General features: G+C 49.8%; 1 protein-coding gene across 2 annotated transcripts; it reads left to right on the top strand.

The window, feature by feature from the left end:
- The first annotated feature begins 44,617 nt into the window (after positions 1 to 44,617).
- Positions 44,618 to 127,536, top strand: LMX1B (LIM homeobox transcription factor 1 beta). 2 transcript variants are annotated; one of them, XM_054284394.1, is made up of 8 exons: positions 44,618 to 44,756; positions 45,085 to 45,271; positions 120,930 to 121,162; positions 123,708 to 123,886; positions 124,247 to 124,324; positions 124,720 to 124,786; positions 125,535 to 125,675; positions 127,379 to 127,536. In XM_054284394.1, the coding sequence occupies exons 1-8, from the start codon at positions 44,618 to 44,620 to the stop codon at positions 127,534 to 127,536; spliced, it is 1,182 nt and encodes a 393-aa protein (XP_054140369.1). The 2 variants fall into 2 exon arrangements, with proteins under 2 accessions (XP_054140369.1, XP_054140368.1); XM_054284393.1 differs by having other exon boundaries at positions 125,535 to 125,696.
- Positions 127,537 to 142,402: the final 14,866 nt, after the last annotated feature.

Raw genomic sequence — 142,402 nt, 5'->3', positions numbered from 1 at the left:
GAGTTTCTCAAAATCCTTTCCTTTCTCTGGAATGATGGATAAGCCATGTAACTGATTGTCATGGCCCTAGGGAGGATAAACATCTTCTGCAGTTTAAAATAAAACCTCCTCGCTCCTTGGTTAATAAGTGTTGAAAGAAGCACAAACAGAGCTAACACGGGATTTCCATGACTAACAAGATGACCACATCAGTGAATGTTGTTTGGGGTTAAAAATGACTCAGCTTTTGCTTCCCCTGGGTAAGATGTTTTATCCCCGCACAGGAAGAGCTGCCAGCAGCACTTTGAAGCTCTGGCAAACATGATGGAGTCAGGATTGTGAACTGGGAAGTGTTTGAATGCCGGGTTAAAAAAACCCTCATAAACTCTGCTCCATGTGTGCGGATTTCTGGAAGATAAAGGAGCCCACAGCTTCATCCAGCTTGTGCTGACTCTTTTCTTTTCAAAAGCCTTTTCAGATGTTTTCACTTTTCTGCTTGCTTTGTTGAAAGATGTAAAAATTTAAGACAACCACAAAGTAAACATTTCAAAACTTTCTAGTCTGAAAATTAGTGACATTTTCAAAATCCCTCAAATTCCATTTCGGCGCTATCAGAAATGAAGATGTTTGGGGTTTTTTTGATTGGCAAATTTTCCAGGCCGGTTTTTGTTTAGTGATAAATTTTATTTTTCAAAGAAAATAGATTTATTATTCAGTAGAAAACACTAGATAAGTAGATGTCTTGTCAAAATCAAACAGGTTTTCTTTATTAGAGTGAAATAGTAATGAACTCATCTGCTTCCAATATTTATAAAGAGTAGGGAAGGCCATTAATTCTGCTGCTTGTGAATAAAACCATCTGTGATTTCTTTCCATTTGATGTGTTTTGGTTTTAATATACATTTTTCACAAATAAGTGTAGGGATTTTTTGTGAAAATGTCACATTCAGAATCTCATAAAGAAGGAACGCAAGGAGGGGGAAACGAAATGTTTTGTTAGCTCAGTAATTTCTCACCTTGCACAGAGAGTAAAATTCCTGCCAACTTTAACACATTAGGCGACAGAATTACATGTTCGGCTCTAATGCAATCCATGACATGGAACAAGGCAAACAGAGGATGTTTGGAAGTTTGTTTTCCTTTGGGAATCACACAGCACATTTAACTTAATCTGTCCTGACACTTGAATTATAACATGAGCTTCTTTAGGGAAGCAAAATGGTAGATGCATCTTTTTAAAGCAAAGCAGAAGTTAATAAAATGGGCAACACGTCGAGGAGAAAAAGCCCTGATGAACCATCATGCGATTCTCAGAGCAAATGGGCTCCGCTCTGGGGTTTTTCCACTAGAAATGCTGGAAACCTTGAGACATCCTTCTACTGAGGGTGAAATTTGACCTCTAGAATTTTACTCGATTAAAGAAAAAGCTACAAGAATGCCCCAACAAGTGAGACCACTTTGTAGTCGGACTTGTGAGCGTTCGATCTTAAATTAAACTGAGTATTCATGCAGCTGCTCTGCCAGGATTTATTTCACAATCTTCCCAGCAGCTCCTGCGCTGGGGACTGCCCTGTGCTGCAGCTTGCTGAGCTGTACCTGTGGGGGAGAAGGAGAGCTCCTCTGCTCCAGCCAGCGCAGCCCAGGCACCCCAAGCATCTCTCTGAGGGCCTGTAGTGGCAATGGGGGTCACTGCCATCTGCTCCACTGGGTGTTGCTTGAAAAGGTTGGCTCCAGTTAGTGATTTTGAGGCCCAAATTTAATTTCCATTGTCCAACAGGATCAAAGCAGATCCTTGGAGGCTCCTCTGAGTGAAGAAACCTGAAATCAAGTAGCAGATGTCCTCACCTGAAGGCCAGAGCTCCAGGTGCTGCAGAGCAGGGCAGGTACTCTCCTGGGGAGGGAAAGGCAATGCGTTTTATCACTGAAAAAACGAGTAAGCTGGTTGTTTCTCAACTGGTTATTGGCAGAGATAGGAGAGGGCTGCGCTCTTCTCTTGGGGCAGTTTTCACACCTATGCCAAGCAAGTAAATCTGCTCACTGGTGAGCATGGGGTGAGCGGAGTGGGGAGACAGGGAGAGCAGGAGTGACAGGAGAGCGCTGTGCCAGAGATGGGGCTGGTGACTGTTCTGCAGTGACAAACAGTTCCCCACGGTCAGGGGAAAGCTGTCATGCCCACGGGCTGGGCCAAGGGCTGGCAAAACCCAGGAGTGCCAACCTGGGGATATGTGAGGATCAGTTTCACGAGCTCCGGAGGCCGCAGAGGTGCTTCCTGTGGCTGACTCCTCTGAATGACACAAAGACTTCCTGCTTTTCCCACCAGCACATAACCCTGTTCCCACAGTCCCCAGCAATGACCTGTCATGGGTGGCAGAAGCCAGTCAATGGACTCAAAAGCCCTTAATGCAAGCGTTTTCCCTGTTCTAACTCTAAATTCCTTTTTCTGTCCAAATTCCTACTCATATGAACCTTTTAGGAACTTAATTATCCTTGAGACTTCTACCTCTCCGTGAAATCTGGTTTAAATCAGCAAAGAAAAGAGTTCAAAGTTATTGGGCAGGACAGGCAGACAGACAAGCACACAGGGATCACAGGAACCTTGTTTTCATAGGAAACTAGATTAAAAAAATCCCACAGCAGTTACCAGCCCCTTTGGTGGCACGGCTGTGCACGGCTGCCTCGGTCCTGTGCAGGCGATGGCCGGGGGCTGCCGGGGCACAGGAGCTGGGGCTGTGCTCTTTGGGGAGGGGGCTGTGCCCTGTGGGGAGGGGGCCAGTGGCAGACCCTGCCTCCTGCAGCTGGGGCTATGCTCTTTGGGGAGGGGGCTGTTGCAGGAGCCGGGGTTGTTCTCTTTGGGGAGGGGGCCGGGGGCAGACCCTGCCTGCTCCAGCCGGGGTTGTTCTCTTTGGGCAGCGGCGCTGGCAGCAGCGATTCCGCAGCCTGTCTGCTTCTCCCAGCTGGATGCAGATTCATGACATCCCTGCTCGCTTTGGCATGCAAACCCGTACCTAATTTCTTCTGAAACGGGCCCTGAGGAAGTCAGCAGATGTTATTATTAAAGCATTGAGCATCAGCAGCTCCCGAGATATTGTCAGTCTGTTAATGAGCTGATCAAACTGGGGAATGCAAGGGCTTTCCCTACTTCTTAATAAGGAAAATAAGACCTCCAAGGTTAAAAGACTTCATTTAAACTGCACCGAGTTTATAGGTTGCAAAATGTTCTTTAATCAGTTTATTCTTAGAAGGCCCTAACTGCCCGTGAACAGGAGTGGGCATTATCTTAAATGATCCCACAAGAACACAGCCGCTCTGTCTTGGTGGGGTTTGCTGGCATTTTGCTCCCTTAGTCTCCTTAGCTGGCCTTTTCCAGGCACCTTCTGCAATTCTTCTGTGAACATTCTGTGCATCATGACCCACAGCTCTGCTCCAAGACTCCTGATGATCTGTGAATTATTGGGTTTTACTGTTTGAAAGTTAAACCGATTTTCCTATCAATATATCTGTATTTGTGGCTTTGCAAATCTTAAATCCCAGTTTCTCAAGTTTTTGCAGGAGACACCAGTTAGACAAGTGAGCCAGAAATATCCTGAATTCAACACCTCCCTGCACGTCTCTGTGTCCTCCCTCGCTCTCAGCCTGTCCCTGTACTGCAGACCCTCTGGATTCTGTTCTAGCAGCAGTGGCTCATGGGGAACCCACTTTGTTGGCTCTTCCCTTAATCCCATGCTGTCTGGAAGTCTACTTGGGGTTTTCCACCTGCAGGGATGTTTAGAATTTGGACACCAGTGATATTGATATTAGAGTAAATTGGTAACAGCTAAAAGTTTGAAAGAAAACATCTATTATTTCTACAGGAGCAGAGGAGCATGACTTGCCTTAATGGTGCCTTGCCACCACCATCACTCACCTGAGACAGGTCCAAGAACAAGCTGAAGAACCCTTGTCTTGGGGAGCTTCGTTATATCCAAATTGGCAGCAGGTAAACAGCTGCCAGGGGATGATCAGAGAAGGAGAATACAGAGAAGGCCCCTGTAATTCTCTCCATCTGCTCCTGGTGCAAGCGGGAAGGAGAGCACAAAGGTGGGCCTGTGTCCTGCTGTCCCTCTGGGGATGGCCTTGTGTGGTTGTGGGCAGCCTGCCCCATGCCCAGGGCATTCCCAGGTGCTCAGCAGCACTTCCTCCTCACCATGGATCACTGAGCTCACACCCATGCCGTGATTTATTCCAGCATGGACATATTTATACCATCAGATAAGCAGTGCCTGCTATAAATATGTCCATGCTCTCCTTTTGCTATGCACCAGTGAGGAAGGGGCATGTTGTGATAAATTGACCCTGAAATATGGTGCGTGTGCATAGTTTTACAGACTGGGAGGATTGGGTCAGTTTGGTGTCTCTCTGTTGTGGTTCAATTAGTTATTTTTAAAGGAGTCTGCTGAACTATGGCTTCCAGGGAACATTTCCAACATTACCGATATTTGTAACCCTAACGTGTGTCACTTGGCAAAACTTTCCGAGCACTAATAAACAAAAAGGCCCTGAAGAACATCTCAGCACCAGAGCGGGACTGTTCTGGTCCTGCCGTGGCCAGTGAGGGCAGGGCTGAGCCCTGGAAGGGGAGACATCAGGTCAGCACCCACTGATGCTCTGGCACCCACAGGGAGAGCAGCATCCCAGGGCAGCCAAGCCCAGGGCCACCAGCACTTCTGCACACCCTGCTCAGGGATCCAGGGCACCCACGGCCTTTCTGACCAGCACCAGCTTGGTTTGCAAGGGCCCTTTCACAATCCTGGGTCATTTCTGCTGACTTCAAATGGTAACGTGGAGCAGAGAAATAATAAACTTGAGAAGAGTCACTGGGAAACAACTCCCACTGGCTCAGACAGCAGTGTAGAACTGGTCTGCTGTGGAGGAGGATGAAGGGCACTGACACCCAGCGTGTCTGGGAGTTGCACTGGAGCCAGTGTGACCAGGTGCAGCTCGTTAGGCTGCTTGATCAGGTCCCAGCTGATGAGAAAGGAGACACCTGTGCAGTAGCGGTTTTTCATCATTTCCCTCAGATTTGGGGTCCATCAGCACGACTGACTTTGAGCTGCTGCCTGCCTCTTCTCCCAAACTGTGAGTATCAGCTATATTTTTTTATTTTTCAGAGGAAGTTTATAATTAGGCTGGAATTCTTCGGGCAGAGGCAAAGGCCATGCTGGTTTGGGTTAGATTGTTTTGTTAAATTTTGAGAAAAACTGTTTTTTGTTAAGGAATGTGTTTCTAAAGGATGGATGAGACCTTCCCCTCTCTAGTATTCAGAGTCTTGTGCAGTTCTAAACTTGAGTTTCTTTTCTATTTAAACATTCAAAGCTTGTCTTTGCTGTTGTTTTCACAAAACCTGGCCTGAGGTGGAGGGGTGCCCCAGGCTGTGGGAGCAGAAGGGGGCCGGTGCAGTTTGAACTGGCTGTGGCTGTACCAGCACTGGCCGTGGCTGTGGCAGGGCCGAGCAGCCCGGGAGGGGCTGTTCAAACTGTTGGGAAGAGAAAGTTCATGTTCTGAGGAGTTTTGGGCGGCTGGCTGTCTCTGCACAGGGCAGAGCAAGACACTCAGTGGGCGCATCGAGTGCACTGGGCTCTGCTGCCTCGTGGGCGAGGGGCTGGCTGCCCTTTCTCTGCTGTGCCATCGTCTGTGGGCCTGGGCCCGAGTTGTGTTTGACACTCTGGTGTCTGTGGCCAAATGTTATCCCTTCGGCTGTGTATTTTACCTTTATTTTGTAAAATGTTCCCCCTGCATTTCGTCGGCTCACCCATGGGAGAAATCGCTCGCCCCTGGCCTGAGCTCGGGTCTGGGAAAGCAAGCAGCCCTGCTTTCACTTCTGGTGCTTCTTCTCATGGGTTCTATGAGCAGGTCATAGATTTTAGGTGGAAAGCTTTCCTGCAAACTGCATCATTGAAGAGGCAAGAGCAGGAGAGCCTAAGGTGATGCTGGTGGGGTGCAGGTTTGTTTGTTGAGTCACCAAAACTTTAGAAAACATGAAAGCACTTCATGTAACCAAGAGGATACTAGACACAGGCTTATTTCTGTGTTTACAGAACTGTTTTTGGGGGGAAAAAAAGTTATTATTTAAAGAAAAAATCAAGACAGAGTATTTTTCATAGCATAGCACCAAAAGGAAAGTAGTGCAGCTCTGGACAAATTAGAAACAGGCTTGAGTATTACACTTTACATGGATGGTACTCGGGTATTAATCCATTAAAGTAATCAAAAGAGCTTAAATAAGAATCTGAAGGCTGCAATATATATGTCAATGAACAAGCTGTAAAACTTCCTGAAAAGGTGATTTCAAAGCCATATTGTCCAAGCTTGGCAAATTGCATATTTAATTATTTTGTCAGTCCCTCTTTCTACTCTAATCTTTTGGTGAAATACCTTTAGACATATGAAATCAGTTAAGATAATTAGGGTATGATGGAATTAGGTGTTACTTGATTTTTAAGAAAGATACCATCCTCTGCCTTGGTATAAAATGTGTGCAGACCCCAAAAGCTGGACTGTATTGTAATGTTTTCTTTTCTATAAAGATCAAAGGTCTCCAGCCCCTTTCAAGATGTTTGCAGAATTTGTTTCCTAATTATCCCACATTTACTTATTTGTGTGCTGGGACATCTGAGTTAACTCTTTGATTGTAAAGATGAGATGGGACCTTCCTCCAGATGACTGGGGCCAGCAAAGCCTTGCATCTCAAAATTGTTTTTCAGATTACATGACTGCTTCAGTTCTGAGGTTCTGGTGTGGTTTAGGATAGATGAGGTGTTGTGTTTGCTTGATTTTAATACCCCAGTCCTCTACAGCAAAGATTTGGTTTTCCGCAGTAAGGGTTTACACCTTCATTAATATCCTTTACAAGTTTACAAACTCTTGGTAGGCAACAGTAAACTATTTAGGCTTTGATTTGTCTGGGAGTTGGAACTGTTTTCACCAAACCTTTATGGTCTTTCCGTGATGTGGTGCCTGAGTTTCTTCAGCAGAATTTTCTATAAAAGTTTTGAAATTAGAATTTCTTGGCACACTTCATTGGCTTTATTTTTCCCCCATCTAGAGAGATATAAAAGACTGACAGGACACCCCAGAAATGTGAAAACAGGCTGTAAGTTTTGCAGTTTCAGTTGCGAAGTTACAAAAATAAAGTTGATTAGAATAGCATGAAATCTATAAAATAAAAAGTAAAATGTTTATAGGGGAAGTCTAATATGAAACATTTTTAAACAATGTGTTTTATTTACTTTTTATGCATTTCATTTCTCATATTCTTTTGAACTTTTTTGAATCTTCTCATATGTTTCCTAATTACATTTGCCTCTCTGACTCCTGTCTACATTTCCCTCAGCGCAGAGAGGCCGAGTGTTTGTCTTGGTTCGTGTTTGTTTCTTTCCTTTGAGAAATCAGCACACAGAGCATCATGCTGTTCCGAGGGGGTGTTTGCAATGGCGAGGCTGTGGCTCGGTGCTCGCAGGGGCACAGGGAGTGCTGTGGTACCGGGTGAAGGCTCTGTGTGTGCCCGCGCTGAGCTCTCGGTGCTCGCAGGGGCACAGGGAGTGCTGTGGTACCGGGTGAAGGCAGTGTGTGCCCGCACTGAGCCCTCGGTGCTCGCAGGGGCACAGTGAGTGCTGTGGTACCGGGTGAAGGCTCTGTGTGTGCCCGCACTGAGCCCTCGGTGCTCGCAGGGGCACAGGGAGTGCTGTGGTACCGGGTGAAGGCTCTGTGTGTGCCCGCACTGAGCCCTCGGTGCTCGCAGGGGCACAGGGAGTGCTGTGGTACCGGGTGAAGGCTCTGCCTGCCCGCACTGAGCCCTCGGTGCTCGCAGGGGCACAGGGAGTGCTGTGGTACCGGGTGAAGGCTGTGTGTGCCCGCACTGAGCCCTCGGTGCTCGCAGGGGCACAGTGAGTGCTGTGGTACCGGGTGAAGGCTGTGTGTGCCCGCACTGAGCCCTCGGTGCTCGCAGGGGCACAGGGAGTGCTGTGGTACCGGGTGAAGGCTCTGTGTGTGCCCGCACTGAGCCCTCGGTGCTCGCAGGGGCACAGGGAGTGCTGTGGTACCGGGTGAAGGCTCTGCCTGCCCGCACTGAGCCCTCGGTGCTCGCAGGGGCACAGGGAGTGCTGTGGTACCGGGTGAAGGCTCTGCCTGCCCGCACTGAGCCCTCGGTGCTCGCAGGGGCACAGGGAGTGCTGTGGTACCGGGTGAAGGCTGTGTGTGCCCGCACTGAGCCCTCGGTGCTCGCAGGGGCACAGGGAGTGCTGTGGTACCGGGTGAAGGCAGTGTGTGCCCGCACTGAGCCCTCGGTGCTCGCAGGGGCACAGTGAGTGCTGTGGTACCGGGTGAAGGCTGTGTGTGCCCGCACTGAGCCCTCGGTGCTCGCAGGGGCACAGTGAGTGCTGTGGTACCGGGTGAAGGCAGTGTGTGCCCGCACTGAGCCCTCGGTGCTCGCAGGGGCACAGGCAGTGCTGTGGTACCGGGTGAAGGCCGTGTGTGCCCGCACTGAGCTCTGCCTGGCACCCAGCGGCACCCACAAACGCCCCGCGGCTCTTTGGGGGAAGCTGCTCACAAGCTGACAAGATAAGCTGTTTTCCCTTATGGGATCCCCCTGCCCGGTTGTGGTTGCGCGCCCTGGGCTGAGCAGGGCCCCGCAGCCCGTGAGGAAGAGGAGGGCAGCGGGCCCTGTGTGCCGTGCGTTCCCCCCGTGTCCGAGCGGGACAGGGCCCCGTGGCTGCGGCCCTGGGCCTTTGCGCGCTCTGCCCGCACGGGCTGGGCCGGCGGCGTCCGCAGCGGGGTCCGCACAGCCCCGGCCCCGCTCCTGACCCCGGCAAGGGGATGAGGCCCCCCCCAGCCCAGGCTGCAGCCCCCGAGCCGCCCCTGCCGAGCTCCCCGTCCCCGTCTCGGCCCGGGGGCAGCTGCACCGAGGGGACAGGACAGGGTGGGAATGGAGCTGCGCCCCGGCGCTTCCCGGGGCTCTGCAGAGCTCCCTGTGGAGCCCGGTACCCCCCGGGCTCTGCACAGCTCCCCATGGAGCCCCGGCACCCCCAGCCCGGGGAGATCCCCGCGATCCGCGGATGCTGCGCCGTCCCTCAGCCCGGAGCCTCATGGGCTGCGCTCGGTGACTGATGTCCTTAAATGCTTTCCTGACTTTGCGCGGCTATTTATTTCTTTGCCATCTTAACTCAGGTGTGAGGTTACTTATTGTGGTTTTTTTCTATCTGCTTTTAAAATTCAGAGAGTTTTTCTTTAGAATTCACCATTTCAATCTTTACTCTTAAATTGGTGTTTTGTTAATTTTTCCCCCTGGTATTTATTATTTATCCACATAGGATTCTAAATTTCTGTCTTTCACACACTTTGATAGGAATAGTTTTTTTCCTCAGTAATAAATAAGTACATTACTCACCTCCCTAGCACTCCAGAAGTCAGTGTTCATTTCAGTATTTAGATTGTTATAATTCTTGACTTCAATAACATCACAGCTGAGTTTTTTACATTATGTACCCAGCACAGAAAAGTGTTGGGGAAAAGGTGAGGGTTTTTTAACTAAACATGCACTAAAATACATCTCAGATTCCAACAGCCATTAATAAATATTTCAGGTGATGCTCTGGACTGGGTGCATATCCTTCAGTCTGGGCTGGGCACGACATTTAAGTTCTTAGTTTTGCATAAAATTACAGGGTTTTTTTACAATGCCCAAATTTGAAATGAAAAGGCATCTTCGGTGTTTTAGTGATAGGCTTGTTAAAGATCAAGAGGTCTCCTATGCGCTTGGGTAAAAATTTTAACTTAACTTGAACTTTAAAATGTCACAGGAGCTTTTGGAACAGTTTACCCAGTGTTTCAACCAGGGGCTCGTTGAGGTGCTGCCCTTGGCAGCTGCTCCTGATGCCTGCAGAAGAGACGCTGAGGGGTTTCAGACAAATTTGATCCAATCTCATCCTGGAGATTTCTATTCTGAGCTGCTTGAGGTATCCAGAGCTGTTTATTTGGCTTCTGGCTGCAGTTTTGCCCTGATACGCCTTTACTGAAAAACCACATTTAGAAAGAGGGGGAAAAAAAAAAAAAGAGGATGTGGGAGAGGAAGGAAATACAAAGAGATTTTACTGAAGAACTTGTGTAAGTTCTGGATTTTGAAACTAAACTCAGAAATTCCTCAAAGAAAAGCTCTGTTGTACCACCATGAATAGCGACACAGACCATGAACTCCCAGCTCCTGAGTGGACACAGGGAACTGGCAAAAGCAGCTGCTTGAACAACAAACAGCACACACCATGCTGCTGCCGGACGTGGAGGTTTCACTCGTGGTAATTACTGTGATGAGCAGAATAGTCCTCTGCAATCAGCATCCTTGGGAAACCACAGATGCAGCTCTGTTCAGATGGCTTTAAAAAATAACTTTCAAAGCTATCCTCATTGAAAAACCTAAGGCATGTTATTACTGGCAAGAATTAAATTAAACTTTGTTTTTACTTAATTCTAAACAGATTAATAACATCCATTAACAGCATACATTAATTCCATGAAAGGTCTTACCCAGATATCTCCCTACTGAGGAAAAGGAGGTGCCATGCTCTGTTCCCTGTCCTTTCTCCTGCTGTTCATTCATTGCAATTTGCGCGGCAGCTTTAGCCAGAGCAGCCATGAGTCTGTTTGAACACACACCTGAAATTCGCCTCCCGTTCCTGGGCTGAGCCGGCCGGACCCACGGGACACGAGGGCAGATTCTCGTTTACCTCGCTGCGCTCCGGTGCCGCGCAGCGCTGGGTGTGCTCGGCCTCTCCTCAGACAGGTGCACAAACACTTCCCCCTTTGAGGTGCTACCTGCTCTTTACTGGACGTTTATTACAAGTCGATGCAATTTCACAAAGCACCTGCATGCAATAAAACCCTATTACATGTGTGAGGCCTTAAGGAAATTAACGGTTCCTCCCTAGGGATGCATATTTTGTTAAGATGTTTATTACAGATGAAGTGGTCCTGGGGTAAAACATTAACAAGTTGTAGAGTGATAAAAGGAATTTTATCATTTCTCAGTGACATAAATAGGAAGAAACCTTTAACTAAATCTATAAAACTCCTGTTTCCTAATGAATTTGTTTTAACTATTTATTAACTGGATGAACTTATACAGGCTGCAATTTGGGTTTTTTCTTCCTCATCCCCTCCCAAAACCCAAGCGGAAGGCATTGTCTATGAACTGATGTGAGTTCTGGTGCTCTAAAAAGAAATTTTAGATGAATAACTTTTTTTTTTTTAAGCAATTATTTTCCTCTTTAGGTTTAAAGGCAGGGTCCTAAAACTCAGATCATTCTTGTAATACTGATTTTAGAATTAAATGCAATATTAAAATTCTGTGTTATAACAATGCTAACTCATATTACTGAAATATTTTAGGGTTTAGTCCCAGGAATTTATTTTTGGTTGCCATTCTTTTTTTTAGCACCATATTAATGAAGTTTGCTCTTTACCATTATTAGAGATGAAAGCAGGAGCACTGCTTTGGACTGAGAATGCTCCATCTAATTGAATTATATGAATGTAGTTAAATGTCTACTTCAGAAAGGCCATATTCACTTTCAAGATTAGTTACTCCAAGAGTTAATGGCCTATTTAAGCAACATAGTCCAAGAGCCAAACACAGGTGGGCTGTGTTAATAACTTTATTTAAACCGTTTTTTCCCCTTTTGAGAGGCACAAGCCATCCATTAATGCATTCATTAGAGTTTATGGCATAGTTCTGCTTTTCTCCTAATGACACTATCCAGACTCAAACTTGCTTGGCTAATTTAGCCCAGCTGCCCTTTGCCTCTCAGCAACAGGTCCCTTGTTCTTCAGTCATGCAGGCTGAAGTGTCACGATGATTAGTTTTTAGTCATTGCCGCCCTTTGCAATATTGTTTTGTGTTTTCTCTGACCAGAATTTACATTTTCTGCAGAGTTTTTGCCGCAGGTTTGTGTGCAGCAGCTGCTGGAAGGGCACGGCAGCACAGAGGCATTGCTGCAGCCCTCGCATTCCAATGTGATTGAACACTGTGCTTTATGACTTGACTCTGACCAAACAAGCTCACAGCTTTTAATATCCAGCTCTGCCAAAGGTATTTGTGGAAGTTCCTCACAACTGCAGCATCTGAGCTTGCCTGGACTTTTCGGTTTTAAGCCTGACCCAAATATGCCTCTTAGTGATGTCATTACAGCTGTAAAATGTGTGACCGTGTACAGAAGTGCCTGTTTCCTCCAGTAGCTGCAGTGGAGGTGACCTGTGTGTGTTTAGTAATGAATTCCCCAGGTACTAATGAACATCACAACAAATCAGAATGGCCAATGCATCACTGGGAGAGGAAAATCCAGGGTGGGTCAGACTCTGCACCAGCAGCTCCTGACACTTGCAGAGTTTATTTTGGAATACTGAATCAGTTTGGGTATGCGTGTCTGATGTTTCTGGGAGTCCTGTGTTAGCTGTTGGCTTCCAGTGTGAAATATCACCTCTGATAAACTTGTACTAACTGTGGGGGTGGCCTTGGCCATCATGAGATGCTGGACCAGCCAGTCCTGGGCAGCCCATGGTGATCCTGGCCGGACCTCAGGATCACAGTGCCACTAACTCCAGCGAGCACAGGAATGAGTGTCCGTTGGTGCTTCCTCACAGACGGATTTGTAGGAAATAACAGCTCAGAACACTTCTGTACCTTCACCTAGAGATAAGTAGCACAACTTCAGTAGGATGGCAGTGATGCTGCGGGTATAACATTGTCACTTCTGCACAAGCTGTAGGAATTCTGGCTGCAGGCTCTACACTCGCAGACTGCTGCGTCAAGGTGTTTCCTCTTACTGATCTTTAAAGTGGTACCCGTGCATCTAACCGTCATCATCATCGTCACCATCTCCGTTGCCCATTGATCTCCCTTCCGTGCCGAGCCGTGCCGTGCCGTGCCACTCCCTGCTCTGTCCCTTCCCTGCCGTGTCCCGGCGAGGCCGCTAGGGGGCGGGCAGGGGCTCTGTGCGGAGCCCGGGGCGCGGCCGCGCTGCGATGGCAGAGTCACCGGTACCGGTACCGGCCCAGCCCGTACTGCAATGGCAGAGTCACCGGTACCGGTACCGGCCCAGCCCGCGCTGCGATGGGAGAGTCACCGGTACCGGTACCGGCCCAGCCCGTACTGCAATGGCAGAGTCACCGGTACCGGTACCGGCCAGACTGTGCTGCGATGGGAGAGTCACCGGTACCGGTACCGGCCCAGCCCGTACTGCAATGGCAGAGTCACCGGTACCGGCCAGACTGTGCTGCGATGGCAGAGTCACCGGTACCGGTACCGGCCCAGCCCGTACTGCGATGGGAGAGTCACCGGTACCGGTACCGGCCAGACTGTGCTGCGATGGCAGAGTCACCGGTACCGGTACCGGCCCAGCCCGTACTGCAATGGCAGAGTCACCGGTACCGGCCAGACTGTGCTGCGATGGCAGAGTCACCGGTACCGGTACCGGCCCAGCCCGTACTGCAATGGCAGAGTCACCGGTACCGGCCCAGCCCGTACTGCAATGGGAGAGTCCCCAGTACCGGTACCGGCCCAGCCCGCGCTGCGATGGCAGAGTCACCGGTACCGGTACCGGCCCAGCCCGCGCTGCGATGGCAGAGTCACCGGTACCGGTACCGGCCCAGCCCGCGCTGCGATGGCAGAGTCACCGGTACCGGTACCGGCCCAGCCCGTGCTGCGATGGCAGAGTCACCGGTACCGGTACCGGCCAGACTGTGCTGCGATGGGAGAGTCACCGGTACCGGTACCGGCCCAGCCCGTACTGCAATGGCAGAGTCACCGGTACCGGCCAGACTGTGCTGCGATGGCAGAGTCACCGGTACCGGTACCGGCCCAGCCCGTACTGCAATGGGAGAGTCCCCAGTACCGGTACCGGCCCAGCCCGCGCTGCGATGGCAGAGTCACCGGTACCGGTACCGGCCAGACTGTGCTGCGATGGGAGAGTCACCGGTACCGGTACTGGCCCAGCCCGTACTGCAATGGGAGAGTCACCGGTACCGGCCCAGCCCGTACTGCAATGGGAGAATCCCCAGTACCGGTACCGGCCAGACTGTGCTGCGATGGGAGAGTCACCCCCACCGGGTCCGGTACCGGCCCAGCCCGCGCTGCCATGGCAGTCCCCGGTACCGGCCCAGCCCGTGCTGGGGTGCTGTCTGCAGTGGCAGGGACGGGGTGAATCTGTTCCCTTTCAGATCCCCTGTGCGCTGTGCCAGGGCTCTGGTGCTCGAGGCTGCAGGTGGGAGGTAGGTGTGAAGTTGCCCTGCCTGTGATCCGCCCCATCAGCTGTGGTGCTCGAGGGTGCGGGTGCGAGGTCTGCCTGCCGCCCTGCTCTGGCCCTTGGTGGCAGCCTGGGCAGCTGCCCCTCTGCGCCTGTATGGACAAGGGCAGCACCAGTGCTCTTCAGAACTACAAATTATGAAATAATTAGCGCTAGGGACAGACGCACAACTCAAACCCCCATCAGAGCCCCACGATGTGAATCTGGGTGAGCAGCGGGGCAGAGGAGCGCTCTTGGGGCGTTCAGAAGGGCTCTCTGTCTGCGCACAGAGCTCTCGGGGTGAGCTCTGCTCTGGCTGCGGCCCAGCCCCGTTTGGGGCTTGGTCCAGCAGGCTGTGGGGCGGTGGGCAGGACTTGGGCACTGGAATTCTCTCCCTTGTGGGTGTTTATCTCAGTAGAACATGAAAAGACAACAATTAATGTTCTCAGCAACTCTGAATGTAAAATCTCGCTCTGCAGAAGGGGTCCTACAAGCACCTACAATATTTCTGGATGAATTGGAACAGGATGTTGAAATTGTAACATCTTGTGACCCCAATGCTTTTATCTGCGGGAGCAGTGAAAGAGTTAATGCATTAGTTAAAAAGATTTTTAGCACTGGTCTGAACTGAGGTTGACAATCCATTAGTCATGACTCCTCAGAAACCTAGCCTAGTTCTTTTCTCTTTCTTTTGTGATTTACAGATTTTTACACCAATTGCAAGCACTTTGCAGTTGGATTTTTATTAGAAACTCCGAAGTGAAGAATTATGGTTTGGGATTCCCAATGAGAAAGCGTTCTGGTGTTTGTGGACCCTTTTCATGTGGTGTGTCCCCAGGCTAGCCCTGCTCGGAGCAGGAGGCTCCTGAGTGCACAGCAGCTGTGCTGGGCTGAGTGTGGGGCCAGTGGTGGGTACAGCCATCCCCAGGCACCTGGGCACGGTGAGAGCCCTGCACATCACACCAGGCTGGCAGCTGGGCTTGCTGACCCTAAACTTGAATTAGATAATAGGAAAAATGTCCTCACAGAAAGGGTGGATCTTCAGGCACAAGGTGCCCAGGGCAGTGGTGGAATCCCCATCCCTGGATGGATTTAAGAGTCACCTAAATGTGGCACTTGGGGACAGGATCGGTGGTGGCCTTGGTGGTGCAGGGGGAACAGTTGGTCCCCATGGTTTTAGAGGGCTTTTCCAACCTGAACAATTCTGTGATCTCTTGGCAGTGATGGCATGAGGACCCTGAGTGCCCAGGCAGCCCTGAGCAGGGCTGGGTGTGAGCCCCAGTGTGAGCTGAGGTAAGAGGCTCATGAGGAATGCATTTTGGGATTGGTGGAGACTAAAATCTCCCTCCTCTGCAGCAGCTGGGCAGGGCATGCTGCCAGCATCCTGCCTCATGCTGGTGTCACATAGAGCAGCTGCTCGCTGCTGCTCCCCTCAGCTCCTGAAAGAAAGTAATTGGAAAGAAAGCTCTTGCAGCTCCAGGAACGCCTCTGTGCACAGGGTTTGTTGGTGTGTCTGAGGGCTGCTAGGCAAATGCAGTTAAAGAGAGGTCCTTCAGCCAAAGAGCATTTGGGTGCAGTTCCAGCTCTCCTTGGCTCTGGAAGGACAACTGCAACCAGAGACAATTTTTCATCATGGACAAGAGAATTATGAGGTACAAACGAGCGTGCACAAGAAAGTTCATAAATTACTGGGGATTAGCATCAGTGATGGGTAGATCTGCTGTGTGCAGCCTTCGCCTGGCAGAACAGGCAGGATCCTGCACAGTGTTTGTCACAGATCAGAAACAACAGCCCTTTGACAGATGCCACGTAGATCTTCATCTCCAAATTCACCCATCTGAGAAACATCTGTGCGCCTAGGCTGGCAAATCTCAAGGAATGCTCTGCCAGCAGCCTCCTTCCGCTTTTATAGCTCAGTAATCCCCATTCCTCCTCTGAAAGGAGCGGGAGTGTGTGCGGCTCTTCAGGAAAGCTGGGTGGGTCCAGGAGGGGTCTGCGAGGAAAAGATTCATTGCATGATCAAAAAGCACCCAGGCTTTTACAGGCAGGGCTCAGTAGGTGCTTTAAGCAGCTGTAAATAACGGAGGGGAGTGAGGGAGCAGATTAAAGAGCGGGCCGGAGCTCTGTGATGGGTCGGAGCAGGACAGGCTGCTCACACGCAGCCCTGGGCACAAGCGTCCCCAGCACTGGCACACCACGGGCTCCGTGCTCATGGCTGTTGCCAGGCCAGAGCACAGGGCTCTGGGGCTTGGCTCAAGCATCTCGTGCTCCAGCAGTGTGGCCTTTTCCCTGGAAATTCACCACAAAATGAGGAGCATCCTTCAGAGGGGCCTCTGTCCCCGGGCTGGCACAGCCTCTGTCCCCAGGCTGGCACAGCCTCTGTCCCTGGGCTGGCACAGCCTCTGTCCCCAGGCTGGCACAGCCTCTGTCCCCTGTCCCTGGGCTGGCACAGCCTCTGTCCCCTGTCCCCAGGCTGGCACAGCCTCTGTCCCCGGGCTGGCACAGCCTCTGTCCCCTGTCCCCAGGCTGGCACAGCCTCTGTCCCCGGGCTGGCACAGCCTCTGTCCCCAGGCTGGCACAGCCCTGCCAGCTGCAGGGATGGTGTCTGTGTCAAGGAGAGCAGTGTGGACGTGGGCACAGGCTCTAGAGCAGGTCTGTTACATCTCTCCCGCCCCATCCCAGCCTGGGGTGAGTTGCCCCAGCCCCAGCTCCCTTCTGTGCCTCCTCCCCTTTGGAGTCACTGGCTCCTGTGCTTGTTATAAAACAAGGCCCATTTCCCCAGGGAATTCTGAATCTGAAGTGATTCTGGGAAGTCTATGGATTTTGCATAGTCTGCAGCAGCCACTAGGGACTTTTTTTATAGTTTTGGTTTTTGTTTTATTTTGAGAGAAACCTTTGGAGAAGTATTACTTGCCTAGGGGCTGCCCCAATTTTTTCCATTTGTGCAGGCAAAAGAATATTGATGGGGAGGGGCATAGACACACACAGCACCCTCAGGGCTAAAGATGTTTCATAGGAAATTGTTGCTTTCAGACAGATGAAAACAGATCCCTTTAATTTTTCATTAGTGCACGCAAGGAGCAGAGTGCTGCTCAGGTGTGCTGGTGTTGTCCCTTGGGTCCAGGCTGGGTCCCCGTGGAGCTGGCTCAGAGCTAGCCTGGAAATGAAATGTTAAAGAGGAGCAGCAGCGTTTTGTTTGTAAAGTATCCCCTGCAAATGGGTGCCAGCAGGTTGAGGTCACACGTGGGGACACACCATGGCACTGTCCCCTCTGATGGGCAGCGAGTGCCTCACGTGCTGAGCTCCCAGCCCCTCACTGTCCCTCCAGAGCAGCAGCTCTGCCCTGGGCCTCTTGCCCCAGCGCCAGGGACACCTCACCTGGGACACCTCGCCTGCGCTGTGCCCACGGCCACACGCCCCTGCTGGCCCTTCCCTCCCCTCCTGCCAACAGGGAAGGCAGCGTGTTTGCTTAACATTTGAGGGCACGATTTATAAACAACCCTTAATGAACCTTTTAACCTCTTTTTTTCTTTGTTTAAATTTCAGGTTTTTTGGATGCAAACTGATTAAATCAGTTCAATATGCTCTGAAGGGCTTTGCTAGAATTTGTGCCGAATTGTTTCCAAATGGAAACACAGCTCCAAAAAAAAAAAGCATGTCAGTGATTTTAATTGACTCTCCACTTTGTGTGTACCCTGAAATAATTGAAGTGTTTCCAATACTCATAGATGCCTCGATTTGGCAGTTGTTTGGGTACAGGCAGAACGTAGAAGTATTATACCTTGGGCTTCACAAGGGATTCCCCCTGGATTTAATTGGGATTGCTGCAAAGCTATGCAGAACATGGGCAATGCAACTGGAAACCAGGTGAGCTCTTGGTGAACCTGTGTGAGGTTTGGTATGACTCAAGTGGCTGGGAGGTTTTGGATGAGAACCAGGTAAAATTAATTGATTTCACCTGATCCTTCCTTGTAATTTTGGAGTTTTCTTTATTGAAACACAAACCCAAAGCTGAGTGCCCTCAGGTTCTCTGTCTGGGGCTCTCTTGAGCAAGGTGGGATGAGAAGCAGATATGGTGATTGGGCCGTTTGTCCCCGAGGATGTGTGGTGCTCTCTGCTGGCTCTCACCCTGTCACACCAGGCAGGTGACACCTCCTGGGTCAGCCCAGCACAGCCTCAGCTCTGGGTGCAAACAAGAGAGGCACCAAGAGAACAGGAAATTCACACCTAAACACCTAACTCTGCAAGATTTGCTCTCATCGAGTTTTACTGAACTGAATTCCTCCTAAACCATTTAATATAACATTTCACAGGCATGATTTTAACTTGTGGAATAAGAGAGACAAGGTGGTGTCTTGTACAAAAGCTGCTTTATGGGTAACAAAGTCCTGTCAGCTCAGCAGGTGCGTGTTCCCCTTGTGTGGCTGCTGACCTTCCTTCTCATTTTTCACCTGCCCTGCACCTTGTGCAGAAAAACCTTTCCCAGGTCAAGGGGCTCTGAGAGAAAGAGAAGAGAAAATGGAAGGACTCTCTCACGTCTTTCCTGTTTTCATGAGGAAAACCGTATGGTGAAAAAATAATTTTCTGTTGATTGTTTGCTTTTACCAATCAGGGAAATAGCAGCTACCATTTCATGTCTTTCCTCCTATTTAAGGCTACTTTACTAGAGTGGAGAGGGGGAACTTTTTCATGCTTGTGTTCAGTCAGAGAAATATCTGATCCTCTTATTTTCCTCGGAGAAGGAAGCTGTGGTTTGGTAGTACAAGCACTGTGAGCATGCTAAAGAAATGCCAGGACCATCCAGAGCACATGTGTGATCCCAGGCTGGCCCAGGCTCGCTGGGAGCACCTCAGGGTGTGCTCAGGCCGTGCCCTCGTGGAGCCTGCCCTGGTTTCACTCAGCCTCGAGGGAGCTTTGAGCTGCTGTGCCCACGCTCCGTGCCCGGGTGGGTGTCACCCCCTCTCGTTGTCACACAGCCCAGGGCTGGGTGGTGCCAGGCTGGGGCACGCTGCCCTGCCCACGGCACCCAGGGCTTGCTAACAGTGCTGGGGTACGTCTGGAACTGCATCTGTGCCTCCAGTCTTAAAAACCTCTGACCCAAAATCCAGATTCCAGCCCAAACTCTGCCAGTCTCATCTATTTAATATCACAGCTTTTTCAATAGGTTTCTATTGTCTATAAAATGGGCACAATTTGGTTTCTAAAGTGTGTTTTACCACACAAATCATCCAACCCTCAATGGCAATTATCTCCCACTCATCCTATCACAGCACTTCTCAAACTTGGCTATATGTTCAGGTTTCAAACAGATTCACAATGCCCCCAGGACTCCAATTACCAGGCAATAGAGGGATGTGGCCCACGGTAATTGACTAAAATTCTTCCCTGGGATCCAAAAGGTGTACTTTAGACACTATTTTGATAGTGTGTAAAATCAGTTTCCAACTTAGGTGCTGCTGCATCACGGCATGTTACTGCAGTGCAGGGAGCAGAGGTATCCCACAGACTCTTCCCTCCTTCCTTGCTGGAAAGGAAAGCACACCAGATGTGCAAACAGATATACGTGCGTGTTTTGCAGACCAAAGTCCAGAGCATCACCTGCTCCTGCAGCAGCCCATTCCTGGGATTTCACTGTGCATTGGTACACGCTGTTCAATCTTTTCCTGTCTGGGAGCCAAACCATCAGGAAATCATCTGGGTAGAGCAGCTCATCCCCTGGCATGCAAACTATGCACATGGGGAAAGATGCTGAGGAAAAAGAAACATCTTGGAATTTCCACTGGCTGCAAGTCATGTTGCCCAAAGCAGTCTCAGAAGGTGAGTAGGCTAATGAAGCGCAGAGCAGGCAACCTTTTCTGGGGCTCCCACACTCACCCCATCCCCTTGCCCAAATGTTGGCTGCACGGCATCATCTGAGGCTGCATCAGCAGGATGTCCGAGGCAGAAAAACTTGGAGGGTTTGCTCCTTCTGTTTCCTGTCATTCCCTTCTGGGTGACCCTGTGCATTTTGTCTTTCCCTAGTGTCAGGTTTGGATCCTGTCAGTCTCAAGTGGCCAGGTTCAGTTGTGCTGGAGCAGCACAATCAAAGCAGTTCCAAATGCTCCCCTCTCTGTGCTGTGGTAAAGCAGACTTTAGGCAAACAGAACAAGCTTCTTTTCAAGCTCAGGAGGGAGGCCTGGGACCATCCTGGTGTGTGCGAGGCAGGCTCCTGCCCCAGCAGAGCACTGCTCTCTGGGCAGGGTGGGAAGGAGCAGAGCAGCCGGAGCCTTTGCTGTTCTGGCTCCAGCCATGCCCCCGTGCTTTGCCTGTTCCCTGTTGCTGCCCACTGCACCGAGCAGCTTTTTCCTGCAGCTTAATTGCCTTCCTGCTTTCTCCCTGAGCTTCAGGAACAGAGGAAGAGTCTGATCTTGGCCAGGGACTAATAGATAGCAAAGCTGCTCTGCTCTGGCTGCTGACATGGTTCCAACCTGGAATAATTAAGAAGTATCAAGCATCTTGGAAAGCAGTTGACTCCCATTAGATTTCCTGCCTGATCTCCAAGTCAAAGAAATCAGATAAGCTGTGGTGATGTTGGGGAATGTTTATACAAACCAGACTCACTCTTCTCACATGCTGCATACATGAATCCATTACAGCACTCATCTTTCAGCAGACATCTCAATAAATAGCCTCTAATGTATAAAATAATTAAATCCTCCTCATCTCCCTGTTAAATCTTCCTTGTGTTTTTTCTCCATTGTGCTGTTCCTTTCCTTCTGAGCTGTCTTGCTGGCACCAGCAGGACCTGTGGGTGATCCCAGCCCTTGGTGTGAGTGGTGGGACTGGGTGTGACCATCTCCTCCTGTCCTGTGCCCGCCCTGCTCAGCCTGTGCACGGGTGGAGGACAGCTCTGGGCGAGGGCAGCAATACAGGCTGTGGCCCCAGGGCTCCCAGGGTGCTGAAAGACCCCAGGACTGCTCTGAGTGTTGTGTCTGCACTCTGGGTGCTGCACCCCCTTGCTGTGCTCTGGGCGAGGGCCCAGGGACCCCAGGGCTGTGCTCTGAGTGTTGTGTCTGCACTCTGGGTGCTGGATCCCCTTGCTGTGCCTGCCCACGGAGCTGGGGGGTGGCAGCAGCTTGTTCAGCCACTGCTGGGGCTCTTTGCCAGGTCTGGGTGGTGCTGATGGCCAGCACATGGTACTCATGGCCAGCACAGGGCTCTGATGGCCAGCACATGGTACTCATGGCCAGCACACAGCTCTCATGGCCAGCACACAGCTCTGATGGCCAGCACATGGTACTCATGGCCAGCACAGGGCTCTGATGGCCAGCACAGGGCTCTGATGGCCAGCACATGGTACTCATGGCCAGCACACAGCTCTCATGCCCAGCACAGGGCTCTGATGGCCAGCACATGGTACTCATGGCCAGCACATGGTACTCATGGCCAGCACACAGCTCTGATGGCCAGCACAGGGCTCTGATGGCCAGCACACAGCTCTCATGGCCAGCACAGGGCTCTGATGGCCAGCACATGGTACTCATGGCCAGCACACAGCTCTCATGCCCAGCACAGGGCTCTGATGGCCAGCACATGGTACTCATGGCCAGCACATGGTACTCATGGCCAGCACAGGGCTCTGATGGCCAGCACATGGTACTCATGGCCAGCACACAGCTCTGATGGCCAGCACAGGGCTCTGATGGCCAGCACATGGTACTCATGGCCAGCACATGGTACTCATGGCCAGCACACAGCTCTCATGGCCAGCACAGGGCTCTGATGGCCAGCACATGGTACTCATGGCCAGCACACAGCTCTCATGCCCAGCACAGGGCTCTGATGCTCAGCTGCCAGGAGCCTTTGCTGGCTCTGCACAGGGCGGGCTGTAATGCAGCCTGGTACCGGGTGGGCACTCCAAGCAGCGCACAGCTGGGCTGCAGGCTCTGGCCAAGCGCCCCGAGCTCCAGACAGTCTCCTGCTCCCTCCTCCTGTCCCTGCAGCCCGAGCACAGAGCGGCTCAGCCGCTCCCAGGTCGGCTGCGGCGTACCTGGGGCAGCCCTTGTGGCTCTCACACCTTTGAGGCTGTGACAAGAAATACAAGTGTCCTGAGGTTTCTCTCTGTCACACATACAGGACATTTGCACGATGTAATTAATTGCACCCACAGTGCAAATATCCAAGAGGAAATAAATAGTTTTAAAGGTGCATAATGTCTGGGAAGCGTGCACTGATCTCTGGGGAGCAGCTTGATTTCCTGAATGCATTTTGAAACTACCACTTCTGACAGGTCTCAGTGTTTCTACAAGCCATTTTCCCATCACTTACAGAACCCACTTCAAGCCCGAAATAAGGTTACCAATGTTTTCTAGTATTTTTTTATTAACCACCTCCACCATCTTGTAATTTAAAGCACCTGTCCATTTAAATTTTCCTCCTGACCTACTAAATAACCCTGCATGATACATACAATGAAACTAATGGCTTTTGGATGATGTTGTTGAAAACTAGCTTATGAAAAGTGAGTTGAATGAACCACACTGCAGGAAATCCTTTTCATACCCCCTGGAAAACTGAGCTGGAACACCTTTCTGGTTCAGCCTACGGGCCTGAATTCTTAAACACTTATCACTCACTTTGCACTCGAAAAATGAGGACTGTCTTGTGATTTCTGGTGTTGTTGGTGTCACTGTGCAGCCCTTCCCGTGGTATTTTGTGAGGAATGCCAGAGGCATGGCACACTCAGGGGCACTTGCCCACTAAAAACAGCCATGCAAAGAGCCTGTCTGCTGCCTTCTGCTTCACTTACTCTTGTTCTTACAAAAATAGAAAGCTTTGGCTTTTGTCGAGGAGTAAGGACTAGATTTTCTCCCAGCCAGAAAAAGAGCAGCTCTGTGCCTTCGCTGCAGTTCCCGCTTTAGTGTTTGTGGCTCCTGAAGCCTGAGCCTGGCGAGCCCTGGGGAAGGTGGGCAGCAGGGAGCAGAGATGGCACCTGTGGTGTTCCAGGTGCTTGCAGAGGAGGTTTCCTGGGTCCCTTGAATAGGGGGACCATTTGCAGTTCCCTTGGGAATGGCAGTGAGAGCACAGGTGTGGGGGAGGCACAACTGCAGCCCTGTCCAGGAGGCCACAAAAACAAGAACTTTGTTTTTCCATGGAAAGCCACCTCTCCTGACGGGCAGCCAGGCATCGTTATCCACATCCTGCAAGGGCCTGCCACAGGCCCCCGAGGTTTGTCATAGCAAGCAAGGAAAAGATAGTTCAAGAGTTAGGTAATGATGTGCGCTGAGAATTGGAGACTGCAGAGATAAAAGGCAACTAGTAGCAAAGCATAAAGACTGACACCACTTAAAAGGGCAGGAGAAGTAAAATGGCTAGACACATCATAGCCCTAATGGGAAACACATGAGAGATGTTGATCAGAGAATGCTGGCAAACAGATGAGGTCTCTGAAAAAAAGGGAGAAAAAAAAAAGGAGGAAACAGAAAACAAGATGGAAAGATAAAATTTCAAAGCAAGCCCTAAATGGATAGCAGTTCCAACTAATAGGAAGACCTGTAGTGATTTTGCCAAGTAGTACACAGAGAAGCTGATGATCATTAATATCTTGATAAATTTATTATCAGACAATTCGGTCCTGTCAATGTCAATTCTCTCCAAGAGATTAGAGGTGGTTAATGTGGGTAAAAGCAAGTGAATTCCTAAAGCCACTGATCCTCCTTGTCTGCATCTCCATACGCTAAACACTCAGGAGTTAAGACCGGCACAAGAGCAGCCAGCAGCAGCTTCAGGCCTGCAGTTCTGTCACCTCCTCTGTCCTGCCCCAGCATCTCCTGTGTCCTCTGAGGGGATGCCCACCCCAGGATTGCCCAGTGGCACAGATGGAGAGTCAAAGTCGGTCCCTGCTCCGTGGCACAGCTCCCTGCAGATGCAGAGTCAAAGTCGGTCCCTGCTCCGTGGCACAGCTCCCTGCAGATGCAGAGTCAGAGTCGGTCCCTGCTCCGTGGCACAGCTCCCTGCAGATGCAGAGTCAGAGTCGGTCCCTGCTCCATGGCACAGCTCCCTGCAGATGCAGAGTCAGAGTCGGTCCCTGCTCCGTGGCACAGCTCCCTGCAGATGGAGAGTCAAAGTTGGTCCCTGCTCCGTGGCACAGCTCCCTGCAGATGCAGAGTCAGAGTCGGTCCCTGCTCCGTGGCACAGCTCCCTGCAGATGCAGAGTCGGTCCCTGCTCCATGGCACAGCTCCCTGCAGATGCAGAGTCAGAGTCGGTCCCTGCTCCATGGCACAGCTCCCTGCAGATGCAGAGTCAGAGTCGGTCCCTGCTCCATGGCACAGCTCCCTGCAGATGCAGAGTCAGAGTCGGTCCCTGCTCCATGGCACAGCTCCCTGCAGATGCAGAGTCAGAGTCGGTCCCTGCTCCATGGCACAGCTCCCTGCCCGCCTCAGCTCCTGGGAAAAGCCCTTTTTAGCACCCCCCGTGCTCGTGGAGCTGAGGACAGGTCCAAGCACCCCAGCCCTGCTTGGGGCGATGTCAGCAGGGCTCAGGGAGGTTCCCTGGGCACGCTGGCTGTGGGTGCCTGTGGAGCTGCAGGTGCTGTGCCATGCAAAAGCTGCACGCCCACAGTCTCAGCACAGCAGCCACTGCACACTGAGCCTCATGGACAGAGAGAAAACTGAATTTCAGCAGTCCTATCTACTCCTGCCACCACCTGGAGAGCTGCTCCTGCACTTTGCCCATTGCTTTCTGAAGGAAATGTGAGTTCTGACCCTGTGCTGGAGTCATTCTCAGGGCAGGGAGTCACTCACTGCCGGTGAGACACAATAAAGCACAGGAGTTCAGAGAGAGCCAAAGGCTTGGCTGTGCCACGGGCAGCACAGCTGAGGCACCGTGCTCTGCACCCTGGATACGTCACAGCCAAGGCAGAGCTCTGGGGAGGAGTCCCACGTTTGCTTTATGGAGTTTGATACACCTTGATTTTTTAAATAAGTTAATTACTCACGCCTTACACCATCTTTTGCAGCAAGGCTCTGACACATTTTAAAACTAAAAATACTCTTCTTACATTTTCAGTCAGGCTTCATTATGAATGGCAGATGCTTGAAACTAGAGTGAAAATCATCATCAGTTGTATTTACTGGCTAAATTCCTGCAACACTCAAAGCTTGAGAAAAATCAAACGTGTTTGACAGCTGGTAGAATGAAAGGAAAGGATAAATCTTAGCCTGACAGCATGCACCATATTTATCATAAGCTGTTTAACTCAGAGAAGCACCAGCCTTCCACCAGAGCACCATCACTGCTCCAGCAGGGCCCCTGAGCTCCTGGGCAGCTGCTGGGGCAGCCGTGGGTGCCAGCTGTGCCCAGGCTGGGCTGTGCCAGGGCAGGCAGGGCTGCAGGGGCACACGGGCAGCGCTCAGGTGCCACCCACCCTCTGTGCCAGCCCCAGCAGGGCTGCAGGGGCACACGGGCAGCGCTCAGGTGCCACCCACCCTCTGTGCCAGCCCCAGCAGGGCTGCAGGGGCACACGGGCAGCGCTCAGGTGCCACCCACCCTCTGTGCCAGCCCCAGCAGGGCTGCAGGGGCACACGGGCAGCGCTCAGGTGCCACCCACCCTCTGTGCCAGCCCCAGCAGGGCTGCAGGGGCACACGGGCAGCGCTCAGGTGCCACCCACCCTCTGTGCCAGCCCCAGCAGGGCTGCAGGGGCACACGGGCAGCGCTCAGGTGCCACCCACCCTCTGTGCCAGCCCCAGCAGGGCTGCAGGGGCACACGGGCAGCGCTCAGGTGCCACCCACCCTCTGTGCCAGCCCCAGCAGGGCTGCAGGGAGCCCCGAGCTGTGCCCGGGACCCTGCCCAAGGCAGCCACGGCTGCAGTTCCTGCTCCTCCTGCACAGCAGTGACCCTCAGCCCTCGGGTAAGCAGGGCAGCACTGGTATCTCTTCCATCAGGGCTGCGAGATGATTTCCCAGTAATTTAAGTACAGAAAGATAAAGTTTCAGCTAACTTGTTAACCTGATTGGTGAGCACTAACTGCAGTGTCACATTTCACCTCCAAATAATTGGGAAATTGTGATTTGCGTTCATTCCCTGTTCACCTGTGGGTCAGAGGTCTGTGGCATGTCCTACAGCATTTGAACAGCTGGTTTGAGGTAATGCTGGTGCTCAGTGCTCTGAGCAGGTTACAGCACTGTGGGTGACCTCCCCATCCCGCCTCAGTGCTCCCTCCTTATCACCAACAGTTTTGTGACTCTAGAACACACTTGCTAACTTTTTGTGGATACGTGCTTTATGGGCTAATATTGCTTGAAGACTGACTGTCTGTAAAATGGATTTCTAAAGAGAACACTGAAAAAAAACCTGCCTAAAATAGAAATGGATGTGTTACAGAAAAATCCCGTTTTACTATCAGAAGTTTGCAGATTATTATTTAGGTCTGTTTTCACTTGATTTTACATGATGTGGATTTATTAGGTTGCAATTAAATATTGGGGTAAAATAATTCTGCAAATGAGTGATTTACTGTGCTTATAACCCCATGATCTGTGTCTACAGAAATTAGCATTATATTTACTTTCTACTGAATGCAACAATCCCAAGTTCTATCATCTTTCATTAAATATGCACAAAAATACTGCAGAGGGCAGTACTCTGAGCCCTGCTGGGGTCAGTCAGTCAGAGCCTGCATTGTGGGGCGGGCTGGTGGTGTCCCCCTGCCCGTGGAGCAGTGCAGGGTGCCAGGCACAGGTGGGCAGGGTGGGCCTGGGGCAGCTGGGTCTCCCTGCCACTCTCCTGTTTGCTTTATGCCGAAGCATAGCATAGACAATGTGTAAACTGTTGGGAAAGAAGAAAATTATTTGGGGTTGAGCGCCTTGTCTGAACTTTGTCCTTTTCTCAAGCAAAAGAAAATATTATTTCACCTTTTAAAGAGCCACACATAATAAGAGGCAAAATGTCAAGACCAGTGTTGATATAAACCCCCAAGGAAAACAAACTCTATGTGACTTCTCCAAAAGGTCTCACTTCCTCACCCCTCTCCCCTAGTTTAAACAGATTTAGTAACTGAGGAGGAAGGGGGAGGGAAGGCTCTCCTTGGTCGCTGCTGAGGGTCCTGTGCATGCACCCAGCTCTGCAGCACCCAGCTCTGCAGCACCCAGCTCTGCAGCGCCCTTGGTGCAGGGTCTGGCCCCACACAGCCCCTGGCAGGATGCACATCCAGCTGGGAGAATCCCTGGCTCTGCCGAGGGAACCCGGTGCACAAGGACAGAGGCACAGACCCGTTGCAGCTCGTGGGGCAATGCAGGCTGCCCCAGCAAGGGCTCTGTGCTGCTGGGGGCCACCGGGGCTGCCTGCTGGCACCGCGCGTGCAGGGCTGTGCCAGCTCCCACCGGCGCGGGTGGGCACGGGTGGGCGCGGGTGGGCACAGGTGGGCGCAGGTGGGTGCAGGTGAGCGCAGGTGGGTGCAGGTGGGCGCAGGTGGGCACAGATGGTCACAGGTGGGCGCAGGTGGGCGCAGGTGGGCACAGGTGGGCGCAGGTGGGCGCAGGTGGGTGCAGGTGAGCGCAGGTGGGTGCAGGTGAGCGCAGGTGGGCACAGATGGTCACAGGTGGGCGCAGGTGGGCACAGGTGAGCGCAGGTGGGCACAGGTGGGCGCGGGTGGGCACGGGTGGGCGCAGGTGGGCGCAGGTGGGCGCGGGTGGGCACGGGTGGGCACAGGTGGGCGCAGGTGGGCGCAGGTGGGCACAGGTGGGCGCAGGTGGGCACAGATGGTCGCAGGTGGGCGCAGGTGGGTGCAGGTGGGCACACGGCCACCCTCGGGCTGTTGCCTGTTTGGATCCGTTGCCTTCTCCAAGGAGTTACATGGGGTTAAAGCTGTTGGCACCTGGCACTGAGGAATGAAAAGCTGCTTCTATGAGGGGTCATTCTCTTCTTGTGTCACCTTTAGTCAGAGGCACAGCGAGGTCTGAGGCCCGGGCAGGGTGGGAGGCGCTGCACGTTTGCTGAGCAAATCTCCCCTCTGCCCCTGCCCTGTGTCCTCACAGCTGCTGCTGGTCTCACCTTCCCCTGGGCTCCGCATTCCCCAGCATCCTGATCCTGCTTTACATGGCATGTGTCCCCTTGCTGGGGACAGGTTAAAGCTCTTCCAAAGCCATTCAGCAGTTAGCCTGAAATATGAAATTCCCAATGATAATGCTGTTACTGGGGAACACAGACCCAGTAATTCCTACCCACAGCCACAATAACTGTCACGTGGTGCAACACAAAGTACAGAAATTAATAATTAATGGCCTTGAAGAGGCTTCAGAAGAGCTGTGTTATTACGTGCATCAGAACCAGGATAAATCACAAGCAATTCAGAAGTATATTCCCAGGTTCCCTCATAACCAGCATGGTATTTGGAGTCGCTTTGGGAGCAATAAATGACAGAGAGCCCATATTATAAAAATAAACATGAACTTAAGTGGCAAGGATTCATTTAAACCAAAAGGGAAAAGACTTCTCTACTTGCACTATCAGCTTAACGTGAGTAGAGCAAGCCTTACCTTGGAGCATCTGCCCCGTGCTGGGAGGAGGGGACCGGAGTGGAGGGAACTGGTTGACACTGGCTGCTTCATCTCAAAGGTTTTAACAAAATTCTCCAAAATATGAGCCTCAAAAGGCTGTTCCAAAGTGAAAATAAAAGGCAAAATGCAGCTGTTTGTCTCTTGGCACTTGTACTCAGTCTTTTCTTAGATGTGGCAGTGACCTGCCTGTGTACAGTGCTGGGGTTTCGTCACAGGCATCGTGGCATTCAAGCTAGCCTTTAGAGCTGCCGTCCCAGGAGCCTCGGTGGCATTCCCTGCACTGAGAGCCCGGTCCTTGCTCTCGCTGCCAGAGCTGGCAGTGCCCCTCGTGCTGCTCCGAAGGCACGAGGAACTCAAGCTTTATTCATTGACATTAATGGTTTTAAGCCGCCTGAGTGGATTTTAAGAGCCTGGTTTGAAGCTTTTTGCTGAGTAAGAATTTTATCATTTTGCCAAAAAATGCTTGTTGAAGTTTATATGACGACAGGTTTTTGCAATCTGGCATCACTTTTTTTTTCCTTTGGTAGAAGCAATCTTACAGTGTCCTCCAGCACAGACCAAAAAATACCAACCAAACAGTGCCAATGATTTGGCAGATGTGAAATGCCACCCTCCCTCTGCCCGGTGGTGCCGGGAGGGGGCACAGCCCGGCTCTGTGGCCAGCCCTTGGCACAGCAGAGGATGCAGGGGGCAGAGTGAGTGCCAGCGCTGGTGGGAGCAGCCCCGCATCGCTGCCCGGGGAAACCACCGGAGGCTCGAGCAAACAATCCTTGCCCTGGCAAACCCGCCCCTGTGGCCCCACCGCGCCCGCGGGCACTGCCCGCCCCGGTGCCCGCCCCGGTGCCCGCCCCGGTGCCCGCGGAGCCGCCCCGCTCCGAGCTGCGCTGCGCTCCCTTCCGATGCCGGCTCCTCCTCCGGCTCCGTTTCAATTAGCTCCCTAAATAAATACAATTCTGATGTGTGGTCTCATAGTGGGTTATTAAACTGGCTCCAAAATGCTTTTCAGCGAGAAGCAGCTCACTTTCCACTGGATTATCCTGCTTCGCACTTCTGATGTAAAAACCCCGCGGGGTAAACACACACAAGCGCTTGTCTTTTCCTTCATAGCAGCCTTTTTCCTAATCTCTTGAAGAATTAGCCTTTAAACGGTTCTCGGTGGCCTCGGCCGTGTGCAATCTGCGGCGGCAGCAGTAGATGGAGCCAAGCGAGAAAGGAAAGGTTTGGGGATTGCGGCATTTCTCCCACGGTGCAGCTTTAGCGCTTGACTTAACTCGATTAAGAAAAAAATTTCGTTTAGTTCCTGATGCTTTGAAGGTAATACAGGGAATAATTATGTGTAGCTCTGCCAGCACAATACTCAGTGGAAAACAGTGACTTTTGGAAAAGTAACAAGTTGGAGGCAGTTTATCTTGAGGGATGAAGTATATAGTGGAAGGGAGAGAGGATAGTTGTGTTATTTTTTTGGGAAGTTGAGAGATGAGGAGAGTAATCTGGGGAGGTGGCAGTCGGGTTTTGGGCACTGAAATATTCCTTCCTCTTCTGTGAGCCCTGCGAAGGGCCTCGGCGGGGCAGAGTTATCCCCAGCGTGCCCGGGGGGCACTGGGGCGTTGCTGTGGGGCAGCAGGCTGAGGAGGCGCAGCCCTGCTGCCATCGCCCGCTGCCCAGGCCGTGCCAGAGACACTGCCTTGCTGCCGGCAGTGGCCGGAGGCGCAGGGAAGGTGGCTCCGTGCTGGGCTGGCACACGCCTGCTCTGAGGCCCTCTGGTCTCAGCAAGTGTGGCTGGTGCACGGGAGGCTGCCCAGGGAACCGTGGGCCACGCACTCCCCCGAGCTGTGGAGGTGCCGTGGGCTCAGCAAACCTTGCTGCAAAGCATGTGGAACAATAACATCTTGCCCAAGGCACACTCTAGAATATGTGCTGGCTTAGTGTAAGATATAGATAATATCTGTGTTTTGGGGGAAAACACGTTGCTAACCAGGAGAAATGGAAAAAACTGCAAGTACTCACAGCAGCCTCTGGTTTTGGTGCAGGAGAGTTACAAACTGACCCGACGGCTGCTCATAATTGTGCTGCTTGGGCTGTGCCTGCCTGGGGGGCAGAGCTGCCCCACCCGGGGCTGACCCCACCCAGAGCTGCCCCGCCCAGGGCTGCCCCGCCCAGAGCTGCCCCACCCAGAGCTGCCCCGCCCAGAGCTGCCCCTCCCAGGGCTGACCCCACCCAGAGCTGCCCCGCCCAGGGCTGCCCCGCCCAGAGCTGCCCCGCCCAGGGCTGCCCCTCCCAGGGCTGCCCCACCCAGAGCTGCCCCGCCCAGGGCTGCCCCGCCCAGAGCTGCCCCGCCCAGGGCTGCCCCACCCCTCCCAGGGCTGCCCCGCCCAGAGCTGCCCCACCCCACCCAGAGCTGCCCCGCCCTGGGCTGCCCCATCTCGCCCTGGCTGCTCTGGGGATGGGTGAATGCCCAGGTGAGAGCCCAGCAGAGCCCAGCAGAGCATTCACCCAGTGTCCCTGTGCCCCTGTGCCAGGTGGAACTCGGCTTGGCCCTGGAGCAGCGGATGGCTGCGCAGAGCAGGGCAGGGGCAGGTGGCACCTGCGTGCCTCGAGCAGTTCAAGCAGGTTGTGTAAGGGGCAGTAACTGGGGCTGAAAAAGGAAAATATGAATGAGGCCATATTGAACCCTCCCTGCAACTTTCATAAACCATTCTCTTGTTTAATGTTTTTAATTGGGCTTAACTCGTGCTGAATGTTGCTGTATGCAGATGCTGTTTGCTTGGAAGTTGCTGCATTCTAGTGGTCAATGAATACATCTCTGTGTGCTCCGAGTTCTATTAAACATCACATGGAGAAAGGTGACAGAGAAAGACAAGATGTAATCCAGTCCAGTTCCTTCTGTTTCTACATTTGTTTTATTTTCAGCATCTGAGGTTTAAATCCTTGCCAGGAGTACTTCGTATGGGAAGAACTGAGAAAGACAAATCACTTAACATGGTTCCCTTCTTCCTCTGCTCTTACCTGTCTGTGTCCCTTCCCTGGGCTGCCCTGGGCATGGCAGAGCCAGCATCGCTCTGCAGGCAGCTCTGGGTTCTCAAACAACACTTCTAGTACAGGTCCAAAGGTGCCAACAGACCCAAAGGAGATGAATCAGATGTTTTGAAGAGGCACAGAGAGCACTCAATCTGTACAGTTTGATAAATGCTTGAAGCAGTATTTGGTTGGGGGTGTTTGTGGGGCCCCTTGGCTGCAAGGGGAGGAGAAGTGGCTGCAGGAGGCCGGGAGTGGGCTCTGCCTTCACAGACCCTGGGCAGGTGCCTGGGCAGGGTGGCCAGGCCTCCTCCTTCCGAGCCACTTCTGCCTGTGCTGTGACCACGCAGAGACAGAAACAAGTGAGTAACATATATGCAAGCAGGGAAAATATATGGAAATACTATATTCCTCTGGAAGTACTCAGAAGGTGAATAAAAATCATAGATTTAGAAAGATTTAAAACTCCAGCCTTTTCTACAGTCCATTTCTGCAAACACATTGTGCCCGTGCTGCTCCAGTGTCAATCAGTCAATGCAACTGGCAAACAAAACAATGCTTTACAGTTGTAATTACCTGAATGTTCTACACTTAGCACATAAATATTAAATCCTCATTAATAATGTTGTCAGATATATTTGATTTCAACTGTTGTACAGTTGTTAAATGAAACAAACCCTATATTTAAACTTATTCCTCTTGCAGTCCCATTGTTCAGATTTATTTTGATTTCTTTTAAAAGACAAAGAGAAAAACACGTCCATCCTATGAAGAAGGCTGCAGCCAAAACAAATGCGCATCAAGTAAGTTTATTTAAGCAGATGTGCTCATAGAATGTTAACAAGACACGAGATAATTACAGGAAAAGGCTAAAGTCCAACTCAGTATGGAGTCCAAAGGTCTGAGTTTTATTTAAGACTGAGATCAAATAAAATATGCACTGACAGTGTAACACCAAGTCTTCTATCAGTAGTGATGCAGCCATTGTTTTCAAGGCCAATAAACTTTAATGTACCAGTGGAGTTGTATCCAAATCACATAAAATGCCTAGCCATAGAACGTGTAGAGCAGACTGAAATGGGGGTTACAGTTCAAAATATTGCCCTAGTGCAGATTTATTTATTCCCACTCCCATTTTGACATGAGGCTGTTTCTTACATCGAGATGGCGCTTCAGTCGTTGGTGTTTCTGCTGCAAACACACCTTTGTTCTTTGCAAACCATGGCAGGGTGCTGTGACTGTCACGGTGCTGGTGACAGGGTGCTGTGGCTGTCACGATATTGGTGACAGGGTGCTGTGGCTGTCACGATTTTGGTGGCAGGGTGCTGTGACTGTCACGGTGCTGGTGACAGGGTGCTGTGGCTGTCACGATATTGGTGGCAGGGTGCTGTGGCTGTCACGGTGCTGGTGACAGGGTGCTGTGGCTGTCACGATATTGGCGACAGGGTGCTGTGGCTGTCACGATATTAGTGGCAGGGTGCTGTGACTGTCACGGTGCTGGTGACAGGGTGCTGTGGCTGTCACGGTGCTGGTGGCAGGGTGCTGTGGCTGTCACGATATTGGTGGCAGGGTGCTGTGACTGTCACGATATTGGTGGCAGGGTGCTGTGGCTGTCACGGTGCTGGTGACAGGGTGCAGCCCCAGCGGGAGAGGCTGAGGCCCCGGGGAGGGTGGCTGCAGGCCGGGGCTGCCCTGCTCTGCCGTCCCGTGCCGGCCCTTCTGGCTGGAACTGCCGCCGCTTCTGCTGCGCTGCCGTGCGGGAGGGTGCCCTAAGGCCTGGGGCAAGCTTCAGGCCAAAGAGCTTCTCTGACTCAGTCTTCAGGCTCTAAATAAAAGGCTTGTCCTCTCTTTGTTGCCACCCTTTTCTTATGGAAAGGGTTGGAATGCCGTTCCCTGAGCTGAGCGCTCAGCTCTGCTCTCCGCGGCCCGTGGTGCCCTCGGAGCCTGGCAGAGCCCGTGAGCCGCTCCCGGCTCCAAAGGGAGAGAGCCCCGGTGTCCCCTGGCCCTGCTGGGATGGGATGGGATGGGAGGGGGTGGGATGGGATGGGATGGGATGGGATGGGATGGGATGGGATGGGATGGGACGGGACGGGACGGGATGGGATGGGATGGGATGGGATGGGACAGGATGGGATGGGATGGGACGGGATGGGATGGGATGGGATGGGATGGGATGGGATGGGATGGGATGGGATGGGATGGGACAGGATGGGATGGGATGGGATGGGACGGGACGGGATTGGGCCCTGTGTCACTGGCAGGTGTCACTGTTGGTTCTGGCTCCGTGGGCAGGGATGTCTCCGCTCAGTCTGGGCAGAATCCGCTTGGGATGCTCGGCAGAGAGAAGTTTGGCTTCTCCTGCATGCAGGCACATCCGAACAGCACTGTAAGGTTAAGAAAATGCTTTCTCTGCATGCAAAGAAAACTTACAAATGTGACCAGAAAGGACCCTGTGTTTTAGCCACTAGGAATGAAAATAAAGGCTGGTTTAAGATCCTGTGCTTTTAAACTGCTCTTGTAAGCTCTCTAAAGCTAAGTGATGAATTTTGAGCACCTTGGCTTAGTGCTACCGGAACTGCCTTCCCCTCGCTGATTATTTTATTTCTATTAATTCACTAACAATAAGCAGCATTCCTACCTCCACCTGCTGGAGAAGTGCAGGTCTCGGTGTGCCCTGTGAGAGAAATTTGGGTAACATCTTTCACTTCATTCCAAATTATGGATCCAACAGATACGATTTGCATGTAGTAGCAACTGTAAATATTCCGGAGTTGTAGGATGGTGACCAAAATGTATGTGCTAGCAGATGCTTCTTTTTATGTATTTCACTGTAGTGAAATTCATCCTTTTGTTTTCTTTTTAAAATTTTCTTTTTTATTTTTCTTTTTTTTTAAGATGCCTACTTGATTTTATATAATTTTAGAATATATAAACAAACTTTAAATTGTTTTCCCTGGACATTGTCTGGATTGGAACAGCAGTCTCAGAGGTGAAAGTCTTGTAATTAATACAACCTGCCAATCAAATCCCATCAGTGGCACATATTTCTTTAATATCTCTTTTTTCATTGTTGAGGTACATTTTAAGCATTTTAGCAGCTCACATCTGTCTCTCATAGAACAATTGTAATTGAAATTAAAATTCTATTTTTTCCTACATAATTATATTTTAGAAGCACACATTCTTGCTTAGAATACGATATTTTCAGCTCTATATTTCACAATGCTGAAAACTCTGTTTGACCACCAATAGCAACTATTCTGTCTGTCTTTCACCTGCCACAGGGAAACAAAATGTTACCCTGAAAATTCCTCTTCATCCGTGCCCTGTTTTGCCCTCTATACCTCTTGGTTTGGCAGAAGAGATGCGTTAGGACTCCCCAACAAAATGAAAACCTGCAACGTTTCTCTATTTTCTTTGTAGAATTGAGAATTGAAAATTCAAAATCTTGCAAACTTCACACCTGTTTTTTTCCCATTTAACAGTAGCGTCTTAATATCTTATTAATAACAGTATATCTCATTAATGTCTTGTTTAAATGTATTATTTTACTAATTTACCACAACTTTTCTTAACATTTTTGACTGCAACTCCTGCTTCCCACACAAAGGCAGGGAAAGGATTCTCCATCGTAAAAGGTGTCAGAAACGGAATTGTGAAGACGCTGCAGTCTGGGCGCTGGGGCTGGGGAGCAGCAGGGAGGAACCCCGCCCTGGGTGTTCTCTGCGGGGAGAGACCCGCGGGAGGGAGCGGAGGGAGCCCGGCCCGGTGACCGCTCGGCTTCCACGGCCCGGTGACCGCTCGGCTTCCACGGCCCGGTCACCGCTCGGCTTCCACGGCCCGGTCACCCCTCGGCTTCCACGGCCCGGTCACCCCTCGGCTTCCACGGCCTGGTGACCGCTCGGCTTCCACGGCCCGGTCACCCCTCGGCTTCCACGGCCTGGTGACCTCTCGGCTTCCACGGCCCGGTCACCCCTCGGCTTCCACGGTCCGGTCACCGCTCGGCTTCCACTGCGAGGACAGCGGGGCTGGGGCGCCGCTCGAGCGGCTCGCATCGGCCCCGGAGCGATCTCACATCCCTCATGCGCTAAAGCATCCACGGACTCGGTGTGCCCGGCGTTTATGGGCGATGCGTTTGTTCCTTGGCACTTATGAGGATCAGGACCCGGGAACTCATGTGCTGCTGATCCCGGAGGCTCTGAGCTCGGTGTGTCCCGGCAGATGCGGGCCCTGTGTGTCCCGGCAGATGCGGGCTCGGTGTGTCCCAGCACATGCAGGCTCGGTGTGTCCCGGTACATGCGGGCTCGGTGTGTCCCAGCAGATGCGGGCTCGGTGTGTCCCAGCAAATGCGGGCTCGGTATGTCCCAGCAGATGCGGGCTCGGTGTGTCCCGGCACATGCGGGCTCGGTGTGTCCCGGTACATGCGGGCTCGGTGTGTCCCGGCAGATGCGGGCTCGGTGTGTCCCGGCAGATGCGGGCTCGGTGTGTCCCGGTACATGCGGGCTCGGTGTGTCCCGGCAGATGCGGGCTCGGTGTGTCCCGGTACATGCGGGCTCGGTGTGTCCCGGCAGATGCGGGCTCGGTGTGTCCCGGTACATGCGGGCTCGGTGTGTCCCGGCAGATGCGGGCTCGGTGTGTCCCAGCACATGCGGGCTCGGTGTGTCCCGGCAGATGCGGGCCCTGTGGCCGGGCAGGAGCGCAGGTCCCGCACGGCTGGCGGGGCTCCGGAGCCTGCCCGGGGCGAGGTGCGGAGCCGCGGCGGCAGCGGCGCAGGCCGGCTCTCCCCTGCCTGTCCCGCTGCCCATTGTCCTGCAGAGCCCCGCGGCCCCGAGCGCTCCGAGCTGCGGAGCGGGGCCGGTTCCGCCGCGGGGCCGTGCGCGGCCGCGGAGCGCAGCCCGTGCTCGGCTGCGGTGCCCCTCTGCCGCCGCCAGAATCGGGAGTGTAAATGCATTTATCCATCAGTTTATATGATGGGCTGCTTGGGATTGAGGGATTGGGGGTTTTTTGTTTTCTAAACCGAGTTTAAGCAAAGATGAGGAGTTGAGCACGCACGGAACTCGTTCTATGTGGGCAAGTGATTGTACAAATCACTTTTTGCAACGGAACTCGCTTCGTCCAGAGCATAAGATCATTCCCTCGAGGGTGGTAGGCTGTCCCCGACAGAGCTTTCAGGTGACCGCGACTGAAAACGCGAATGTGTTCATATCCACAGGGACCGCATCGAAAATCACACTTTGAAGTTCTCAATACGGTCTTTCGGTTCCCTCTGTGCAGTCCCTTTCACCCAGGTTGGAAGGATGCTCCAATCTGCAGTAAATGTGACTGTTCGGGCACGCGTGTGTCCCATAAACTGTCTGTTCCTGGGGAACATCTTTCCCCGTCCATTACTGAACTTCAGGAATACCCAGGGAATCCCTACGGAGAGGGCAAAGCCAAAACTGGTCTAGGAACGGGGACCCTGCTCCATCGCCCTCTGACTCTTTATCCCCGTTTCCACACGTGGACCCCCGAGACACCAAAACGTCTCGATTAAGGAAGAATCGATCACCGCGACTCCAACGAAAAATATGCGGGTCCCTCGTTTTGAGACGAGCGTGTCTGTGTTGCGGGAAGGGTGTCATGTGGACCCGTGTCCTTGGCTACCTGAGGCTGCGGGTGAAAGTGCTTATTGTCCATGATAACTTTTTAGCCGTAGGATCAGAGGTGATCCTAAAGGAAAAGAACCTTGGGAAAGGGATTCCTCAACAATTCGATGCCGCAGCTGAATTTACGTAAATTTACTAGAGATAAATAGAAATAGTAAGCAATAAGCTGGGCTTATTTATAATGGGAGGGAAAATTAGCCGTGTTCCGCCATGCCCGCGGACAGGAGCGCGGGCAGCGGCCGCGGCAGGGGCGATGGCAGCCCTGCGTCCCGGAGCGCTCCAGGAGCCGCTCCAGGCTCAGCCGTGCCAGCACCCAGCACGTCAGGTAACTCGGATATGCAAGAAAAGGGGAGAGAGGACAAGGGCACGCTGCCAGAAGAGCCTGCAGCCTCACGTGCGTCTTCCGAGCGATCAGCTGGCAGCAGGTGAGGAATCCCACGCTGGGAATTGCACCGCGCAACGCTCGGCGCGACGAGCGGCCAGGCGCGAGGTGCTGGAGAGCAGGAGGATCTGAGGGGAGCGGGGCAGGAGCAGCCCCGGGGCTGGGCCCGACCTGGGGGGCAGCAGGGACGGCCTCCCCGACTCCCCCTTTGCCTCTCTCGGGGTTTGCTCAGCGTTATCCCCGCTTTCTGTGCGGCACGCAGGCTGCAGCGGTTTGCTTCTCTCTTGAACCGTGTGTGTTTCGTGTCTCGAAGCAAATCCTTCCACCTCTGCATTCCTTAATGACAGCACAATAATCGCTAATACAAACCAGAGCGGAGCGCTCCGCTCGGAACGGCGCTGTTTACTCGCGCGGCTTCTGATTTTTCCCGTTGTAAGTGATGGCTTTCTATTGACAAAGGCAGCTCCGGAGAGCCTCAGCAGCCGCTGCAGCGCCGTCACCCCTGACTGCAGCTCCTGCTGCTCATTTCTTTACGTAAAAGCGACGTCGTCTGCAGGCAGAGTCCACTCCTCTCTTCTCCTCTTCCTCCCCAACGCGTTTTTTCTTGTCTCTTTTCAAGAAGAGCCGGGGCAGCAGCGCTGCGTGGGCGCGCAGAGGGCGCGGGGTCTGCGCGCTCCTGCCTGGCCCAGGCGCTTCATTGGCCCTACGCGGAGCTCGGGGCGGCCCCGATGGGAGAAGGAGAGCGGCTCGGGGCGGTCGCGGCCCGCGCTCCCCTCGGCAGGGCGCGGGGAAACATTAGTTATAACGGAGAGGCCTCCCAGAACAAAAAGGAAACCATGTCTCCTTGTTGTTATTTTTCTTTCCCCCTGAAAATCGAGCTGTATTTAGGTTCCTGGATTAAACCTACAGAAACGATCCCGCAGCGCCTCGGAAAAGCAGAGGAGCGGCCAGCTCCCTCCTGCTCTGAGGAGCCGAGCCTCTGACGAGAGCCCGAGCGGCCCCGCCGCCCCTGCCCGACGGCTCGCAGCGCCCCCGGCCCGGGCAGCCCTCCTGCCCCCGCAGCCCCAGATGGAGCTCGGGGGGCTGCGGGTCCCGCGGTGCCGCGATCCTGCCGGACGGCCCGCGCAGCTGCCGAACCGGCGGAGCGGGCTCCCGCCCCGTTCCCGACGCCGCCCGGCCGGCGCCGAGCGCTCGCCGTGCCCCGCGGACAGCCCTGGCCCGGTGCCCCCGCCCGGGCTTCTCCACGCACCTGGCAACTCTCGGGAGAAAAAGCAGAAGATTGGGGCGTTCTCGTCCTTTCCCGTCCCACTGCCCCGCTCGCGCCAGCTCGGGAGACGCGGCTCTGCCGAGCGTGTCCCTGAGGGAGCGCGTCCCGCCGACGGGGACGGCCCCGGGACCGGAGCGCCCGGACCGGCTCGCTGGTTGTCTCGGCCCCGGCCCGCTCTCTGGGGCACCTGCCGAGTGCCTGTGCGGGGAGCGCCGCCGGTGCGGGCGCGGCCTCTGCCAGCTCCCCGGCAGCGGCGGGGCCCCCCAGACCCCCGGACGCGCCCCGGAGGCTGCCGAGCCCCGCGGCCGGGCAGGGACCCCCAGGCCCCGGCGGGCAGCGCGGGCGGGGGGCGCTCGGGCCGGCGGGGCCGGTGCAGAGGCTCGGCAGATGAAAGGCTGCGCTCGCAGGCGTTGCCCGCGCCGTCAGGTCCTGTTGTTCCCCCCCAGCCCCCCCGGGTGCACATGTCAGAGTTCACAGACCTGGCTGCTGCCTTTTACAACACTGAGCTGTAAAAGAGCGGATATTAAACCCGTATAATGGATCCAGCTCCAAGGAGAGGTTGAATTTCCCAGTGAAACGAAGGTATTTGCCCTGAACTGGGAAAGGACCCCTCCCACACCCCCTGGGCTGGGAAACCCGCAGAGCCGTCAGAGACCGGCGGTAAACTCTGCCCCCAGCCTCGCACCTGGCATCGGTCGCCGCGGGGGCACATGTGCGCGACACGCTGCTGCCAGCCGGGCTCGTCGCGCCCGCCCCATCGGGTCCCTGCCCCCGGCGAGCGGCTGGAGAGAGCCCTCGCGTTCGGTGCGAGCCGGAGCCGAGCCCGGCGGCCGCCGCTGCTGTCCCGGGGCCGCCCCCGGCCCGGCCCGTTGGGTCGCCGCTGCTCAGGGCGGGTCAGGGACAGGGTTGAGCCAGTAACACGGCCCGCGCTAGAGCTATGCGAGCGGGCAGCGAGAGCCGGGAGCCTGCTGAGGCTGCGGAGCAGCCTCCGCCTCGGGCGCAGCCCTTGCGGGCCGTGCCCGGCGCCGGGTTAGTCGCGGACGCAGCGCGGAGCCGAGTGGCGGAGCCGCTCCGCGCCGGGCCTTGGAGCCGAGCCCGGTCCTGCGGGGCGGGGGGCTCGAGCCCTCCACGCCACGAGGCCATCAGGACGGGCGCTCCACGGGCGGAGGGAATGCGGAGCCCGAGCTTGTCTGCCGCGCTGCCCTCAAAAATCCACTTAGGGAAGATGAAGGCGCATGCAAATGCGTGGCGCCTCCTCGCCTGTGCCTTTAATCATGGTAAATTGGCTCCCGTTCCTCCAGGCCCCCCGAAAAGGCGCTCGGCGGCACCGCACCGCGGCGGGGTTGGGGCTCAGCGCTGCGCAGCGCCCGCCGCTCCCCGGGGCTTTCCGGCTCCTCGGCGCTGCACCGCCGCCCTGCCTGACCCGCCTCGCTCAGCAATTTTCCTACCCAAATGCTGTCGTGACGGGAACAGAGAGCAGAGATAGATAGCATCAAGCGGCCTATATCAAAGAGGTCCTGCTTAATTAAAATACCGGCTCCGTGCTCGCCGCTTTTCACCCGGCGCGGCCTCCGACCGCATTCTGCCTGATACTGCCGGCACCACCTTCCCTATCGGCCACCCTGGCTGGCCCCGTCCCTGATCGCTGGCCCTGTCACCTGCCCCGTGAGGCCTCCGGGTGAACAGGGTCGTCTCTCCGGGCCGTGGAGCAGCCGCTCGTCAGACGGGCCGGTCCCGGTGGGGCTGCTGAGAGGCACGGGGAGACTCCGCGCGGTTCACGGAACATTTGTTTGCATTACTGAGCAACAGTCCGATAATTTATTGTTATTGTTATTAGTAACTACACTTAGTAGCTCGTTCACATCCATCCTTCCGAGGGGGGAGCGCGGACTGGATCAGTCACCGTCGTGCGCCGGCGGCGGCGGCTCGTCCCGGGCCGGGGCCGTTCCGCTAGGGCTACCGAGCCAAATCGGCCCGGTCCTGGGACTGCCCGCTCGTCGGCGCCCGGGGGAGAGCCCGGCGACGTGGAAGCACCGGGCGGCGGGCGCCGCCACCGGGGCACGGTCGGAGCTGCGGGCTTGCAGAGCCAGCCTGGGGAGCGCCCTGTTGTGGGAGGCTTCGCGGACAACCGGCAGTGAAGCCGCCCGAGGGCCGGTCTCCGTGCCGGTGCCGAAGCTAGGCAGCTATCCTCCGTGCCGGCAGCCTGGTGCCCCGGCTCCCCGAACGCCACGGGCGTTTTTCTGTGCGCCGGCGTCGGCGGCTGACGAGCGGGGAAGGCCGGGGGTCCCAAGGGGAGCGAGTTGCGGAGTCCGACTGTGGGTGGAGAAGAACAGGACACGGTGAGCCGTTGGCACGCGGCCGCCCAGGGCCTCCCCTTCGCCCCGCTGTCGCCGTGCCGCAGGGCTGGGGCCGGCGGCCGCGCACCGGTAGGCTGGAGGCCTGTCCGGCCCGTCCAGGTGGGGAAAGCGCCGCCGTCCCGGCGCTGCGCAGCTCCCGCTCCGGTCAGCCCCGCTCCCGCTCCGGTCAGCCCCGCTCGCCCCGGCTGACCCCGAGCCCGCCGAGCCCCTGCCGTGCCGCCGCGCGCCGCCAGGGGGCAGCATCGCCCGAGCCCCGCCGCGGCGGCACCGGGCCCGGCCCAGCCCCGCTCAGCCCGGACCGGCCCCGGCACCGGCACCGCCCGGGGCTGCCCCGGCCGCGCCACCGGACCGCACTGCCCGCACCGAACCGCAGCCTGCGGAGCGCCCGGCACCCCACTGGTCGCGCCCACCTCAGCAGGGGAGCGGGCGGTGCCCGTCGCTACTGGGGAGAACGCGCGTCCCGGCAGCCGGGAATGTGCGCAGACAGACTGCACAGACGCCCACGCGTCCGCCGGCACCGCACGCCTCTGCGGAGAAAGCCCGGCGCCCCCTTCCCTCGTGCGGAGACGCCCGTGGCCCTCCCGCGTTCCCGCTCCCGCCCCGGGTCCCGCGGCGCTCCCCGCAGCGCCGGTACCGGGAGCGCGTGCGCCGGGCGGCACCGACGGGCCGGCGGCCGGGACGGGGCGGCGCGGCCGGCGGCCGGTGGGGCAGTCGGTGCACAGGGCTCGGCCGTCGTTTGTCATCCCGATGGTTCCTTCCTCCTGCCTCGTTTGGGAAGGATTGGGACCGACTGCGTTACTTGTTCGACTCTCAAATTTAACTCAAAACAAAGAGATTTGCCTTACAAATAAAAGGACAATTCGAAGGAAGCCGCGGGGAGGTGGGGCTACTTAGTCTGGTTAGGGTTTATTTCTGTGATGGTTTTGCGCGTGGGTGTTTTAATTGCATTTCGTTTTTCGTTAAAAGCATTATATAAACCTATATAACACCTCATCGAATTGTTCTCGGGGCAGGAGCGGGGATAACAATTACCCGGCGCAGTGCTCGTATACACACACGGAGAGAAGCAACAAACCTTTAATGTGATATTTGCAAGTAAAAGCCCACGAACAAAGCTGGAATTACTGCTGCGGGTGCAGGGCTGGGGGCTTTCGCTCTGCTTCCCGGTCCCGCTGCTCAGCTCTGCCTTTTCGTTGGGTTTTGAGGAGGTTTTTTTTTCCTTGTTCTTATATAGTCAGAATTTATGAAAATTCCTGCGAAACAGGGGCTTTAATTTGCCACGCAGTTGTAGAAGATAATTTGATGGAAGACCTGCGTGATGGAGAACTCCAAATCCTTACGCAAAAATAGGAAGGGGATATAAAAAATTAATGTGAACGATCAGCTTTTGCGCCACTGATTGAACTGTGAAATCTTAGCAGCCTTTATCTTGATCTCAGAATTAAATAATCATATATTATTTTTTCAGCATTAACGACAAAGATTTTCCGATTTCTACCGTCTAGAACAAAACCAAATAGGCTCTATTACTGAAAACCTTTTCTAAAATAATTTACTAAAACACAGTGACGAATTTCTATCAATGATTTTTTCCCTGCGAAAACGGCATAAAAAGAAGTTTTATCTTAAGAACCACAAAATAAAAGCATTAAGTAATTTAAGTAAACACTCGTCCTGCTTATTAAGTATCAATATTTTAGGAGCATTACAAAATATACTCCGTCTCTTGACAGGGTCATGGCATATCAGAGGTCACATTAAGAATCTCCACATAGAATCCTTTCTGGATTTTCATTTCCTCATATTTAGATTTTTAACGGTATCGGGGGGGGGCAAAAGCAAACAAAGATACAAACGAAAACGAACGAACAAAAAAAACCCCCACGAAATGGGAGCCGTCAGCGCGGGGTGCGGCGCTCCATGCAGGGTCCCTTTCCCGTCGGTTTTCTGCTCAGAGGGGATCCCGGCGCGGGGAGCGCGGCTGTCCCTCACACGGGCGCGCCGCGCACCGCACCGAGCCCCGCGGTTCAGAGGCGTTGGCGGCCGAGCCGAGCGGCAGCGCTGCCGCGGGAGCGGGCACGGGCTCCGCCGCCGCCGAAGCGCCCGCAGCCCTCGGGCCGCTGCTCCGCTCCCGCTGGCAGCCCCGGCGGGACGGTTCGGAGCCGCCCTTCGAGGAAGGGCGTGCGCGGCGCGATCCCCGGTGCCGCGTGCCCGCCGGGGCCGCTCGCGCCGCCGCCGTCCGCGGGACAGAGCCGCGTCCCGTCGGTCCCGGGGCCCCGAGGGACGGTCCTGCCGCCACCTGCCCGCGGCCCGGCGCCGGACGCGCGCTGCTACCTACCCCGGACAGGGCAGGAGCCGAGAGCCGCCGTCGGGCCAGGAGCGGCGCGGGGCGCGGAGCGGGGAGCGGAGCGGCCGGGGTCCCCCTCATCCGCCACCCTCGGCGGCCGAGATCGCTCTCCCCCTCCGCGGCCCGCGGGGGCGCGACCCGGGCCCGCGCTGTCCGCGCCGCTCGGCCGCCCCGGGGCGCACGGAGCCGGCCGCCCCGGGCGCCGCCGCGCTTCAGGGGCCGCGGGGGCCCGGCGGGGCCAGGGCACTATTTGACGTCGAGGAGACGGATCACCGCGGCGCAGCGATACGCCGCGCACCAATGGAGTTCAAATGTCAGCAAGTTTGAGGAGGGGTGAGGCGCCGGGGGGTGTGTTCCTCCGCCGCGGCCCCTGCTCTAAACGGCGCGGCTCCTCGGGCCGCCGCACGGCTCAGGGGCTGGGAGCGCCGGGAGCCCCGTGCCCCGCCCGGCCCGCGCTCCGCCCGGCACGGCCCGCCCCGGGAGGGCCCTCCGCGCCAAGCAGGGCGTGGGTCCGGCGCTGCCGGCGAGCAGGTGACACCGCGGCTGCCCGGCGCCGTGTGCGCGGCATGTGCGCGCCCGTGTAGCGGGGCGGCCCCATGGGCGGCGGCGCCGGCTCCTGCCTCTGCCCCCCGTCTCTGGAAGCCCGGGCAGGAAACGCTCCTCATGTCTTCCAGATAAAAATAAAAGCGACTCCTTCCTCCCGGCCGCCGAGTGTCCCCGCGCCCGGCCCGACGCGGGGCTGAGCTGGCCCCGCCGCCCGGCAGCGCCTCTCGCCGCCGCTCATGGACATCGCGACGGGTCCCGAGTCCTTGGAGAGGTGCTTCCCGCGGGGCCCACCGGACTGCGCCAAGATGCTGGACGGCATTAAAATGGAAGACCACCCCCTGCGCTCGGGGCCGGCCACGCTGGGAGTGCTGCTGGGTGAGTTGCCGGTCGCTTCTTGACTACGCCGAGAGCGGTCCCGCGCACCGCTCGGTGCCCGGGGCTGCGCTCCGAGGGGCCCGGCCGGCCTGATGCCGACTGTGGCCGGCCAGCCCCTGAGCGGTGCGGGGCGCGGGACCGTCTCGCCGGCGTGTGCGGGGCGCGGGACCGGCGGCAGCCGTCGAGCTCGGTGTTACCGACCGGCTGGGCCGGGCGGACTGCGCTGTCCGGGACGGGGACTGCGGAGCGGGGCCGGGTTGTGTCGGGGCTGGGAGCGCGGCCAGGTGGGGCCAGGGCCGGCGCCTGACGCCGCCGTCTGCCGTTGCAGGGTCGGAGTGCCAGCACCAGGCCGTCTGCGAGGGCTGCCAGCGGCCCATCTCGGACCGGTTCCTGATGCGGGTGAACGAGTCCTCCTGGCATGAGGAGTGCCTACAGTGCGCCGCGTGTCAGCAGGCGCTCACCACCAGCTGCTACTTCCGGGACCGCAAGCTCTACTGCAAGCAGGACTACCAACAGTAAGGGCGCGGGGGGCGGCGGGGGTCCCGCCGGGGCGGCCCGGCCCAGCCTGGCCCGGCCCGGGGCGCGCGGCGGGCTCGGGGCGTGTTCCCGATCGGGCCGCGCCCCGTGCCCGGCCGAGCGGGCAGCCCGGCACCGGGCTCGCGGCTACGGATGCGGCCACGGCCAGCGGGGACCCCGGCGTGGGCCGCGCGGCGGGCACGAATGGGACCGAAGACACCGAGCCGTGGCGTCCGACCGGGCAGGGCCGCCTCCCGCCCCGGGCCCGCCGCGGTCCGGTACCGTGCGGGGCCGTCGGACGGCACGGCGATGGGGCGGCCCGGCCCGGTCTGGGCTGCGCGGGCAGCGCCGCGCTCGGAGCAGTCCCGCTGCTCTCTCCTGCCCGCCGCGAGTCCCGTCCCGCCCGCCGCCCCGGGGCCGCTCCGAGAGGCCGAGGCCCGCAGCAAGGCCGGTGCTGCTGCCCGGCGGCGGGGCCGGGGGCTCGGCGGGGCCGGGGCTCGGCGGGGCCGAGGCTCGGCGGGGCCGTCGCTGCGCTGCCGCGGGCCGGCCCGGTGGAACGGCCGTCGGGCGCGGCGGGGCCCGGCCCGGGGAACGGCGCGGCGGCGGGAGGAGCCCGGCGCTGAGCCTGGCCCCGGCCCCGGCCCCGGCGCTGCCCGCGCTCTCTCTTATTGCGGCTTTATCCCCAAATGTCAGGCGCTGTCGGGAGCGGCCCCCGCCGCGGCGCGGCCCCGCGCAGGGACGGAGCCCGGCCCCGCGCCGGGCCGCCCTCCCCTGCAGAAGCCCACTTCATGCTTGTCACCGAAATTGAGGATCCTTTTTGTGCCGGGAGGGGGGCGAACATGGGCATTTCAATCACTAGGACATAATATGGCTCTGCTAGAAGTCTGGCAACAAACAAAGAACAACAACTATTGGTTTGCATCAACTTTTGTCAGGCATTCAGCAGGCATCCAGAAAGGCCTGAAGTGGCTTAGTGGCAACAATGTGCATTTCATAGCTACAGCATGAAAATCCATCTCCATGGAAACGGGTAGTAAATGCTAACATGACATGCTGAGTATAAATATTGTGAGGGTTATAACTCTTGTATAAATGGCCCAGATAAATGTCCCCCTGTTTAGGAATTACAACAAAACGTGTTATTTCATGCTGCAGCCCTCGCTAGCTCCCAGAGAGTCCTCCGCAGCCCGGGCACCGTGCATGGGAATAACTCCAGGCTTGCCCGCGGGCTGCCGCCATCCATCCCGCCCTTGTGGGGCTGCGGCTGCGGCACCTTCAGGGTTTTCTCGTGCCCGGTTTAGGGACCCCGTCCACAGGCTTTGCCTTGCATTTCTACGCAAAATAAACCACCCTGTGGTAGCTGTAGTTGGAGATCGGTGAAACTTCTTTTTCTATAGGTAGTAACACCTTAGATACTTTTTTTAATTAGTAAAGAATGTCGAATAGTCTTTAGGCTACCTAAAAAAGCACTATTTGGCAATGTAAATATTTACATTAATTGCAAATAAATGTACTCTCTAAAGTTCCCAACTTTAGTTTCTGTAAAATAAAGAATTGTACTTAGTGACCTAAAAAGCAAGATCAGAGACTATTGCTTTTTAAAACAACAACACTTTTCTGACTGAAAACAGAATTGTTGCTGCTTCAGAACTTCCCGTATTACCAAAAGTGTCCGATTGTAGAGGGGGAAAACGGGGTAACCAGGCTGCAGAGCAATGAAAAGATATCAACATGTTGGCCTTTGTTGAATCCCAGCACCTAGTGTGACATGACATGGTGCCCTGCTGCGTGTGCCCCCAGGACTGACAGCGGCAGCGGCTCGCGGCAAGGGGAGGGGAGACACGGTAAATCAAAATTTGTTTTCTCTGAGATTTTATTAGCCCGAAAGAGCGAACATGTGAAACTGTGCTGACACGGATTGCGCGCCCTTTCAGAGCCGGAGAAATATTCGTTTATGGTAGCAAAGGACAAAGATAGCTGTGTGTCCGTGCGAGTGGCCTGGGCTGCGCAGTGCCGAGGGTCGGTTCCAGCCCTCGGGCCGGGCAGTGCAGCCGTGAGCGAGCGGAGAGAGGACACGGCCGGTGGTGGAACACCGGGCTGGGAATGCCCGTGTGCTCACAGAGAACGCCTTGGGCTAGTGAGATGGAATGGAACCCGTGCGGAGCGAGGCAGGGATCAGTAACATCAGATGCTTTTTGTTATCCTGAGTCCTATTTACAAATATCTGGGGAAAAAAATTTAAAAAGAGAGAATAAAGTTTACTTAAATATCTCAGTTCCTGAAATTTGCCTTAAATAGATTTTTCTGTACGTAGTAATGTAATTTAAAAGGTCAGATTTCTCCAGAACTCCCAGGACTATAATCAAGTGCTGTGTATATATCTTTGGGAAAATGGTGTCTCATCTTTCTAATGAAAGCAAGCTTCTGATGGGTCAGATATCAGACCTTACACCTTTCCCTGGGTCAGGAATGATTGCTGCCCATCCTTGGATGAGGGCATTTCACATTAGGGGGAAGGGTGAAAACAGTTTTTCTTTTTCTTTTTTCTTTTTATTTTTTTAAGAAAAATATTGGCTATGGGAAGCCACCCTTATGCTCGGAATGTTACAGCAAATCCTGGGGGAGCTGGATTAGTAGCCCAAGCCCAGTTTGAAGTAGTCAGAGGTGCCTGATAAATGTAATTTATCACAAAAATATCATCAGTTTGTCAGTGGGATAAGCTGGGCATGTATTTTGGTCTCTTTTTAAAGAAGGAATTCAACTTGCATGAGTACGTACTGATGTTTTGAGTTAATGCAAAGTACTTATTTTGCTAAAACTTAGGATTTTGAGGGTCAGGTGCATTTGATGGCAAGGTTTTTAAGAAAAAAAACCCCCAGAGCAGTGTCACCAGGGAAGGCTGGCTTTCACAAGCCCCAGTCAAGCAGAATGTCTTTGATTTTAATTAGAACTTTGCCAAATTGCTCCACTTTTGGAACCTTACACTGTGGGGTTTTGTTTTGGCGTTTTGTTTTTTTTTTTAAAGAAGTTTGCTTTCTGAGAATTTGAAACCTTCAGAATTAATGGTTTTGGGTGGTGTTTTTTTTTTTTGCTTTTGTTTTTTGTTTTTGTTTTTTTTTCAAAAATAGAAGGCTTGTGGTAGTTGCATTTTGGTTCTTTGCTTAAATGAATTTACTTATTGTATCACTCAGTGCTTTCTACTACAAAATGTTAGCATTTATAAATGATACATTTATTTTCCACTTGTGATTTAATTTTTTGTGTGTGTGTGTGTGTGATTGTGGCTTTCTGGTTTGTTTTTCTCTCACTGCCCAGTGTTATATAGCGATTTGCCCTAGTTCTTGCTGATAGTAAAAAAAATATGTTATGAAAAATAACTGTTCCAGGATATGTATTTCATATATAAGCAGTGCATATAATTTATAGAAAGATCTCTATTCCTGTTTAAGTTTTGGAAATAAAGGCTCTGAAAGAGCTTTTTATTCAGGGGACCAGATAGCAAACACCCACAGTCGCTATGTCAATATTTTTCATTAATGCATTCTAAGTTTTGCTTAGGGTGAGAAAGAGAAATATTCAGGCTTTTGTTCTTTTCCGTGTGTCAGGTATCGTTTTAGCATCACTTTTGGATGCTGTTACAAAGACCCACCATGTATTTCTGCCCTTCATCTCTGGGTCCTTTCCTGTCGGTGCTGGGCTGGTGTTGCCGTGCATTAGCACGGAGCAGCGCGTCCCTCGCAGGAGGAAAGGAGCCCCCGGAGCCCCGGAGCTGGGGGAGCCTTGGCCCCTCCAGGTTTTGGGAATGCTTTCAGGCGAGCGGAACGCTGAGGCCGATGTTTCTCACTTCAGCTGCGTTTTAGATTCAAAATATAACAAAAGCTTCCCGTCAGTGAGTGTCTCTGGGTTGTGTGCCTGTTATTTCTCGCAGAGCGCGGGCTGTGGAATGTGGTGGGAGCCCGGTGCGGGAGGGACCAAAGCTCCCGGATTCTGCTGCGTGCTCAGTGGACAATAGCAATCCGCGAACGGCAGGATTTGATGCGTTTCCAGTGTTGCTGTTTTATTTTTAACGGAGGATCTGTTCGGCTCGTGGGTGCAGCCGCGCAGCGCTGTGAGCTCGGCAGAACCGTGCGGATCGGGGATCCCTCCGGCTGCTTTCGCCCCGCGCTGGCCGGGCGCTGGTCCTTGCGTGCGGGTCACTAGGAAACAGCACGGAAACCAGGTGAAACTTAGAGACAGGAGTAGCCTAAGCACACGCCCAGGACATGGAGTAATGATTAAAGTTATGTCATCCACTAAAAATGCTTTTCCAAGTCACTGGAATACTCTGGCGTTTTCTCTGAAAACCCCGCCGGCCCTGCACCATCGCTCTCATCGGCCCCATAAAGAGTTCCCAGCAGGATCGGAGTTTTGCGGATCTCGGAGCAGCCCCGGGCGGGAGCACGGAGGAAGCGGGGCTGTTATTGCACCGCTGACGTCAGCGCGGTGGCCGTGCCGGGGCCGGGCCCCCGAGGGTCCCCCGGGCTCGGCCCCCGGGTGGCACCGGCCCGGCCCGGCCTGGCCCCGGCAGCAGTGAGCCCCCGCCGGGCCGGGGCTGAGCCCCCGCGGGTGGCACCGGCCCGGCCCGGCCCCGCCGCACCCCGGCAGCGCTAAGCCCCCCGAGAGTGGCACCGACCCGGCCTGGCCTGGCCCCGGCAGCGCTGAGCCCGCACCGGACCGGGACTGAGCCCCCCGAGAGTGGCACTGGCCCCGCCGCACCCCGGCAGCGCTGAGCCCCCCGAGAGTGGCACCGGCCCGGCCTGGCCTGGCCCCGGCAGCGCTGAGCCCGCACCGGACCGGGACTGAGCCCCCCGAGAGTGGCACTGGCCCCGCCGCACCCCGGCAGCGCTGAGCCCCCGCCGGGCCGGGCCGGGCTGCGAGCGCTGCCCGGGATCTGGGAGGGAATGTGTTCAGGATTTGGGGAGACATTTTGGTGTGCGGCTGCAAGCGCTGTAACACTGGGCAAAATAACTGCAATGCAAGGACGCGATTTGCACTGATCCGTGACAGAAAACGATAGGGAAGATCTCTGTGCAGAATAGGCCATATGCAATTAAATTAACAGGAGTATAATTTATAATGCTTTACTTCTAGCATGAGAAAAAAAAATCATAGATGTGAAATACATTGAAAAAAAAATTTCACTTATTATAACAAACAGGAATACTTTGCATTCTGTTTAGAAACTGAGTCTATTATTTTTGGGTCTAAATTTTTGAGGTAGTTTAAAGGCATACATCCCCTTTCCAACTATCAATAATACATCATGATGAAACAGCTGGTTTATAATGTCTCTTTTTAAACTAATTATGCTATTAGTGTGTTTCAGCGGTAAATACACACCCCTGTCACTTCCCTCCGTTCTGGAGCAGGCTGTAAAGCCTGGTATCTCCTAAAGTGCTCACTGCTCCGGTGAACCTGAAAGGGGGGGCGGGGGGGGGGGGGGGCAGATTTAGCCAGCGGCTGCTTCATTTGGTCAGATATCTGGGCAGAAATATTCGAGAGAAAATGGAGTATGCTTTTCCTAATGCAGCTGTGATTTTTTTTTTTTTTTTTTTTTAATTCCAGATAAAATTTGGATTTAGGCTAAATCTGCTTTTTCTTGCTTGCAACAGGAGCTGATTCAATTTTATTCAGTATCTCTTTCTTCTGGAATGGCGAGTGCAGCAGATAAAGGGGTTGGTTAGAGGAGAGCTGAACCCCCTGCGCTCGGTGTGGAGGCCAGGGGGAGCTTTGGGAGCTTTGGGAGCTTTGGAGCTTTGGGAGTTTGAGAGGCTGCGGCGCTCGGGGACGAGCGGGGCCCTCCCGGCTGGAAGGGAGCGGGGCCAGGCACCCAGGGGCGGCTGCTCGGGGCCCGGGGCCGGTTCGGGGCCCGTGGGGCCGGAGGGGCCGGAGGGGCCCGGGGGCGGTTGGGGGCCGGAGGGGCCCGGGGGCGGTTCGGGGCCCGTGGGGCCGGAGGGGCCGGAGGGGCCCGGGGGCGGTTGGGGGCCGGAGGGGCCCGGGGGCGGTTCGGGGCCCGTGGGGCCGGAGGGGCCCGTGGGGCCGTTCCGCGCCGGCCGTCGCTGCCCGGCCGAGAGCAGAGCCGCGTCCTCGGGGTGCGCGGAGCTCCTGCGCTGCGCGGGGTCGGGACGTGCCGAGGGCAAACGCGGCAGCAACGCTCCAGGGCAGAGTTAGAAATGCATTTTACACGGCTTGGGCCAGCCTGGACCAGGCTGCATAAAATGCAGAGTCAGAGAAAGGCTGTGGATTTCAAACCCCAGCAAGCTGGGAAAAGGCCGTTGCCGTGTCCTCTGCAGAAGGTGTACAAGGCGAGGGACAGGCTCACAAAAACAGGAAAATTCTTCTCTTTGCCTACAGTTTTTTTCCCCACATGATCAGTCGTGTTAATGCTCAAGTGAGGTAATGAACAAGCAAATAAATAAATAAAACGGTGAAGTGACTTGATCAGCAATCTGCAGTAAAGGTAAACAAACCAGGTATTGCTCTGGGATGGTTTGGTGTGGTAGGAAGGGGTTTTGGCATGATTTGGGATGATTACATTACTCACAGGGCACAGATTGACTCATAAAGAAATGACAGTTTCTTGTTCATTGCAGAACATAAAATTTCCACATTTGTTTTAAAACAAAGGACAAGATTAGTTATAAGTAACCATGTGTTGTGAACCCCAACAGCTGAGTCTGCAGCAGCCAAACAAGGGAACTAGAAGAGTCTGGAGATAAATAGGTACAGTTAGGAACAGAAATTTCCTTTCTCCAGGTGAATTGAAATAACTAAATGGAGTGGGCAGGAAGTTTTTACTGAATATCCACCTTGCGGACTGTGTAGTTGTGGTTTGGTATAGCCAAAGCTATGAATGAAAACTGATCTTTTTGATAAAATAGTATTAGAATTTATTTAGAAAGCAGAGGTGTTTTCTGAGTTATGGTATTTTATAAAATGTAAAAGGGAGATAACCTCATTTTGCAGCAGTGGAGCATTAACAGCGCTGTTTACATTTGGGAAAGAGACATCACTTTTCTCCATTAGTAGCTAAGTAAAAAAAATACATTAACAGCTTCACATCTAACTTAAAATAAATGGTGAAAGTCAAGCTAGACTTCTGAGTCTGAGGGGAGAATGTATAAAAGAGAAAAAAGATGAAAATACTCATAAGGTAAAATGAGCCTGAATTTTTGTTTGAAATGCAGTGTTAGTGTTTCTAACATGCATGCTAATATAGATCTGAATCTTCAGTGTCTTGCTCAGGGAAATTATTCACTTGTTTTGGAAGCCTCTTTAAATTCAATACAAAATTGAGACAGATACTCAACTTTTTTCCTTTTTTTTAAAAAAAATTATTTTTACATATCAACTTACGTTTACTTTACATTCCTGAACTTGCTTTAGCTAGACTTGTACTTAGAAGCAATGGTGCCCTGCCCGTGCCTTGGTGCTCGGCGTGCCTGCAGAGTCTCTGGCCGCGGCTGCTGAGCCCCAGCAGCAGGCTGGGAGAGAGGAGAGCTCCTGCCCCTGGGCCCAGCAGGCTGCTCCCAAACAGCCACTTCGCAAAATAGGCTCTGCTTGCTCAAAAACAAATCACTGGTGGCTGTTGCCTCCTCTTACGTGACCAGCACTACCCCAGATATGTGTGTGCTGCCACGGCCTTGTTCGTGCGCCGAACGTGCCTCAGAAACACAAACACCATGTGCCGTATGTTGGGCACTTCTGGTGCAGATCACTTTGAAGGAAAACCCTTAAAATGAAATATTTGCAGTGAGCACCAAGTGCCTGCAGTCTCCGGAGGGTGCACACGGGGTCCGAGGGCACCACCAGCCCAGCCTGGCCCACCTGCTCAGCACCTCGCTCCCACTGAATGGGAGGGGGTTTTGCCTTTCAAAAACTATTTGCCTGTGGGCAGACAACAAGTAGACTTTTCTGAGATTGTATTACAGTAAAGGGATTGTTAATATGACTAATTTCAGTTCATTATTTTCCTGGGTTTGAAATTTTACAGCGATCTTCCTCACAGACACAGCAGAACTGCTGCAGCACAAATTGAATAAATACCCTTGATATCGGCATAAATAAGGTATAGCAGATTTCTTTGTGACTTGTTAGGTGTTTGTGCTCTGATTCTTCTGTAACAGGCAAATAAAACACTTGTTATGGAGGTCATTTCTTTGCTTCCAAAACATATTTTCTTTAATATGCACAAAATTTTCCCTGCAAACATTGACATGAACTTGTGAACATGCAATTCCTATTGGCTTCAGTGAGAGCCATCCTCGCTCATCAAAGGAGGGAATTTGGCTCTTGATTTTACTGCAATCAGTGTTTTATTTATAATGTACAAGAGTGCACGTGCACTCTCCCAGTAAGAGCTGATGGGATTTATGTGCACATGCTGAGGACCAAATCCTCCTGGTAGCTGTCAGGAAGTTTACTTTCACATGCTCGTTCCTTGGTGTAACCTGAATCACCATTCACTGATGACAAAAACAAAACAAAACCAAACAAAGAATAATTGTCTACATCAGTATTTTTTTTGCAGTTGTTACTTTCATCATGTTAGTATTATGATAGGGAGCAGGCAAGCTGGAATTTGCAGAAGAAACTACGAATATAGTTTTAAAGCATTTTTAGTTACAGCCTGGGATTACTCAGATAGAGAGAGGCACCCCTGCTCTTAGAGGCTGGCTCTGGTGCATTCCTTGTGTGTCAGGGAGGGAGCACGTGTGGTGCAGCCTGTGCATGGGGACCTTTGATGGGCACAGCTTGGTGCAGCCTGTGCATGGGGACCTTTGATGGGCACAGCTCTGCAGTCCCCAGCAGAGGAGCTCACAGGGCGCTGGCTCTGCTCGTGCAGCTGCAGCCGAGGTCGGGCAGCTCTGTGGGACGGGGCCCTTGGGGGTGGCACCATACCTGCCAAAGATCCTCACTGAGAAAGGCCAAGTTCTCCTCGAACACCGAGCCCCCAGAACAATGGTGTCTGACCTGTGAGGTCCTGGCAGGATGAGGTGTTCAGAAATGGAGCTGTGGTGGTGTGGCTGGCAGCTCACAAGGGTCCAGAGCCACGGGCTGTGGTGGCTGGATGGCAGCTGGCACGGGGGAGCTGGCACTGGTGCTCCCTGCCTGGGTGGGGTGGGCCATGCAGGTTACCTGGGCAGGTGGGTCTGCTGCTCTTCCAGCATTTCTGACCTTCCAGAAGAGGAAGAGCTGATCCTCCTCCCCCCTCCACCCCACTGTTAATAATCATGGTTTGCAGACTAAATATCGTTCTGTGCACGTTTGTGTGTACCTGCAGGCTCGAGTCAGTCCTGCCATCTCCCCGAGTGCTCTGGGGCTGGCAGTGCATTCCCCAGCAGCCGGGGACGTTCCCTGCACGGGGGGCTGGCACTGCCACTGGACAGGCCCCGGGCAGGGGCTTGAGCCAGCAAATCCCTGCTCCCAGCAGCGCCAGTGCAGCCGATTGCCGCGGCGGGCAGCAGCTTGCAGTGTCATGCGAGGTCAGTTTACCTGACAGCAAGTGGCTAGCGAGGGCTCAGTGGAGCTGCTCACCACAGCTTCTGGGGCTTTTCACAGGCCTAAGCTTCTCACCCACCCTAAGCAGAAGTTGCAGTTTAACATCATGAGGTGTCTTCACAGTTGGATCTTGGCATGGGCTTCATCTGGCAATAAGAAAAGTTTCCCCTATGGGTTGGACCCTGTGGAGTCAGGTCCCACTCACGCTGGAGTCGATATGGGAAGTGTGGTGGGATCCTGCATGAACATTAGCATCAGCAGTGAGGCTGGTTATTGTTAAGTGTGCAAACAGTGCAAAAATACAAACAGAGTAAAACAATTTGAGGGTAGAAATGGCAGTGTAATCTTGCAGCAATGCTACCTCTGCGTGGCATTATTCATTTGAACCTGCCAGGGTCACTGCTTGGAGCTGCAAGAAAACAAGTGATTTAGCTGATGGGAGCAGAAAGTGTTAATAGCACTGACAGCTCCTCTGGTAATGGAGGAGCAGGCGGATCCTTCTACCAGGGATTCCCGCTGAGCCCTGGCTGCTCCTGGCCGGAGCTGCTGTGGAAAAAAGTTCCACGGAGGCGGCAGAGTTTGTGTTTCAGCAGCAGCTTTCGTTCGTGTCTCGCGCTGGGGCTGCAGGGGCACGCACGGCCTGTGTGGGGTGGCCCAGCGTCTGTGGGGTGTCCTGGCTCAGGGAGCGGCTCTCTGGGGTGTCCTGCTCCCCCAGCCCCTGGATCTCACAGCCCGTGCTGGGGCTGGCTCCCAGCATGGCTCTCTGGGTGTAGAATAAATTAGTCGTGATGGCGCCTGCATTAATTTTATGTGGGAGAATCCCCAGGGATTGCAGAGCAATTACAGGGAGCGCAGTCTTGCCCCGTGCAGCGTCCTCCCCATCCTGCTGCCGTTCCCCACAGAGGGGACGGGCGGGCTGGGCGATGCAGGGCTGGCAGCATCCTCCGGCAAAGCCAGCGTGGGTGCTCTGTGGTCCCACTGCCCGCCAGGCTGGCCCGGGGTGCCTGCAGGCAGTGCCAGCAGCAGTGGGGCCCACTTGGCCAACGTGTCCTACAGAAAGGCTGGAACACAGGCCCAAGGCAAGTGTACCATCTTGGCTTCATTCATGTCCCTTGAACACTGAGTAATTGAAGGCTGTCCCATTTGTGGCTTTTTTCTTGAAAAAATCAGCTCATGCTTTGGCAGGGTTTTGTCTGAGTGTGTAGCGGAAACATTCAATTTTGTAATGTTCAATTTGTTGGATGCCACAATTAAACCTCAGGTTTTTCACCCAACCATCCAAAAGTTAATTGGACATTGTCACTCAGGCAGGAATACACACAAACAAGGGCAATCCACAGCCCCGGATCTCAACAATGTGATTTTCATCACCTTACCACTCTTTGGGGAGTCTTCAGCTTCCATCTGGAAGTACCTTCAACCCTTTCCACCTACAGATCTTGAAATAGCTATAACAGAGAGAAAACCAAAATTACATGGAGTTTATTGCCATTTCAGAAGGAAAAAAGTGTTTGAAAAAGTTTATTCAGGAAGCCAAGGGAAGTTAAGTGGGAGACATTTGCCATTTCATCAGTCTGTTGGTGATAGCCATTCATGTCATAAATGGCTTGTGTCATTTGATGCCAAAAATAACACTGTTTTCCTCCCCAAAGGCCTATAGGGTTTTTTTGCAATAAATGTTTATTTGTTAATAATATACTTTAAACAGTCCAGCCTTGACCTCAAGTCTCCAAAAGAATCCATCTTCTCTCTGAAAAATCCTACAAAGTTTGTGTAATTTTTTCTGGGAAGGTGTAATTGATGGCGCAGTGAAGGGCAGTGTGTTTGCTTTAACTACTGCAGCTGCGTGGATTAACTGTTTATAAGGGCCTACTGTGCTTTGAATGGCGACTTGCTTAGATTTCAGGCTTTAGTTGACAGCACTTCCTAATTGTTCCTTGGATTTGCTTAAGTTCAATCAGTAAAAATAAATTTCTGCACTGAGCTCACCCATGGTTCTTCCCTCGCTGCCGCTTCAAACCCTTTGAACCGCTCATTTGTAGGAGTTTGATTCCATGGGTCACCCTGCAGCCGTGAAATGGGGGTCACCAGCACTGGGGCTGAGAGGGGCTGCACTCGTTCTGCATCTCCTGTTGATTTCAGAAAAAACGTCAGAGGAGTTTGGTGCCGAGCAAATAACCTGCATGCAGATGTTGTTGATAGGCTTTTGGGTGTACTAATGGCAGTCTCTGGAGTCGAACGTAGCACTGGCAGGTATGAAATGAGATTAAATGTTCAAAAATGTAACAAAGGGCTTTGTAAATATCCATAATATAGAAACTGTTGTTTTGGGAGAAAACAGTAAGCAAGATAATTAATTTATAATATGTTGCACTGTTTTGAAATTGCCCTGCCAAAAGCTGGAGTTGGATTTCTGCTGGCAGAGTGTTTGTGGAATGCCAGTGACATGTGACCAGTAGCACAGCAAGGCAACAATTGTCTCTTCACTAAATCATCAACTACCACTGATTTAACCAATGTTAAGTCACATTTTTAAGCTGTTTCTGTTCTGCCATCAGCCACTCTGATCCTTCTCATACAATTTTTCATGTGAACTTTCACTAAACAAGCAAAGTATTAAGGCATTTGTCAGATATTTTTTTGTTAGTCCTTAAATGAAAATGTGGTTTTCTAGAACTCTGGAGGACTTATTTCCTTATAATCATCTGAGCTGTGGCAGAGAGTTACACATTTAATTTCTCAAAGCAGTTCAGATCCCAGTGCTAGTTTGTGTTCAGTTCAACAGGCACTTGGATAAAATAAAGAACAGTATGTATAAAATGAATGGAATTCATTTTTTTCTTTTAACATTTCACATTTGTGGAGCTAAATCTTTTGGATAACATGGACACTCAGGTGCTTTGTATAAAGCTTATTTTAGTGGAACTCCATAGTACTAAATGGCACTAGTTGTTTGCTGCAAATACGTTTATTGTGTATTAATTGTAACAATTATATGATGCTTTTAAAATCTATATTTTGAGAATCAAAGCTTCTGGCTTGGGCTGTGCTCCCACATTTTGTAGTTGGCTAATTTTGCTCAATCTCCTCGAGTGCAATTTACAAGGAAAAGTTTCACACACAACTGGTTGAAGAACTGGGTGCCTGGTAGGCGATCGCTGACTTCCAGGGCATTTTCTGGGGCAGTCTGGGGCACAGCAACTGTGCTGGCGAGGGTTTGGCTGTTCACAGGATGGGTGAGGCAGGAGGGGACCGTGGGGCTCACCTGGTCCATCCTCCCCGCTCCAGCAGGGCCATCCCAGAGCACAGGGTTCAGGATTGCATCCAGGGAGCTCTGGAATATCTTCAGGGAGGGAGACCCCACGCTCTGCCTGCACAATCTGTTCCAGAGCGTGCTCACCCGTGCAGTAAGGGAGCTCTTCTCACGTTCGGGTGGAATTTCACACCCATTGGCTCCTGCCTGCTGTTCAGGGCGGACGCACCTATGTAGGCTCACACAGCGGCTGCACAGCCAGGCAGGTGACCCAGCTGCTGTGGCCAGGGACAGCAGCAGCGCAGCCTCTCCTCTGTCCTGTCCGCTCCTGTCCCGTCCTGTCCTGTTCTCCTCCTCTCTCCGAGGCGCGAGGCCTGTGCAGACCTTGTGGGTGCCCTGCCAAGCCCCCCTCGGGCTGGGGGGTGCTGTGGTGCCAGGGCTCCTCTGGCCACCCTGGCCTGGGGGGTGCAGGCTGACCCCGAGCTGCCCCTGGCCGAGCCCTCAGCACAGCACGGGGGCCTGGAGGCTGCGAGGGCGCTCAGGGCTGCAGACACCAACGCTCCCCGACCTGGCCCTCCTGGCTCCGAGGAGGTTCTCCTGATTCATTCTCGGGTGGTTCATGCTCTCAGCATCAGCTGCCTGTTTGTGAAACTGAAAAGAAGCAATCTGAAAGCAAAACCGTCACATTACTGAGGCTAATATGGATTTGCTCTTGTAAGGGGATGTTAAAAGTCCCTTTGCTGTACAGAGACTGAGCTTTACCGTGTTTTATTCTTTTTGTCGGCTTTCTTTGGTATTAAACCAAGTGACAAAACATTTAACTTTATCCCTGTGCATGAGCACTTGTGCTAATTAATTCAGTAACTCTTTTGACCCTCTGTTTAAACGATCACAACCTGTGCTGTTCCTGCCCAGACACCACCATCCCTCAGCCCCCTTGGTTGTTCATGTATTCAAAGCGTGGCTCTGGTGGGGATGGCTGGCATCTGCATGTTGTTATATTCTTGAAATAGCAAACATTAAAAAAGTTAAATGGGCAAATGAATAAGAGAAAAAGCAGAAAAGCCAAGGAGCAATTAAATGTAACGTTTCATCATGAAAAGGATTTTGCTGGTTTATCTTCTAATAAGATTATGTCACCGACACAAGTACCTAGGAGCCTGTGATTGACAGCCTCCTGTACTTTTATCAGGCAGTGTGACACTAAACCTCGGGGCCTTTTGTCCGATAGAGTGAGCTCACGGAAACTCTCCGTCCTAATCCCCTTATTCATGTCAGGCACAGAAAAGAAGTTCTGATCAGATGGCATCTTACAACAGTGTCACCTCCACCCCCTTGGTGCTGGGTGGACATGGGACATGGGCCGCTTTGTTGGCGGTGCGCCGCGCTCCTGCCCTGCACCCTGCGCCCTGCCCGCGCCGCTGCCAGGGCAAACCCTGTGTGTCTGCAGGGCACGAGCGTCCCAGGGACATGGCAGCACCATTTGCAGGCTGGCTGATTCTGTTTATATTCTGCTTTTATTTCTCTGAAGAACGTATGACCTTTAAAGGAAGTACTTCCTTTTGTGTTGTAAGACCGTGTAGTGAAATGTCTCCCTGAGCTTCTTCAAACTTTGCACCCAGGCAAAAGAGTAAGTGGAACTAAACCCCCTATCTTTTCAGATGCACAGGATCAATGTTGTGGAAGTCAGCAATCGATCCCCGTGCTGGTATTATAAGTTTCATAGCTCCAGCTCTTTCTTAGTTGCAGGAATTCCTTTGTGCGTATCCCTGCGGTAACCTATTGCAAATAGCGGTCCCCTGTGGTGCTTTATTTACTTGTCCAACTGTTTGGAAGTCTGTTAGTCTAAAGATCAGATGCTCTGAAACAAATCTTATTACCTTAACCAGCTCTGCAAATTCTTCTTTCTCCATTTTTATTGACTTCTTTTCAGCTAGAACTAATACATGTGCAGCAGGTGGGCAAGTACATCTTTCAAAGTTTAGCCCCTCAGATTTAACATGAGAAACTATAAATCTTTTTGTTTTCCTTGGAAAATGTGGGAAACCACAGGTATTTGAAGAGTTGCCTCCTCAGTGGATTCGTGAAGTTTATACTGGTTGCTGTAATCTTGAAAGAGAAGTCTGGGAAATTTTGAAAGAATGCTTCATTCTGGGGCATAGTCCAATTAATTACTTCTTTCCTTGCACGAAGTATTTTTTCAAGTTGTAATCAAAAGCAATGGAATGGGAAAGTTTTAAGATATTTTTCTTTTCATCCAGCCTGGCACCACTGGCAGAGAAACTGCATCAAACTTCCTCCAACTCATCTGCTACAAGCTGGTTCTGTCAGCAATACTCACCAGTCCTCATTTGAGAAGGCGTGCCCAGCTCCTCTGTATTTTTCATCTCTATGCACATTTTAAAAGTAATTTTAGATGTAAAAAGTCAGTGCTAATTAAATGTTTTAAGAAATCATCCTCCAGGAATTCCCCTTTCCCCTCCCTGTCCCCCGCCCCGGCTCCTGGCCACCTCGTGCTCCCCGGTGGGTGCTCACATCCCATCCCGGGCAGATGCTGCCTCTCTTGTGGCACTTTGCTCCAGCAGATATCAAAGTCCTTTGCAGAACGACCTGTCTGGGGCTCCTGCAGGCTGGGGCCCGTCCCAGGCACGCTTATCCCTGCGACACACAATTTCTTCCCATGTCTCCTTAGGGCCAGGCTGCCCCAGGAGCCGGGATGGGAACGTTCCCATGTCTGGGGTGTGCGGAGCCGTTCGCTGCTGCTTTGCCTCTGTTTGTTTTTCCACTGTGAGCACCAGCAGCTGCCAATGTGAAGTGTGAAAGGGAGCATACACAGAATCTCATTTTTAAAAAGCAAAGGAACCTGCAAGGCTGCGGCTTTCCTGCAGCAGAGCATGTTTGCTTTGAACAGCCAGCTCTGCTGGAATCTCGGGAGTGCAATCTGGTGTCAGTTTGCTGTGGCCCCGCAGCACGGACAGGGCTGGAGCTGCTCTGCTGAGCACAGCCTTATGTACCCTGGAAACTGCGAGGCTGGTACAGTCCATCAGTGTCTGTAAACTTCTCAGGTCAATTAACTGATAGGTGAATTGAGCAGACTGTGTGATGGCAGGGTGAGCTTGGGGAGAAGGTTCAGTAAAACCCCAAAGGGAATCAAAACATTGAGAAAAGCCTTACTGAAATCCCTGAGTGTTTAACAGATATGAAGTGTTACATGCAAGCAGAAGTGATGTGGTATGAAGATGTGTGTATGTCAGAAAAGGGGACTTCAGAAAGCATCTGAGATCCTGTTAGTATCCCAGGTTTGACCGTGAGGGCTGTTCACCACTGCCCTCGGGGCTCTGCCAGCTGCGGTGCCAGTTTGGGGCGTCCTGCCCTAACACTGAACACATCTGTTGCAGAAAGGTATAGGAAATAAACATGTTCTGCATCTTCCAGAGGGAACCAAGCCTCACTCTGTGCCCTGACACTACACAGAACAGCTCCTCTTGCTTTCCTTGACGCGTCCTGTCCTTCTCTGAGCAAGAGAATCAGTAAACAGGGAAAAAACATTCAACCACAGTGAATTTGCACTGGTGTTCCTGCATTAGCAGCACCTGATGCTACAGCATTCTCATTTAAAGAAAAATAACGTTTGTTTGGACCAAAAAAAAAAGCCAACAAAAAACCCCCTTTGGGGATTGAATTTCAGAGACTCCCTGCCTTACTCTCAGCCCCCTCTGAAGGCTGAAATGATTTGTGAGCCAGGTCCTGTGACCCAGGGAGGCATCAAGCAGCAGAGAAGGGAAACATTTGGAGTTCAGAGGGACAGTGGGTCTTGATGACCAGTGTAAGACAATGCAGATGTTTCAGATAATGAGGTCTCTGAGGAAGATGAGAAAATGCCCCTAACAGCCTCTGGGCTGGGGTCTTCTCTGCCCTTTTTCCTTGGTGTAATGTTATCACATCTCACAGGATTGCATTTTTAGGGGTCTATAATGGAAGAATCTCGGTGCTTATTGCATTAGGTAATTCTGATGAGCAGGGTGGGATTTTAATTTCCCTCTGGGAAGTGAGTTACTGCTCTGCCCCATGGGTGGTGCAGGGGCAGGGGCACCCAGGGCAGCGGTGGTGGGGCTGGGCTGCGTGTGCTGCCAGCCCTGACAGCCCAGTGCAGGGCTTAGGTACCAGAGCCCCCACAGGGCTTGGGGATGGCTTTGTTCCCAGGCAGGAATCACAGTGAGGTGCCTGAGAGACCGCCCTGAGCACCAAGGTAGGCGCGGGTGCAAGCACCTCATGCTCTCACAGCTGGAAGTGACAGTGGGCACCTTTTGCTGGTGCCACGGAGGACAGCCCCATCCTGTGCTGCTGCCAGGGTACTGAGCAATGGGGCTGGGGTTGGGCTCACCTCACTGGGTGTGCTGCAGCCACTGCTGCAGCAGCAAATCTCGAAATACATCTGCAGTGAGAAAACAGGACACAGAATTTAAAATACTGGGTGTTCGTTTGTTTGTTTGGTTGGTTGTTTCACAAAACATAGACAGCTGCCGGTTGGCTTGGGGGAGTGCAGAGGCTCCTCAAGGTCTCCCTGACATTTTGCTGGCTGGGAGGAGGGTGTGCCCCGCGCCCAGCGCAGGAGGGGATGGAGCAGGGGTGGTGAAGTCAGCAGAGCTGCTGGGGCCCCGAGCGGGCAGGGCTGGGCAGCAGCAGCAGCAGCTTTGCATCCTGGCACTGCTGCCGAGGCCACTCTGGCTGGAACGATTCCCCTGGACACTGCCAAGCTGGACCCTGGCAGCAGAGTGAGAATTTCCTAACTGTGACAAACGCCTGCCTGAAAAAATGTGCGTTTATTTATCAGTGGTGCGTTCAATTAGCCTGAGCTCTGGAAAAGCTGTCTCATTGCTCCAGCAGTCCCCCCTACCATTTGAACCACCTCTGCTGAGGAAAAGAATAGATAATGTTTTGCTTTAAAAATTTTAGGAACTGCTTATTTCTGGTGCTCCCCTTTGCAGCCCAGCTCTGCCTTCTGATGCTAACTGGAATGGGAACATGCCTTCTTGGTTGTGTTTGCTATCGAGAGCCAAGTTTTTTTGGTCTTTTGTGTCTGATGGTAAGTTATTGCTTTCTTGTTGGCTATAGTTAAAAAAAATGAAACCAGAACTTGACCCCCAGAGAACTTCTATCCCAGGGGGTTTGATTAAAAAGCCACATCCATGATCTGTGATTGTGATAAAATTTACTTTGTGATTTTGGAGAGGTGGCTGCCGCCTCAGTGTGGTTCCCCACCAGTGGGACAGACACAGTTTTGCCTTTTGACTTTGGCATTCTGCGTTGGGCTTACGATGGAATCCGAGCATGGCCTTTATTGTCATTATGGTTGAAGGAGCGTTGTCACAGGCAGAACTGGAGTTCTGTAAGCATATGCTGGAACATGCACTTAAGATATTAAAAAGAGGCTTTCAATAACAATCATGTTTAGAAACAAATGACCTTGTTTTTCCATTTCTGGGCTGTTCTGTGTGAAGCCAAATGATCACTGTTCCAGGGATGCAATCTGCTGCATTGACTCTGGGGTTTCAGGCACAAGAGAAGCAAGCTGCCTACTTTAAAATGGTGCTGAGCTAGCAACAATGCTTCTGCCTCCAAAACAGCTCCACAAAGTACCATCTCTGGTAATCAGCTGATTTTTTTAGGTCATATGTAAATGAAGAACACATCTGCTTTCCATATGTCTCACATACACAGCGTACATATGTTTTTGGATGTATTATCTTAATCATATTTATTGGCCAAAGCAAAAAAAAAATTGAATTTTAAAATATTTTTGGGTTCATAATATTATAAAATCAACAACTATAAAGCAAATGAGTCATGTACTGCACTGCAGTTACAGTGTACAATTGCAACAAGTATTTAAGGGCTGTATTTCTTCACTGGATCAAACTCTATCGGCAACTTTACTATCTCTCCTGTATTTTTGTCTAACAGAGATCTAAAGAAAAATTAATTACACTTCTCTGACTGATTGTTATTCTGCTGAAGTATGGTTCTAATCCTTATTAACATTCTCTAAAGTCATGCATGAAATATGACTTTTGCACCACACTCTGTGGCATATGTTTTCTCTTTCCAGTGTATTTTTCAAACTATCTTCAACCCTCACTGCTGTTCATTATTTTAAGATAGGTTTAAAGTTTGCCACAGTCTCAAAACTGATCCAGTACAGAGCATTGCAAGGAAAAAAAATGACACATCATTCTGCTCATGAACACAAATTGCTTCTGATTATTTAGCTTTGAATGTTCCCCTCATACTGTTTTTATTAAAAGCCCCAGTATATTTATTCTTGATAGTGTCTTCAATTAAGTTAAAAAGAGTCCCTTTTCTATAGCAGTATGTAAAGAAAATAGTTGTTACAACCGCAAAATTACCGAAAAAACCTGGTTCCAGTAAAGTACTACTTCAGTTCAAAAACCACAGCACGAAGTTTGCTGTTTTCTTGTAAACTTTCCAGCCATTAGATAAACAGTGTCTGTGTCTTCACACAGAGCTGCACCCTCACATTGTCTGAGGACAGTTGTTTTCCTGCAGGTCTCTGCAAAATATGAGGTCCACTAATCCATTTATCAGTATTGGAAAATCTGTCTGTTTGGTTACAGAGTGACTCTTTGGCCAGTGGTGAGTAGGTCTCTGCTCTAGGAACAGTTTGTGTAAGAAATTGCCGGAGGAGCTGGGCAGAGCGCTCCAGTTCTGCTCATTGCCTCCCAAGTGCCATTAATTTGAGCTGTGACAAGGAAGGAAAGTTGTTACAAGTGGGATCCTGTGACTTCTGCACACATTGCACACAGCTAGGAATGTTTTCCTTTTCCTCTTATAAAATAGTGATTAAGGAAAATGGCCTCAGTTTAGCAGTTTCAGTAGCTTCTGCTCTGCTTGACAATAACTGATTTTTTTGAAAACACCGTCTTTTGGTGCTCTGATGTCACAGCTTAATATTTTGCAAAGGTGTAACCGGACCAAACATGTCAGGAACATGTCAGTAACTTTCCATAAATTATTCAGTCTCTTTGGGAAAACCCCTAATTATGTGTTAACTCATTTTCTACTTCAGAGAAGTTTCGTCCTGAACTTCAGAGTCCAATTGCTGGGAAGCTTTTATTTATTTATCTATTTATTCAACTTTTTTTTTTTTTAATGGGAGTTTACTGTATTTCTGCTCAAAATTCATTGTGTGCGAGCTCTGACAGAGAACTGCAAAGATCTGGCAGAAATGAGATGTCAGAAATCAAAGAGAGGAGTCGCTTTAAACTCGTTTACAAACAGCCACAGGATGCAGAGGTCCCTGCCGAGCGCTCTCGCCCTGGCGCAGCCACCGCCGCACATCCCCGAGCGGATCCTCACCCTGCTCCAGGCAATAAAGCTGTTTGTGCTTTGAAGGCCATGGGGTATGAGCAGAGGGCTGTTTGAAACGTGTCACTTTGAACTGCGCTGGAGGGTCCCGGGGAGCTGGCCACCTCCATCCCTCGGAGGTCTGGTTCCAGTCTGCGAGCCCTGGAGCCAGCCCCATCGTCTGCTCAGGTGGCCCCACTGTGAGATGTCAGGCTGATAAGTGAAAGTAGAGACTTTCGAGAGAAGATCAAGAGTTTACTGCTTGCACTGCGTCCCTCTCTATGTGTAAGAGTTCAATATGGCAACAAAAGGGGTTTCCTGCCTGCAGACAGATGCTGCCTTTTCAAAATGTTGCTTTACATTTGAAGCCTCAGCATATGCTGCAATAAAGGCCATCCTGAAACTTCAATGGGTTGCATCATGAGGAAATTCAGAGAGGAAGGAGCTTTAGGTGGAGCTGTGGAATCTTTTATGAATTAATCCTCCGTGAAAAAAATGGTACTATCAAGTTGGGGTCAGTCACAGCTCAGGATCAGTGTTTTAGCTGTCTTGTGTTTTAGCTCTGCAGGAATTCCTGACAAGATGACTGGGTACAGAACAGGAACTGGAATGCAGCTGAAACACCCAAACTGCAGTGCTGCAGAGGGGGAAAATAAAAAAGGAAATGTTGATGCCATGCTTCCTGCCCAAAGGGTACACTGTCCTGTTAGCTGATCCACAGAACTTAGATAGGTGCAGGATAAAGCCACATTCAGCCAATTGCTGCACCAAGAGCTGGGAACTAATTGAATCTCCCCTTGGAGTGAATCCGTGTGCATCCTCTGTGTCAGTGAGGCTCAGCAGGCAGACGTGAGGATGTGGCTGTTCTGTTGTCACCTTGGGTACAGTTTTCTCTCTTTTTCTTACCATCTCTGCTCCTCCAGACAGGTCACAGACTTGCACCGTAAGGAAGCAAGTGGCCAAAGGCAGGGGCATGATCCTGACTCCCTTACTGAGGAATGTTAGGGCATCCTGTGAATGGGGAACGGGGAAAACATTTCCCTTGGCTTTTTATTTTAAAGCAGTTGTTTTCAATATGCTTCTGCATCCTGCTTCTGAAGTGGGCTGGCCATTAAGCTTTACTGGTACACGTGTTTGTGAAAAGCAAAACAAATAAATTATAGTTTATTCTTCAAAATTAATCTCACAATGTGCATTGTGAGATTAATAGTTGGAATAGTTGGGAATAGAGGTTGTCTAAAGCTACACACGGATGCAGGGCGCGGTGGTTTATGGTGGATAATGACCAGAGTACAAATACTGGGGTTAGAACACGGAAAATGCGCGAAAGAGAGACGGAGTAATTGTGGTGAGGGACACAGTTCATTTTCTGCAATTTGCTCAGTGACAATGTTGAGTGGAAGAAAGGCTGTAAATTCCTGTTGGGTTTGGGACTGACAGTAGGGAGCAGTGCTAAGCTGGCTGCCAGCGAGAGTCACGTGGGCTGGAATGGATTCTTGCTTAAAAATGAAAGGATTTCTGAAAGAAAATATTTTGTGCCAGGAATTTGAATTCAGATTGTGTTATGGTGGGATTTTTAGAGGTTGGATTTGTATTTTCCCGTTTTCACATATAAATTTTTTTCTGGCAATAGTGTAAATCTACAATACTTTGACTGATGCAGAGCAAAACCAGTGCAAAGTTTTTGCAACTCCATCTAGCTCAGATCTCCCAGAGCAGGGCTGTCAGATGAGCATGAACTCTCAAGCCCCCAGTAAAGGTGCTGTTATTAAGTATAAATATAGAGTAGCTTTTAATAGCTATAATTAAGATGTGTTATAGTTTTAAATTAATAGAAACAGGTTTTGGTGGCGGTGAGCAGTTCAGCCCAAATCAGCACCGATCCAAAGATGTCAAGTTGGTTCCAGAGGCAGAGCTCAGGGACAGGGCTCGGGGACAGGGCTTGGGCACAGGGCTCAGGGTCAGGGCTCAGGACAGGCTCCGGGGCAGCGCTCCGGGGCAGGGCTCAGGACAGGGCCTGAGCACAGGGCTCGGGGCAGAGCTCCGGGGCAGCGCTCCGGGGCAGGGCTCAGGACAGGGCTTGGGCACAGGGCTTGGGCACAGGGCTCGGGGCAGAGCTCCGGGGCAGCGCTCCGGGGGCCAGGCCGGCGCTCGGCGGGCGCTCTCGGCCGCGGTGCCGGAGCTGGCCCGCTCCCAGCTGAGCGCTCGCCAAGCGGAGCTGCCGCTGCTGCTGCGCCCGGGCCCGCGGGGCTCGACGCCGCGGTAGGCATGCAGGAGCTCACCGCGCACGCTGACAAGATCAGGTTTCGCACAGAATGCAGCGGCAGCCAAAACCTTCTCTTAAAGCGCTGCCGGAGGAGGAGCCGGGGCTGCACCCCCTCCCCTGCCCCCTGCAGCCCCCGGAGCGCTCGCCGGCGCCCCGCTCCCCTGGCGGCAGCCTGGGCACGGCGGCGGCAGCCTCGAGTGGGCAGATGAGCGTCCTCGCTGCGGGGCACCCCGATCCCCCCGGCCCCCGGGTGCTCGCCCGGTGACTCATCTGTGTGGCGCAGGGTGCAGATGGGAGCTGTCACCCCCTAGCTCACAGGTGAGAATGCTCTCCAGGCTGGTGAAGGTGTGCACCTCTCAAGGGCAGGGGAGAGCTAGTGTCTCCCGCATCCCTAATCCACAAACTTGCAGCCCACAAATGCAATTTTTGCCGGCTGCAGGCAAAGGCCACTCCATAGGACCAGGCGATTGAGCCCTAATTGCTGTTTGCAGTGTTGTAAGATAACATACACTAATGTGTGTCCCACGAAGGAGGAATGAGCAGCCCCTTGGCACTGTTCTCGGGTCTGTGTGGCACTGTTCACGTGTAGTACGGAGGTGCCATCCCCTTGGCAGGGGAAGGGCTGTGTGCTGCCTGTTGTGAGATGTGGCACACGCAGCCCTGCGCTGGCACAGGTGCCCGCAGTGGAGCCAGAGCAGGAGTGCAGTGTAGAGTTCTTCGCTCCCTAGAGGCTGAGGGTGCGTGGGGTGAGGAGGCGATTGAACAGGCTGGCCTGGTGCCAGCTGGGGGTGACTCTCCACTTGGATTAGCGCTGGCACCAGGACTGCTCCCACACACAAGCTGATGGGAGGCTGCTGCTGCTTCGGTCCTGGGGGAAATAACTGGTGTGCACGTGTGAGCCTGCCAGGCTGATGCCTGCATGATACTGAGCCGGATTCCTGAAGCTTCTTCAGGACAGGTTGAGTGTCAAACAGCCTCTGTCAGCATTTCCCAAGCTGTTGTACCCCCTGTCCCACTTCCAGATAAACTTGACTCTTACACCCCCACATTTCTCAGCCTGGGCACAGTGCCGTGCTGACACGGCTGTTCCAGCTCCAGGAGTGAATCCAAAGCCCCCAAGCATTCCCAAATCCTGTCAAGAAGGAGTACCCACAGTTGGAAAGTATTGGCATGTGTGGAAAATACTGGTTCTGTGGTCTGGAGAGCTCCTGGAAGCTGTAACTCCTGCTGATGTGCACCAGCGCTGCTGGCAGCCTGTTGGAGAGGTGCTCATGAGGTGAGCAGGGGGACGGCCAGGAGGCTCCTTGTCTGAACCTGTGTCTGCTGTCCATGAGCAGAGTGGACGGGACGCTGGCTGTGAGCACAGGGCCTGAACTGGTTCAGCCATATCTGTGCACCCACAGGCTCCAGCCCGTGCACCCATTTTCACTGGAGCCCCGTTACACCTGTGGATGCTTTTGTGTCCCCAGCTGCTGCTCCAGCAGTGCCTGCTGCAGTGACTGAGTCTCAGGGCATATGGAGCTCAAAGGCACATAGTCCTCTCACCTCCCTGATGTTAGCAGGTAAATGTCTCAGTGTTTAGAGTCTCCAGACCCAAACATTATCTCACGGTGTGTCAGCACTATGACTACTGTCTGCCATATGCTGTTTACTCTGTCCTTCCCATGAGGACAGGCATGTCCTCTGTTGCTTTGTGTCCTCTTCTGGTGAGGTCCTCAGACTGTCAGCTGCACATTCAAGAGGCAAGGTTGGAAAAATGTAGATAACAAAAAAAAAGAGCACTGTGTTTGCCCTTTTTGCTATAGAAGGTCATGATGTGTTCACTGAGAAAATGCTTTATTCTCTCTTGTTCATTGACATCATCACTACCTTATTCACTTATGACATGACCTGGCTGCTCATTGTTTATCAGTTGGCAACACATGGGCACAGACTTCCTCTGGACACAACCTACACAAAAGCTTAAACTTTGTTCACCTCTTTTTTCTAAGCCATCAGCTGCATTCCATATACCAAAGCAATGAATGCACCATGTACAGAAAGTGTCAGGGATGGAGGTGATCTTTGCAGGGACTTTAAACAAGGGATCCAGCAGAGTATCATGAGTGCATCTTAGAACCATCCTGGGGACAAACACCTGACCATTTTATTACTCTTCCCTGAGCCTCTGTGCCTCTCCTTTCAAGAGACACAGCTGAGGGCAGTACCTCCTCATTGCTGGCTTCACCTGCTGCCAATTTCCCCAGAAGTTTGAAAATGGCAACTCCAGCCTGGCTGTTTCCTGGGGGCTGGGCTGGGCTGCAGGTCTGGACTGGCTGCAGGCACAGGGGTGGTGCTGCTCTTCGGGGCACCCTGAGTTTCTGGGCAGATAAATGTGCTGAAGGCTGAGAGTGCAGAGAAGTGACTGATGTGATCCCGTTGCAAGTGTTTCTTAGGGCCTGTGGGCTTGCAGCTGTTTGACTGCTGTGGTACCAAGGTGGATCATCTGTCCAGACAGCACCAGGCACAGAGAGCCCTCCTTGTTGCTGCGAGGACCAAGGTCAGCTCAGCACCAGGAGCAGGACCACAGGAGGAGAAGAGCTGTGGGAAAAGGCTGAACTTCAGGCTGGTGTGTGGTGAAACCTCCCAGGAGAATGAGTTGTGGCATTTTGCTGCTGCTGCAGACAAGGTACCTGTGAATTTCTTGGTGAATCCTTTAGTCTCTGGTGGTCTGTAAATAAGCATAAAATGCGTGTTAGTTTTGGCTTAGGTTTCTATTCTCAGATGAATGAATTTGAATGAACTTGTCTTATCTGTGGAATCTCACTTGGAACTGATGTTTGCAGAGAAGATAAATGTGCTGCTGCCTGCCTGCTTGTCCTGACTTAATCTGTGATGCACCAAGCAGTGTCCTGGGGGGATTAGGAAGGCTGGAAGCAAGCTTGGGATGTCAGGCTGCCAGAATCTGGTGCTGTGACCTGTATCTGTTTCTCTGTCAATGATAAGGCTGCAGATTGTGTGTCAGCAGTAGAACATCATGGTTGCAATGTTTTCCAAAGTGGTTTTTTGGAGGGCAGCATTAGACACTGGTGTTCCTGTTATAACAGCATCCTGATGAAGATACGTACTGGATGAAATTAATTTCCCATTTGCATAGGGCAGGCTGGCATGCCTGTCCAGTACAGCACATACCAGGCTTGTCTGCCCTTGGACGGAAATGTTTTTCAGCTTGTTTTTAGAAAATGTTAAACCAGCTTCAGGTTAACTGGACTGTATTACCAACTCCTTACTTAAATTTTTGCTACCAAGAGCTTGTGAAAATCCTAAGTGAGAGCATGCTGTATGCTGCAAATGCCATTTGTGTAAGTTACATTTGTAAATTGTAAACCACAAAAAACCCCAAACTATTGAAACTGTTTTATAATAGGAGTCCTTTATGATTAATTCAAACTTGCATTCAATGTCCTTAAAGATGCAAAATAAGCAATCAGGTCTCAAAATTTCATTTTCATATAAATGTTTTACCAGAGAATTGCTTAAGCATCTTTTAGTTCAAGGATTCATTCAAGGTGGAAATAAAGAGAACTGAAAATGACTGAGGAGTGAGCAATGAGCAGTCCCCATAGGCCAAATCTCAGTAGGAGAAAACACTTAAAGTTCCTTTAGTGCTGGCAGGTTCAAAAGTCAGGGCTGGTTTCAATTAGCTTGGGAGAGTCTCAGTGATAAACAATTCCTGTGGTCTTGAAGCAAAGGGCCTAGCTGCATGCAGCCATCCGAACTACTTGAGCTGGCCCTATTCCCTCTGCTCTGGGAGTAACTGTCTGTTTGAATGAAGTATTTGTCATCGTTTGTATATGAATTCTTCTGAGTTTTTGAGAGCAAGGAAAACATGAAGTTTTCTGCTTAAGGCATTTTTGGTCTGAAAATCCCCCAGGGTATCAGTTTAAAATATGCACGACGCTCATGCGATTTATTTTCTTTAGGGGGCTGGAAAATGTGAGTGTGTGCAGATGTATTTGTGTGCACATGTGCTCATGGCTGTGTGAGCTCAAGTCCTGCCTGAAGGGGAAGTCTGTGGGACTGCCCCGTGCCCCTGAGTAGTGCAGCCCCACAGGTGAGGGGTGGCAGCCCTGTGACAGTGACAGTGCTCCTGCAGGCAGGCTGGCCTGTGACAGTGCTCCTGCCCACAGGCTGGCCTCCCCGTGACAGTGACAGTGCTCCTGCGGGCAGGCTGGCCTCCCTGTGACAGTGACAGTGCTCCTGCCCACAGACTGGCCTCCCTGTGACAGTGACAGTGCTCCTGCGGGCAGGCTGGCCTGTGACAGTGACAGTGCTCCTGCGGGCAGGCTGGCCTGTGACTGTGACAGTGACAGTGCTCCTGCCCACAGACTGGCCTCCCTGTGACAATGGTCCTGCAGGCAGGCTGGCCTGTGACAGTGCTCCTTCCCACAGGCTGGCCTCCCTGTGACAGTGACAGTGCTCCTGCCCACAGGCTGGCCTCCCTGTGACAGTGACAGTGCTCCTGCCCACAGACTGGCCTCCCCAGCAGTCCCCACCCTGCGCACCTTGCTCCCGTCCGCCCGTACGATTTCAAGAGAGGGGACAGTGGTTCCAGGGTGCTCCAGCTCTGTGTGTGGGACAGGAGCCCATCCAAAGCTCCTGAAGCAGCTCTGGCTCTGTGGCTGCCCCACGGGCAGAGCCCAGTGCTGCTGGCACACAGCATGGGCATCAAGGGACCAGAGCATCCCCCCCACGGCACTCAGGGCTCAGAAACTGCTGAGCGAGGGCTTTCATGTCTTGTACATGTTACGGAGGAGGGAAGCAAGAGGCTGGGATGGGAAATGCTCTGCCTTTTATTCAAAAAGATCATATCCTCAACGCACAGTGCTGCTTGTAGGTAGTAAGGTGACAGTCCCTCTGTCATTGCCTTGACCCTCATTCACAGCTCATGCCAGTTCCTTTTTTCCTGCCCGTAGTGACTGGATGTGCCTTTTCAGATGACCAGAACAGCCCTCTGAAAAAAACCCTTTGAACAAAAATCAATCACCAATACTTCAAATAATCTTTAAAAAGGGTCCTGGTACCCAAATCTGTGTCTACCCAACTTTCAGAAAACATGAGGGTGAATATATTTTTTTAGAATCACCATCACAGCATTTCAATTTTAAGAACCTTGAATAGCCAAATCCATCAAAGAATGCGAACAATAGCCCCTAGTCTCCTGTTGGAAATTTTTAACATGTTTTGGACATAGCTGTTTTGATTGCAGACTTGAAAAGTCTGAAGCCACAAAACTACTAAACACACACTACTTTGTGATCTTGGATACCTCTATTCAGACTTACTTACTGTTAAAAGATTTATGGTAGCATGCTTAGGGATGGGTTGTATAAAAATTATGAACCACCATATGCTCTTACTCCTTAAAACTTTTATGTCTAGACAAAATGTTAAGAAGCATAAGCTTTTGTTTTACATTTGGGAAAAAGAGGCACTATTTTCCCTCTGTGGCCAATACAGCATCACCTATTCAAATGAAACATGGGGAAATAAAGGAATTTTTGACAAACATGATTTTTGTGCAACAAAACAAGCTGCACGGGGTAGTTCAGTGAGGGCCCTCAAATCACACACAGTGCAGATCCTGTGGAGCAGGAGGCTCTATTTTTATCATGTGAGTTTCCATAGCAAAAGCTGATTTAACTCCTTCGGGTGAAGTTCACGCCAGTGCTTGTCTCAGTGAAAGATCAAACTCCCTTTAGCACGAGTGAGTGACCTGCAGAGATGCTGTGTGTGGAGTGCAGAGCAGATGTCCGGGCACAGCCCCTCCAGCGTGTGCTGGGGACCCTCTGTGCTGCTGTGACGAGGTTCCTGCCCTGGCAGAGACAGGATGGCGGGGAACTGTGCTGAACAAACTCCCTGGCAGTTTAACTGCAGGACAAAAACTCCCCTGTGGGCTGTTTGGAGCAGGAGGCCTTGCATGAGGCAGCTGAGAGCCCCATTCTGCGTGGGGCAGCCCCGGAGTGAGAGCCGAGCAGAGAGCGAGGGTGTGAGAGGGTGCGGGTGTCCCAAGGGAAGCACCTGGGGGCAGGGGGCTCCGGGCAGCTCTGTGGAGCGTGGCTGCTGTGAGAGCAGGGGAGCAGTGCCCACCCCTCTGTGCTGCTCTCTGGGCAGGCTGGGCTCCTGCAGCACTGCAGCACGCTCCAGCCACTCTTACAGGGTGTCTCTACAAGCTGTGTAGATTTTTCCTTTTTTCCATTTTCTATTTTTTCCATTTTCTATTTGTTTTAAAGTAAGTTTCTTGGTGGAGCTTCCACAGAAGGGAAACGTGGGGAGGGGTGGGGGGAGCTGTGACCCTACCACGGCACTTCAGTCACCAAAAGGTGGTTGGTGAAGGAGCCTACACAGCCAGTCTCGTTTGGCTGTTGTGTTCTCTCCGTCATGGTATAACACAGGTTCTGCCAATTAACTCTAAAGATGGATACTCTTAATTAAAATGTTTGCTTGAACTCAAAAGTGGGGAAAGCAACAAACAAACATTTGATTAGCTTTGCAAACAAATTCAAATAAAAGTTCTCTATTAAATAAATGCAGAAATTAAAAGAGAATTTCTCCTGCCTGAATCCTTCCCCTCTCACTACGGTAGAGTTTGGTTCTAAACTTTATTTCATGTTGAACTTCTTCTGAAGATTTCTGCACACCTCTTTAGTATGCAGAAATTATTTGGGGAGTTTTGCTTAAGGTCCCTAGAACACCAACTGGTTTTGAACAGGAGTTGAGTTCCACAATCTCTAACCAAGCAGGATTCCCACAGAGTTCAGGGTAGGCTGTGTTAATTTTAAAATGCACAGGATTAATTCCAGCTTCAAAAATTTGACTTGTCATGTGTAGGTAAGAATTCAGAGCAATGTGCAGGCTCTGCTGTTGAAATGGCTCGGGGTGTCAGTGTTGAGTTGTGGAGAGTGTATAAATCATATGTGTGTGTTTCTCAGGCTGGTACCTGGGGATTTGCTTGATATGATTATACGCACTGCTCTGCTCACTTAGTTCATTTCACGGCTGCCTCAGGAGCGACCTCAGGAGGCGTTTACATTGATTATTTCCTTCACAACAGCCAACACACTTCAAATAAAGCAGACTATGCATAATTAAAGGCATCATTGCTTTCTCACTCAAAATAGTAATGGGGCAGTGGATCTAATTTCCTACTTAACACAGCAAAGCTGTGCTTATTAACTATTCCTCTGATTATTGTTTACTAAACTAATTTTAATAATGGCCTGTTGTGTGTTTTTTCTCCTGGAAGACCCAAGCTGTTCTGCATGTGCTGTAAGAGCATGACAGGGCAAACAGCGTGTCGGGAGAGGGATCATGCAGAGCACCTCAAAAGCTGGGCCAGCCAGGGCACTGTGCAGGTGCTCAGCTGGAGGTTTGCTCTGCAGACTCACATAGATGCTGCGGTGCAAGATACACCAGTAAACACTGCCACGTGTGAAGTGCCAGACAGAAGCCTCTGTGTGTGTGTGCACATGCCGTGTTTGGAGTGGCCAGGGAGCCATCGTGCCCCTTGCCTTCAGGGCGGCAGGCAGGGCAGCTGTGGCGCAGCTCGGTGCCCCCGGGGCTGCCAGGCCCGGCTCAGAGCGCAGGGCTGCCCTGTGCTGCAGGGAGCACCCGCTGCAGGCGCTGACCTGTCAGCACGCCCCGCCAGGCCTGCCTCAGCTCGCTCATGTGGTGGACAGCTGTGGCTTCTGACAATGCAGTGGTTAGTGTAGAAGACGCCCACTCTCAAAGCCAGCCTTGTATCTGTTTTTCCTGTGGGAGAAGTTTTTAGCACTGCCCCTGGCCTCTGGCTTGCATGCTTCAGAGGACTATTGTGCTCTTATTTCATTAGCATAATAAAATCTGCACCTCCCAGATCATTCCAAAATATCGAGCTCAGACACTGACACCGCTCGTGGCGCTGAAAGAGAGAGTTAGCTGGTAAGGAATGGTAGCTGATGGCACGGAGAGGTGTCTGCTCCAGCCTGTGTCAGCTGTGAGCCCTGATCCAGACTCCGTGCCCTCGCGGCAGGAAGCTATTGCACCACGCAGGGCTCCTGCTCGGGCAAGACTTGCACGTGGTGTCAAGCCCCAAATTACCAGCTCTCCAGAAATAGAAAAGCTAAGATGTTTTGTAAACTGCTCTTATCATCTGCTGGAATTACTAAGCCCAGGGATCCTTTGCTAAAAATCCAGGGAAGCTTGGGGCTGAATTCTGGGTGAATTTAGCTAGAGGTGGCAGGCAACACACTCAGTTTGGGGGCACGTAGTGAGAAAATGTTCATTTGATCATTTTCTCATCTTCAGCTTTTGCTGATCCTTCCCAGGGCTACATCATGCTGGTGAGTGTCCTGAGGCCAAGCTGGTTTGCATTTGCAGTGCTCATCCTAGCAGGGATACAAATGACAGTAACTTTATGATGACTTCAACATGCTCTCACATGTTTAAATTGTTCATATTTTCCGGGAAAGATAGACACCCACCCTGACAACATCTTGCTTGGTGAGTAGGGGAGCCTATAACCTGTGATCCTTGAGAAAAATATGTCAAACCTCATTACTTTCAGTGAATGAGCACTGTCAGCTTTCCTGATTTGTACTTCTCTAGCAAAGTTATTAAATTTCTTATAAAATGACGACACCGCTGGATGGTTGCTCTCCTGCTGTCTTTTGACCAGTCCTACCACCCTTGCCCACCTTGCTCTTTGCCAAAGCTGAGCCCTGCATCTCCTGGTGCAGCTGGAGGCCAGGGAAGCACCTCACTCGGGCCAGACTGCTGCCTTCTTGAACAAACTGAGTTAAACCAAAAGCTAATGATTTTAAGAAATAACTGACCAAACTTCTGTGAAACAAGTCCCAAACTCCGTTTGCTCCATGAGCTGTTAAATATCTGACAAACTTCTGGTTAATTTTAGGAAGGACCAACGACAAGAGGGTTATTGCCATTGTAAATTGTATCTAACAGTTTAATAGTTGTAATACCTGGTATGTTCTTTTTAATCATAAGTGTCTGGACTGTTGCAGAGCAGAGAAAGCATCTGGATCTAGAGCTGAAGTAGAAAGTTGTTTTTCTATTTACATTATGACTCTGCTCACAATAACTAAATGAAATGCCTCTGGTGTGCATTGGCTAGGTATTTAGTGTGTGAAAAAGGTGTATTTTTGTGTACCAAAGTTAAGATTATAGTGGGGTTTTTTTGTGGGGGGGAATGAGGAAACAAACACTGTTTCCAGTTGTTAACACTGGAAAATGTCAGTCAGCTGGCTGCAAGGTTGTGTTACACTGAGACTAGGAGATGAGGGATGTCCATCTGGGCTGTGTCACATCCACAAAGGCTGGCCTTGCTATCCTTGAGCTGCAGCAGCCTAAAGCATTTCCACTCCACAAATGCCCTGCAGACAGCTCCAGCAGCTTAAACTTTTCCAGGCTGCAAGTACATGCCTTTTTAGATTCTCTTAATGGAATAGTTTCTCTTTAATTTAATAGCAGTGTGTCCAGCTGAGGGTAAAGGGGTTGTAGATGTGGCTGTATCATTCCTGACTGTACTTTAGAGACTTTCCCCAACAGCTTCTTTTACAGAGGAACTGTTTGTTTTAACTAATAGATAACTGGGAGGTAATAAATGTGATTTTGCAGAGCTCGGTGTCATGGTGTCTGGTCTCTGTGCAAGATCAGTTTTGGAATAGGTGAAAAGGATTCAGTTTACCTTAATCTGATGAAAACCAAAGCTGTACAGAGGGATGGGGCTTTTTCAACACAGCCAAAGTGAGGTGTGGTAGACCTACAAGGCATGTCAGATGAGACACTGAGACAGGTTTTTGTTTATTTCACTGATAGCTCATTTTTAGCTGATTGTTTCTGACCTGTTTAATAACGGAGGACACCGTTCCTCAGAGGCAGATTTGATTGAGCAGCGCCGAGTCCAGCGCTGGGCACGCTGCCCTGCCCAGGTCAGCAGCCCCCGCTGGGGAGGGGTCCCGGCCCAAGCATCCCCGAGTGCCCCCAGGTGGGGCAGCCCTGGGGCGCGGCTCTGCCCGCATCCCCGAGTGCCCCCAGGTGGGGCAGCCCTGGGGCGCGGCTCTGCCCGCATCCCCGAGTGCCCCCAGGTGGGGCAGCCCTGGGGCGCGGCTCTGCCCGCATCCCCGCGTGCCCCCAGGTGGGGCATCCCTGGGGCGCGGCTCTGCCCGCATCCCCGAGTGCCCCCAGGTGGGGCAGCCCTGGGGCGCGGCTCTGCCCGCATCCCCGAGTGCCCCCAGGTGGGGCATCCCTGGGGCGCGGCTCTGCCCGCATCCCTGCGTGCCCCCAGGTGGGGCAGCCCTGGGGCGCGGCTCTGCCCGCATCCCCGAGTGCCCCCAGGTGGGGCATCCCTGGGGCGCGGCTCTGCCCGCATCCCTGCGTGCCCCCAGGTGGGGCATCCCTGGGGCGCGGCTCTGCCCGCATCCCCGAGTGCCCCCAGGTGGGGCAGCCCTGGGGCGCGGCTCTGCCCGCATCCCCGAGTGCCCCCAGGTGGGGCAGCCCTGGGGCGCGGCTCTGCCCGCATCCCCGAGTGCCCCCAGGTGGGGCAGCCCTGGGGCGCGGCTCTGCCCGCATCCCCGCGTGCCCCCAGGTGGGGCATCCCTGGGGCGCGGCTCTGCCCGCATCCCCGAGTGCCCCCAGGTGGGGCAGCCCTGGGGCGCGGCTCTGCCCGCATCCCTGCGTGCCCCCAGGTGGGGCAGCCCTGGGGCGCGGCTCTGCCCGCATCCCCGAGTGCCCCCAGGTGGGGCAGCCCTGGGGCGCGGCTCTGCCCGCATCCCCGAGTGCCCCCAGGTGGGGCAGCCCTGGGGCGCGGCTCTGCCCGCATCCCCGAGTGCCCCCAGGTGGGGCAGCCCTGGGGCGCGGCTCTGCCCGCTCCTCGCTGCGATGGAGAAAGGAGGGCTTGCTGCAGGCCTTCATTCCCCTTGTGAACCCCTCGGCTTGTCATTAATCCCCTTCTACCCACCCCAGACATGCTGGAGAGATGAAAGCAACAACATTCTAACAGGACTGTTGTGAAATGGAAATGGAGTAAAATAATTCCCGGGCTGGGGGTGCTTTGCTTCCCTCCCTCCTTCACCTGCAGTGTTGTAAATGTCCTGTTTCCAAATCTCTGCTGGGGCGTGGAGGACCAGACCCTGGTTTGCAGTGCCCTTGTTTTGGGCACTGCCCCGGGCAGGTCTCGAGGCTGGCAGAGCCCCGGATGCAGGGCTGGCACCCTCAGGGCAGCAGGGCTGGGTGCCCTGGCAGCCCTGCCCTGGGGGCTTTGCCACAGACCTGTCAGAAACAGAGACCAGAGGTCATCTTAATCCCTGGGAAACTCCAGTCCTTGTCCTGTAAATGAGATATTTGGGCAGCAGGCGTGGCAATTGATGCTTCAGTGAAAACTGGAAAAATTGCAGGATTTATCAGAGCAAGTTGCCTCCTGTAGCCTGTTTATCCCAGCCAGCTGCTAGTGTTCAATCTTGCCAGGTTTCTTCCTCTTGCTTCAAAAGGGTATTAGCTAAAGTATTTTTAATAACAAACAAATGGTTTGATCACAAACAAATGTTTGAGAATTTGTAGGGTATAGGAGAAAAGCCTCTGTGTCATTCCCCTCTCTGTGGATAGATAGGAGGGGACAGGGGAGCCCCAGGTTTGGACTGGTGTAACTTTTGTCATTAATATGCTTGCCGTTAATAACACTTGACAATTGGGCTCTGGAAAAGGATCTGGCTTGGTGGTTACACAAATGCTGACACTTGCAGTTATGATTTCATGCAGTGAAGTCAAGCTAAAAATATTGTGATGGGCCATAGAAGAGATCCCTAGCCACCGTGCTTTCGCCCCTCTACGGGGATGAAGCGATGTTGACCGATTTTGACAGGTTTTGCGCAGGAAATTGAGCTTGCACGGGGTTTATGGACCAGCCATACATAAGGTCAATAGGGTTCTCCACAGCCATCCTCGCTGTTGTTCTTGCCTGTCCCTCACCAAGAAAGGTGTATGCACCATTGTGAGGTGGTTTTTGTCAGGACTGCAAGCTGGCTTTATGTGGGCTGCTGGTTTCTAGTTGATCAGCTAATTGTGGCTATTTTCTTTTTTTTGTATGGAGTATTTCTTCCAAGCCTGTAGGAAGTGATGCCTTGTGTTACTGATCATCAGCTGTGGCTTAAGACTGTCTCACAGCGTTCACACAGCTGAGGTGCAGATACCTCACCTGAGTCTTTGAAAGTGTGTTTACTTTAATTTACACATTTAACATATGTCACTTAATCCTTGTGCTACTTCTCAGCCTGTAGAGGTGGAAGGAGTATATGTCATTTGTCCAAAACTTCAGGACAAATGGTATCAGCAGTATCCAACCTCAAAGAACTGCTCATATGGAGGAAGATGTAGTTATTGGGTGTGTGATGTGCTCAGTTCTTGGGATCAAACAAGTGGAATTGACTTCTAGTAAGTGTCCCAGTAGGCCTAAATAGAACTTGGTTTTCTCAGATTCTGGATTTGTGCTGGTGTTAAATAAAATCACTAATGTGTCATTTGAGTCTGTAGATGTTGACACAGAAGTGGTGAGGACCTGGAACGTGGTCAGCCTGCTGCTCTGCTAGCAGTCGTGCTGCTTTGTGCTGGCCTTGTTCTCCAGCTCACAAAAGGAAAAATAACTGAGATTTGTCTTGTCTTGGGCTGACAGTATAGCCAAGTGATTGCCAGTCCAATTTGGCAGTTTTTAATCATTTTATCTCTGTTCTCTTCTCTCTGGGGAGACAGGCAGTGTTTAGCAGTCTGCTCAGAAAGACCTTGGGGCTAGTTTCAGCGGCAGTGGCTCAGAGCTCCGATTATTAGCTCTGCTCTTAGGAGCACACTGCGATCCTTCCCAGGGGAGTGGTGTGAAAAATTAACACAGGCTTAGAGCAGCAGTGCAGCAGCAAGCTATGTAACTGTAATTACTCCATTGATATTCCTCACACAATAACACTGTCATCAGTCATTTACATAAACTTTTTCTCCATGAAGAGGGAATGGCTGCTTATAACCCTATTGGGTGCTTCCAGAGCATGCATTATACATTTTATTTGTTCTAATTTCAGACTCGAGGCCTGTAGGAACAGAGTGAGGAAATGTGCAGCCTTTTTGTTGCTTTCTTTTCTCTTGCAGCAGTAAGTGTGCCACTCTGCATGCATGAGCATGCAAGCAAGCAAGAATGTGTCTTGACAGGGTTGTGGGAGCTAATTCCAGAATTTTAAATGTTCAATGTAATTTCAAGAAATACAACAGTATATTTTATATATTTTAAACAATGTAGTACCAAGCTCTGTTCCCGTATCTCACCATTTTGACCAGACTGGGTCCACAAGCAGCAAGGACTGTTGGGCTCTAGAACTCCTTGGGGCACACTGGGATACTTGGGTTCCTTTTTCTTCCACAAGCACCGTGGCATGGCTCTGTGCCCTCTGCCTGTACCAACTCTCCTGTAGCTCTATTTCTTTCACTGTCACCAGAAAGAATGGGTGTTTAAGCCACAAAAGTGCTCTTCCTGCCAGCGAATGATCAAAGAAAGCAACAGAAAATAAGTGGTTAGTAAAATTTAACATTAGTACCATGTTGTCTTCTGCCAGGGACATTCATTTCTTTTGTGTGTCTCTAATGGTGTAAAAGACAGAGCTGCACAAAGCGGATTACCTTCCTTGAGGCCAGAGCCAGGCAGAGATGAGCATGCCAGAGCCGTGCCCATGGGTGCCTCCTGGCCTCGGGGTCAGGCTGGTGGGGTGGCACACGCTGTGTGCTCCTCAGACACAGGTGCCCACTGGAGTCCTGGCCAGCCTGAGCTGCTGGGCGTGCTCCCGCCTCGGGGTGTCAGGGTCCTGCAGTTGCTGAGGCACCCACCTGCAGAAGGGCTGAGAGGAGGCCATTTAGTGCTCAGCTTCATTAGGGACCAAATGTCCCTGTTCTCCTAGCAGGAGTGCTAAACTTGTGCAGATATTATGCTTCGTCTAATTAAAGTCTTTGGAGGTATTCCCGGGGCCAAGACTAATAACGTATTCAGGAGAATAATCACCCTGTCTGGGCTGCAGTGTGTTTATTGATGGCGCCAGGAGCTGCTGGTGCTGCCCGTGCCCTGCGCGGCCGCGAGCCCTGCGGGGCACAGCCGCCCACGCGCTGCCACGGCGCGCCCCGAGCGCTGCAGCGCGACACATCTACTGGGGAAAAGGCGCACGATAGTCAAATTTCACTTGCTGAATATTTAATGAAGCCTGCAGTGTTTATTTGGTTAGCCTGTCGATTTTTATCGTTCTGTCAATAGCTTCTCATATGTGGCACGGTGATGATCTTTAGCAGCCTGTCCCCTGGGAGCCAAAGCGCTAAATGCAATTATGGATTTTATACCGCAATGTGTTTGATATTTCCAGTGATCTAATTTGCAGTCTGGTAGTTTATTGTTTGGCATTTTAATGGCGTTCAAATGCTACGGAAAATTTGATTTCTCTGTATAATTCATCCTAACATCATTAATGCTGGTAGCCGAATGGCATGGATTTTAGAGGGCTAAATATATAGGAAAGTAAATTTTTTAATATGGACCAAAACGAACAGAGTTTTAACTAAAAGGAAAACCATGTTGTATTTTTTCACACTTCCTCTTTGTCACTTTCTATTAAATATTAAGATTACTTTGAGGAAATGGTGAAACAGATGCCTGACCTTACCAAACAAAACACAAGTGCAGTGTGTTGTATGATGGAAGCTTCACCATACAGCTCACAACTCCTCAGGAACCTTTTGAGAGAGAAACAGAATGAGAGTTATTATATTACAAAGTCTTTCCTGCCTGTTTCTCTCTTCTGTTCCAGACCACTTGTGACTGATAATTAATCCTCCATGTATATTTTTTCCTCTTTTGTAGCTCACAGAAGTCCTGAGCCAACCACTTGAGCAGATGCATCTATTTCACTAGAAAACCAAAACAAAACCCAAGCCCACCACCACCAACAATCCCAACCCCAAGCCACAGTGTGGTTGAGTTTTGGGTTGGGGCCATTGGCAGAATGAAGGGGCACACAAAACTGTGTGGGGCTGAGTGGCTTGGGGGAGTTAATCATGGTGTTATTTTACACATCTACACCACTTTTATTGTGCAGTAATTCATGAGTTATGGGTCCTCTGCAACTGCAAAATAAATCCTTTAATTAACCACCTACTCAGAAACAATTTAACCTCCTCAGTGTATCTCATAAACTACATTAGCCCCAGATTTATTTAGAATAGTGTTGTGCAAGTGTGATCTATTTACATTAAGGAGTACATGCCCTTTGTTATGTCAAGTATTCTGGGACAAGAAAATACAAATCTATTTTATATGGTTTCATCCATGGCTTTTAATAATTTCACCGAGTGTTTCCCAAATAGAAGCAAACCCATTTTTGCACTGTTAGATGAAAGCAGAGAGGGCGATAACAGTTTCACCTGAACAGGTAGCATATGAGTTCATTCCTCATTGAGACTATTTCACAGAGAGCAGTGTTAGAGAGGAACATCTCCTCTGATGTCCAGTGAAGTCAAACTACACAGTGGCATGTTGACAAGAACTTAATCTTTTCTTTGAGTGCTGAAGAATTTGTTTCTGTCTTTCAACAGAGGTGAACACAAGTCCAGTTTGTGTAATGCATCTTACAGACTGACAGAACTAGAACATGCTTTGTGGTTTATGATTTAAGAACATTAAAGAAGTTGAAGAGAGTTCTGCTTTTAATGTAATCAAGTAGAAAAGATGACAGAAAAATAGGAGTCACAAAGGAGAGAGAATGAGGTGCCAAAAGCAGTAAGAAATGAATATAGGACATTCAGCTTTGTGTTTCACAAAATGCTTCAGTGTTGGGCTGAGCCACCTGTCTGCTGTCTGGGCGAGGTTCCACCGATGCAGAGGTTTCCAGTGCCTCTCACAGTGGTGACAGGGCTGCTCCTGCCCCTTGTGCTGCACTCGGCAGTGCTGGCAAGCCTTGATTACACCTTTAACTCATCTCAAATCTTTCCCCTAAATAGATTTTCCTTGAAAAAACCTTGATTTTTCTCGGAACTTACTGAGTGACAAGGGCACAGGTGATCCTCTAGAGGAGAAACAGTCAATTGCCGTATTTCTTTCAATGGGGCAGAAGTCCTTCTCAGGTCCCTGTTTTGTCCTGTACTTGTTTGAGGCAGTGCTGGGTCACAACACTGCTGGCACTTGGTTTGCTGGTGCAGGAGAGGTGGCACGGATGTCACCTGGAGTCAGGGATATCCTTGGCCAGACCCTTCTGGAGAGCTGCTTTGCAGGAAGGCCACTCAAGGATCGGGGGGGATCAGGCCACAGGCAGCGGCCCTTGGCTGGAGCGCGGATGGGAGCAGGGGCATGGCCTGAGCAGGGCGCTGGGCACTGCGGCTGCTGGGAGCACTGTCCTGCCTCCCCTGCTCTGCTGTGCCCTCGGTGACAGCCACGGGCTCCGCTGGGAGCCCATCTTCTTCCCCGGGAGCTGCGGAGTGCGCTGGGAGTGCAGGAGAGGCCAGCCAGGAGTGGTGCGGCTGTAAAAAGGGAACAAAGCGTTTGGAGAACACGCGGTGATACACAGACTGAGCAGTGGCAACGGGCTAAAACATCACACAGCTGTGTAATCTCCGGAAAATATATCAAACCCCCACTGTGTTACTCAAGCTCAGGCCTAGGATGTTCCAGCTGATGTTTTTGTTTGTAGGAATGACAGCTAACAGGCCCTCCCAAAATTGTTGAGAAACCTAGTTAGCAGGAGTTAAAAAAAAAAAAGCCACCAAATTGTGGTGTGCTGCAGGCTAATGACATGAGGCCTGGCCCTCCAAGTGATCTGCTAGCAGATGATGGATGGATGTGCACCTCACTCAGCAGCACCACCAGCTTTGCTCCATTCTTGAATATCTGTCAAGATGTTAAGTGGATGACTGCAATCAGCAGTGAAATAAGACCTGTGTAATCTGATGTTCCACTTAGAAAAGAAAACAGAATTCCTACCACCTAATATGAGACTACACCAGCCAACACTTAAAGGTCTTTTGAGCCGGCCAGGTATCTGATAAAATCTTTACACCTCATTATCACTTGTAATTTAGAGATATGGGTACAGCTGTATCTACAAACAGGGCATGATGACATTTCCAGGGATTTTTTTATCTGTGTCCCTTTCCAGTGAACAGCTCTTCCTTCACACGTATACTTTTCTATGATTTTTAATGTGTTCTTTTACTCAGATTTAATCTGGTGGAAAAGGGAGGGCTGCCTGTTATGTCCTTTGACAATTTTGAAAATTTTTGTAGATTAACAAAAAAAGCAATCTTCTATTGCTCTGTGAGGGAAGTTCGGGTTTGGCAAGTTCTATTTAGTCAAGTTGTTTTCTAGAAGGCAGCAAGAAATATAGCATTTTGATATATGGTAAAACCATAGCAAAGATTATTATGGAAAGTATTGAACACATGGAGTACAAGGCAGTCATCAGTCACAGCTAGCTCAGCTTAAATGGGGAAGGTCCTGCTTGTGAAACTTGGTTTCCTTCTATGACAGGGTAGCCCATGGGATGACCAAGGGAAGCCAGTAGATGTAATCTGTTGGGACTTTAGCAAAGCTTTTGGTACTCTCATGTAATCCTTCTGGACAAACGCTCCATCTCACAGTGGATAAGCACTGATGGGTGGGATAACCAGTGATGGGTGAGCAACTGGCTCACGGATGAAGTGCAAAGAGTCCCAGTGGCTGGGGTGACATCTGGCTGCCATGGTCACTGGAGGGGCTCTGGGGTCCATCCTTGCCTCTTCAACATCTGCATTAATGACCTGGACACAGGACTCAATACTAAGTTTGCCAATGACACCAAACTGGGAGAAACAGCCAACTCCCTGAGGGCAGAGAGGGGCTGCAGACACACCCCAGCAAATCAGGAGGGGAACTCTTATGAGGAACAGACCAGGGCACTTTGGAGTTGAGGAAAGTGACATCAGACCTTGCTGTGGGCTTTAGCATCCTCAGAGGGGAAGCACAGGGGCAGGTACAAATGACTTTGCTCTTGTGACCAGTGACAGGACTCGAGAGACAAGTGGAAATCTAAATTTAACTGGAAATAGTGATTGAAATGTGTCTATTTGTCATATAAAAGGGAAGCTCTTGACCATACAATTGTTTAAGCGATTCTACTTGTTGTTAGTATCTCTGAATAATTTCCCTGAGAAAAAGAAGATAAAGAATGTTTCAAGAGAAAAGGTAGGAAGGAAGAAAGAAGGGAAAGGATGAAGGAAAGGAGCAGGATGAGAGAACAGGTTAGACAGGCCCAGGTAGTGATTGATGAAGATGTGGACTTTCCCAGGCACTAAGGCAGCAGCTTGCCAAAAGGCTGGAGCAGGGCTCTGATGGGACTGCAGGTCTGAGAAGGGAGACCAGGTCTGGTGAACTGGAAAGCTCACGGCAGATGGCTGCTGCTCTGTGCTGCTCTCCAGTCCAGCATGACTGATGTTTGATGTCTAAAATCTGTCACCTCTCTGGGCTGAAAATAGTCTGTGTCCCATCTCAGGCAGCGCAGTACAATGTACCATGAAACTGCTTAATGCTGTAGAAAATTGCTAATGCAACAAAACAGAGCCCCTTGAAAAATCAGCTAACGCCTCATGATGCCGTTCTGGGTCCTGGCTGACCCCATTCACAGGAGCATCACTTCACACAGAAGAGTTGATCTCCATGTGGCTGCTCCCTGGCATCCCGGAATACTGAAATTATCTCTAAAACTCAGTCCAAGTGCTGCACTGGGAGGTGCAGCTCCCCAGCAAAGCTCAGAGCTGTGTCCTGGGCAGGGGGAGCCCAGGGGAAACAGACTGTTTCACTGCAAAGGGAAAGCCAGTTTCTAACACTCCCCTGCTCTGTGTTATGGCCGTTTCTCAGTCCCTGGCTAGGCTATCACTAGGTTCTGCCTTCAGGACAAAGCTCTGGCACAGACCCTGAAACACCTAGTGGCTCTGAGCCTCCCTTATTTTAGTACATGCAGACAAAAACCCCATATATAAATAAGGTCTCCCTGATTTAGCAGGGCCAGCATGGACATCACAGCTTGCCAGGCCATAAAAATTAGATTAACAAAGATTACCAATGTAAATGCAAGGGAAAAAAAACCCCAAACATTGTCAGTATATGTAAAAATATATTCCAGGCAAAAAAAAAAAATCCCCAGGGACTCCTATGGGAAAAGAGAATTATAGAATTTCATACATTCTGGGAGAATGAAAGGACTTTGAGATATGTCAGCCTTTCTTAGGGCAACGGGAAAGAGCAGCAGAAAAACCTGCAGTGGTGATTCCAGATATATTTTATCTGACCAATAAATTACCTGGGCAGGAATACCTTTGCAATCATGGATAACCTAGAGAAGGAGAGATGGGGGCAGGAGACACGAGTCGTGGCTGCTGTTCCCATGGCTCCCTTAGCTGCAGAAGGAGCATAAAAATACTCAAACCCAGAGACATGTAAGGGGCTGCACATCACTGAAAGTCAGGCAGCATAAGAGGTGCTTGAGCCCTTCTGAAAGGAGGGGGAGCCTGTGCTTGTGTTGATAGACTTAAGCCCCTTCCAGCCTCTCTGCAGCTGGGTAAATCTCCCTAGGATTGGGCTGGCTAACAGAAATATTGGCATTCCTCAGTGCTGGGTGAGAGAGTACAACTGATTCATTTCTTTGCTCTGCAGAGTAATTCTCAGCAGCTTCTTTTTAACTGAAAGGATCAAAGTCCCTAAATGAGAATGTGGTGAACTTGATACTTCTTCACAAGCCCAACAGACATGGACAATATACGTTCTGTAACCGAAACCTTTTGGGGTTTGTGTAATACAATACCCTTTCTGTAACCCCCACCCTTCCCTCCATCCTCTTGACCCTGTTGCAGCTAAGGGACTGGACAGTAGAAAAACATGTCAAGCATGAAAAGCAGCAACTTGAGGGCAAACATGACCCCTCCACTGCTAGTTACTGAACTTCTGAAAGTGCATCAAGCAAGCAGAATCAGCTAAAAAGGGAGGCCAGGGACACCTCATGTTGTGCAAGATGGGAGGTGAGGTCTTTGCTCTTTAGAACTAAAGTGTTTTGTTTTAATCATGGGGAGAGCTGCTGGCTTGGCACTGTGTGAAATAGATTTAGAAATCCTGAGGAAGGAGGAATTTCTCAAAACAGCAAGGAAAACAAAAGTCAGCAACAGGGCAGAATTGGCCAGCATTTTTACAACAGGAAATGTGGAGGATACGGAAAAGAGAAAATTAATGGCACTGGGAGTATGATCCTGTTAACCGTTATTGTTGACACCTCATCATTTCCAGACTAAAATGCCAGCTAAGGCCACGTTTCACTTCACACTATCTTGGGTCATCTTTGTCTTGCTCAGAGAAAAAGAAACTCCATAATAAAAATGGAGCACGTCATGAGAAGCTCCTTTGTGTGTGGAGTCAGCTCAGCAGCCGGGCCATGGCTGCAGTAATCCTCTGCTTGATTGCACCAATATTGTGCTGCATTTTATTTTCTGAGGTAGAATAAATGTTCCACTCTGAGGAGTGGAAAATGCTAGCTATACCTATTTTAAACACCAGAGTAATGCTTTATAGCCCATGGAGGGATAATTACAAAGCACAAAATCACAGATTTTATAGCACGTTTTCCCGGGAGTGCAGTTAGGAGAACAGCATGTGTCATGTAGCCAATTTAGATAATGATTCTGATAAAGATAAACTGTATTGTTTATAATAAGTAATTGGGCTGACAAAGGCCCAAAAGACACAGAGGCGTGTGGGAGCTGCAGCCCTGGACGCAGGGCCCAGCTCAGGCCTGCGGGACAGCTCGCGGCCTCAGGAGCAGGAAACTCGCTAAAAATGCTTCACAAGTTGCCCATGGCTGAGACTCCAAGGTGGTGGCTCCTGTGAGGGTCTGTGCTGGTGAGGGGTGAGCTCAAGGGAGACAAGCAGCTGCACTGGGAGACCCAAGAAATGGGTACCCAGAAGCCTGAAAACAGGAAAGGAAAGCCTTGGCTTCCCTGCTCCTAAGGAAGTCCTAGGGCTTGTTCAGGGCTGAACCATGAAGAATACTGGCCTGGTAAATATACAGTGGCACTTTACCACAGGCAGGAGATTACTTGTTGAGTAGATTATCTCTCTTGAGATAAGGCAAAATCCTTCAGATGCAGTGGAGTATCTTGCCAGGCCTATTAGCACATGACAAGATGCAGTTTGGGTCCAGTGAACCTCTATCAATCACAAGATGAAGTAAAGCCCTAATTATCATTTAATTGCTGCCTTCAGCTTGAGCTGCCCTTCTTCACAGCTTCCCGCATCCATTGGAGATTAGGTTGCACTAAAATGAGAACCGTAAAGGGCCTGGCAAAGGTGTGAAATTCTCTGGGTAACTGAATTAATGGCAGCGGGTTCTGCTGCTGGGGGGGCTCTGGTCTCTCTGCAGACAGAATGAGTGAGGGCGAGGGCTTTAATGGGGAATTGGAGGCGATAGCTCTCAGCCATTTGTTCACAAGGAAGAATGACATATAATATGCTAGTTTGGCCAGGCTCAAGGGAACAAAGAAAATACCACTCACAAACATTTGTTTTTATGCTAATTTTGTGGAATTATGTTGTGAACCATTTTGTTAAATAAGAAAAAGTAGTAATATGTTCATGTAGGCTTGTGCAGGGAAGTACAAGTAGCAGAATATGGGCATGGGTAAATAGTTTTTTCTGGCCATTTTGGAAGTGGATTGAGATACAGATTTTGGATATTTGGGCTCTGGTTTAGTTTTTAAGTCAGACTCATTGTTGATCTGTTTTCATGTGCTCTGCACCGCAGATGTGTTTTCTAAGTAAATTGCAGCATCAGAACAGTTTCTCATGATGAAACTCTGACATCAGTAGGACACTTGTCTGTACCATGTAACTTTGCAACATGAAATTCAATTTCAAAGATAATTACAGGCCATTAGTGCCTGACACAGAGTTTAATAACAGAGTAAATATTGTGGTGATCTTCGGAAATGCATAAATAAATAAGTAAATACACAAAGTAGAGTCGTCTGGCTTTAAAAATGAGCTTTTAAAACTGGTATTGCCTGAGAAACAGGCATAGTTGGAATTGGTCACTTAACCTCATTACATGAAAGACGGAGCTCTATAAATCCGTAATTTTACTAGTCTGCTTGGCAAGCAAGTGCTTCTCTTCCCAAATAATACCTGTTTTCAGTGCCCTGAACAAGGTGAGCTGGGCAGGCAATACCTGGGAGCATGTGAGCTACAGTATAAAGCAATAAAATCATAAAATCTGCTCCTCTTGGTGACGTGCTAATCAAGATGTAGCATTGTTTTAGCAGTGTTAAATGCAAACCCTGGATAGCTCTTGTTCAGCTCTTCCTTTGTAATCATTAGGGGTTTTTAAGTGTCTCATTGTGTTGTTTGACTGCTCAAAGCTGGTCTGTGGCTTGGCACAGCACCCTTGAAAGGGCAGTGATCTGAACACCATGAGCACCGAAGAGATTCTCAAATTATGATCAGAACAAGAAATCAGAGTTATATAGCAACTCTGGTAGAAGACTTCTGATTATTTCACTTGCAATAGGTCACATCGAGTTCTGCGTGTTCCTGGGAAGGACCCAAAGCTCGCCCTGCTCCACGGGAGGAGCTGTCCCTGCCCAGGCCGAGGCTGGGCTGCCCTGCCCAGTGCCCGGGCTGGCTCCGGGGCTCACCTGGGCCCCACACCAGGCAGGCTGTGGCCCCACGGCAGAGCCGGGCTCAGCTGGGCACCGGGGGCATTTCCTGCTGCTGCTGCCCTTTCCAGACACCGCTTTCCAGCCGGGGCTCACCTGGGCCCCACACCAGGCAGGCTGTGGCCCCACGGCAGAGCCGGGCTCAGCTGGGCACCGGGGCATTTCCTGCTGCTGCTCTCCTTTCCAGACACCGCTTTCCAGCCGGGGCTCACCTGGGCCCCACACCAGGCAGGCTGTGGCCCCACGGCAGAGCCGGGCTCAGCTGGGCGCCGGGGGCATTTCCTGCTGCTGCTGCCCTTTCCAGACACCGCTTCCCACCCTGGCCTTGCCAGCTTTCCCCAGCGCTTCATGGCCAAAGATGGCCTTGCCTTGCCTGGCTGCTGGGCTGGCTGGGACTCCTGTCATGAGGGCTTGGAGCTCCTGGGGTCGCATTCAGCTGGAGCTTGCTGTGGCCAGGGATAAACCCACTAATTATAAATAAGGGGTTAGGATTTGGTCCTTTTTAGACCAAGGTTTATTGCTAGACTGAGGACTCGTGTAAGTTTAGGGTAGAAAGACTGGATCAATATTTAGGAAAATTGTAGGCCTGCTTAGGACTTCAGTTAAAACAGAGATTTATTTTAGCTTTAGCTACAGCATCTTGAGAACTTGTCTAATATATTGCCTTTTTTTATGAACGTAAACCATACGGCATACATCTGGACTACTAATTCAGAAGATATTTGTCTTTTACATGCTCATTTTATTTTCATAACTGAGACTTCTTAAAAGATTTTAAGAGAGAATATAAAAATAATCATAAAAGGAAAATAAGAGAAGCTGTGAAAAGTCCTTCTGCACTTTGGGCTCAATGCTGTGGCCATGGATCCTCCTGCAGGCTCATCACTGGCAGAAGCAGGGCTGGGCAGGTGATTAATTGCTGCATAGGTATTAACATTGCACATGTACCTTTGAACTGGTTTAAGTGTTAAATAGTGGGCTTAGGTCAAGTGTGAAAGCCAAGAGTAACAAACATGACTCGTTGACTGAATTGCAGGGTAGGTTTTGTTCTCCCATATTCACTTTGCTGTCTCTGGTGGGGAAGATTGTGCTTATAGGAACAAAATGCAATTTGAAGTGGACCTCTGTTTGCTTTGCAGCTATTATGATGTAAAACTGAAAAACATTTTTAATCTCTCCATTCCTTGCACTATTATTTCCACTCCAGCTCCTTTATTTTTTTAAATTATTGTTTATTTCTCAAGAATTCTGATGGAAATTTTTCTTAACTCACAGAATATTTCAGAGTATGAAAAATAATTTCTTTCACTCGGAGCTTGATTTGCTTACAACAACAATTTCTCATACATTTCCTAAATAATAGAATAAATAGACCATAATGGGGAATAGGGAGTTTACATTCCCAATAGAAAGAATACATCTGTGGAGATGAGTTTCATTACACTGTTAACTGAAACAGTGACTTTTAGAATTGATTCCATCTTTAGCCAGTGTAGTCAGTGCTCTCCAGAAGACTGTATTTATGAACTATTCTTTACTTAAGATAAGCAAAAACATAAAAGGAGGCCTCCTCACCCTCTTTTGCTGCTCTGGGTCAACATCACAACCTCTTGATTAGATTTTGAACCTACTAATTAGATATAATTCATTACCTGCAAGAATGAGATCAGAAATCAGGAGCTGCTTTTCCGAATAAGGCGATCCTTCCCCTCATCCATCATGGCTGTTAGTAACCAATTTAAAGTCAGACAAATGCATAACCAGCATTATTACCTTGTCATAAATAGTTAGGGAGAAAGACCTGGAATAACCTGGCATTATAAATGGTTTTTATCACATTATTTTGCAGTTATTTGTCAGCCACTTTGCTTAAGATAAATGTAGAACAATAATCAGATTCTAAAACAGAGCAGAGAACAAGGTTTTGCTAATTACGAAACCTCTTCTGCTAGCAGAACTCTGTCATGGGATACAATTTATAAATTTCCTTATGGAGATGTGCACTGAGCACATCTCCATGTTTGGGCTTGGAAGTCTAATAGGCCAAAAAATAGTAAAAGGGGTCTTGTCCCCTCCTTCAAACACGGTGAGGTCTCAGCAGTTGATGTCGTGGCTCGTGTCTCTGTAGGACTGCTGAGCCAAGGGAGAGCTTCTTCAGCTCCTGTGGTTCCTGATGTGTGCAGATGCCAACGCAGTGTGCCCCACCATCCGTGGGCAGAAGGGATGCTTCTGCCATGGGAGGCTTCTCAGCAGGGCAGACAGCTTCCTTGGGTTGGGTTTGTGGCGATCACAAATGTTTGATGGAGAGAAGTACACGATTAAATGCTAGTTGCAATAAGATTATGTTGATATGAGAATGGCCAGTGAGCACAGCACTGACCGCACGGTGCTTCTGGAGCACCACGCTCCCATCCTCCCTGGGGTGCATCACAGGAACCCTTCTGAAAATTAGATTTCAAACATGGAGGAAGGTTTAAAGCTTGCCAACGGAGGCCCCAACACCCAAATCATTGTCACCTTTCTGAGGGATAAGAGGGATAAGACATGGAGCTTCAGAGCTTGTACCCAGGGTGAGCATTCCCATATGTGAGGGGAAAAAGGTCTTCGGAGATCTTTTCTTCTGATAATAAGGATATTGAATATGATTTAGGGGAACACTTTTAAAAGCAACAGAATTACTACAGTGTGGTTGAGATGACAGAGAACACCTCCTCTGGTGTCAGAGGATATGGAGGTACTCAGAAGTGGTGCAGCACTAAAATGCAGACAGAAGTCACAAAGTCAGCAGATCTGATTAACTGTAAATCCAGGTTTTTATTACACTCCCCCCACAGGTAGAGAAGGACAATAACTTGATTTTGATCTCAGCTGCAGCCAAGTAAGATCTGAGAGGAAGATATTTACTAAATTATTTACCTTATATAGCGCTGTCACTGAAAAAAACAATCATGTTTGAAGTGCCATGTCGGTGCAGCTGCCCTCAGAAAGAAATACTGAGGGTGTGTTTGTTGTTTGGGGTTTCTGTTCATTTTCCTAAAGCCACATCTAATTGAAAGTGTTGATATAATTGCAACTTAAGCAAAATGTAGGAGGAATAGGGACACTTGCAAGTGACAGGCCCTTAGAACTTGAATTGTCCTTCCGTCATGTCAAAGCATAAGCTATCACTAGGCCAGGTAGGGAGCGGTGATTTTCCTCATTTTTATGGAACTGTCAGTGGCAGTTTCGGGCCGTGTACCAGCACTGTGCTGTGCTGCTGGCTGGGCTGCGAGGCGGCTGCCAGCGTGTCAGTGTCCGGGCTCCATCCAGCACAGCCACAGCCGCAGCCGCGGCAGCGCTGGAGTTACCAACAACTGCATCCTGGAAGGCAAAGAAATGGCTCCACCTGATCTTTGTACCCCAGGAGCACATCAGAGAGCTGATCAGTCACAGCCTTTACACAAAATTTCCTTTTTTGTTTCTGGTTCTTGCAGTTGAGGTGGCTGTAACAGGAGAAGCAGTGACAAACTGTTGGCATTAATGTACTGAGCATAATGAACACCAGCCATACAGCACATGGTGCTTGTCTGCTTATTGGTGAATTTAACTCACTTTAATTGCAGTGTTACTTAACATGATGGAGAAGTCGCCCTCAGAGGGATCATTTGAGGGACAAATAATGTATTTGCGTAAAATTAAAAAAAATAAACCAAACAACTAGAAGATAGTACTACTAGCTGTAGTAAATTATAGTTTAATAATTATTATCCAGATAGTGCTTGGCTTAAGGTTAAAAAAGAGGCACTTCTGGAAAGCAGGATGGAAGCTTGCCTGGAGCACAGCCGCGGGGACTGTCTTTTGCAAGCTGCACTGGTGGCAGACATTGGCGATGCACCTGGGAATAAATTGACTCTGCTGGGAGGGGAAAGTATCTACCCCTGGGGCATGTCAATGGAAATAGAAGGTGACAATGAGCCCAAGGCCTGCTTGGCCGTATCACATGGGTCTCCTGATTCTATTGAAGGTATTGCACAGCAACCTGCCTCTGAGCATTTCTGACACCTGGGAGGTTTTCTGTGCGAGTGGGAGGTGTAGGACCTTTACCCCCTGGAACAGAGCTGGTGCCCTAGGCACTGAGGCGCTGGTGGTGTTAGAACCTCCTTATGTCTGTCATTTGTACCCTGAACATTAAATATCTTTCTCATTATTCATCCCACCACACTAGAAACAGCTGGTCTTCAAGGGAAATTACCTAATGAATCAACAATAAGGCTATTGTGTAGGCGTGACATTTCTGATAATAAATTACTGCTTTCAGGAGGTTGACCACACTTGTCAGGGTTTTGTGAGTTACAAATTCAGCTGCCTTGTCTTATGCTGTTTTACATAACTGACAGTGTAAAACCTTGGCATTTGACTGGAAGTTATTCCCTCAACTTCTAGATCTGTATCATAAAATTTCTTTCTTCCTTCATTCAGAATAATCTTTGAGCATTTCCAACTCATACATTGAAATTACTTTAATTTTATTATATTCATTGTGTCATATATATCTTGGACTTAAATATTAATTTAAATATTTTTAACTAGAAATGTAAATAGGCTATAAATGTAAGGACTGCTTTTTTTTATTTTATTTAGATAAAATATGTGTTTGCATATTTCTTGTATGCTTCACTTGAAGGAATATTTTTTTCCTAAAGCCATGGTATGGAGGAAGATCTAAATATTGATTAACCAGCTTTAAAAAAATACCTGGATGTACCTAATTAGCTTGGAAGTGCTTGGCCTATATGAAGTATGCTCCAAGGATGAATATTTTAAAGCATTATTCTTTTTTTGCATGCAAGTGTTATTTGCCTTTTACTTTGTGTATCCAGGGATGCGACCGGTTAGTGATGAAAAGCAGAAGTCTTTGCTCCCTCTTAGCTGAATGCAAATGGCTCTGAAACTCAGGCAGTATCTGCACCAAATTGCGTGTTTATCTCTGTGGAATTCTGTGGAACCAGTTCTTTAGCTTTTAATACTGTAAGTCTTTTCATAAGTAGCCAGCAAGGAGAGAAGGACAGGAGTTCCATTTTCTGCCAGATTTCTCGGGGCAAAATGCATTCTTGCAAATGTGAATGAAGCCTGAGAAGGTGGGGCAGGCTGGAGAGGAAGTCGGTATTCTTATGCAAGGAGTTGTGGAAGCTAAAAATGAGATCTAAGACAGATGAATGCATGTTCTAGCAAGTATACTGGATTTCAAGTACTCCCAGTTTCTTTGTTACACTCCTTACCCTCCCTGAGGAGGACCTGTCTCCCCCAATGTCCTTTTGGGGACATTTCAGCTGCTCGTGGTCCCAGGGCCCTGTGAGCTCACCTGAGCGCAGAGCCAGCTGTGGAGCGCAGAGCCAGCTGTGGAGCGCAGAGCCAGCTGTGGAGCACAGCCCCGTTTGGAGGGCTGGGGACAAGCTGGCCTTGTCGCAGCTCCAGTGAGGGCGCTGGGGCTGCTGACAGCAGCAGCAGCATCCTCTCAGCCTGCTTTGGTTTGGTGGAAAGTCACTGGTACCTAGTCAGGGTCTTGTGCTTCACGGGAAGGCCATTCAGTTAGGATACAGAGACAGGATGAATGAAAAAAGAAGTGGAGAAAGAATTTTAAAACATACAGCCAAAGATTTCCCTACACTGGTTTTAGGTGGGACTATATTGGCCCAGAAAATTTACTTGGATGTTAGTGATAATCAAGGCCCTCTGAATTCTATTTTTTTTTTTCTTTAAATAACGTAGTTTCAAGGGATCCACTGTTGAAAGTAAGTGCCTGCTGAGCTCTTCCCTTTTCCAAATAATGGAAATTCAGCTGAAGCAAACAAAGGTGTTATAATGGTGTCACGTTGTCATTTCATTTTCCTCAGCAGCCTTCTGATAAAGACGTGTTGTATTCAGCAGCATACAGACATAAGAGCAGTTCTGTCTCCAAAATCTGGCTTTGCGGTGTAAGGCCTGTTGAGTTTCCATGGCAATGGCCACAAATTCCTCCCCAGCTCTTCAAAGTGAAAGACATATTTGTTTTGCTGGCGCAACTTTGTAGCACAAAAGCTCTCTCTCCTTTTTCACGTAACACCTGCTAATCTGAGCCTGGGCCCTTTGAAGCCTCCTGCTGATCAGAAATTCAAATACATTTTTGCATGCTAATCTTGGTGGTAATCTAGAGTTTGTGTCTTTCACGTTGTGTCTGTGAAAACAGTTTTCTTCATAAATCACCAAAAGTGCTGGCCCTGACTGCTGTCCATGGGAGGATGAGTTGATAGGGCTGTCAGCAGCTTGGATGCCCATTCTCTCAAGATGCAGCCTGGACAGAGCTATCAGATCAGGGCTTTTTAACCATGCACTCGCCCTTTGTGAAGAGAAGGGCGCAGGGGGGAGAGGGGGAAGGGCTGTCCCAGATCTGCTTGGTGGTGCTCTGTATGTTCTGTCTGGCTGTGCAGGGCACCAGCCTGTGAGGGACAGAGGGTGGCACTGCCCCGGGGTCAGCCAGAGCTGTTCCTGTGCCAGGCACTGCCCCCGGGGTCAGCCACTGTGCCAGGCACTGCCCCTGGGTCAGGCAGTGTGCCAGGCACTGCCCCCGGGGTCAGCCAGCGGTGTTCCTGTGCCAGGCACTGCCCCTGGGTCAGCCACTGTGCCAGGCACTGCCCCCGGGGTCAGCCAGCGGTGTTCCTGTGCCAGGCACTGCCCCTGGGTCAGCCACTGTGCCAGGCACTGCCCCTGGGTCAGCCACTGTGCCAGGCACTGCCCCGGGGTCAGCCAGAGCTGTTCCTGTGCCAGGCACTGCCCCTGGGTCAGCCAGAGCTGTTCCTGTGCCAGGCACTGCCCCCGGGGTCAGCCAGAGCTGTTCCTGTGCCAGGCACTGCCCCTGGGGTCAGCCAGCGGTGTTCCTGTGCCAGGCACTGCCCCTGGGTCAGCCAGAGCTGTTCCTGTGCCAGGCACTGCCCCCGGGGTCAGCCAGAGCTGTTCCTGTGCCAGGCACTGCCCCTGGGGTCAGCCAGCGGTGTTCCTGTGCCAGGCACTGCCCCTGGGTCAGCCACTGTGCCAGGCACTGCCCCTGGGTCAGCCACTGTGCCAGGCACTGCCCCCGGGGTCAGCCAGAGCTGTTCCTGTGCCAGGCACTGCCCCCGGGGTCAGCCAGAGCTGTTCCTGTGCCAGGCACTGCCCCTGGGGTCAGCCAGCGGTGTTCCTGTGCCAGGCACTGCCCCTGGGTCAGCCACTGTGCCAGGCACTGCCCCTGGGTCAGCCACTGTGCCAGGCACTGCCCCCAGGGTCAGCCAGAGCTGTTCCTGTGCCAGGCACTGCCCCCGGGGTCAGCCAGAGCTGTTCCTGTGCCAGGCACTGCCCCCGGGGTCAGCCACTGTGCCAGGCACTGCCCCTGGGTCAGCCACTGTGCCAGGCACTGCCCCCGGGGTCAGCCAGCGGTGTTCCTGTGCCAGGCACTGCCCCCGGGGTCACCCACTGTGCCAGGCACTGCCCCCGGGGTCAGCCAGCGGTGTTCCTGTGCCAGGCACTGCCCCCGGGGTCAGCCACTGTGCCAGGCACTGCCCGTGGAGCCAGCCACTGCTGAACCAGGGCCTGCTGCCATGCTGGGACCCCCCGTCCTTCAGCTGCCCTCACTGTGGCTCCTCCGTGCCCCCCAGCCCCGGCCCTCGGCCCTGGCATGTGCACAGAGAGCCTGGCTGTCCGGGGAAGGGGGTCCCAAAGCTGCCAGGCATCCTGATGCTCCTGGTGCTGCGGGCGCTGTGGCTGTCCAAAGGACTCTGAAGGCCTGATGCCCCTTAGCCTGGGGCTGCCGATAGAGCTGTGCTGTGCTGCTCCAGCTGCTGTGCTGGAGCTGTGCTGCTCCAAGAGCGCTTGGTGGTATCTCTGTTTGCATCACCAGTAAAGGATTCAAATGGTTTGCCCTTGAGGTACTGCTGAGAGTCCATGATCCACCTGTGTGTTGCAAAGCACGTTAAACCCCCAGGTGCCCCAGGTATTCCATCCCCACACCTCCTCTGGGTAATCTTCCAGTGATGCTGTGTCCAGCCAGGGCCCGTGCTGGCAGTGCATGCCACAGACTGCAGACAAGCTCACAGGCCGTGAGTTCCTGCAGCCTCTGTGCTTCGGAGGTTTAAAACAAAAGGGTTTGAGTTTCCCTGCAGCTCACACCTAGGCAAGCCTCTGGGGCATGGCTGCTTTAAAGGAGTCGGTCCTTGCAGGGCCTCTGCTTGTTTAAAATGATCTTTTTTTCCACTACTTAAAAAACCAAAGAGACCTTCCTAGTTAATTTCTCAATAATTCTATGGGTGGATATGATTTGCCTCTTGGAGAACATGAAGTTTTCCCACTTGAACAAGATGGGATCCCTATTTAACACTTGCAAAGCTCAGCCCTGCCATCCCTTTCCTGCAGCCTGATGCCCCCATCTGCAGAGCTGCATCAGTTTCCCCAAGCGCTGGTTGGGAGCTCTTCTTCCTTACTCTGAATTTTATAAAATCTGAACTTTCAGAAAAATCCTTGTTTATGAAAGCTCACAGTGTATTTCAAGGAGGAATGCAAACTTGCTGTTTTGTACAGCAAAATATTTGAAAGAGCGTTTCGTGTTCATTGTCTGCTGCATCTCCCTGCTATTCAGGCTCTATTCTATTCAAATTTTCTTCCTTTCTGTAGGGGGAAGAGTCTGAGTGCACAAAGGGGCTGTGGTTTTTGCAAGCAGATAATATAACCATGTAATATAAACATGGCAATGATTTCCTTAGGCCCTGTGATCCATCAGGCATGTTAAGAGCAGTTGGCAAGGGTCTGGGAGGTTCCCACTGCTGCACAGCAGCTATGGATAGGATGCCTTTCTGCCTTGGTCAGCTGCAGGATCCACAGCCCTGGCGCTGGAAAGGTTCATCCCATCCTCTTTCCTGGAAGGGAAAACCTCTGCCTTTGAAGTCAAATGCCCACAGCTCCAGAGCTGACTGATGCAGCAACATCAGTAATTTACCAAAGTGGGGAGCAGGGGGGAAGAAAGCTGCAGCATAAATCTCAGTCTAGCTTTATTCTTTTACCTTAGGTTATATGTCTTTAAAGGAAAAATGCTGACAACATGCTTGCTCACAAAAAGCCTTTTGAGCCAGTGCCAAGAATTTGCTCAAACCTGGTTAAAAAGTCACAGCTGGGACCTAAGAGCAGCACTGAATTCTACTTCCTTGCTTGATCTTAATTTTCTGGGGCTGAGGAGGTGTTCAGTATTCCTCCTGCTCTGGGGCTGGGTAAGAACCTGCTTTTGTTCCTTGGAGCAGGCGATCACTGGTGTCTGATGTGGTGAGAATCCACTGTGGTTCTATGTTTGCTCTCTCTCTATCACTTACTCTTCAATTTAGAAAGTTTAAAGCAAGATTATTTGGGCTGAAATCGTGCAGCCAGGCAACAAGGGACCTCCAGGCTGCAGGAAGGGCTTTTCCCCTCTGCAGAGGGCAGCTTTGTGAACGGCAACATCTGCAGCCAGCAGGCTGCAGAGCCCCAGCCCTGCCTGCAGAGCCCCAGCCCTGCCTGCAGAGCCCCAGCCCTGCCTGCAGAGCCCCAGCCCAGCCTGCAGCCCCAGCCCTGCCTGCAGAGCCCCAGCCCTGCCTGCAGCCCCAGCCCTGCCTGCAGAGCCCCAGCCCAGCCTGCAGCCCCAGCCCTGCCTGCAGAGCCCCAGCCCTGCCTGCAGCCCCAGCCCTGCCTGCAGCCCCAGCCCTGCCTGCAGAGCCCCAGCCCTGCCTGCAGGGCCCCAGCCCTGCCTGCAGCCCCAGCCCTGCCTGCAGAGCCCCAGCCCTGCCTGCAGAGCCCCAGCCCTGCCTGCAGAGCCCCAGCCCTGCCTGCAGCCCCAGCCCTGCCTGCAGAGCCCCAGCCCTGCCTGCAGAGCCCCAGCCCTGCCTGCAGCCCCAGCCCTGCCTGCAGCCCCAGCCCCGAGCCACAGCAACCAGAGCAGCCCAGCCACCACCCCACCTGAAACCTGCCCAGCCTGAGCCCTCCCAGCTAGCCTTGGCATGCTGCTGCAGCAATACTCTGGGGCTGCTTTACTGTTTAGGACCAGCTCCTGGTGACCAGCTCTGGGTGAAAATTTCTTCATGAAATTTCCGAGCATAACAAACCAGAGGGGGCAGTTTTTTGATGAGTATTGTGCCTAAGGGGAGCTGACCCCACACGTTTTTCTTCTCTCAGCAATCTTAATGCCTCCTCTAATCACTGCACAGTGACTGCTTGTGTCTGCATGCAGCTATTCTCGATTTTGGTAGAGGTCTTCCAAAGGGAATGGAGACAGGAGGCTTTGTATCACCGTGGCTCCCACCTAAGCACTGCACAGAAGGGCACTGCTGGAGGAGTAGATGGCCAAGCCAGCTCTGCTCCCTCTGGAGCTCCAGGAGCAGCCTGGTCAGGACTGCTGCTTTTGCACGGGGGCCTGAAGCACCAGCGTTGATTGTGCAAAGTGTGAACAGCAGCTTACTCACCTGTACAGATCTTCCCTAAGAATTAACACCTACCCCCTGAAATGCAGAGAGTAAAGGGCTTGGAATTGCTGAGGAGCTCGGGATATGAATGCCAGGGAATCTCCGGACAGATTTTTTTTTCCCCCTGATCTAGGCGAGGCAGTGAATGTGTTGTGTTCCTAGAGATGTCACATGCTGCCACAGAACAGCATTCCTTGTTTTGTCCCTTATTGATGGCTCTTCTAGCTACCTTACTTGTATCTATCAGATGTGATGTCTTCTTCTCCACTGAAGCTGATGGGTCAAGTCTTATGTCCAAATCTTGATGATTTAATTTTTTAAAAAAATATGTAAAAAAAAAAGAAATCTATTTCTAACCTTTTAATTAAATTTGATCTGTATGAAATTATGGAACCCCACAACTGCAGTAGTGATAGCAACATGCATTCTTTTGCTTCCTGTGCTGCATCACGCACTGGTGCTGTAGCTCCCCAAGAGAATGTAGGAAAAGTTCTTCAACCCTGGTGGCTTCTGTGATCTTCTCACTTGCTATTTATAGCTGAGTAGGGCTCAATCATGTGATATAATGAAGCTCCCCCCACGGTTTATTGATCCCAGTGGGAATGAAGGGCATTCAGCACCTCACATAAGCAGACCCTTCACGTCTGTCTTGCTGCTCCTTACAGAATATGAGCAGTAAGGCTGAGCACTCCTTGATTTTCTTATTCAGACTCATTTCAAGCTCCAGCTCAGACTGGAGATTTGCTGAGTAAATAGTCTCAACAATAATCTCAGCCTGATTCCAACTAATTAAATCCTGTACAAACATCCCTCTCCGGGCCAATATAGCAAAAGACAATGAAAACACAGAAAACCAGACATAGCTTTCCTCCAGATTTTGCTCGGCCCTTTAATCCTGTATCTTTTGAAAGATAGTAACGTCCATAAGATGAGGGGTCAGCCTTCCTGCCCTTAGCATCAAGCAGTGGAATTTTTCAATAATGAACAGCTGGGTCACCAGCGACACAAAAGCTGCTGTAATATCCTGTAGGCTTACGGGGCACAACAGAAATCCCAAAGCAAATCATGATGTACACAGAAAGGGACCGTCCTTTTCTATTAAGGAGACCACTTCAAACCAGTCTCAACACCACCTTTTCTCCAGCTTTTCGGAGGAGAGATTATCCCCTGCGTATATTTAATCACACATTATGGGGTGGCTTTGATTGCCTTTTCAGAGTCAGAGAAGTTAAAGAACACAGTCTGGGGGCTGCTGCTCTCGGCGCTGCACCCGCGTGCTCCCGGCCAGGCCCTGTTTACAAACAAGGCTGGGGAAGGGGTGGGAGCAGGAGCTGCCCTGGCCATGGCTGGGCCTGGCACTGCTTTCTCTGAGCTGCTTGTACAGCCCTGATGGCCACTGCGAGGGGGAGGCACGGGGGCTGCCTTTGTGGCCCAGGTTTTATGAAACCCTGTGGAATTCTCCTTTTCCAGGGAAAGAAGTTGTTATATGTAGGGCTTTTCCTACACAGTAAAGCAAAGAGTAGATGAGGGTAACACGAACAAAAACTAAATGCTCTAAAGACTTTTTAATGTATCGCAAAAGTCAGTCTGAGATGTGTGCAAGATATGCTGGAGATTCCTGATTAAAAGCAGTTTGTGTCAAGGAAGTTACCACTTGCAGCATGTAGAACATCTGACAGTGATTAACTGGAGCTAGCTATTAGATTTTCCTAAAGAAACAATACTTAAACATATCTCCACAAGTATGAAACACTTTATGTACTGTATCTGGTACACCTCATTTAAATTGACTTAGATGGAACAGACACACTAAGTCTAACTAGTAGGTTATTAAGAATATAAACCTGGTGCCCAAGAATTTACAATCAGTTATATGGGAGGTATCCTGACTTTCCTCCTTTTCCCAGGGCTTTCATTTACTAAGCATATGCTGTAAAGATGTCACATTTACAGCAAGGGACATGTTTAGGATGTTTCTTACAAACAGTTTTAAGTTACATACCTGTAGCAAATGCATCTTGCTATGCTGCAATGTGCTGTTGGAAAGTCTGCTATGAACTCAGGAAAACGTGGGTGAAAGGAAGAATATATGCATTGGTACAAATGTATTTGTAACCTAGTTTTTCAGTTTACTTATTAGTGCTTGTGAATTTTTGATGGAAAAACGACATAAAATTGTTTTCTACAGGAAGATGAACTTTCTAGCTCTGTTAAAGCACTTAGAGGTTGCAGAAATATGGTTTAAATTAAGCATATCATACTTCTGATTCTGGGGAGGTTACAAAAAGAAGAGCTTGGAGATTCATCCAGCCTGGAGTGTTTGGTAGTTGCAGATAAACTGTATATTATATGTAATGATCATTTTCCTAAGAAATTCCTCTCTGTTTCCTTCCCCTTTTTGCATCAGGAGGCTGATGATTACTGTGGGGCTGTGCTTGCACATAGGTGCTGCTGCATTCACGTTCCTACATTGCAGGGAGGAACAGGCAAGTCAGAAAACTTGGAATTCAGCATTTCAGTTTCAATTGATTATGGGTTTCCCTACTATTTGTGAGATGAGTGGTGAGAATTGCTGAAGTAACCACTGCAGTGCTATGAACCCAATTAAAAGCACTGCTTCAGAGTGAGGGATTTGTACAAAGAGTGTTTCTGCCTCTGCTGTTTGTCACTTACTTTGGAAGGTTTTTAAAAACAATTGCACTTCTATTAGCAGCCACAGGAGCTCTGCTCTCCAGGCGGGCTCCTGAAGTCCCAACACACCTCACTCTCTCTGTCCATACAGGGTCAAATCAGGAATTGCACTGAGCTTCTCCAGAGCAGAAGAATGCACAGGGTCAGTGCTTAATAGGTGGGAAATCATGGAAACAGTCCTCTAGGGGCTGAGAGGTAATTTATGGTTAAGTCCAAAATTCTCTAATTTGCGTAATACCGAGCCTAATAAAATATTCATGGTAGCTTCTCTCACTTTCAGGCAATTTAAGATAGGCAAAAATTAAGTTGGAAAATACTGCTTAAAAATAGGAGAAAAAAATTGAAGACGGTGTCTTCAAATACTTTCCTGCTCTTAATTTAATGATATTTTTCAGAGTTACAGAATTGTTTGCAGAGTTATTACCAGATAGAATTCTGCCTTATGCACAGAACTGTGCAGAGTTTGATCTTTTTAATGGGAATCACAAAAACTGCTGGGATTCCAGGGTCAGGTGGAAGATGGAGGATGTGGCGTGTGTGCTCCATGGGCTGGCATTTCTCACACTATGAGAAATGACAGCTTGAGAGGTAGTTGGTTTTCTCAGAGTTGGGTTCAGTTGAAATGACCAGAGCCAGAGCTCCCCCTTATCCAGGGGACCGTGGAGCTCCCTGAGAGTCGTGGCCAGTGCATTGAGTGGTGTCAGAGCAGGAGAAAGCACAGAGCAAATGCAGCTCTGGGCCTGGTGCCCAGCCCCGGGTGCTCCTGCCCTTGTGATGCCCAAGGCAGCTCACACCGGGCTGGGCAGACCCGGGGGCTGTGGGTGCCCCCGAGCCCTGGGATGGGGCACGGCCACGGGGCAGCTCCTCCTGCACAGACAAACCTGAGCGCTCCTTGGCCAGCCTGCAAGTTTCTTACTGCTGGCTATTTCACACAGTCTTGGTATTACAGCATCTGTCTAGAGCCTTGTGTCTGGAAAATGCTGATTTCTGCATTGCTATTAACTACCAAACCTGCAGAGTCTTTCTCAGAGTTCTGACAGAATTTGGAAATAAAAATTAGTATATATTTTCCAAATGAGATTGCAACTCCAGTGGTTCAACCCACCGGTCATCACGCTTAGATGTGTGTCTTAAAGAGTGTGCAAGGGGACCTGATTGTATTTGTTCTTAGCATTTTTGTGCCGAATGATTTTGTTTGTATTGATTTACTCACGTGAAAGCATCAGATTTCAATTAGGCTTATAAATTTAGTCAATGGTAAAATTTAATCACATTAACATTAGCAAACACAGGTTTTCATAGCATACAGCTGTGAGATGGTGCCTTCCTGACCAAAAGAATTGACTCCTGACCTGTAACTTTCCTTGCTGCTGTCAAGTTACATTTATTTTTTGGTAAGAAAACATGAAGTGGAGCTGCTAAGGGTGCAGAATTGCTCTCATCTGAATAGTGCTAATGGCTGCAGCAGGCACATAACTGGAAACTGCTTCTCAAAGCCCCCCAGGCCCCTGGAAGTGTGATTGTCCTCACCCACAAGGGTGGGTGAGAGCAGTTTTGTCACTGGCACTTCCTTTATGCAAAAGAAATCCTATCGCATGGTGCCAGTATAAAACACACTCCTGACAAGGAGACATTAAACCAAAGCCCACATTTGGGGTGCAGAGGGAGGCTGAGGCTGCCAGCTGGAATCAGATGACAGATATTTTTCTTAGGAAATAATATCTTCCTCTGATTTCCTGAGAGGTTGAATATAAAGCATAAAACAATGGACAGTGATGAAATCCAGAATAATTACCTCTGTGTATTCTGGAGGAGAGTAAACAAGCACCTCTATGCTGCCCAGGTACACCAGGCACTGTTTGGACAGCTGCCCTGCCCATTTAAAGGTGCTGCTGGCCAATGGCTTGGCAGTAGGAAGGCCAGGTTCATATAAGGTTCATATAAAATTGTGCAGCCCCATAGACACGGCCATGACAATAAACCCGAGACAGCAGAAAGGCTGGATTCTCCAATGCACAACAGCTACTGATGTAGAACCTGCTCCAGCGAGGATTACTTGAAAAACTGCATTTAGTGCTGCAATAATACTAAAAGGTCACTTTGGATCACATTTGCAAAAGGTCAGAGCTGGTGGAGATAACAGCCTGTGCACACAGAGCAGAAGGCGCTGGGCTCATTTTAGCTCCATCTACAGTCACAGCTGAAAACCAGTCAGGATCAGACATGGAAAAGAGTTTCTTCCATTTTGACTGATGCTGTGGTAGAGAAGGTGTTCTCCATGCAGTAAAGGATGTCTTTGGGCTTGGTAAAAATCCTAAAAAATGGCAGAAGGATTTAAGGATTTTTAAATGCACCATTCTGTATTCTCAAGATGCATTGGGATGAATGCATGTTTCCAAAGTGGTGTTGGCAGCAGAGTTTCATAGAATATTGTTTCACGTGACATGGTACGAGGTGTGTAATGTGCAATGTAAAAACACAATTTTCAGCTTGAAATCTGTCTTATAAATCTAGTATGCATAAGGAATTTTTGTCCTCAGTTGGCTGGGAAGCTTTCAGCATGAAATGGTGGGAGTGCAATTGTTTGGTGCAGGGGATACTGCATTCTCTAAAGTCAGTTTTCCAGAATTCAGGAAATGCATCCCTCACAAGTTGCTGCTCTTCTGCAGCCACTTTGCAGCCCCACCAACAGCTGACAAACCTCAGGGATGGAGAAGCTTGTACCCAATACTGCCTCTCCAGCTGCTCTCAGCAAGTTGTGATGGGAATATAGCAAGGTTATTCTGAACATTGTAGCTTTTTGCTTTGAACTAAATACATTCCTGGAGAGGTTCCGGTAATTGAAATGGTCTCAGGAGGAATTAGCGTTTTTGTACATATCAGCTGTCTGTCTGCCAGGCCCAGAGGGAGCAGTGAGTGGGGGGGACTGAGGATCCCACCTGGAAATTCAGGTTATCACCACCATCTCACAGTGGCCTCTGCAGTTCTGATGTACATCGTCTGCGATCTCCTCCAGCACAGCTCAGGAAAGGGAATTCTTTGTGATGGATCTACATTGCGTTGAATGACTCTGCTGGCAATTTTTATTTGTATCAGGGCATGGTCCAGAGGTGCCCTCTAAAGTACGTAAGTCCTGTCCCTGTGCAGAGGGTAAACGAAAGTCTTTGCCTAATGAATTTGTATTCATTGTGAGCGAGGTGCATCCTTCTTTCTCTGAATTTTCTGGTATCAGTTGAGAGACACAAGAAATGTCATTTATATTTGAAAACACAATGTAGAGGCTCCCAAATGCTTCAGTGAAGGAAGGCAGCATGTATTCATGGCTGGAGTCTGCCCTTAAATCTGATTCTCTGTGGGCCCCTAACTCCATCACGGTGACCCTTGCGCTGTGAGGTACAATATAAAGCAGGAGCTGACAGTAGTTCCTGCAGCTGCTGGGACGAGGCAGGGCCTTACTGGGTACACAAGGGCATTCAGCCCCATTTGCTGGGAGTCTCTGAAGGACGCAGAGTGATCAGTGTCTGTGGAAATGAATGGGCTTTTCATGCTGATGATTTCATTTCTGGATGGACACAACACTTCCAACCGTGGTGATTCATCATCCTGGCTGGATGCAAGTGGAGGGCAGCCAGCGCTTTGCACTGACGCTCAGAGCAGACATTGAAGATAAAACGTGGGACTCTGACAGAGCTTTCCAAATATTTGACACAGAACTGCCAGGGAAGAGCAATGCTATTCCTATTTCTAGGCTGCCAGCAGTGTCGAGTAAATTTTCCCAGAGACTCTCTGCTGTCCATGACATGGCTCCAACACTGCACTTTCTTAACCCCCTTGTTCTGCTCAGGATTTACCTTTGCCTCTGAGGCAGCTCCACGTTGCTAAGCAAAACTCCGTCGTTGTGTGTCTGGCATGTTTGGGGCCCTGGTGCTGCTGAGCACACTCCAAACCAGCCCCGGGGCTGGGCTGGGGGCTGCTCTACTGGCACCCCATTCCTTGTGCTGCACAAAACGGGCCAGAGGCTCCAAGGGGGCATTGCCAACCCTGCTGGGGCTGACAGGGTGGGCACAGGGTGAGCTGTGGGCAGCCGGGAGCCCTGCCCGGGGCTGGGAGCTCAGTGGCACTGCCCAGCATCGAGGGGTGGCAGCTCAGACGCCATCCTGCCCTGGCACACGGCTGCCCGTGAGGGGGGCACCTCAAAGGGCTCCAGCATCAGAGGTGGCAGCTCAAATGCCAGCCTGTCCTGGCACACGGCTGCCCGTGGGATGTGGCATCTCAAAGGGCTCCAGCCCCAGGGATAGCAGCTCAAATGCCACCCTGTCCTGGCACAGGGCTGCCTGTGAGGGGGGCACCTCAAAGGGCTGCAGCATCAGAGGTGGCAGCTCAAATGCCAGCCTGCCCTGGCACAAGGCTGCCCGTGGGCTCTGGCACCGCCGAGGGCTCCTCACCTCTGTGGCAATGGGGCAGGGATGGACACGGACCGGCCATCTCAACTTTACAAGGTGTCTGGATGGCATGTTGATGGATTTGGGCCTCAGAGTGACTAATTAGCATGCAGGGTTCCTCAAAAGGGTTAACATGGGATCTTTTTAATTGTCAAAAGAGTTGCAGGCTATTAGGGTTGGCATATTCTTCAATAATCTGTTTTATTTTTACCTGCTGGGAGCTTAATTAAAAAACAAAGAGGCTCAATTTAAAGCCCATTACTATGCTAATTTTGTAAGAACTGGGCGGTGATTAAGAAGCTTTAAAAAGAGGAGTTTAGTTTGCTCTAGGGAATGGGTTGGAGGCAGGTTTTATTTCGTTTCATTAGCTAGCTACAATTATTTATAAACTAAATGGAAATGATATTAAAGAGTAATGAAAAAAACAGCATCTATGTATTATTGAACAGCAGAACTTTTTTTAATTTAGCATCGAATTGTGCAGAGCCTTTATTACTGCAACTCACAGTTAACACAGCTAAATGCAGTTGTTAAATATAAGAGGCTTTTAAAATATGCCTATAAATACAGAACTGTCTGGTTTGCTTTTCCTGTAGATCACTAGAGTAAGTTTATAAAGATATCAATGTGACAATAAAGATGAACCACTGTCTCTTTAAAAAAAAAAAAAATCCGGGTTTTTTTACAGGAAAATTTCTTAACAGAATAAATTAGAAAGAGTTATTCTTTTTGTATTACGTTTGTAATGTTGTATAATCTAACAGCACTGCAAACCTTCTACTGCCTTTTTCCTGTCATGTGAGCCCAAAATAATACCTGCAATTCCAGTTATGTTGGAGCTCTCGGGAGGAGCTGCTGCATTGCATGGATGGCGGGAGCTGATGCCAGGCAGGGACCAGCACGGGCTGGAGATGTCACCCAGATGTGGTGGGTGAGCAGGGACAGCCTGGCTGTGCCAGGGGCAGCAGGGACAGCCTGGCTGTGCCAGGGGCAGCAGGTGTGTGGGGTGCTGGGCACAGATTTGGCCAGGGAGAGGCTGCCAAGCCATCAGGAGCCTGGTATCCAGGTGGTCAGGATCCCAAGGTATGTGTTTGTGGTGTGGGTGAGGATGTGGGCAGGGAGATGCACCCTGTTTCTGCCAGAGGAACGGGCAATGCTGGTGTGAGTCCTCTCTGCATCGGGAGGAGGAGGAGGAGCTGCTGAGCCTGTGCCTGGAGGAGCCCCATCTCTGGTGGCACCAGAGCCTTGTACAGGAGCAACATGCTCCTATAAAAACATGCCAGCTCTCGTGGCACAAGTGAGAGCTGGTTCCTATGTGCAGCCTGGTAGCTGAGTTCACTTGGCATTTGAATTCCCACTGAAAAGCCACTCTGATCTTGCTAAGGACCAGGAACCCCATGTCCACCAGCCAGCGCCACCCTTCCATGCTGAAACCCTTTGTGCTGCTGCTTTTTCTGGGGAAGATTTGATGCTGTGCTAGGGATGGGGAGTGGGAGGGAGCCTGGAATAACTGAGAGGCTTCAGTATCTACGAGGCAGAGTGGTGAGGAGGAAGAAGAATGGCAGGAGGGCCAGCAGCAGATGCCAGCCCACCCCCTGGGCTGCCTGGAGCAGCTGGCACTTAACTTTGTAAGGGTCCACATTGGTTTGGCTGTGACCAAAATTGTTGGTGGGGCATATTAATCTAAATAGATGTTGCAACCAGTAAAGTGTTTCTAGATGAAAGAAGTCACAAGAAGAGTTAAAATGACCTGCGCATCAGTGATTCAAGTGTCTATGGACCCTGGCAGGATTCTGCGGGGCTCCTGCACGGGTGCCAGGAGGTGCAGCATCCTGCAGCCATTCAGGCTCTGCCAAACCAAAGCTCACGGTGTGGCTCCCCCGGCCGTGCTGGGGAGAAAAGCCTCGCACTGCAGGTCTGCTGCTGCTCCGAGAGCCCAGAGCTGCCTCTGGAGATAGACAGAGGTCACACAGCACCGCAGCTTCAATTCCTCCACTGGTTCTAAAGGCAAAGCGAGCTATCCGAGATCCCTGAGGTTGCAAATGTCCCTTGGCCTTCTTTTGACCCTATATACACCTTACATTCTTCCTTTAATGATTGGCATTCGGTGGGTTTGTGCCTTCGGGCACGCCGAAGTTGTAGCTGCTTCTTCATCAAAGCAACTGTTTACAGCTGGTTTGAGTTGGATGCCAATAAACAGTATTCTTTTTGTCTCAAAATAAAAAGCAGATTAAGTCCCTAATGATAAGGATTTTGTGCTTTGTAGAGGAAAAACTCAGCTAGCTTGGGACAGCCAGCCACTTAGCGTAGCAAGTTGGAGTACTTTATACTTCCTGCTAAACTGCCTTTATCTCCTCAAGCGAGCCGGCTATAGATTCTTATCATTGTGGCAGAAGTGATGAGGGTAACATCTTTAGTTGGAAATCATTGGCAACATGCGGAGAAAGCTTAAGATGTTGTCACACTTTAACTTGGTCCTAATCTGTTCAAAGACAGTTGATACTTTCTAACTGCGCCAGCAGGTAGTGAGAGGGAGTCAAAGACCATCAGGGTGAAATAGCTCCTGCTTTTCTTTGCAGAGTTTATGACTTTCATAAAGCGGACACAAAGACGCTGTGGCGGTAACTGTTATTGTCTAAATTAAGAGCTTATGTTCACCCAACCATATTTCATTAACTTGTACACCCAAGCTTCTACATTTCCTGCCTGCTCCACGCAGTGCTAGAAGCAAATCTCAAATATTTTAACGCCGATTGTCAGCGAAGTGCCAAGAGCAGCGCGCGGGTCAGCCCTGGCTGCGAGCGCCACTCCGGGCCGTGCCCAGCACGCACGGGCGGCGCTGCCCTCTGCTCTGGCCTGGGACCAGTGCGAGGTGCAGGGAGAGGATCGCCTTCCTCCCGGCGACAAACCGAGGTACTGTGAACAACCCTCACATGCCGAAACGCAGCACCACACTGCCGATGGAGCTGGTCGGTTCTGAAGCCATCTTCCCCGTGAATGGGGACCCAGTCCTGTTCCTGATGCTCCCCAAGGAGTTTTGCATCTCACTTACTTGAAGAAGAAGCTGGCACAGCTTCTACTCCCTTGTTCTTCTTTAACAGATGATCTTAAGAACATCAGAGCTCTTGATGAGCACATTTCAATGCATTTCGGCAAATACTGTGTTTTGAGAAAAAGGGCTTTGTCAGATCTGTAAAAAGGACAGTGCAATCAGAGCAGGATTTCTTTTCAACCAGATATTCAACAAGGCATCTCATCTTTGAAAACATATATGGAACCCCAAACGACGCCATGTAACACTTTGGTGCTTTTCTAGAACAATTCCAAGCCATACAAATTTTCTCGCTGAAAGAAAGGAATGTGCTGATAAGATATGAGAGGATTTTGTACACTTTTTCTGTAGCAGGCATCTTTATTTTTTCTCTCTGTGTGTGTGTATAGCATATATACATATACTTAACCAAAAGTTAAGTAGTATTTAAGTATTTCAGCTTTGACCTACTTACAATTTTTCATTTAATTAAAAAAAATCTGAAAAAGTTAATAAAATGTTTAGACAAACCTTTCAGTCTTGTGAGCTTAAAGGAATAATCCTCTTTGCATGCCTAATAATGTTGTTGGTGTCTAATGGGATTTCATTTTCACACATGTGGAAGTGTCCTGTGTTATAAATGTTTGACTGCTGGAATAACTTAAAACCTGTGCAGACGTTCGAGGCAGGAGGAGGACCTGGGCGTGCTGTAGGGCCCTGCTTACTGATAAATCTCTTTGTATGGCTTTAGAGCATCTAGTTTACTAAAGCCTAAATACAAACACAGATGCTGATAGCTGAGTCTTAGGACTCAGTCTGACTTAGTCTGTCAACCATATTTGGCCTTACAGAAGCCAGGAGGTCTTCATAGTTCTGTGTCTAATCTTAAAAATTCAGTTTATAGAGCAACTTTAGTAGTCATCCATACTAGAACAACAAAGCTCGTCTGTTCTTTAATTTAAAAAAGATTATTCAGATGTTTCAAGTCTTCAAAAAACACTGTATTAAGAGGAGTATTTATTTTCCATGCTAATATTAATAGTAAGTAATTGACATAAGCTTAATAAGAGTCACTTCATGTTACAAGAATAAATTACCATTCTTAGGCATGGCAGCAGACACCTTTGGTTACCTGAGTTTTGGGGGTGTGTGTTGGGGTTTTATAGTGTTCCTTTTCCTTTTTCAGTGGTCCTTTTTAGAGCTTCTGGTAAGAGTCTCTTGTTTTTATCAGAAGAGCAAAGTTTATGAAAGGAGGACTATAAAGAGATTCATGTGAGATGATTGGGGGGGAAAAATTTCATCCATTAAGGGTCAGCCTAAAAGAGCACGATTTAGAGCAGAATATAGCTGGAACTTTTGTAAGACAAGCAGCAACTTTTCATGCTCGGATGGGGATTCTTGGGTTAAATTGCTATCTTTGAGTTCTGAACTTGGAAAGGTATTAAAGTGGAATTAAACCTTTACACAATCCTTCTCTTGTGTCATTCAGGATTTTTTTGGGTTCTGTTTAATTGTACATCACAGCAGGGTTCTGAGTGACTGGTGCTTTAAAGAAATGAAGGGTAGGGTTAAGTCTGCAGCCCACTGCTCCCTGCTAATCCTTCTTGTTCCTTGAAGAAGGATTTACTTTTGCTGCCAGCTTGTGAAAGACTTTCCTCCTCCCGAAGAGATTGTTGTGGCTTTCCTGGGGAGGTGTGGTTGCTATAGCAGGGAGTCACGCCTGGGTATTCTCTCAAACCCTACTGAGAATGGGCCAAAAAAGAGCCAGAGAAGAGTAAAACTGGGGATTAAAAAATGGAACAATGGGAGACAGGAAGATAGGAGTGGGAACAAATGGGAATTACAGCACCAAAAATAATGCAAAGTGACAAAAAGAGGAAATAGAAAAATAATAGCTGACAGTTGGACTGAAAAGACAAACACTACAAAAGAACAATTTATTTTCAACCGGCAAAGAACATAAAAAGGCATCTGGGAAATAAGACACAGCCCTATGTTGAGGACTGTTTTTGTTCTTACTGTATTGCAAACATACAGACACCAAGTACACAAAACTGCTTCATGCTTCCCTCTCAGTTCCACCTTTGCCACAATCTGTTCATTTGAAACAAAACCTTCTTGAGTTTTAAACTGTGTGTATTTATTTACTGCTAAATGATCTCTCTAACTGTGTCTGTTCCTAGGGACTAAAAGTAGGGTGATTCTGGGCTTCTCATATTAAATCTTGTCATGCATATCAATAGTAGAAGAAAAGATCCAACTTTGCTCAAATTCTGTTCTTGAGTGCTTTCCAGAGAAATAATTGCCTCCAGCGGGCACTCGGCTTTGCTGCTGCTTACCGGAGACCAATTCCTTATCTGGTGCCATGGCAATGCCCCCACAGCTCCACCTGGCCCTGCTGCACCTGGATCTCACTGCGGCCCCGCCCGCCCATCCCTCTGTCAAGGAGTTTTCCTGTGCGAGTGTGGGAGCTGCATTTTAACCTCACCCCCTTTGCTCTACTGACAGAACACAGCCATTTTGCAAATGTTCGAATATTTCTGGCTCAGTGAAAGAAGCAGAAATTTTCATTCAGTGTAAAATTTGTCGCAATACAAATAGAATTTTAAAAGGAGCTTGTGCTACGTCTAACAGCAAATCTCTCTGAATGCCTTTCCTGCACCCCACTGCTTTATATACAGGGGAGGCAGAGAGATATAATAGATGAAACATTTTGTTTATGAAGTGTCTATGTTTTGTTTTATTTCACATGTTTTTGCAATATTGATAACAGATTACACCACAGAGCTTTCATTGCCTTGTGCTATAAAGATACTATAAAGCCTTTCTGGGTATTAATAATAGATTGTGTTGATGAGTTTGGAGAAGCCGGCAATAGACCCCCCACTGCAAAGACATTAACACCGCAGGACTAAGGTATCTTTCCCTTGCAAATCAGTTGCTAAATTGGCTGTGCTGATGAGTTTGGGCACAAGCTCTCCACCAGCGTCACTGCAGCAGGCACAGGAAGTGATTTTGTTTTATACAGGCAAATAACGTTTCTTCCTTTCAAAGCTCTTAGTTGTGAGGAAAGCCTTGAGTAAATTCTTTCTTTAAGTCATTCTTGCCAGCCAAGAAATAACTTAGAAATTACATTTGAATTGCTTTGACATGATTATTTTTTTCTGTAAAAGTGAAGACCAGGCCAGTGAATCACAACAGCACAATTTCCCTGCTTATGGGGCCTTTAGGGTGAAATCTCATATAAAAATTGCATTAGAAGATTTTCCCTGTGTTGTTGGCGATGTAAATTCAGTGTGCCATTTAGTGAACAAGCAGGATGAGATGTCTGTCAGAGCAGAGACTGGAGCAGCATCCCAGCCTGTTCCTCAGGGCCCCTCCAGAGGCCACTTCACCCACTGGATCCTGGCGAGGGCACAAAGGGAGATCGAGGTGGATTTAATTTAATTTGTGTAAATATCTGAGTAAGAATCCAAAGGGAAAAAAAGGACTGCCCATTTTGTTTTGGCGACCCAGCTAGGTAGAACTGTGGCAGAAGCACAAATGCCCTGAGAAATACGATGTTTTTACAGCCCATCAGCGTGATTTGGAGAATGCAAAAAAAAGCACAGCAGCAGAAGCCCATTTAGTCTCTTTGAAACTTATGGACAAAAATAATGTTATCTCACAAATGTTTGCACTGCCTAGAAATATAACTCTAACAAAATCACATATTTTGTTAATTCATTAAGTCTTCTTAATTGCAGCCCTAGCTTTATCAACTCAATTGGTGCCCTTAACTTTTATAACAGTTTCTGTTCTACAGAAAAGATTAGGAGAAAATTGCAGCCATAATCTGTACAGTGCAATTGCTGTGCTATAAAGAGGAATGGGAGTAGCTGAGAAGAGCAATTGGATTCCCAAAGGTGGAGCACAGTAGAGCAATATCAGTGACTTTGTAAATGAAAAATTGTTTTAATTCCCTTCTAACAGCAATAATTCTATTCTTCATAAATTTTTCCATCAAAGTGTTGTATGGAAAAATGCTATAAAATAGAACAGCATGGCAGTGATGGAAGACAGTTGAACAAAGTGGTCAATTAGGGGATGAAAATTAGCAAAGAGAAGAATTCATTGTGTCACATTCTGCTCAAAGCGAGAAACTGCTCTGCACTTTGCATTTTATGTTGTACTTTATAGTTAGGGGAGACATAACTATTTAGGTCATTCTGGTCCCACTTGAGCAAGTTGCATTAGGCTGTGAGCTTTAAATTCTGTGTGTCTTTGTGCTTTTGTCTAAGCACCCCAGTTCCACCCCAGAGCTGCTGGTGGGCACAGTGGCAGTGGGTGCTGGTGGCTCTCACCTTGTCCATGGTCAAGGTTCCAAATCTTCACAGCAAGATTTGGCATGGCACAATATGTGCTCCCTTATAGTTGTTTTAGCGGTCAGCTTGTCTTGCCAGGGGAGTACAGCACTCCTCACAGAAATGCAGGTAAAATATTTATATGAAGAAAAAGTCATTCATTACCAAGATAGGCAATATGTAATTTGTGAGTCTAAATCCACATTGTGAAATGCAGATTTAACACAAGCTTTCGCCAGTGGCTGGTGTTCACACTACAGCACCTGTGGATAGAGGGTTAACAAATATTTTCTTCAGTTCTCTCTGAAGAATAAAAAGGTTTCTTTGTTTTAGTTTCTCTCTAGATATTACAGATTTTTTCTAGAAACTTAAAAATTTTGCACATTTTATTACTACTTGATGAAAGGGAATTATCTTTCTTATACTGAAGTTTCAGCTATGAAATTGGCTTTAATAAACTATGTAATTATTTCATCTGCAGGGAAAATATGTTAAATGGATTATTTCGTTTTTCAGAGGGTGGGAAGTTTAAAATAATAAATTTATAATATTCCTGTTCTGCTTTACTGCACTCAGGATGTTTTGTGTATTCTGAACTGAGTGCAACCAAGCAAGAGTTTTTCCACTTTATAAGCACCCGTGAACTGTAAGACACTACAAAAAATATTCAAGTCCTGTGCTAGAAAAACCCCATGCATACTGTTTTTCCAATCCTATGTCATCTAAAGAAAGAATATCAAAATTTATCCCAAAGAGCAAGGAACAGCTATCTTTCATTAGTAATTTAATTTCTTCTCTTAATAAGACTCACTTGTGTGAAAAACATGCTGTATTTTACTCTGGTTGTACCCTGTTTCATAGCACAGGAGTGTGGAGCAAACTTCCAGCACCAGAGCAGGCCAGCAGGGATGTCCCAGCAGGGGAAAAATGTCACTCGCAGAGACTGCACCAAGAGTACTTACAAAAGCCGTGCCCCCTACCTTTGCATATTCATTAAATAAAGAAAAGCCAGGTATCTGCTGCGGTTGCTGCAACACATAATGTCAGAATAACACGGAAAGGGAAATGACTGAAGGTCTCTGATAGGTAGGAAGCAGCATCTGTCCTCTTGCATACATCAAACACAGCTTAATAACTTCCTATTTACTGCTTCATGGCAGAGGCCCAGCAAATAAACAACCTGACTGAATTAGTCGATTTTTTTACCTTTGTCCTGTATAACAAACCTCTTGAACCACGCTTAATGTGAACGGCAAATTTCACACTGCACACGGACATCTCTCAGCACAGATTAAATTAGTTATAATAGAACAATTAAAATCTATTTGCCCACAGACAGGAGGAAATGAAGGACCTGGCTGAGGCACAGAAAGGTAAAGGGTGGGTTGTCAGGGCACCAGGAGAGTAAACAGCAGAGCCGAGATTCTCAGGAGCAAAGCAGGGTCAAACTTACTGTGAGATAACCGCGTGGGATATAATAAATCAGGGCTCCGTGTTGCACTCCAGATGGCTGTGCCATGCAGGAAGGCACAGTGCATCATGTAACTGTGGCTGTTTCTGAGGATTACTGATTCGGCCTGCCTTCACAGGGATATCCTAACAAATAAAATCTTTATGGCCTCTTCCGCTGGTGAACGTTTTCATCTACTGGTTAAAGTCAGGACATGTCTTAGCATTTGCATTGCCCTGATACATATGCAAAATTAATGTAAGTTCACACAGTTTTGGCTGGTAAAGACTTTTTGATTATCTAGTACTGTAAAGTTGCTTCAGAGCATTTATTGTAAATACTCTGATGGACAGACAGGCCATTGTTCTGAGCTTTAGCTTGGCTGAGTCCCCCAAGTGTTCCAGGCATACAGGCAAACACACTTAAAAACTCCTAAACCTATTGAGTTGTCTTTCAAAATTGTCCAGGCAACAGAATTTATTTATAAAACTCCGCAATCATTGATTCAAAACAAGGTTTTCTTGTTCTGCTTTTCTTCTTTGTCCTCTTTGAACGATTTTCTCTGGAATGTTTTCGTTGTGCTCAGGAGTCGGAGATTTCCTGCGGCTTCTAATAAAGGCATTTGATTTCCACTCTCCACATACTTTAACACATCCAAGGATTTTGAGGTTTGACATTAGCTTAAGAGAGCTGGAGATAATCAGCCATGGGAGTAAAAAGCCAGAGTTACGCAAATTATTTCTAAAAGGTATAGAAAGCAAAAAAAAAAAAATTCCTTTAAATGTGGTTGGTATGGCACAGAGTCTTTGTCTCAGCACAGAATATCTGTGTACTCCCCTTCAAATTTATGGCTGTGATTGAAACCTGTAAAGGGGTGATCTGTAAAGTATTCCTGCTATCCTACACTTCCCAACAGGTTTATTACCATTCGTTTATAAAATGAACAGTCTAACGAGCAGTGGTTTAGATCACAGCTATCAAAGTCTGGTCATTTGTCAAGATTAGTTTCCTGTTGTGAGATTGCCTTGTGCAAAAAGAGTGCATAACCTTGTGTTCCTCTTGGGAAGCTGAAAAAGTACCTATAAACACCCTATAAGATAGGTTTAATGAAAATTTTATAATCTCAGAATTCAACCCAACACGATGCTCTGTGTGTGTGTGAGTGTATTTGTGTGAATGCATGTTATAATACAGAGTACCGGTGTACAGGGGAGGGAATTTTCTTGACAAGAGTTAAATTCAGGATATGAAGTCCGTGCAGTATTGTCAGGGCAATTTAATGTTCATTTGAATGAGTTAATCTACACTGATGACAGTGTAATTCGTTATAGCTAAAAGGCTGCCTTGGGAAGCGCAGTTTACGGGAATAGTCGGTTGCCAGTAAATAGCACGAAGTATTTTCTATTCACATGAGATATATTTATTCTGAAGAGAAAGAAAGAACACAAACACTAAGGCAAAGGTGCGGGTCAGGGAAACAACGGGCTCCACGGGACGAGGAGGCTATCTTTGTGTCCCCGTTCGAGGGGAGGCGCAGAGGATTTATGCTTTCCTCAGCTTTTCTTCTTGAAATTGTCTGTAAGCTGCGTTGCATTTGTGTTTTCACTGCGGCTGGACGTGGCGCATTGTGCGGTTTGCCTGGGGACAGCCGGAGGCAGCCGCAGCCCGTCCCGGAGCGGGGCCGGCCCTGCCCGGGCCCGCGGCGGCTGCGGCCGCCCCCGAGCCCCCGGGGGAGGCTCCGCGTTCTGCCCGGCCGGACAGGGGAGCGGGCACCTGCCCACGGCGGCCGGGCTCCCCGGGGCCGTGTGCGAGCGTTCCCCGGGCCGGCCGGGCTCCCCGGGGCCGTGTGCCAGCGTTCCCCGGGCCGGCCGGGCTCCCCGGGGCCGTGTGCGAGCGTTCCCCGGGCCGGCCGGGCTCCCCGGGCTCCCCGGGGCCGTGTGCGAGCGTTCCCCGGGCCGGCCGGGCTCCCCGGGGCCGTGTGCGAGCGTTCCCCGGGCCGGCCGGGCTCCCCGGGCTCCCCGGGGCCGTGTGCGAGCGTTCCCCGGGCCGGCCGGGCTCCCCGGGGCCGTGTGCGAGCTTCCCCGGGCCGGCCGGGGTCCCGGTGCGGCCGGGCATCGGCACCAGCCCGTCCTTCCCCGGGGCCAGGGAGCGGCACCCCGGGGCCAGCCCGTCCCTCCCCGCGGCCGGAGGGAACGGGGAGGGCACCTGCAGAGTGCCGGTACGTGCGGGGACAGAGCCTTCGCACCAGCTCTGCCGCTCCTGAGGTCTCTCCCAGGTGTGCCCGTCCTGAGGGCATCCCCTCGGACAGAGAGGCCAGGCTTGGTTAAATGAGTCAAATGGGTTTAAGCAGTCGAACAGAAACAACTATTGTAGTGCACCTTTTTCTTTTTTTTCCTCCCCTCTTTGTGTGTTAATCCTTTCAGATATAAAATTGTGCAGAGATAAAAATATTTTCTGCTTAGGAATTTGCTGGCTAAAGCGTTGTAAGGAAAACCTTGGAGACAAAGCAAACGGAGCGTATGGAATAAGCATCCTGTTGATGAGAGTGCCCAGGGTCCTGGGTGGCATCAGTTTCCTTTGGATCAGTTTAATTCATTACACACCTGAAGAAGAGCGGCTCAGCCCACCTTGCCCGGCTGTTACCTTGCGGCTGTGGTGGTGCAAAGGTGTGCGCTGAGCTGGCCAGGCTCCCGGTGTGGTCACTCCAGGTACAGCCAGGAGCGCCCCAATTCCCGTCTCTGGGCTGTTTTCTGGATGCTGTGTGCAGCCATACTGACATTTGCTTTTCCCTCCTGCCCAGTCTGGCTCCAGCCCTTTGCCGAGGGCTTGTACTGCCATTTTCCTGCACTTCCCAGCTCAGACAAAATGGAGGCTCTGCAGGAATGAATAACTACCACAGACTTAGCCTTCTAAAACCAGAGAGAGTTGCCTTTTTTGTGAAAAATTATAATTTCGATGACAGAAAAAAGTCAGCATACCCCATGCTAAAAGGCAGAATCTAATTTTTTTTTTTCTGTGAGCACTCTGGTGCAGTGGTGTTCATTTCCTTGCTGAAATGTAAATGTTCATGCACCTTGCACTGTGATGTATTGCCATAAAAGACACTGAATTTCAAATCACCAGCACACCATGTGACACAGGGATGTAACAGCAATCTGTCTTTATTTGAGGCAGCCCTTTTCTGAAATCTCACTTAGGGAGATTCCCAGTTGCCATTAGGAAAGCAAAATAAAATTAATCTAAATAATTCCAACTTAAACCTAGAAAATTAATGATGGATGAAAGACAGGGTTTACAGAGCATTAATAAGAACTAGTCTGGATGCGGTGTGTGTTCTAGGGTCTGTGATTATACTGGTAATTTGACAGATTGTATCACTGCCTATCTCTGCCAAAGGATGTTTCACACCATTTAAAATGCACAGTACTTCCTTCAGAGACAGGTTGTTCTGGAATAACTCAACATCCAAAGGAAAGCTGTGTTATTTCACTCCTCTCTTTATTGATTGCATGTGTACAATCATGTGTGTATGCACACGTGCTGACTTTGCCTCAGCAAAAGCACAAAGTTTTCATGCTCATTTCTGTGTTTATCAGCCTCCTCAGAGACAGGGAATACCAAAAATGGAAAGTCTGTTCAGAATAGGGCTTAAGTGCTGAAACAAGAGACCCTGCATAAAACAAAGCATGAGCTGGTCCTTCCTCTAAAAGGTGAATTGAAATACATTTGTGTTTAAGCAATTGTCTGACTTTGGGAGCTTCCTTTTGTTTCTCATTTTGAAAAGGAAAAACCCACTGAGATAAGGACAGATCTTGGTGGGCTTTGTCCAGGAAAGGTGATTTAGGGAATCTCAAGACCAAAGGAATTGAGATTTGGAAAAATTGCGTGTCTACGCTATTTCCGAGCCTAAGGATGCGAGTCTTGCCGTGTGCAGAAGGGCGAGCCAGGCTGATGTGTGCGGACATTGCTGGGTTTAGACCCACGCAGGGTGTGATCTGAGGCTGCCCCTGACCGTGCTGCTCTCCTTGCAGGCTGTTTGCTGCCAAGTGCAGCGGCTGCATGGAGAAGATCGCGCCGACGGAGTTCGTGATGCGCGCGCTGGAGTGCGTGTACCACCTGAGCTGCTTCTGCTGCTGCGTCTGCGAGCGCCAGCTGAGGAAAGGGGACGAGTTTGTCCTCAAGGAAGGGCAGCTGCTCTGCAAAAGTGACTATGAGAAAGAGAAAGACTTGTTGAGCTCGGTCAGCCCAGACGACTCAGACTCAGGTGAGCTTTTCCCACACCTGCTCTGACTGGAAAAGCTGCATGGGTCTGTAGAGCTTTTGTATAGAAAAGTGCATCCATTTTCACATCCACTTCATCTCTATGCATGTGCCACCTATGCAAATTTGCAGGCACAGCTGAAAACATTCCTACTGGCAGTCTGCTTTCCCTAACCTGACTCTCTTCCTTAACCTCCTGCTTACTAAAAGACAAAATTTTTCTGCTTTCATCAATGTGTTTTTCTGTAAGATCATAAAGCATGAATCAGACTGACTCTAGCTACCCAAGGTCTCACTCAAGTAAGGTATCAGTATGCTGTTCTCTGTAGGCATTCTTCCATCCACTTAACAAAATTTTCACGGGATCTTCTTCACATACAATTTCAGCACTAAACTAGGAAAATGGGCAGAGCAGTAATATGATTTTCAAGAGGAATCTCTCTGCCAATTACAAATAGTACCTTTAAAAAAGATTGCAAGTGCAACACAGAATTACTGAAGAGAACCTGAAAGTAACTGAGATGTGGGTTTGTGCCATCGTAATCACACTGTTGTTTTCCAAGAAAATCAACAGTTACCATTCCATTACATGTACAAATGATATATTTGCCTCTGGTTTATGGGAAAATGTGTTACTCTATTTTAACTGGTATCAGAAATTATCCTTGATCTCTAATTTGAAAGTCATACTCTCCACATTGCTAAAATTTGTATTTCCACACCAGAAATACCCCAAGACAAAGGTGTCTGCATGGGACCAGGGCCACTCTTGGAGCAGTGTTTTAGTTATTGTCATGCTGCATTTGCAGGACCTTGAGTGCTCTGCTCAGTAAATCACAAGTCAGAGGGTCTGGGTTTCTGGTGAACGGGCCTGAGGCATGTGCTGACAGCTCCTTGACCATCAGCATACCATGCCCCAGCAGCTCCAGGGACCCCCTGTGCCCCTGCCTGTGCCCACCTCGCCCCCTGACCAGCTCCTGTCCCCACGCTGGGCTGGCACAGCACCTTCCCCACTGCTGTCCTCACCCACACAGCTGCTGCTGGCAGCTGCATTTGGCACCAGCCTGGAGCAGGGTGGGCTCCTCTTCGGGACCAGACTGACTCGTGATCTGCCACCGCGGTAGCACAAACCAGTCTTGGTTTCAATTTCATTTCCCTTCGGCACAAAGGGGAGTTTCTTAGTCCTGGAGATGCTTTTTTTTCCTCATTATTCTCTGTTAGTCCTACCCAAACCTGAAAAACAAGCTGACAAATTAAACAAGTTGTTTGTCTCCCATTGTCTAACACACTGAAAACACTGATCTCCCAGGGGTCTGCATGAGAGCACACAATCTGCAAAGCCCTGGCTGAGAATGTGTCCTGCTTCAATCAAATATTTATCCACTGGACACAAGAGTAACTCTCCAATGAGCAGTATTAATCCTCACAAACCTTTCCTTAGAAATGGCATGCTGGAAAGTTAATAATGTCATGGTTATTAAAATGACTGAACTTCCCTTTAATCATTAGGCCAAAGATGCTTATTAAAGTAAAAGGTAATTAGACTGCTAGGTGCATAATAATCAGACCCTAAAATGAATTAAAGTCTAATTTGTTGATTCCCCAAATGCAGTCTTTCAATATATAAAAAATTCCATGTGTTTCTTCATGTTGAAGTCCCTATAATAATGTGATAGTGTTTTCTGGAAGAAAAATCAGTAGTCTGGTCAAATAAAATATGCTGACTTGAAAGGCTGATTTTCTCAACAAAATGTGTATTTACCCATCAACCTTTGCCACTGTGCTTGAGATTTCCCAGGACAATATACTAACACATGTAATATCACCAGATTGTATGACTATTCAGAATTTAATTATAGAAAATACAAATAATCTCTTTGGTCTACACAAGCACATAGTTACTTGTATGCATTTACTGAAAAAGAGAAGTTTGTGCTTGTACATACAGACACATTTTAATGCACAGAGGAAGATTACTGATGTTTTCTGTGGAAAGTAGAAATGAGATGGCAAAGATTATATTTAATATTATTGCTGGAGCTTCAAAACATTCAAAACAGTATTCAATAACTGGAATCTGTACTATATTGAGTTAGATGGGCTTTGAGATACTTGTGTGATACTTGCTTTATGCAGTTTTGCTGCTGTAGCAGTGCAGGCAGATAATGCTGCAGGAGAAGCTGAAGTTCAGCTGTGAAGGTGAAGGTGTTTATCTGGTGCTGAGATTGGGGCAGGTGAGCACATGGGACCAAGAGGTGCTGGAAAGGCACAAAGTGTCTCTGTGCCCAATTCCTGGAAATACTGAAGCATTTTCCGAGTCTCCATCCCCTGATCAGGACCTCAATTAAAAATTGAAAACATTTTTATGCTTTTGTGGCATTTGATTTAGGCAGAGCACACAGATCTGAGAGAGTCTCTTCCTGCCCACAGCTGCTTTAGGCATTCAAATAACCATGGGACAATAGTTGAACCTGTTGACTGAAGAGCAGTTCTCAAACATCCTGTTTTCTTGGTGGAACAAGTGCAATTATATATCCTTTTTTCACCAGTCAAAAGTGATGATGAAGATGGAGATGTCAAGCCCACCAAAGGCCAAGTAACCCAAGGAAAAGGAAGTGATGATGGGAAGGACCCAAGAAGACCTAAACGACCAAGGACAATACTTACCACACAGCAGAGACGAGCATTCAAAGCATCCTTTGAAGTGTCTTCTAAGCCCTGCAGAAAGGTAGGAGCTCCAGCAGGGCCAGGCCAGCCCTGACACCAGGCCATGCTGCAGACAGCCCTGCCCCTTCCCGGGGCCATAGCAGAGCACTCTTTTTGCACACAAGTCTTTTATGGGTAAATTTGGTGTCATTTTCCTCAGCTCACGCTCTTTGCTCAGTAGTTACAGAACTGGTAGCGCCATTGGAGCAGAAGTTGACAACACCATGCAAAAATATGATGAATTTTTAAAAGTAATTCCATACATGCAATTTTTGTTCTAAGTACAAACATCCCTCTTAACAAAACTGATTAGTGGTTTTTAGGTTGCTTTTTTTTTTTTTAACTTATGAAAAACTGCATCATTAAACATTTCCTCCTGCAGGTCAGAGAAACATTGGCAGCTGAAACAGGGCTCAGTGTGCGAGTCGTCCAAGTCTGGTTTCAAAACCAAAGAGCAAAGGTAGGCTGTTTGTCCCATCCTCAAAAGTCAAATGCAGGCTGTGCCTCAACATGGGCTCTTGCCCTGGCTGCTGCTCACACTGCACAAATCCCACAGCTGAGCTCTGCGTGTTCTGCCTGCTCTGCTCTCTACATCCACTGGAAAGGCAACTTCCAAACACAGACATTAAATTAATATGCTCAAAGCAATTCAGGGTTGGGAGTAAATTTTGCATGCAAATCTGAACTGGAAACTGAAGTGTTTAAGCTTAGAATTGAAACTGAACCCACAACAGTGTGTGCATAAGCATAAATGGTCTGTGTTAGCTGATAAGTGGTTTGCAGAGAGTTTTGTAAGGAAACAAAATTGTTGCGTTTGGAGCTACAAGAATGTTCTGTTCTTCTGCTTGTTTTCAGATGAAAAAGCTGGCACGAAGGCACCAACAGCAGCAGGAGCAGCAGAACTCGCAGCGACTAGGGCAAGGTAGGGGATTTGTGGGAAAGCAAAGTGAGAGAGAAAGAATCTGCAGCTGTCTGGAAGTGCCATTCCCACATGACACTTTAGTACAGCCATCAGCAGGGGAAGGACACAAAGGTGTGCCCGAGTGCCCATGACAGGTTATTCCGAGTTCTCCTGGTGGGATCAGACCCCAGAGGTGCTCATGCAGAAGCTGCAACCTCGTTTCTAGTAGGAATGTGCCACGTGCAGGTGTCTGCACTGGAGGAATGCTCCAGACAGATCCCTCGGTTTGTTTTCTTCTGCAGAAAGGGGCACAGTGCTCAGCTGGCAATCTGCACAGGCATCGGCGTTACTGCCCCAGCCAAGCACAGGGAGCCCATCCTGGGGCAGGCACTGCACCCAGGAACTGGAACTTGCTCTGCTGCTCTCGGGGTACCCTTGAGCATCTCCAGCTCCCAAGACCCTGCAGCTTCCAATCCTTGACTTTACCCAGAGCAGAAAAACTGGGACCGGCAGGAGTTAGAGAATAACTGGGCTCTGTCAGACAGAGTATATGGGCTTTGGGAGGATAAGGTCCAGGACCTAGGAGCTCCAGAAATCATGTAGAAATTACAAGTCTTTCAGCTCATTGCTCAGGGCTCTACGCTCAGACAAAATCTGGAAAGTTTCTCTGACTGACAGGATACCCCTGACTGCATTTGCTAGGGTTCATTGCTGCCACTGATTCTGCCCTGTTCCCCAGCAGTAACTGTTCCTCCTCTTTGCTTTGCAGAAGTAATGTCCAACCGAATGGAAGGGATGATGACATCTTACACACCACTTGCACCACCACAGCAGCAGATTGTAGCAATGGAGCAAAGCAGTTATGGCACAGACCCATTTCAGCAGGGTCTTACCCCTCCACAAATGCCAGGCGACCACATGAACCCCTATGGTAAGGCATGCCTCATTCTGCCACATCCCAAGTAGCTGGGTCCGTGTGCTGGATCACACTCCATAGGGGCAGCAGCTTTACTGGCTTTTAGAATATTTTTTCTGGGATTTGTACCAGGGAATTCGTACCAGTCAGTTTTATGTGTGTATTTTCTTGTACACATAAGGGGGTAGAACAGAGCTCACCTCAAGCTCTGAACGCCTTTCAGAACTATTTCGTAGTATAATTTTGATAAACAATAAGCAAGTAACATCACCTCTCCAAGCTCCACTTTTTCAAACCACTGTCCAAGACACTGAAAAATAAACAGTACCAAATTCTAGCTCCCTCACAAATTTTTCCTTTTTTCTTAGAAGCTTTGAGGAAAAAGTGCCTTCAATAAAGAGAAGTAATCTATTCATTACAAAATGAATAAGCAGCCCTGTAAGACCACTCAGATTGGATGCGTGGATTTGTTAAAGAACAGTTCTTGAGCTACTAAGAGATGGGTTACCACAGGACATTTCTCCTGCATAGTTTTATTCTCTGTCCCAAATCAAGATGACAGTTTGCTTTCACGATTGCTTGACCCCACATCAAACGCATTGCAAGCACTAAAAGCTCAATTATTGGCTCTGGACAATTGCAGTGTGGCATTTAAAGAGAATGCCAGAGGATTTTTCAGACTGTGATCCTCAGCCTTGCGGTAGCCCACAAGGGCCTGTTTCAGACTCCCTTCTGCTGACCAGGAGCACTTCACTTAGAGGCTCAATGTGCATCACTGCCCCCAGCACAGCGTGCACAGGCCAACAGGAATCTGCTTGGGGTCGGTGTCATTCCTTTGGCCACTGAGACAAGTCCATGGTGCACACCAGGAAGTTGGGGAGGTCCTCTAAGGAGCTGAGGACATATGAAGTGCCCTCGAGCATTAGATGGCTTGTGATTTTGTTGGTTTGCTTGGCTTTCTGAGTGAAACTCGTTGGGAAGTAGGTTCTGTGCTCCAAAAGGGGTGCAGGGGATTGCACAAAGCCCTTTCAAATGAGTGTGTGAGGAAAAAGAACCAGACTAACACTTTTGCAGAGCCCCTAGGACTTGAGCTAGTGCTTTTTCTGGTACCTTCAGTGTTGAAGTAAGCTCAAAACTTAGTTGCTAAGGGAAATACAAGGTGCTGTTCCAGACCAGCCCTAAAAGAGTGGAATTTTCTGAAGGAGAGCATTTTTACAGCTGTAGCTCACTTGAGGCCAGGGAAACTAGGTCTCTTCCTGGGTCCTGTCACACTGGTAGAACTTTTGCCTTGTGTGTATATGAAGACCAGTATGATTATGGCTCTTAGAACATGCCTCCCTGTCATGGGCACCCGGGTTCCACCTTTCTTGACAGTCCTGGTGCTCCCATGGGTGCTGGAGCCCGTGGGAAGGCTGGGGACCTGCTCCTCCCCAGCACCGTCTGCTCCTGCTGTCAGCCAAGGCTCTGTTTTGCGCTGCTGACTGAGATTGAAATTAAACCCTGGCGGGTTTGGGCGCACTGCTGCCGGCTGGCCCTGCGGGTTGATTCCAAGCCCTCCTCCTTGTGGGTCAGACCCTCGTGTCAGCATGCGAGCACAGGAGCAGGAGTGTTCCGCTCGCTGCACGCGCGAGCATCCGTGTGTGCTGTGTCCTCCCGGCTGCGCAGCGTCCTGCCTAACGTGTGCGTTTCATTTGCAGGAAACGACTCCATTTTTCATGATATCGACAGTGATACCTCTTTAACTAGCTTGAGCGACTGTTTTCTTGCCTCTTCCGAAGTTAACTCCATGCAGGCTAGAGTAGGAAACCCCATTGACAGGCTGTACTCTATGCAGAGCTCCTATTTCGCCTCATGAAAGTAAAGAGAACTAACAGCCGGCGTGCGTGTAGCCAGTGACTTTTCCAGTGCAGACTCTACAGCCATATGTTGCCCAGCTCTTCCTTCACAGTGACTCTGCTGCCTCTGGACTGCAAAGAGCGTTTTTTTAGGAAGACTGTCTCTGTTTGCATATATGTGTATGTATGTACATATATTTTAATACCTACATACATACATATATAGAGAGACAAAACACATCCACCCGTCCCATACCCTTGACTCCCAGCTGGCGCCAGACCACGAGACAAGCACGGAAGGAACAGAAGAACCTGCTCGTCCTCAGCCTTTGATCTGGTTTGGTTTGAGCTCATCATCTTAAAAGAAATGGATTTTGTGGAAAGCTAGACCTTTTCCTCCTCTCTCTTCTCCTTTCTTTTGGATGTCTAAACTTTTTTTTTAGCCACTGATACTGACATCAGTCAACCATATGACAAATAAATCAAAGAAACTGGAGATTCCTCCTTTTCTTACTGCATGATTCATACTATGTTGTGGATAAATTTCCATTTGAACTGTGAGAAGTTAATGTAAATGTGACGTTCAACATTTGTTTCCTTTCTACACTTTTTCTACATAACCAAGATCTGCTCATTAGTTTATAGCCCTTATGCTTATGATACTGAGGAAACTGGTTAGCAGTATTTGTGGAAAAAGCCAGTGATTTCAGAGTAAGAAAGGTCTATGACCCTGGAGAGGAGATGCATGTTAGGGGCAGAGGCATTTAGGTTAGTATTGATCTTAAATAATTAAAACTAAAGGTGCTTACAAGACAGATCTATTTAATTTTTTTCTGAAGTGTGAGATTAAAATATTTACATTTGTTTGTAAGTATTGCAGTGCCAAATTTCAAGACTAGACCGTGACTGGCAAAGAAGTGTTTTTCATTCTGTTCTGTTTATTTGTTTTGCATGAGGCATAAATGTGCTGTTCTTTATTGTTCATCTGGAATAATTAAGCACTGCTTTAGTTACCTTGCCTCAGCAAGAATCAAGGATACACAGTTCTAGCCTGAAACACCAGAAGTCCTGAAATGTGCACCAGCCAGGAACAGCAAACTGTGAAAGAAATGACAATGGGAAGTTCAGGTAGGTTGAGCTGAAATTTTGGCAGGGCCTGCCAGGACCCCCGGCTGTGGTGCCAGCTGAGTGAGCAGCGTGAGCTCCGCAAGGACAAAGGGGCGGCCCAGCTGGCGTCTGATGCTGAAGTTTGAGCATTTGTCATATAAATTTTTGTAGGGCATAAAATATCATAAATAATAATAGTATAGCTATAAATATTGCCTGGTGATAATTATAATGTGGAGAAGCAGACAAGTACAGTCATGGCTCTCAGTAGAGAAAACTTCATGGGGAATATTTGCCAGGGTAATATCAGTAATTATAGGGTGTGTTCAAAATAGAGCTCATGGGGAAAGATTGGCAGGATAGGCACTTTCTTAAATAAATACCTTTAATATATTGACCATAATAGCTGAAAAACAAGTCCAAAGCTTTCGTTAATCTAACTCCTCCAGGCTGAGGACTGGTACCAGGCCAGCATCGCAGTGTCCCCGTGGGGTTGGCATCTTCTGTGGGAGCGTGGGTCTCCCATGGAGGGGGGACCAGAGCAGGACCCTGCAGCCTCAGCAGGCAGGGAGGGAGCAGCCCCACTGCTGTGGGGCCGGCAGCCTCGGGGAGTGCTGTGGGAGCCGCTGATGGAGACAGACCCTCCTGGTGCTCCGGGGCACGCCTGGGAAGGGCAGCAGGATGGGGCCAAGGGAAAAAATACCATTCCCCCAGCATGGAAGTGTGCACTGAGCACGTTGGACGTTTCTTGAGAAAGCCAGGTTTTATCTGCAGTGTAAGTGCATAGGTTCTCGCTCTGGAGAGGATGAGAGCACCGTGGATGAGGCTCTGTGTGTGTGTGTCTGTGTGTGCGTGCGTGTGTCCGTGTGTGTACATGTGTATGTCTGTGTGCGTGTGTGTCTGTGTCCATGTGTCTGTGTCCGTGTGTCTGTGTCTGTGTGTCTGTGTGTGTGCCCCTGAGTGTGTGCATGTCACGCAGGGGGCAGAGCTCAGTCCAAGGACCGTCCTCCCACTGCTTGAGGTGCAAAGCCCCTGTGTCCCACACACAGCCTCGGTTGGGAAAGGGACTGGTGGCTCTGCAAGGGTTCCAGGGGACCTTCCTGTCCCTGTCCCTGTCCCTGTCCCTGATTGTGCCATCCCCAGGAAGGTGGGTTTGTTGTGTCCATATGCTTTGCCTAGTGACCGTTCCCTGCTTTCTGGCAAGGATGTGGTTTCAACTGAGCATTGTGAGCCCCTGGATATATTTTGAAATGGAAAGGATTTTCTTTTCTTACCCATCCTGTTCAAGTATTTTACCCTTTCTTTGTGTATCAAAATAACAATTTCCTTTCTCTCTGCATGATAGCAAACATCTATAAAGAACTCAGGTGATCCTCACTGCTTGCAGGGCAGAAGCAAGCAGGTTTCGTATGGCACATGTAAACATGTCATTTGTCACCACCAGCCTCAATGGAGTCATCGTTTCCCTCTTCTCCCCTCTGCTGTGCTACTTTACAGTGATAGAAAAGCCTCTCAGATGCACCAGTTTGTAGACTCCTCACACAAGCACAGCCTTACTTCACATCTCATTACTGGCAGGATCAAAATGGCATTTTTGGTGTTTACAGGGACTTAAATGAGAACTATAACATGACCTACAGTTTGGAGAACTGCCTTGTCCCAACTCTACCTCTGCATCTGGGATGGATGTTGAAAAATAATCCATCTCTAAGGAAAAAATCAGACATCCCATTTTATAGCTGAAGTACAATTCTTTGCTGATTTTTTGGATGACTGTTTACCACCTTTTTTTTCGTGCTTGTACATACTCTCTCCTCTCCCTTGGTGTGTCGTATGATGATGCCTTAGCTGTTTGTTGCCCCACGTTCTGCCGCCCTTGGAGCCACACACACGCACACATCCAGGCCCTTGGCATGTGTAACATTTTCCATGCCATGGTCGGCCGCTGCTGGTCCAGGGAAGGAATGCACAGGCAAGGATTTCCAGTGGGCCTGCAATAGCTGGCAAAGGCCAAAGTTCATTAAAGCAAAATAAATGTCACTTTCTTTTTGTGGAATAAATTATCCTACTGGAGTGTGATCATTGTGGTTTTAACCTGGGACCTTGCAGTAAAAGATTATACAGCAACCTCTGACCTCTTTGATTTCTGCTTTACTCTTCTGTTGTCAAGGGAATGTCCCTGATCAGGTGAAAGTAAAATGTGTAATGGGCCATATCACAGTAATACCTTTCATTGAGTCAAATTGATAAACTCTTGCCAAAAATTCTTAGCATCTGGCACTTCCACGGAAACCACAAACAATGATTGCACATATGGGAGCTCAAAGGCCAGAGGTCATGACAGCAGTTTATTACATGCACCTTACAGTGATCATTTTCCCTAGGAAATTAACCCCTCTCTAACAGAAACGCATCAAGTGAGCTCTTCACAGTATTTCCATCGTATTGTTTTGGCTAATCAAGGAATAAGTGTGCAGCTAAAGTGGTGACAAGATGCAATTAAGTAAAAGATGATTGATTAGGTTTCAGTGTGCTTAATAATGTATAAAAAAGATGATTGTGAGATCAGAATGAATATGCTGGCTGTGAGCTCAGAGGTCCTTCTCGTGCAGCTGCGGGTCTGTGAGGGTGGCAGAGGGTTCCAGCGCCCTGAGCAGTGACGGGGCTGCTGGTGTGGGTGCCAGCTGGGCGCTGGGGGCAGCAGCACCGTTGGTGTGGGTGCCAGCTGGGCGCTGGGGGCAGCAGCACCTTCCCTTGGGGGGCTGGCTGCCACGGCACGGCTCGGGCTGTGCTGCTGTTCCAGAGCCTGCTCGTCACTGCCCTGAGCAGCAGCCCTGGGGCTGCCGGAGACATTTCACACTCACAGCACTGAAGATAATTGTGTTGCTGTAAATAAATGGTGGTGGTTACACTCACTCATATTGAAACATCATCCTGGGTATTTTGATCTCCTTTTCTTCTTTAAACTCTGTCATCAAAAACACCCAATCACTTGGCTCAGTCGCAGCTAACCATGCCCGAGATGTGGCTCATGTTAGTCGCACAGTAGCTGCTGAGTGGATTTTTCAAATCCACCCTGCAGAACTCAGATGATCATTGCCAGGTCCTTTGAAGGGTCGTTGCCAGCAAACCTTCCAGAGATGATGTGAACCCACTTCCCTCTTCCTACTGTGCTCAGGACTCCCTTCCAGTTTCCTTAAGGGCCAGAGGTATATCCCAGCCACTGCCCCAGGCGCTCCAGTGAACCCAGCTCTGGGACGCTGCTGGGATGCTGCAAGCTGGGCTTTACAAGAGCACCTCTAAGAACCATGTCATAAGAACTCTGGTTCTCTCTGAAAGTCACTAGAAATGAGCAGCAGAATCACGAGGAAGGGAAGGATTCTCACAAGCTGGAGCTGGGTCACAGCAGTGAAAGGACAGAGGCAGCTGCAGCCCAGCACGGCTGTGCCCAGAGTCTCAGTGCTCCGGATCGTGCTCCACGCAGCCCCTCGCCCGGCCCACCCCACCAGTGCGTGACCAGGGCTGCTCCCCAGCACTCCAGAGCCCCTGCCACGGCCTGGGGGCACAGGGCAGCCTCAGGGCCAGCACTCCAGGCACCGGTGCTCCTTGCCTAGGGACATGCTCGGGCATTCGCTTGCCTGAAGCCTTTTGGCTTTGGGGGGCTTTCAACACGGTCTTGCCTCTCTGAGGCCGATCCGACTGCGCTGACGGCTGCTTCCCTCCTGCTGGCTGCACCTGCATCACCTTGGCTGGGTGCACTCTGGTTCTGTTCAGCAGCAGCTGTGAAGGGGCTGCCAGATACTTTGCATTGGGAACTCTGTTTTTAGGTGAATACCCTATTTTTTAGCTGTGTATGGCTGTATTACTTGTATATTTATATATTCTGTATTTATGTTATCAAAATGTAGTATTTTGTAGCTGTCTGTTACAATTTGTTTAACTTGTAAAAAATATGACTGTGCTCTCTCATACTTAACCACCTCCTTTCACTGTAGATTCGCTGCTCCTTTCCCTCCGTGTCGGAAACAAACCACCATAATGTATGTAGATTGGAATTTTTTCTTTATTTAATTATTTGTCATTATTAAATTATTTATTAGTGTTTTTAATTTTCATTTCACTTCAATTTTTTTCCTGCCACCATTGCTGGCAGCCAAGATCCGTGTTTCTCATGCATCACGTTCCTTCCCATGTGCATGTGCACGTACACACACACACACACACACACACACACAGAGTATAAACAAAAACAGAAAAAGAAATATAAGAGAGAGATTACACTTCAGTATATTTGTAAATAAAAGCAACCTGTAAACTAAGCAGGACTTTCTCTCAGTGCGCAGTTCTTTCTTTGCTTTTGCAGACTGAGAGTGTGCTCTCTGTGTCCTGGGGCTGGCCCCAGTGTTCTGGGGAACCCAGGACAGCTGGGCACTCCTCGGTGGCTTTAGTGTGGCGCAGCTGGAGCCCAGGCTGCCTGGTGGAGGGGCACGCAAGGGTGATGGCAGAGCCCCTTTTGCACTGGTTTTTGGCCTCTGAAGGTTGAGGGCCGTTCTGCAGGGATGGTGACAGATTTCACACGTCCTGGCTCCTCCGGCTACAGGGAGCCAGCCCAGCCCCAGCCCCAGCCCCGGCAGAGGAGCTGCTCCGTGGCGATTTCAGAGACCCAGCACATGCAAGGGCAGCCTCATGCTAAAGCAAAGTGTGTAAGCATTAGCCATGGGTTATAAAGAATCCATCTAGTAATGACAAATTTTTCAAAATTATAGATACTTGCTGGTGTTTCTTGGACCATGTAAACATAAACATGAAACCTCAGCTGCGGTTTGATCTGGTCATGTCTGGTTACTCACTGCTATTCCTTAGGTCCAGAAACATGCCATTTCTTTTCTATGTCTTGGACATCAAATCACAATTTCTATTGTTTAATAAAAAATCAAAGCATGCAGTTTTACAGATAACCTAGTATCACTAAATGGGACAGCCCCATTTCCAGCCTCCCACGCCCCTTCAGCACATCCCTGTGGCCCTGGTGCAGAAAGGCGGGTTCCCCTGGAGGAACAGGCTGTCCCCAGCCCCAGCAGGCCCTGCCCAGCTCTGCATGCAGGGCCAGGCTGCTGGCACCGGCTCTGTCCCACTGCAGTTTGCACATCACACAGGGGACATCACACAGGGCGCAACACGTCAGGACGTGCTATCTCAGCGACATAATAAAAATCAGCTTAAAGGTTTTTCCCCCTGTTCTGTTCTTAAAGCACCACAATGTAAGTGCTGAGCAGAGATCTCCCTGCTCGAGCGCTCCCCAGGGTACGGGAGGAGGCAAGCCCCGAGTCCCACCCGAGGACTGGATCAATAAAGCATTTCTGCTCCCAGTTTCATTCCCTCTTGCTTTCCAGCTCATCCTGTCCCACTCACGCTGGTTATTGGTGGAATGTCACTGAGGAAAAATGAATTGCCATTAGCAATTGGATTCACCTAAGCCAGAATTAGCTACTCAAATATTCATGCTCTGTGCGTATCTAATATTCATGAAGGAAGAATTAGAGTTGCCTGTAGCCATTTTTGAATCTCCCCCCAAAAATAGGTGAAAGGGATCACAAAAAAAAAAGGGAGGATAAAAAAAGATTAATACATTTGGGGCTTGGTGTTGTGCATTGTTTGTGTTCTGTTTCTCTTTGGTGTCAGTGAGACAGAATGGAGACTGATTTATGTGCCACAGCTGTAGCAAACAAAAGAAGAAGAGACCAGGGAAATGGCTAGAGGTAAAAATGCCGGTGCAAGGGGCTAAAGGCCTGTACCTGGGTACTGCTCCCCATGCAGCCTCCCCCGCCTCGCAGCACCTTGTAAAATCAGATTATCTGCTGGACACCGGAGTTCAAACAGCCCTTCAAAAGATTTGTCTTAATAATTGCTGCCTTATCTTAACTTCTGGTTTTTTATCAGCCAAAATGCTGCTGGGAGGCAGATCCTGAGGATAAGGTTCTGTCACTCTTAATTATTATTACCTCTTATAATGAAAACACATTTGTTCATCCTCCCGTGCACTTGGAAGTGGTGTAACAAATGAATGTCTAGTGTTTTATTAGTAATTTTAATAACATAAAAGAACTATTATGAATATGGCCCCACTGTATAAATGATTGTACATCAAATGCTATGAAAGAGATGGCACACTTGCTTCTCATTTATATATATTCAAATATAAACCAATTATTCAGTAAGAATGAAACACATTTTTATGTCCTCAGAAAACCGTTCTTTCCTGAAAACCAAATTTTGCAGTTAAGATGCTGTAGGGCTATTTTCCATCACAGAAAGAACATGATAATTAGCCCCAGAACTAGCAGGTACATTCTGAAATTAGGTGATAGAAATGCTATTTCTTTGTTTATTTTTGATGGGAAAATGAAACAATTCTCTCTGAAAGCTTACTAATGAATTTGGCCTGCAGTATTTGCCAAAGCCGCAGCCACCATTTGCAGTCTTCAGCTGGTTTTTCTCATACTTCAGGAACTAAATATGAATTGCTTGGATAAACTGATGGCATGGCGTCAGTTGTATGTGTGAAGACCTTAAATTCAGAACTGATCTGCACATCCATCTCCTTGGCCTGCAGCTCCTTGCACAGGTCTGATGGTTCCCACCAGCCATGGCCAGGGCTGGATGCTTTTATCACAGAAAGCTCAGCATGGCTTTTGCAGCATCACCTGGTGAGCCAGGCTCAGTATCGGACATGGCCAAAGCTGCACCCCAAACTACAAAGAAAATAAAAGTGGAGAATTACATAAAGCACGATATGAACTAGAGCAATGCACATTTCGCTGCACTGAATGATGATAGAGTCTTTGCTCTGCCATGTGGGCTTACCTGTCTTGACCTTTAGTAAGCAAGAGGGCATCACATTCTCTCATCTTTAGCCAAAACGTGGAAGTGAAGTGATATTTTTGTGTGCCTTTGGGATGGTGCATCCACAGGGAATCGTGCAGGGGTCTAACACAACATCTGCTCACCCCAAAATCTTCTTGCCATCCCTGGTACTGACTGACTGGCAGAGGGCAGATCCAGTTCCTAGAAGCAGCAGGTAATGACGGTTTGATCAGACCCTGGCAGAGTCAGATGATGTCCAAAGCAAAAAAGGCAGATAGGAGCAATGTTTTGTGGCAAACCTTTAGCAGCTGACAGGAGGGACAGGCTGGAGCTATACATAAAGCACAGGAGCCTGGCTCAAATCTCTCACGTCATCCATCTGTGACAGAAATTTTTGTCATTGTCATGTGCTTGTGTGTTCCTCCCCTTCCAAACAAATCTTTCCATATGCTGTGATATTTTACTTTTAAACAAGCTTAGGTAGAATTCACCTGGTTTTGTCAGAGTTGAGCCATTTTCCCATTCAAATTACTGTGGAAAAGAGTAGAGCACTGAAGGGTTCCTTATAGCTTTCTACCTGAAATACTACTTCCTGAATAAACAATCAACCTCATTTGGAGCTCAACACAATTCTTCTCCAAATTATTTGTAGCTCTTTTGCTCCTTCAGTTCAGTGTTCAAGACAATGCTTTTGTATCCTGCCTCCTCCCCTCAGGTGATGGGGCCCAGGGAGCACAAGCAGGGAGTTGGAAATGCAGGTGAGGGAGACCTGGTCCACAGAGGAGCAGAACTGATCATGCACCGATGGCCACCCCTGCTCATGACATTTTGGGCTGAGTCTGGGGAGAGCATCTCTCTGCTTTGTGACCCTGGCTGTGACCAGACACCGACCCTTTCAGCCACGAACTGCTCTGAGCCAGCTGTGGGGACAAGTCCCGTCCATCTTTCCCCAGAGCAGTGGGAGGGCACAGGCTGCTGCTCTGGCTCTGCCACTTCTGCAGCCATGTGGGTCACAGAGTTTTGGGTTGGGTTTGTTTTTTTTTTTTTTGGGAAGATGCTTTACAGTGAGTCATCTGTATTATTGAAATGAGGAACATGGGATATGAAATGCCTTTTCCTTCTGAACACCCCTCTGTAATTTCCTGCTCCTCTCCCCATCCCCAGGGAGCAGTCAGGGGTGGTGGTCAATGGTTGGGAGCTGCACACCCGCACACAGCCAAGGTACTAGCGCCTCTCAGGTAGGCTTAACGTATTCCTTTGTTCAACGGCTAACGAGTAAACCGGTGTCCAGCAGCACACAATGAGTTACTCCTGATCGGATTACCAGAGATCCGTCCCATCTGGGGCATCCCCTCACACCTGTGTTGTCAGATTAGTGGTGATAAGGAGCCTCTGATAAGCCTTGCACTGAAGGGCTCTCCGGGAACCCTCAGCATTCCTTGATCTTTCTTTACACTTCAGCACTATGCGGAAACCTTTTGTTTTAGGACTGAGAAGAGAAAACATGTAATTATACTCCCAGCGGCAACCCTCTTTCGTGCAGGACACAGCAGTGGAAGCCTGCTGCATACCGAGGCAGGCAAAATACATCTGACTAAAAACAATTAATTACGTGGTCCTGGATAACTTAAATTCTTTTTTTCACTTGTATAAAGAGGGAGAAGCCCCCAGGCCGTGCACTAGGCAGAAAGAAACAAAAGTGTGTTGGAAGGCAGATTGCTATCAGGCCGGCAGCTCCTGGGATGCTCCAGGGGCGCAGCTTCGCGTGGGGCTGCAGCCTGTGTCTGAAGCTCTGCACCCGGACGCGGCTGCTTCTGCCTGGTTTCTGTATCAGCCGATCAGCACAAAAGTTGGAAGCGATATCCCGGTTTGGTTCACCTGCCTGCCTTGCAGCGGCTCAGCCAAGCGCCCGCGTCTGTCCCGGCTTGCCGCGCAGGGCTCTGGGTGTTACTGAGATCACGCTCCGTTCTTAACACGATCGCTCTCCTCACTGCCACACTATCGGCCAGTTTGCAAAACTCTGACACATTCAGATCGTAGGCGAGTGTGAAAGGGACGGTTCTGAGCAGGACCGAGCCCCCGGGCGGGTCTGTGGCGGCCGGCCCGCAGGGACAGACCCGCCCCAGCTTCAATCGCGGCCGCGATGCGCCCGCAGCCCCGGGACCGCCGCAGGAACAGCGAGGAACAACCGCCTGGAGCCCGGTAAGCCCGCAGCCCAGCCCCGCTGCTGTGAGACTAACGCGTTTCAATGGCTAATAACAAACCAATAGCGCCATAAAAAAACTGATAAATAATTAGTTTTCAATTAATACATAAGTTATGAATAATTAAGTACTAATTTTAATTACAGTTGTAGCAAAAAAATGTCAGTTTCTTCACTTTATTTCTGCAACTTTCATGAGGACTTTCAAATACAGAAGATTCCTCTAAGACAACTAGAACATGCATGAAAAAGAAGAGGCTTTTGAAATCTAATCTTCTCCTGCTTAAAATAGAGGTAGTGCTGGGCTGTTGACAGTAGGTCTCTGAAGACTTTCAATATAGGTTTTATTCTGTGAGTCTGGCACCACATAGGAAATTAATTCAGTGACAATATTTTCATTAGATTATAACCCAAGTTCTCAATCTTAGGCACATTTGTATGCTTGTAATACATTCTAATTACTTGTAAAGAATAAGTCTGTGTGCTGGTTGGCTTATTGAATATATCAAATTAATGAATAAATAAATTTGTCTCCATGCTGGGAATGCATGGAGATGATGTCAAAAGCTTTTTGGCATCAAAGCTTGCTGCAGAGGGAACCAGAAATGCTCTTGGTTGTGTTTTTGATGAACAATGCGATTTGTATTGTAGATGGACTTTTATGTCCCTCATAAGAGTGGAGAGGGGAAAAAAGCAACTTTTATCCCCTAGAACAACAGAAATCTATGTGAAGAGACTTTTTTTTTTTTTTTTTTTTTTTTTTTTTTTTTTTTTAATGATGGCTCCTTATTGATTTAGTCAAGAGAATTGCTCTTGCTGGCTCAGCTCAGCACCTCAAACTTTTTCCCTAGGATGGAGCTCTCAGGAGCACTCTAAGGCATTCACATGTTTTTAAATTATGCATGTAGGAAGGAAATAGCATATGCATGAATGAAAACAGTGATACTAGAAAAACATGTCAGAGTTTAGTATCGTGTAGTGAGTGCCCATGTTGTGGAGTCTTCTGTTTATCTTGTCAATTTCAATAGGAAAAAAAAAGTTATTTTTAGCATAGAACAAAGTCATCAAAAGTGGGACTTCTTCTCAGAAGATGGGAAATCCAATATTTTTAAGAGTGCTATTGAGCTGCCATGGTAGAAAGGACAAGCTTCTCTGTTTTTTAGTGCAGAACTGTAAGAGGCTCATCTTGCCCCACACTTCATGGTTTGTTCATCAACTTGTTTACATATTGAATTTTCTTTCCCTGTAATGATTTTCCTCTCTGGTCCATAAGAGAAAAAAGTGCAGGTCATGGCACGCAAGGAAGCCAACCTGGTATTCTGGAGCCAGCACTGTTCCCTGTAGCTCCTTCCTCTGGCCTGCTTGGGTTTGCAGCTAAATGCTTCTCATTTCTCAGAACAATTGCATCCCTTGCAAGTGTCAAATTTTCTGATCAATGGTCTTCCAAACTCCGAAATGCAGCAGGTTCAGATCTTTTCCAGACAGCAGGATCCCTTGACATTAGGAACTGTGTCTCCAGAGGAGCTTAGTGAGGACATGGGGCAGAACACAAAGGATGCTATCTCTTAGTGAAAACGCAAGTGAGATTTGAGAGGTCAAAGGAAATATATTCCTGGTGCTGGAAGGCTGCTTCTTCAGGCAAGGGACTCAGTGGCAAGGCTGGAGCAAAGAAAGGAAAACTTCTCTTCCAGCCTGTTGAAATCAGAGTCCAGGTAACAAGACAATGTGGTTTTCAGTGTTGTTCAAGCTGCAGTGCTTTGTCAGAGAAGTGTTCATCCATGTGAAAACACGTAACCCTGTCAAGCTGCCAAGTGAAACTTGGGGTGATCGGCTGCGTAAGCGCTGGTAGCACAGGATAGAGCTGCCTTCGGCTACTTTCAATTACACACCCAATTCTTTTAAGACTTCTGAATATTTGGGAAGGGAGAATATGCAGAACTTGTTTGTTTACATCAGATTGTGCTGTGTTTTCAGGTTTCTTAACTGCTTTTGGAACATGTGAGCCTAGCCCTTCCCCTTCCACATACCTGGCAGCTTTGTCAATGCAGCGAAGGAATCCTCCCCAGGAGTAAGCAGCTGTGTCAGACTGACATTGTGCAGGTTTCATCGCTGCAGCCGAGTGGGAGCCGGGGCAGAGGCAGGCGTTCAGGAGCTGATGCCTGGCACAGCCAACGGCCGAGCCGCGATGATTCGGCAGCCGCGGGCACGCTGAGCTTGGGCTGGAGGAGGAAGGTGGCACCACTGGCAGAGCTCAGCCTTCCGCCTTGTGGGTACTGCTGGCAGCGTGGCCAGGCTGCACCGGCCTCGGTGCGGGGCAGAGCAGATGGGAAGGGCACTCGGTTTCTCTCTGCCCCTCTGAGCCAGGTCAGGCACGGGAGCTGGCACGGCACACAGCTGTGCCCGGGCACTGAGGCTCCCACAGGCTTGGCAGCCTGGCACCCTGCAGACAGCACCAGGGAACCTTGGCAGGGAGCTCTAAGCATTGCATCTTCTTCAGAACTGAAACGGTTTTTCGTGGCTTGGGATGCTCTCAGGATGGCCTGTCTGTGCAAGCAGCTTTTCTCCACAGGTGATTGCAAGTGAGGTCTTTTGGATGAGGAACTCACTGAAGTTGACACCTTAGTTATTTTGAATTTATATACAGCTCTCTGTTCAGCACCAGGGTGGTGCTCAGCCTGCCCTAATTAGCCCAAATTGCCGTAGCTACAAAAAGCAGGAATTGATTCTCATGGTACCTTGCTTATCTCTACATAGAGGTACTGCAAAGACATGCCCCTGAGGGCATCACAGTAAATTTCTGAACCTTAATTCACATGTTCAAACTGTTATTCAAACTTCCACACCAGATCTATTACTGCACTTAGCAATTTTCAGCTTCTAATAAAGAACACTGTACCTTTCTTTTCTAATCTCCTAAACACGTAGCAGCATTCAGCTGTTAGAAGGAGCACCCTGAAGAGCCAAGACACCACAGCCTCGCTCCAGATGGCCAGGGCTTCACAGTTCAGAGCTGTCCTGCCCCGTGACAAACCCACCCAGCCTTGCTTTGTGCCAATGCTGCCTCTCCCCACATTATTCTCCTCACCCACTCCCAAAGGAGCCAGGCCACGGGGCAAGGAGGGCAGTGCAGCTCCTGCTCACACTGCCAATGGAGCAATGCCTCAATCAGCTGTCGGAGGAGAGTGAGTCTTGAAGAACTGGAGGTGGTATCTGCAAACCTGGAATATTTGTGTTTCTGTACCAAAAGTAACAATTATCCCACAACAAGAAAAACAAACCTCTACAGAATAAGGCAATAAGCACGTTTAGTAAAAGCAAAGGTAGTATTTTAGTAATCCTCATCATTTTGCTTTGTCAAAATTGATAAAATTGGAGAAAAAAGGACTTTTTTATTGTAGTGAAAAATCTAACAGACTGGAGTGGAAAGCTAACTTTCTGACCACTGGGAAAAAAAAGTCTGAAATGATTGGTTTTGAACCAAATGCATATATAAGTGATTAAAGCTTTTATAAATGAAAATACAACGGTAACATTACTGTTTCAATACAACTGAAAAGTAAATAAAAAGTTTACTTGACATGGCATTTCTATGCAAATATTATTTTATATTTCTGAATTAGAATTAAGAATATCTGAGTAAGACCTCTTTTTCCTCCAAAGTGCTCTTGCAAAACTTCATTATGTTCCAGGTACCTGTTCTGATTTTCCTATAAATATAGGTTGGCATGTTTTATGTTTCTGATCCCAGAATGGGTGTGGCATGAACAAGATCTTATATGTGAAAATTCAAAGGTGTTTGTGGCTTTTCTTTCCCAGTGTTGCATGAGAATCAAATAGTCATTCCTTGCATACTTCAGGCTTCCCATCATTTACCTTTCAGACTTGTTATAGCTGCTAAGACCATGAAAAATGAAGCACGAAGGAAAGCACAAGATTATGTTAAATGATGAGCACCATCCCTGAGGTGGGCAGATTTCACAGATATATCCTGTGTGACAGCAGCAGGCCGAGGAGAACCTGATTTTGAATGGCACAGAGTGCAGAGCATTGTGAGTCGAGGATACATGCTACTATCAACAAAAACCAGCGAGATGAAATAGCTGCTCAGCATTTTCACACTTGTGTGCATGAAGTGCGAAGAGGCTCTCCAGGTGAGGCGTGCCTGGACAAGGTGCCCCATGTGCTCCACCTGGAGCACAGTGCCCTGGCCTGGACAAGGTGCCCCATGTGCTCCACCTGGAGCACAGTGCCCTGGCCACTGCCACCAGCCAGTACCAGGAGATGCCCACGGGGAGGAAAAGCTGGCGCTCCTGGAGCCCAGGCAGCACTAAGGACAGAACCTGTGTCCTGCTGGGAGAAAAATGCCCCATTCTATTTGCCAGAGCCACACGCTGCATGGCGAGGAGCTGCTCCTCACAGACTGGCTTTGACATGGCAAATACCAACACAGCCACTGCTCTTGGCAGCATTTCAGAGCAGGACTTTCACAAGGATTAGCTGTTCCTGAACAGTTTCTCCAATATATAAGGTACAAATATTCTTTTCTTCCAATCAGTCATGCAGGTCTTTCTTGTACAAACACTGTGGCCAGCAAAGGGAAAACCCTGCCCTCGAGTCATGCAAAATGCCTTCAGTTCTCCTGTGGCAGTCCCATGGGTGCCGATGGAGAGCAGGACTACGTTCCTCAGGGCCAGGGTCTCTCAGCACTTTGT

The sequence above is a fragment of the Melozone crissalis genome, unplaced genomic scaffold (genome assembly GCF_028551555.1).
Source record: "Melozone crissalis strain CALT ecotype California unplaced genomic scaffold, PUWL_Pcris_2 ptg000041l_1, whole genome shotgun sequence".
NCBI lineage: Eukaryota > Metazoa > Chordata > Aves > Passeriformes > Passerellidae > Melozone > Melozone crissalis.
Note: the sequence above shows the minus strand (reverse complement) of the source record. Positions and strands in the feature narration are given on the sequence as shown.

What these genes read in the sequence shown, in the direction of transcription:
- LMX1B (XM_054284393.1), top strand. Translation starts at nt 44,618, where the DNA reads ATGGACATCGCGACGGGTCCCGAGTCCTTGGAGAGGTGCTTCCCGCGG. An exon ending in TGCAAGCAGGACTACCAACA is followed by an intron (nt 45,272 to 120,929) that starts GTAAGGGCGCGG and finishes CTCTCCTTGCAG; the next exon opens with GCTGTTTGCTGCCAAGTGCA. An exon ending in TTCAAAACCAAAGAGCAAAG is followed by an intron (nt 124,325 to 124,719) that starts GTAGGCTGTTTG and finishes GCTTGTTTTCAG; the next exon opens with ATGAAAAAGCTGGCACGAAG.